The following is a 109,374-nucleotide window of genomic DNA, read 5'->3' as shown; positions in this document are numbered from 1 at the left end:
AGTAAGAGAGGCTTAAAAGTCTTCACTTAAAAAAGAAAGCTGTGTACACTGTTTGTAAAATTTAAAAGCAAGCTTTAAAAACAACAAAATGGAAGCGTTATCGAATTTAAGATACCCGAACCTGGGTACCAGGTCTAATGAGCCCACAAATCTGACTTCCTAAAGCTATTTAGAGGTTTGCAATTCTGTACAGGGGTCTTAGAGCGCCCACTAGTGGCAGCAACTAGTACAACCCTGGATTTCTGGTTACATAACACCCCCTCCATCCTCTGTTCCGCCCTGGGGCTACTTCTCTATCAGGACACTTATTTTGTCCTCTCTGTCTTCCTAAACGAGTTTACAATGAAACAGTTCCCCCATTTAATCCCAGATATGAAGGCGGGCTGCACAAGCTCAGGTCCTCTGACTGTAATGGGCTTAGACCAAGGAGTCCTAAGCCTCCCCCCAGGGCCCAGGGGAGTTGAAGATGCACTTAATGGTGTGAGGGACACAGGGCAGAGCTCTTTATCACAATTACTTCAGTCTCCGCATCTGGGGCATCTGTTTCTCCGCTTCTTGCTGGAGCTGCAAAGGCTATTAGGGAAAAGTGCTGGCCACAGGACACCGATTTAAAGGAGAATGATATCCCCCCCCTGCTGAAAAGTTTAATTCGGCCTAGAGCGACAATATTCCCTCGACAAGAACACTTTCAAGCCTCAGCGCAAGGGAGAATTGCGGAATGGTGGTCGTCGGTCTTTTGCAATGTTATTTCTTTAATATCAACAGGGAACACGAGACTAATCATCCCCCTTTTAACGCCCTCACAGCAAAAGAAAGCGTAATTGAGACCGGAGAAATCTGCTTGGTATAAAACAGGCCGCAGCTTTGTTTATTGGTGATAACTGTAGAACCCAACCTGACCGCCCGCAAGTTCACGGCGAGAAGTCTTAGCCATGTAGGACTAGATTCTGTATATAAGTACATAAGTAATGCCACACTGGGAAAAGACCAAGGGTCCATCGAGCCCAGCATCCTGTCCACGACAGCGGCCAATCCAGGCCAAGGGCACCTGGCAAGCTTCCCAAACGTACAAACATTCTATACATGTTATTCCTGGGATTTTGGATTTTTCCAAGTCCGTTTAGTAGCGGTTTATGGACTTGTCCTTTAGGAAACCGTCCAACCCCTTTTTAAACTCTGCTATGCTAACCGCCTTCACCACATTTTCCGGCAATGAATTCCAGAGTTTAATTACACGTTGGGTGAAGAAAACTTTTCTCCGATTTGTTTTAAATTTACTACACTGTAGTTTCATCGCATGCCCCCTAGTCCTAGGAGGAGTATGGTAGCCGTGTTAGTCCACTCTTAAGGTTATCAATAGAAATCAAACAAAATAAAACATGGAAAAGAAAATAAGATGATACCTTTTTTATTGGACATAACTTAATACATTTCTTGATTAGCTTTCGAAGGTTGCCCTTCTTCGTCAGATTGGAAATAAGCAACCTTCGAAAGCTAATCAAGAAATGTATTAAGTTATGTCCAATAAAAAAGGTATCATCTTATTTTCTTTTCCATGTTTTATTTTGTTTGATTTCTATTGAGAAACTGGGTGTGAAAGCCACAGCGAATAAAGCACCAAAGGTCCCTGAAAGCTGCCAACCCGTTCCGACAGTGGCCAATCCAGGACAGTGATACCTGGCAGGATCCCCCAAAATCAGATGGATTCCATGTTGTCTATTCCAGGGATAAGTCGTGGATTTCCCTAACTCCCCATGCTCTCAAGCTGCATACAATATCCTCCAGGATAAGGGTCAGGAAGTTCCTTTAAGTAGGTTATAAATCACTGGGATGCGATTCCCCTCCTCAACTATCTGTGCTTGTGCTCAGCATTTTCATAGGACCCTGGAGGTCCATTACCATCTTATAATGCTCTAGCACGAAGTCAGCTCACAAATCCTGCTAATCGCTGCTCTATGAACTTGCTCAGGATGTCTGTCCTTTCCTTTTTGAGAGCATCTTGCAATGTGTGGAGCCCCTCACCCCTCCCCTTTCCTGCTCCTCTCCTCCCTGTGCTTGACTCCATTGATTAATTACCAACTGAATTGATCTACGTCAATCCACATCAGAGTTCCTGCCAATCTTACACAGAGGTCTCAACAGATGGGAACTGAACCATATATCTTAGGCTTGGTGGTGGGGGCCGGGGGGGGTGTTATAGAGCCCTAAGGATTCATAAAAACTCCTAATGAGGCATCCTTTATCCTAGTGATTCACTAGAAATTGGAGTCAAACACAATACTGTCCCTTGACTGTCTGTTGAGTTTATTTATTTATGGCATTTATAGCCCACATTTTCCCACGCAAATTTGAGTTCAATGTAGCTAACAAGCTACAAAAACACTACAAAATATGAAATAAAAACCATAATCCCACATATAATCAACAAAGGAAAGAATCATAAATGCTTATGTACAGTGTGTTTTCACTAGCAAAAAAGGTGCCGGTACTCAAATGCCAGATCACCCTTCAGGGGTGGGGTGATCACTGAGGGACCCACCCCACAATAACCAGGACCCCTGCAACCAGTCACAGAATCTATGACAAGGCAGAATTGGTGTGTAGAGCCTGAGCTCTTTTATTAAAACTTGGGTCCATGGGTCAATTTTAGCAGACAGTGGAAAAGGTGCTGGTACTCAAATGCCAGGCCATCCTTCAGGGGTGGGGTGATCACTGAGGGACCCACCCCACAATAGCCAGGCCCCCTGCAACCAGTCACAGTACCTATGACAAGGCAGAATTGGGTTGTAGAGCCTGAGCTCTTTCATTAAAACTTGGGGACCATGAGTCAATTTTAGCAGACAATGGAAAAGGTGCCGGTACTCAGTACCCCCAAGTACCCCCTCAAAAAAAGCCCTGCATATGTAATGGGGTCAGGGGGAGAAAAAACTAGGTATCCGCAGCAATTAACATACATTTTTTTTTAAAAAGGAAAGATTTCAAAAAGTTGCAAACATAAGAACGTAAGAATAGCCATACTGAGTCAGACCAGTGGTCCATCTAACCCAGCATCCTGTTTCCAACAGTGGCCAATCCAGGTCACAAGTACCTGTCAGCAGGGGTGTAGCCACAGGGGCCCCTGTAGATTTGGCCCTGGCTCCCCCCTTGCCGACGACCCTCTCGACCCCCTCCCATCGCCAACCCGCCGCCGTCGGGTACCTTTGCTGGCGGGGGACCCACAATGAGTAGCTATGTGAAAATCTATATCAAACCGAAACATGGCAAAGATGGGATCTGAACTTAACTGCTTGGTATGCCCCCCCCCCCCCCCCCCCAGTTAACAACAATATTTGCACTTCCTAAGGTTAAAAAGCAGCCCATGCAAAGTGTTACTACACTTTAATCAACAGTTCACACTGAGGTAGCCCTCGGATTGGAAACCGAATATTACCCACGATCATTCCCTGTAAACGGGTTTTGATTCATATCAATGGTAAAACAAGTCTGACCTGTTAACAGCTGTGCATCTGTACATTCATGGCTGGGATATCAGATCTGATCCTGGTTTGCCTCAAGCATGCAGGGAGTTGTAGTTTAGATAGCTTAGAGGAACTCAAGGGGAAACTCAGAACAACTCCCTGCATGCAACGGGGCAAGCCCAGACCTGGATCAGCCTGTTTAGCAGTGGCAGGTGGACCTGGGTAGGCTATTTAGACTCAGACCCACCCAAAATTGTGGCACTCTTGCTGTGGCTGGCAGAGATCCCTAAACCTCACCAGCTGAAGAAGATTTCCTCCTCCTCCTCCTCCTCCTCCTCCTCAGGCAGCCAGCAACACTTGCAGCTGATGCCGACTCTGTCACCTTTGCACGTGCTCAGTTTTCACACATGCACAAGGCACATTGAGCATGTGCAGGCCTGCCGGCAGCTGCATCCACTCAAGGCAAGTGCTGCTGGCTGCCATTTGTAGGAGCTCTGGCTGCCCGAGGAGGAAGAAATCTTCAGCTGGCAGGGTTTGGAGATTTTTATTTTTGTTACATTTGTACCCCACACTTTCCCACTCATGGCAGGCTCAATGCGGCTTACATGGGGCAATGGAGGGTTAAGTGACTTGCCCAGAGTCACAAGGAGCTGCCTGTGCCTGAAGTGGGAATCAAACTCAGTTCCTCAGTTCCCCAGGACCAAAGTCCACCACCCTAACCACTAGGCCACTCCTCCACTGTTGCTACTATTTGAGATTCTACATGGAATGTTGCTAGTGGAATAGCAACATTCCATGTAGAATCTCAAATAGTAGCAACAGTGGAGGAGTGGCCTAGTGGTTAGGGTGGTGGACTTTGGTCCTGGGGAACTGAGTTCGAGTCCCACTTCAGGCACAGGCAGCTCCTTGTGACTCTGGGCAAGTCACTTAACCCTCCATTGCCCCATGTAAGCCGCATTGAGCCTGCCATGAGTGGGAAAGCACGGGGTACAAATGTAACAAAAAATAAATAAAATAAATGCACTGTATGCAAATTTATCTCCTGCATATTCATTGTGGAAAACCTGACTGGCTTTGGTGTCCCTACTTTATGACGGGAGAGACATTTGGCAGCATTTTCCCTAACCAGGGTCTTTATTCCAGAGAAAGAAGGGTAGCTGAGCCTATGACCTCATCACGCAGTGGGAGACTAGTTCATGCCCCCACTATATGGCTGTAACACCTCTCCTGCACTTAGGGGCCGTCTCCTCCACCTTTCCAAGTTGCCCCTGGGCAGCATGACACAAGTCTGACTCATGTAATAACTTCAGAAGCAGCTTTGCAATGTCATCCATCAAATCTGGGCACAGGTCCAGCCAGCACATCAGAAGAGTTACCAGCTCCCTTCTTCTCTCCCCTCCTTTGTGTAGGATCTGTTCAGGTGGAAGGGGAGGGGGGTGACAGAACCAGCATTAGGTTTGGGGGCTAGGGAGGATGATAGAGCCAGCGGCATACCTGAGTTCAGTTTATATGCGTGGACGGTGATGCCAGGCAACCTTTTACTCTTTATCGAGTGCACCCAGGCTTGTGGGATAAACATAAAGGAACCCCGTGCAGAAGGAAGGGATCCTCAGGAGCTTAGCCTAGAATGGGTGGCAGAGCTGGTGGTTAGGAGGTGGGGCTAGTGCTGGGCAGACTTATATGGTCTGTGCTAGGGCTGGTGGTTGGGAGGCGGGACTAGTGCTGGGCAGACTTATACGGTCTGTGCCGGGGCTGGTGGTTGGACAGCAGGGATAGTGCTGGGCAGACTTATACGGTCTGTGCCAGAGCTGGTGGTTGGGAGGCGGGGTTGGTGGTTGGGAGGCGGGGATAGGGCTGGCCAGACTTATACGGTCTGTGCACTGAAGAGGACAGTACAAATAAAAAAGTAGCACATATGAATTTATCTTCTTGGGCAGACTGGATGGACCGTGCAGGTCATTTTCTGCCGTCATCTACTATGTTTACTATGTTTCACCCAGGCTTACCTTCAGGCTGGAGGGTCTTTTTCACTGGCAGTATGTGGCCACTGTTGTACAGAGGTGGCTACCAAGAATCTCTGCAAAAGGTCATGATATTGTCTACGTTTGTTTACATAGTTTTTGAGTTCCTAATAGATTTGTACATGTACATAATTATTCATATTAAGCGTTGTTATTAAGTTGTTTCAATGCCTTATATTGTACTTGTATGCCTTTTTATTTATTATGATTTATGTTGATTTAATTATTTAAATGTGTTTCAGTATCCACTGATGCAGCTCTGTTAAGGGTGAAGCATGGCCACATCAAGCTTTTTTAAGAAAAAAGATGACGCAGAATTAGAAAAGGTTGAAAGAAGAGCAACCAAAATGATAAAGGGGATGGAACGCCTCTGAGGAAAGGCTAAAGAGGTTAGGGCTCTTCAGCTTGGAAAAGAGATGGAGATATGATTGAGGTCTACAAAATCCTGAGTGGTGTAGAACGAGCAGAAGTAAATCCATTTTTTACTCATTCCAAAAGTACAAAGACTAGGAGACACTCGAGGAAGTTACATGGAAATACCTTTAAAACAAATAGGAGGAAATATTTTTTCACTCAACGAACAGTTAAGCTCTGGAACTCTTTGCTGATGGAGGTGGTAACAGCGGTTAGCATAGCTGGGTTTTAAAAAAGGTTTGGACAAATTCCTGGAAGACAAGTCCATAGTCTGCTATTGAGACAGTCATGGGAAGCAACTGCTTGCCCTGGGATATGTAGTATGTAATGTTCTTACTCTTTGAGATTCTGCATGGAATCTTGTCACTCTTTAGGATTCCAGAGTCTTGCTATTCTTTGGGGTTCTACATGGAATGTTGCTACTCTTTGAGATTCTGCATTGAATCTTGTCACTCTTTAGGATTCCAGAGTCTTGCTATTCTTTGGGGTTCTACATGGAATGTTGCTACTCTTTGAGATTCTGCATGGAATCTTGTCACTCTATAGGATTCCAGAGTCTTGCTATTCTTTGGGGTTCTACAAGGAATGTTGCTACTCTTTGAGATTCTGCATGGAATCTTGTCACTCTATAGGATTCCAGACTCTTGCTATTCTTTGGGGTTCTACATGGAATGTTGCTACTCTTTGAGATTCTGCATGGAATCTTGTCACTCTTTAGGATTCCAGAGTCTTGCTATTCTTTGGGGTTCTACATGGAATGTTGCTACTCTTTGAGATTCTGCATGGAATCTTGTCACTCTTTAGGATTCCAGAATCTTGCTATTCTTTGGGGTTCTACATGGAATGTTGCCACGATTTGGGTTTCTGCCAGATACTTGTGACCTGGCTTGGCCACTGTTTGGAAAACAGGATACTGGGCTAGATGGACCACTGGTCTGACCCAGTATGGCTACTCTTATGTTCAAATTAACCAGCAAAGCAATAATCAGTACTGGCTGGTTAAGTTGAAACCAGCCATAGGCCTGTTATTTTGGTGGCCAAATTTGGCCGGCGATGCACTGAATATTAGTGGATAGCCGGCTATATAACGCAATAAGCTGGTAATCTGCTAAGCGCTGACCAGGAATATTCAGCGGGAAATAATCAGCTATTCCCAGCTGAATATTCACAGATAGCTGGCTAAGTGTTATTTAACTGGCCCGGACCTTTTCCTGACCAGTTCAATAGCGCTAAATATCAAGCAGATAGGAAGCAAATCTATAAATTGACACCGAGATGTAGATGCGACACTGGGGCGCTCTTAGTACCAATTTCCTAGCGACTTCTGAGTGTGCCTAAGCCCATCACAGAATACTAGTTCAAAATCAGTTTGGCGTGCTGAAAGTTAGGTAGCTTGGCACCAGTGCCATACCGAGGGCAGGGCGATGGGGGCGGTCTGCCCGTGCGCACGCTGCAGGGGGATGCAAGGCGCAGCTGCGTGGCTGTCAGCGCCGCCAATTCCCTGCTCCCTCTGATGTTACTTCCTGTTCCGGGGCAGGGAATCGGCAGAGCCGACAGCTAAGCGGCTGCTCCCAGCACCCCCAGGAGGTAAGAGCAATGTACCCGGGGGGGGGGGGGGGGGGGGGGGGGTGGCAGAGCAGCAATCCATCCCGGGTGGCAGCTGACCAAGGAACACCACTGCATGGCACCAAAGTGCCCCATGCAAAATGCACAAAGGATAGCATTCTATATTGTTGTTTGTGTGGATTGATTTTATTATGGAAGTATGCCATGCTGTTAGCTGCTTAGCTTCAAGCGGGGTATATGTTTTACAAATAAAGAAAAGGTCCTTAAAAAGAGCCCTGTGCTAGTAGCAGGGGCCATTTTTGCCGCTCGCTGTAACTCTTTTTACTGCAGCAGGGGAAAAAGGCTGAAAACAGCCATGGCCATGCGGTAAGATTGCTCTTTCCACGTGGGCATCAGAGGCATAGTCACAGGTGGGCCAGGGCCCACCCACTTAGGGCTCAGGCCCACCCAACAGTAGCACACGTTTAGCGGTAGCTGGTGGGGATCCCAAGCTCTGCCCCTGATTGCAATGAAAACGCTGCTCTCCACAATACTGGCACCTGCGCATGCTCAGTTTTCAGTGCATGCCTGCTGTAGACTGCCAAGGTGGAAAGAAGAGTTTTCCCTCCAGCTGAGATATAGTGGTGGGAAGGGGAAGGGGGAGGGGGAGGGGGAGGGGGGAGAACACTTGGTGCCCACCCACTTCTTGCCCTTGCCCACCCAAAATCTGTTGTCTGGCTACGCCCCTGGTGGCCATGCAAGGGGGAACACTTACCATCACCCTAGTGGCGTAGCTATGTGGGGCCTGGGAGGGCCTGGACCCCCCTGCCAACCCGCCGTCGCCGACCTTTGCTGGCGGGGGACCCCAACCCCCGCCAGCCGAGGCCCTCTTCTTCTCTCAAAAGGCTTCCTTCTGTTTCTGACGTTCTGCACGACGTCAGACTCACAGAACGAAGCCTCGCAAGGCTTTGTTCTGTGAGTCTGATGTCCTGCATGTACAACGTGCAGGACGTCAGAAACAGAAGGAAGCCTTTTGAGAGAAGAAGAGGGCCTCGGCTGGCGGGGGTTGGGGTCCCCCGCCAGCAAAGGTAGGCAACAGCGAGAGGGGGGCAAAGTCGGCAATGGCGAGTGGGGGGTCAGCGGTGCCGGGGGGGCTAAAATGTGCCCCCTCACCTCGGGCTCTGGACTCCCCTCCTGCCGAAGTCTGGCTACGCCCCTGCATCACCCACTGAGGTGGCAGGTAACGCACAGCGCCACCTGATTACCACGGGGTTAGCGCCGCACTGAAAAATTATTTCCCCCCCCCCCCCCAGCATGGAAAATGGCGCACGCTGGGGCTGGAACGACCACCAGCGCCCGCGTGTGGTGAGTCCACATTGGGATTACCGCTACTTTGTAAAAGGGCCCTTCAATAAATATGTTGCAGATACTGCTAGGCGACATGGCCATGACAGACCCATGCTCCATGCATGCACCTGTGCTCCCCTCGATAGTATTCAGTAAATAATGCCCAAATTTGGGTGCGGAAAAAATGCGCGCTGGGCACCATTCTATAAAAAGCGCTGGGTGCCGGGATCCATGCCCAACATTTAGGCATGAGAATTTCTTCCAATCCATGCGCCTAAACAAGGCCTCCACATTCTAGAAGACTGCACGCATCTTCAGTGATCGCCCCTGCCCCAGCCATGCTCCTCCCACTTCCATAAGTATTGCCACAAATATCTGGCAAGATCCCAAAAAAGTACAAAACATTTTATACTGCTTATCCCAGAAATAGTGGATTTTCCCCAAGTCCATTCAATAATGGTCTATGGACTTTTCCTTTAGGAAGCTGTCCAAACCTTTTTTTTTAACTCCGCTAAGCTAACCGTCTTTACCACATTCTCTGGCAATGAATTCCAGAGTGAGTGAAGAAAAAGTTTCTCTGATTCGTTTTAAATTTACTACATTGTAGCATCATCGCATGCCCCCTAGTCCTAGTATTTTTGGAAAATGTAAACAAACACTTCACATCTACCCATTCCGCTCCACTCATTATTTTATAGACCTCTATCATATTTCCCCTCAGCCGCCTTTTCTCCAAGCTGAAGAGCCCTAGCTGCTTTAGCCTCTCCTCATAGGGAAGTCATCCCATCCCCTTTATCATTATACACGCATCTTTAGAGAATGGCGCCTAGCGAGATGCGTGCAAATCCAAATTGTTGGCAGTGAATGCCACGAATGGACTCATTACGCAATCAAATCAAACACAATTGGCTATGCGCCCAAATTCACGAGCGTAATTTTGAGCGCCATGTATAGAATTTAGGGATAAATGCCTTAAGCACTCCAGTTACAGAATAGCACCTTGTGTGCATGTGCGTAACCTGCAATTACTGGCACCAATCACACACATACGTTCCAGTTCTGCAACATTGCTTTTATAGTGATGTCAATAATATACCTTCAGACAGACACAAACCTCAGTCACAACAGCTGACTGAGAGGTAGCACCGAGATTTTAAAAGGCACCGAGGGAGAATGACCCAAGACCACCAGCACCTTACTGAAACCCTCTACCATGTGATTCCTAGCTGTCTTCCGCTCTGCTGACTCATTAATGGGGGGGGGGGGTATCACTGGAGTGGCTGCATTGTGGATTGATTCGGATATTAATAAAGGTGACGCCATCCAATTTAGTGGAGGTGAGTCATGCAGAGAAGAAAGTAAACACCTAAAAATAGGGGGGGGGGAGGCAAAGCCTTGTGGTCAGAAGGACACTCAGAGGCGGGAGAAGCACCATCTCTTTCCATCATATTCGTAACTAACCCATAAGAAGCCAGCAGACCTCAAACAATGCAAAAGGCTGCCTGCAGTGACCTCTAGTGGCCCTTTTTCATTAGTGCAATAAAATAACAAGCTCTTTCAGCTGTCCTGCCCAGAACCCTCCACTCAGCTTTCCAAACCTGAGCTCAGGGAAAGTTTCATGTTTGGTATGGTAGGGATCTCCCTGTACCTGTGAGCTTACACCTTGTACCTGAGACAATGGAGGGTACAGTGACTTGCTCATCAGTAGGATAAAACGGATTTGGACTCTGGCTTTCCCCAGTTCTCGGTCTGCAGCTGTGACCACTATGTTGAGCCCCCTCCACGCCACACCATGCCATCTTAAGGCCAATGCGGTGCATGTGTTAAGTTCAAGCCTGAGCCTCAGTCCTGATTCCTGATACACGTGTCTACATATAAAACGAGGCACCCTACAACCAGGCCCAGATCCCTGGAATAAAAAGGTGGTAGCTCCCACCACACAAGGCTTGTATGCTCTTTGGGACAGGTACCTTTGTCAGTCACTGGCAATGATCTTACGCAGTCCTGTGTGTAAACCAACAGCAACACTGCGTTTACACAATAAACATAATCCAAGGAGAACATGGGGGGGGGGGGGGGACATGGTTGTGCGACCAGGAAAATCCTTCAGGGGGAGCTCCTGCCTTCCTCCAGAAAACACAGGTGGGGGGGGGGGGGGAGGAGGGTGCATGTGTCTGTCACCTCCTGTCTCAAACTGGAAATACAAGGGGCTATACAGCATCTCTACTCCGCTGTGTGTACGGAAGAGAAAATTTGTTACATGGGGAGGGGGGGGGGAGCTCATTTGTTTTTACTGAGCAGCTGCAAACAGGTCTGGCCACTCAGTGGAATTTAGGATTAAGGAAGTCGCACTTGCGTTCAAGGCGGGGTGGGGGGGGATCTGTTTTTGGAAAAGAGATTGGGTGTACTGGTAGTGCTGGTTTCAAATGCAGACAACAGGAGCAGAGATCGCTACAGCAGCCGGTGACAATAATGGTAAGGCTGCCAACCGGATCCAGTCCTGAGTTTACCTCAGTGCATGCTGGGACTTGTAGTCTTGCTTTTCTTAAGAGAGTGGAGGAGTGGCCTAGTGGTTAGGGTGGGGGACTTTGGTCCTGGGGAACTGAGGAACTGAATTAGATTCCCACTTCAGGCACAGGCAGCTCCTTGTGACTCTGGGCAAGTCACTTAACCCTCCATTGCCCCATGTAAGCCGCATTGAGCCTGCCATGAGTGGGAAAACGCAGGGTACAAATGTAACAAAAATAAAATAGATACTATTGGAGATTCTACATGGAATGTTGCTACTATCGGAGTTTCTACATGGAATGCTGCTATTCCACTAGCAACATTCCATGTAGAAGGCTGCGCAGGCTTCTGTTTCTGTGAGTCTGACGTCAGACTCACAGAAGCAGAAGCCTGCGTGGCCACATTGGTGATCTGCAAGGGCCGACTTCTACATGGAATCTCAAAAAGTAGCAACAGTGGAGGAGTGGCCTAGTGGTTAGGGTGGTGGACTTTGGTCCTGGGGAACTGAGGAACTGAGTTTGATTCCCACTTCAGGCACAGGCAGCTCCTTGTGACTCTGGGCAAGTCACTTAACCCTCCATTGCCCCATGTAAGCGGCATTGAGCCTGCCATGAGTGGGAAAGCGCGGGGTACAAATGTAACAAAAATAAAATAGATACTATTGGAGATTCTACATGGAATGTTGCTACTATTGGAGATTCTACAAGGAATGTTGCTACTACTGGAGATTGTACATGGAATGTTGCTATTCCACTAGCAACATTCCATGTAGAAGGCTGCGCAGGCTTCTGTTTCTGTGAGTCTGATGTCCTGCACGTTCAAACTGCAGTGATATAAAGTTACCCAGTTCCAGACTGGAGCTTTTGGGACAGTCCTGGATTTCTCACCATCCCATAATGGTGCATTATGGGACTTGCAGCACTAATTTCAATGGGCAGGATCAGTCACTACAATTTCCATGCTGCTTTGGGATAAAAGTTCTAAACTGGGACTGGCCAAAAAGTCTCCAACCTGGGACTGAGTAACTTGGCATCTCTGGTAAATTCTATAGGAGACCTAGTGCCAGATCCTAAAATCATTTAACTGACGGTGCTTTAGCCCAGGGTCAAACAGGGCTACTGATAGTGCAATGTGATTTTATTTCTAACTAGTAAAAAAGGCCCGTTTCTGTCAGAAATGAAACGGGCGCTAGCAAGGTTTTCCTCGGAGTGTATGTTTGAGAGAGAGTGTGTGTGAGAGATGTAGATTGTGATAGACTGAGAGTGAGTGAGAATGAGTGCGCACCGCCTCCCCCCTCCCTTTATGGTCTGAGGTCCCCCTTCCATCCCCACCTTTCTGGTCTTAGGACCCCCCCTCACCCCCCTTCCCTGCCACCACCCACGTCCACCGACCTCCTCCCTGCAGCCACCCATGCCCAGCGACCCTGCTCTCCCTCTGCCCCCCCTCCAGCCACCCATGGCCAGCGACCCTGCTCTCTCACCTGCCCCTCCTTCATCCACCCAGGTTGTGTTTAATGAAATCTTTGTGGCAGGCAGGAAGGATCCACGTTCCTGCCTGCCCACTGCTGGCGCTGACGCTCCCCCGCTGCTGGATCGTTGTTGAAAATGGCAGTCTCGCGAGACTTCTGTTGAAGTCTTGGAAGCCGCCCTTGTATTGGCAGCCATTTTGAACAGCGATCCGGCAGCGGGGGAGCGTCAGCGCCAGCAGTGGGCAGGCAGGAACGTGGATCCTTCCTGCCTGCCACAAAGATTTCGTTAAACACAACCTGGGTGGATGAAGGAGGGGCAGGTGAGAGAGCAGGGTGGCTGGACATGGGTGGCTGGAGGGGGGGGCAGGGGGAGAGCAGGGTCGCTGGACATGGGTGGCTGCAGGGGGTGAGAAGGGTTGCCGCTGGACATGGGTGGCTGCAGGGAGGCAGGGGGAGAGGAGGGTCGCAGGACATGGGTGGCTGCAGGGGGGGCAAGGGGAGATGTGCCACTTGCTCCGAAGTGGCAGGGAGCGGCGCACTGACAGCTGATTCCCAGGCAGGGGAAGGAGTAGAGAAACACGCTCCGCGTGTTTCCCTACTCCTCCCCTTGCCTGGGAATCAGCTGTGAGTGACGTCATCCTGGCTACAGAGTCTGCTCAGCAACTCCAGGAGCCACGGACACAGGCAGTCCCACATTAGAACGTTGGTGGTGAGAATTATTATATAGGATGATGAGCTTCAGTAGTCTTACCGATCCTAGAGCCCTGCGGGCTGCAACGGCCTGTATCGGGCTGAAAGAAGAAATGATCCATGGCTGTACATGAATGAAGATGTTTTTCCCACTGACAAGCGGGATAGCAAGACCTCACGTACAGGCGACACCACCGTTCCAGTGAAGGAAACTGCCCTGAACCCTGCTTCTCACAATCCTACTGGACCACCACTCTCTCTTCACAACTAGGCCGATCTGAATGAAAGCAACTGCCACAGATCTCTCTCCTCAGGCAAGTGGTAGTCCCCAGCTTTGAAGATGCAGGGTCGTAGGCAGCAAGGATTTTAATGAGCAACTACTAAAGTCATGTTTGAAAAGATGTGTTTATTCCCACCATGTACTGAAACATGAATAAGTTGGGGTTTGGTTGGCAAGTGCTTAAAGGTTGTCGATTTTCTTTTGCTAGAACGTCAATTAGTAACACTCGGAGTGGACAGCAGTGGTTTGACCAACTCCAGTTTATTTATTTTAAAATTTTATAGCCTGCTCTATCTCAAAACTTCAGACAGAGGCCCTGGTGTTGCAGTCCAGTCTCTTTTTTAAATCGTTATAAAAGAAAAAAAAAAGATGCCCCTCCCCCCACCCACCCCCCAAAATTTAAACACATTTTAGCTTCTGATGCTCTCAAGAGATGATGGACGTGTGGAGCCCCCTACTAATCAAAGTTCGGTGGCAGCGTGGGACCACTGCTGAGGGGTCTTCCATCACCATGTCAGGAGGAGAAGGTTGTTCAAATTTAATGATCCAAGTAGATCTAGTGATTCTCCAGCGCTTAGTTGGGTCTCAAAATCCCCATCCCCCTCCCTTGGGAAATCCTTTCCCTCGCCTGCTTTTTCCTGAGGAGGGTTCGGAGGGTTCCGGCCTCCTCACGGGCAGGGGTGAATGACAGCTCAGGGACTCTCTCAGTTCCTTGCAAGAGGAGACACACGTTCCTCAGGGGCTGAGGATGTTAGGTTTCCCTCCTGAAAGTCTCCCACTTAAAGAGAGGTCAAATAAATTGATTAAAAAAAATAAAATAAAAAACGGCAGCATCTCTGTTACAGACAGTCCTCAGAGAAGGCCCATCATCACCCTCTATACATATAACATCTTCCAACGTTGAAGTTGGGACAGTAGGAGCTGGAAGGATCTTAGCAACATTGTGAGAAGAAAACAGACCTCATCCTTCCATTTGTGCCGCTTCGGCGGCTTCTCTCTTCCCAGTACCCTGACAGCCTGTGTCCCAACACTTGTAAAACCTTGCTGTGAATAGATCAGAGCAACTGGAGGATCAGGGTCTGGCTGTGGCCCTGGCCTGGCCCTCTGCATCTGGCTCAACAGCAGTTCAAAATCTGTCCCAAGCACAGACGGTCGACTCCAGCAGCCGCTGTGAAGGCCCAGGCCCAGCTCAGTGTTCAAACTATCATTAAAAAAAACAAACAAGCAATGTATTCTCATTTGAAAAAAATAAAACCAAACAGAGAATAAAACCTAATACAGAAAAACACTACATATCACAGTTCACAGCCAAGATAGAGGTAAAGGAGTCGCCCCAGGCCCCTCTCACCATCACCTGCTTTCCTCAGGCTTGGGGCGTAGATAGAACCACAGGTCGGATGGAGAGCAACTGCTTTAATCAGTTTGCTTTCATATTATGTAAAGTCCACCACGGAGAACGTGGATTTTCTTTCACAGTTAGTGCTGCAGAGCTTACATGAACCATATGAAAGTACATGAGGGATGGGTCCGGCCTACCGTGCCCCACAATACACCTGAAGAGGTTCTGAGGGCTAAGGGGTCTTCACTCAACTCTCTCCTTTCTTCAATGGCCAGGTTGAGCCCTCAGAGGCTGACTTTCCCATTCAAGTGAGTGTAGTCCTTGGTTTTATTCCGCTCCTGGTGAGCTGTGGGGTCGTCATTCAGCAGCGAGAGGTGGCTGTAGGAAGGGGATGGGTGGTGGTCCTCATCGAGGGGCTCTGCCTCCGTGTCAGAGGCCTCGTGGGAGCCCCGAAGCTTCCGGGCCTTGCTGTAGAAGAAGGACACCTGCCGGAAGCTGTGATGCATTTCGTCTCTGGTCTCCTCTAGGATCTCCAGGAAGGCCGGACGCTGCCGAGGGTTTTGTTGCCAGCACCAGCGCATCAGCTCATGCCTGAGAGGGAGAGAGAGACAAGTCAAGGCTATTTCACAGTGTAATGGGAGCTGGAGGGGTGGGAGGGGGTCAACAGTCTGGGTACAATATGGACATGCTTCCATAGATCCAGTGTTGCCAACTTCTACAGATTTGCTGATGAAGGAACTTGTTGCATGGGAAGATGCATTTCCGTTCTGGGATTTTGGAAAGGATCTGAAATGGGCAGGAAAGTTTAATGCTGGACATTCACAATACATCCTCATAAAATTACCCCTGGCACACAGCAGGGTGATGGGATACAAGCTTAGTGGCAAGAGCACACCTCTTCAACGTCGCATTTGGCACCTAACCAGGAAATCTAGACTGCCCCAACTTGACATTTCGTCCTCCTTTGTAAGCTCCTTTGAGCAGGGACTGTCCTTCTTCGTTAAACTGTACAGCGCTGCGTAACCCTAGTAGCGCTTTAGAAATGTTAAGTAGTAGTAGTAGATTGTCCCAGGCACATATAAGAGACAATCTCTTAATGAAATACAGCGGATACACCTTGTGCATGGCAGGTACTCACAGCCTCTCTGCACAGTTCTCCGGCCTCTCCAGGACCCCATTGTCCATGACGAAGTGCAGGACCTGCTCGTTGGACATGCCTTGGTAGGGCTGTTCTGCCAGCGTGGCGATCTCCCACAGAACCACGCCAAAGGACCTACATAGGGGAGAGACAGACAGATATATTCTTAAAATACTGCACAGAGTGAGATTTAAGAACAGGAAATGGGTCAGAAAAAGGCACCTTTTACAGAAACAGAGGCCAAAGAACTCTCATCCTGCCCGGGTGCTAGGGGGTTACGCAAAGAGGTGAGGGCAGCACTCTGAGTTCTTCACAGGAAGCTGTGACAGTGCTGGAAGGCAGCCAGGCCCTGGATTTAAGCTTCTGAAAGTGTTCTAAGCAGGGCAGGTGTTATAGGAGGTGCAAACAAGGCAATTGCCCTGGTACCAGAGGGGGCCCCAAAGCCTCCACCTAGGGAAGACTGCCCCCCACCACTCCGCCCTTGGTACGCTACTGCCAAGCTGTGGTAAGTATACCCGGCGGATCAGTAAAACCGCTGACAAAATGTGTTTTACTGATCCGCCGGGTATACTTACCACAGCTTGGCGTTGCAGGGTGCTCTTCTCCTGATGAAGCCCCAGTGGCGAAACGGGACCGTTGGGGAGCCCCTGGTTGGAGCAGCAACAAGCTAAGTAGCTGTGATGATTGATATTTTTTGAATATGGCTGTGTTATTTAGCACTAACGGCTATTGGAAGCACACAAATGAACACTGAGGTAGGAAGTTGGCAGTGATTACATCTTTGTGGCCACACTGATAAAATCTTATTGATTAAAAAAGTGTCACTGGTCTGAGGTCCGCTCCTCCTCAGTCATTTATTCACAACGGATACAAATGCAACAAATAAATAAAATAAATAAAAAATCATTGTCTTTTTAGTTTACGAATAGACTGGGCGATTTCAGGGTGTGCACCTTGTGCTGTGCTGTCTTGTCTACACATCAGCATCTGTACATGATATACAAATATGATAAAGCATTTAATTGATTAGTGAATGGATATTTTAAAAAGTGTTTTCAACTAGCTACTGGCTACCCAAATCCCGACATGAACTGTCCTTTACATGAGAGACCAATATTTGCACAAGACCCCTTTTCATGCCTCATGCACTCCGCCTAGGTAGGGTGAAGAGGACATGAATCTCCAACCCTGGAAGGGTTTTAAGAGCAGGCTGGACATGCATCAGTCTGGGATGGTTTAGGCAAGATGAATCCTGCCTGGAGGTGGAGGGGGGGGGGGGGGACCTAGCTCAGGGCTTCCCAAAACACATAGTTCAAGGTCTAGAGTTAAGGCCGTTTGCAATGAATATTCATGAAATACACAGGCATAGATTTTGGTCTGGTGATATATTACTAACACCAATTTCCTATCAGAATGCTCTTGCGTACTTTACTCCATGAGCCAAGACCCTTTCACCAAATAACATTTCACAAGTGGTGACCTCCTCCTCTGTCCCCCAGTACAGATAAATTTTGTTCCAAAAAACCAAAATAACTTCTATAGATGGGCTACCCCGACACCACACCCATGCTGAGGTCTTGAAAACTAACTCTAAGCAACCCTGGGGAATGTTGAGGTGGGAGGGGGGGGGAGGGTGACGTTATTTCTGTTCATTAATCACTTACCAGACATCTGACTGAGGGGTGAAAATCCCATCCTTAAGGGATTCAGGGGACATCCAGCGTACAGGAAGCAGCCCCTTGCCACCTTTCCGATAATAGTCAGTCTCATAGATGTCTCGAGTCATGCCGAAGTCTTTGAAAGGAAGGAGAAAGATGAATCACACTGCAGAGAGGAGCATGGAAAACAGCACCGATGGATGTTTGCCTCCTTGGCACAGCCAAACGAACATTCAAATCTCCCCCTCCCCTCTTAAAGGAACTAAAAGAGACCAACAGAAGTGTTCAATGCTCATTGCATGAGAAATATCCAGTGTACCTGAATGTAACTCACCTCGAGCTACTACTGAAAAAGGTGTGAGCAAAATCTAAATAAATAATAAAATAAACTATGAAAACATGATCCCTTTGCTTCTATGACAGCACTCCTAGCTGAAGGACATGTTCAAACTTCCCGCGGTACAGGAGAAAAAGAAAAAAAAAGAATGGGGGAAGACCAATCGGATTCCAACTCAAGGGCAATTGTTTATTAAGATATACAGTGGGGGAAATAAGTATTTGATCCCTTGCTGATTTTGTAAGTTTGCCCACTGACAAAGACATGAGCAGCCCATAATTGAAGGGTAGGTTATTGGTAACAGTGAGAGATAGCACATCACAAATTAAATCCGGAAAATCACATTGTGGAAAGTATATGAATTTATTTGCATTCTGCAGAGGGAAATAAGTATTTAATCCCTCTGGCAAACAAGACCTAATACTTGGTGGCAAAACCCTTGTTGGCAAGCACAGCGGTCAGACGTCTTCTGTAGTTGATGATGAGGTTTGCACACATGTGAGGAGGAATTTTGGTCCACTCCTCTTTGCAGATCATCTCTAAATCATTAAGAGTTCTGGGCTGTCGCTTGGCAACTCGCAGCTTCAGCTCCCTCCATAAGTTTTCAATGGGATTAAGGTCTGGTGACTGGCTAGGCCACTCCATGACCCTAATGTGCTTCTTCCTGAGCCACTCCTTTGTTGCCTTGGCTGTATGTTTTGGGTCATTGTCGTGCTGGAAGACCCAGCCACGACCCATTTTAAGGCCCTGGCGGAGGGAAGGAGGTTGTCACTCAGAATTGTACAGTACATGGCCCCATCCATTCTCCCATTGATGCGGTGAAGTAGTCCTGTGCCCTTAGCAGAGAAACACCCCCAAAACATAACATTTCCACCTCCATGCTTGACAGTGGGGACGGTGTTCTTTGGGTCATAGGCAGCATTTCTCTTCCTCCAAACACGGCGAGTTGAGTTCATGCCAAAAAGCTCAATTTTTGTCTCATCTGACCACAGCACCTTCTCCCAATCACTCTCGGCATCATCCAGGTGTTCACTGGCAAACTTCAGACGGGCCGTCACATGTGCCTTCCGGAGCAGGGGGACCTTGCGGGCACTGCAGGATTGCAATCCGTTATGTCGTAATGTGTTACCAATGGTTTTCGTGGTGACAGTGGTCCCAGCTGCCTTGAGATCATTGACAAGTTCCCCCCTTGTAGTTGTAGGCTGATTTCTAACCTTCCTCATGATCAAGGATACCCCACGAGGTGAGATTTTGCGTGGAGCCCCAGATCTTTGTCGATTGACAGCCATTTTGTACTTCTTCCATTTTCTTACTATGGCACCAACAGTTGTCTCCTTCTCGCCCAGCGTCTTACTGATGGTTTTGTAGCCCATTCCAGCCTTGTGCAGGTGTATGATCTTGTCCCTGACATCCTTAGACAGCTCCTTGCTCTTGGCCATTTTGTAGAGGTTAGAGTCTGACTGATTCACTGAGTCTGTGGACAGGTGTCTTTCATACAGGTGACCATTGCCGACAGCTGTCTGTCATGCAGGTAACGAGTTGATTTGGAGCATCTACCTGGTCTGTAGGGGCCAGATCTCTTACTGGTTGGTGGGGGATCAAATACTTATTTCCCTCTGCAGAATGCAAATAAATTCATATACTTTCCACAATGTGATTTTCCGGATTTAATTTGTGATGTGCTATCTCTCACTGTTACCAATAACCTACCCTTCAATTATGGGCTGCTCATGTCTTTGTCAGTGGGCAAACTTACAAAATCAGCAAGGGATCAAATACTTATTTCCCCCACTGTATCATATACTTGACACAGTCCTGCGTTTTGGCATTACGAGCGCTTGCTTCAGGAGTTGAACAATTCAGTTCAGTGGACAACTCAGGGTATGTATCAATGTGATCTTTGCTGCATCGGCCTGGGCAGAGAGTAAGTGCGACTGTGCTGAATTACTGAAAGGAGAAGGACGCGGTACTTGGAGAATCCTAGGTAGATGGTGTTACATTGGCCATCATTCCTTGGTCTATTGAATATTTACCACGTTGTCCACGGAAATGAATTGTTTGGCTCCTGAAGCAGGCCCCCTTAGCGCCGAAACGCAACACTGTGTCAAATTTATTATATATCTCTTAACCAACGATTGCCCCTTGTGTTGGAATTCGATTGGTCTTCTCCCGTTCTTTTGCTTATTTCTGTTTGGCTGGCGCTTCTAGGGGTGGTTCTTCTCCTTTCCCACAAACTTCCTGCTACGTACCATTACACAAATCCATCAAGAAAATTAATCCGCTCTCTCTCTACAGTACGTGTAGTGCCAAGTCACTGAGAAAATGGGAGAGCCTTTGCAGGAAGCAATTGTGGGCCGACTTGGGTAGATCCTTGGTCTTGAGTGTTCGTGTGTGGATGAGGTGCGGTTGACTGTTCGGAAACAAATGAAGCTGTTGGGTTAATACTTGACTATAGACTGTCAATGCAGAATCAGGTTACGAAGGCCATTCAACTTTCTTTTGTGCAGCTCTGTATGTTGTTTAGAGTATGGTTCTTTCTAGATTAGATTACTGCAATGCTCTGTACCTTAGGCTGTGTAGTGCGAGTTGCAGGGCACTGCAGTTGGTTTAAATTGTGGCAGCTAGACTTGTAGCTGGGATTCCTAGGTGTGAACACATAACATCTGCGTTGAAGCGGGCTGCATTGGCTGCCAGTGCTCTTTCAAATTTGCTTTAAGGCACTAGTTTTGATTCATCAAGCCTTGTATACAGTGGTTCCACTTTATTTTACTCAAACTGTTCATGCATATTGCCTGCCATGATCGCTGTGCTCATTATATTATATCATTATATTGATACGAGCTTATCCACCTTCTCTATTGCAGGGGTTCATTTATGGAAAAGCCCTCCATGGACAACTTCGTTTATGCAGTAATGTGGTTCAGTTTCAGAAACAATACGGTTGTTTTGTCGAAGCAACTGGTGTTTATATGAGTGATGAAGTACTTGCAGTTTATGGTTGGTTCTGTGATTTGTGGTATGTTGTGATTGTTTTTAAGTTTTGTTTTTTTTTATTATGTTTGTTTGATTTGTAAACCGCCTAGGTTAAAGGCAATAAATACATTTTTAAAATAAATTGATTCCAATGAAAGTTATCAATCACACATATAACAGATCATAAAATACACATGGAGAAGAATCTTGTGTGCTCCTGAAAACTCATTCTCCTCACTGTGTAATAATCCTAAATGTTGTGGCCACCTGCGAGACCCCTGGTTTTCAAGACTCACTTATTTACTAAAGCTTTCTGTTGATCCCCGAGTTGTGGTGGACTGGCTAGCCAGCAGGCAGTGGTACGCTCCTTACCTATTCTTTTTCTATTTTCTAGCTCTGTTAATTTCTCTTTAACTTTTTTAGTTGGAGTTCCTTTGCATTATTTTATGCTTTTATAATTTTTTATTGCTTTGATTCAATGTGAAGAAATGCAAAGTGATGCACTTAGGGAGTAGAAATCCACGAGAGACGTATGTGTTAGGTGGTGAGAGTCTGATATGTACGGACGGGAAGAGGGATCTTGGGGTGATAGTATCTGAGGATCTGAAGGCGAGGAAACAGTGTGACAAGGCGGTGGCTGTAGCTAGAAGGTTGTTAGGCTGTATAGAGAGAGGTGTGACCAGCAGAAGAAAGGGGGTGTCGATGCCCCTGTATAAGTCGTTGGTGAGGCCCCACCTGGAGTATTGTGTTCAGTTTTGGAGGCCGTATCTTGCTAAGGATGTAAAAAGAATTGAAGTGGTGCAAAGAAAAGCTACGAGAATGGTATGGGATTTGCGTTACAAGACGTATGAGGACAGACTTGCTGACCTGAACATGTATACCCTGGAGGAAAGGAGAAACAGGGGTGATATGATACAGACGTTCAAATATTTGAAAGGTATTAATCTGCAAACGAACCTTTTCCGGAGATGGGAAGGCAGTAGAACTAGAGGACATGAAATGAGATTGAAGGGGGGCAGACAAGAAAAATGTCAGGAAGTATTTTTTCACGGAGAGAGTGGTGGATGCTTGGAATGCCCTCCCGTGGGAGGTGGTGGAGATGAAAACAGTAACGGAATTCAAAAATGCATGGGATAAACATAAAGGAATCCTGTTCAGAAGGAATGGATCCTCAGAAGCTTAGCCGAGATTGGGTGGCGGAGCCGGTGATGGGAGGTGGGGCTAGAGCTGGGCAGACTTCTACGGTCTGTGCCCTGAAAATGGCAGAAACAAATCAAGGTAAGGTATACACAAAAAGTAGCACATATGAGTTTATCTTGTTGGGCAGACTGGATGCACCGTGCAGGTCTTTTTCTGCCGTCATCTACTATGTTACTATGTTTGATTGTATGAAAGGAAGTATATTAAGTCAAATTAAACTAAATTAACACCACGGGGTGCAACACATTGCGATTATAAGCAAGATTTCAGTTCCACATACAACACAGGGCCTTGCAGATGGCTAAGGAAGCCCTCACCCCTGCACTCATCCATCAATCCTCCCAGGAGCAGCTACTTACCTCCGATCTTCACCGTGAAGTCCTCTGACACCATGCAATTCCGGGCAGCCAGATCGCGATGCACAAACTTCTTGGCACTGAGGTAGGCCATACCATCAGCGATTTCTCCTGCCATCTGAATCATGTCCTTCAGACTGGGAGGAGGCAGGCCTGGATTGTTCTGGGTGGAAATTGGTGGGAGGGGGGGTACAGAAAATAAAGACACCCATGGGATATAACAAGGATTGCTTTTTCACTTTAATGCGTTTAGGATGTGATGGAATATCCGCCCACAGCTCTATCAGCATACATGGGACAGAGAACCCTGAGCAAAAATCATCAGTTTATCAAAAGCACCAACGCCACTCTGATAACACACAGAGCTGCCAAGTTACCCGGTTCCAGGCTGGAGACATTTTGGCGAGTCCTGGGTTTGACCTCACATCCCAAAACAGTGTAGGATTTGTAGTGCCTGATTCTACCTTTTTGAAATCAGTCCTGCAGAAGCCTATGCGGCCACATTGCTGATCTGGCAAGGGCCGACTTCTACGTGGAATGTTGCTAGTGGAATAGCAACATTCCATGTAGAATCTCAAATAGTGGCAACAGTGGAGGAGTGGCCTAGTGGTTAGGGTGGTGGACTTTGGTCCTGGGGAACTGAGGAACTGAGTTCGATTCCCACGTCAGGCACAGGCAGCTCCTTGTGACTCTGGGCAAGTCACTTAACCCTCCATTGCCCCATGTAAGCCGCATTGAGCCTGCCATGAGTGGGAAAGTGCGGGGTACAAATGTAACAAAATAAATAATTAAAATTCAGCCCTGCAGGTCTCATAATGCATCAGGATGGGTTGACAGAAATCCAGGACTGGCTTAAAATCTCCCTCCTGGAACAACATGGAAGCTCTGCAGTCAAAATATCTAATGTTTCACAAACCGATCCTTCTACTCATGAATAACTCGATCTGGCTTCGCTCCGTGTCCCATTTGCACCTTGGAGAAAGTGCTCCAGGATTACTATTAAAATTGTGGGGTGAAGGGAAAGGGGAAATTGTGACAAAAACGTCACTTATATCTTCTGAATTCAGCGTTTCCTAACATGTTGAGTGGGTTTAGTTACCTGGAATTAAATGAGAGAATGCACTTGCTGGTCCTTTTAAGACACTGAAGCAAATGGGCATTCCCTACCAGATTGGGAGGTGTGGGGTGAAACAGTTTAAGAGGTAGATGGTCACCACAAAACAAGGAAGAAAAAAGCTGCCAGTCACCATTTTGAACCTTTCAAGAAGTGCAAAGACCAGGGGACATGGAAATACTTTTAAAACAAATAGGAAGACATATATTTTCACTCAAAGAATAGTTAAAATCTGGAACTCTTTGCCGAAAGATGTAGCAACAGCGGTTAGCATATCTGGGTTTAAAAAAGGCTTGGACAAGTTCCTGGAGGAAAAGTCCACAGTCCGTTATTGAGATGGACATGAGGGAAGCCACTGTTTGCCGTAGGATTGGTAGCATGGAATGCAGCTACTTTTTGAGTTTCTGGCAGGAACTTGTGACCTGGATTGGCCACTGTTGGAAGCAGGATACTGGGCTAGATGGACCATTGGTCTGACCCAGTAGGGCTATTCTTATGCTCTTTAACCCAGACAGGGTATTAACTACTAGTAAACACCCTATCCAGAGGGGTTTATTTTGTAAAATCACATTTTCCAGGTTCTCTGTGCTATTTTTAAATTCGGCCGACACAAACATTGCATAATTCATTAGCTAATAATTCCCCCAAGTAATAGATTTATTACTCCATTGTTTTATGTACAATTATTCTTGTTGTAGAATTATCATAGGAAACATTGTGCCTTTGAGACCAACATCCGACCCCTGATGCAGGTATCAAGCCGAAACACGGGCCATGTCGGCTCACTTTTTTTTGATGTTCTCGTTGGTGACCAACCCCCTCATTCTCTAACTTGGTGGTGAGATGTAAGCACCATTTGCACTCTTACATGTATCGAGTACTCGCCCTTACACAGGTAAGTGAACACTTGTGCGCACAAGTACTAGGTGAGTGCTCAGTACTATTCTAGAAATGATGCGCACAACTGTGCATAAATACAAGAGGGTTTTCACAGGGGAGGAGCTCGGGTGGGACCGATCTTTATTTATGCAACTTGCAGAATATACTGCAGAGGTTCTCAACCCAGTCCTTGGGACGCACTCAGCCAGTCAGGTTTTCATGACATCCACAATGAATATGCATGAGATAGATTTGCATGCACTACTGCCATTCTATCTCATGGGTAACCTGAAAATCTGACTGGCTAACGTGTGTCCCAAGGACTGGGTTGAGAAACCCTAGAATCAGGGGTGGACTGAGAGTGGTCTGAGCCCCCGAGCAATGAGGACCACTGCCCCCCTCCCACGTCCTGCTGTCTCCCTATCCCACTGCCACTGACCTTTTCCTTTGGACCTGCAGCTAAAAGGGCCATCTGCCACTGATACTGGAACTTCCCCCTGCCGTGGCCCGCGCTTGTGGAAGAAGGAAGTTATGTCAGAAAGGGGCAGGCTGTGGCAGAGGCAGTGGCGTACCAAGGGGGGAGGGCGGTGGGTGCAGTCCGCCCCGGGTGCACGTCGCTGGGGGGGTGCCGTGCGCCTGTCCGCTACGTTCATTCTGTGCTCCCTCTGCTCCGGAATAGGTTACTTCCTGTTCCGGGGCAGAGGGAGCATGGAAACGAACAAAGTGGACAGGCACGCAGCACCCCCCCCCAGCGGCGTGCACCCGGGGGGGGGTTCTTTCACCAGGGTGTCCTTTCGCCGGGGGGGGTGTCACGCTGCACCCAGGGGGGGGGCGCTGCACCCGGGGGACGGGGCGCATCGGCGATCCGCCTCAGGTGTCAGCCCCCCTAGGAATGCCACTGGGCAGAGGGAAGTTCCAGCGTCAGCAGCAGATGGTCGATTTAGCTTCCAGTACCCCTACCTGTGAAGTGGGGGGGGGGGGTTCGGGGACAGGAGCACAGGAGGGGGGTTTGGGGATAGGAGCGTCCCGGTCCCAGAGGAGAGAGAAGGACTCGCACATCAGGCACGCAGGAGGAAAGCACTTGGGCTCCCCCCCCCCCCCCTCCATAGCCCTGGGCCGGTCACAGCCTGGTTGCCTGTTTGGTCAGTCCGCCCCTGCCTGGAATACTGTAAGCGCTGAAGTGCGACATGTAGGCACTGATGCAGATTTACATTTAGTAATTCTATAATAGAATCTTGGCGTCATTTTGGAATTAGTGCTCAGCATGGTGCATCTATGCGTTAAGATTGTGGCACACGGAGAATTCTGAACATGGAATACCACAGTGGCCACCTCAGTCCAGCCCGGCTAAAGGGCAGAAATCGGTTTGATAATGTTACCAGTAAAAGCTTGTGCTCTACCTCTGCATCTGGTCTTAGGGAGCGTAAGTAACTCTTCAAATCTCCTCTGGTCATCAGCTCCATGATGACCAAGGCGGGCTGGCCTTGTGACACTACCCCTAGCAGACGGACCTAGCAGAGAAAGAACAGCAAAGAGTGAACCACGGCCGTCTCTCATCAAGGAAGTCATCATGCACACCAATAGATGCTAGTCGAAGGCTTTCATTAAAGAGACTGGGGCAGAGGGGGAAAGGATAGCCTTCAGTATTCAAAAAACAGCAAGGGGCATGAAAGCGTGAGCTCCCTCCTGCTTAGCATGCGTCTACTTGAGGATGAGGATACTTACCACGTGGTGACACTTGAAGGCCTTCATCACAGAAGCCTCGTTGAGGAATTCGATCCGTTCCCTCATGCTGGCCAGCTCATTGACTGTCTTCAGAGCCACCTTAGTCTCTGTCTCATCCTTCACAATGCCCTTGGCAGTTCCTTCATAGACCATCCCAAAGGAGCCTTGTCCTAACTCATGGATAATGGTTATCTTCTCTCTTGGGAACTCCCATTCATCTGGGATGTACACTTTAAAAAAAAAAAATGAAAATGTGACCCAACAAGGGACCAACTGATTCTCATTGGGATGGGCAGCCAAGAGTTGTTGAATCTCCATCTTTTGAAGAGAACTTCCCTACTTTTTGGCCAATTATCTACTGCCTTCTCCCTATAAATTCTTCAGTCTTTCTGGACAGACTGATCCAGCCCAGGTGTGACCTATACAGTTAGAGGTCCAAACTTCATCTGGACGGCAGTGATATTCCACCATTTTCTGGATAAACTTGTCCGTTTAGAAAGAATTAAGCAGGAGCCCCAACTTGGGTGCAGTCGGGCATAAATAAACAGATCAATCATTTGCTTATCTTTATGTGGTTACTAAAATATACTGGTAGGAGAAGATCAATCAGAGTATTCGCAATCAGCAACCAGGTGGAGTCTCATCTCTTTTGCACGAATATTCACATCACTCCCTTGGTGACTCTTTTACCGTGCATAGGTTTTAATCATCGACTTAAACCACCTCCACCCTGATATTGTGAAATCTTAAACTTAACGTACCCACAATTACAAACTTATGTGAATATATATCAAATGTATCAAATATACTAAAGACACTTAGCTTCTGGAGCGATTAAAACTCCCTAATTCAGACTCAGTGTGTAGAGGCCCCGACAGTGCCTGTTTCGCTGTGCTTCTTCTGGGGGAACCCACACAATATTAGCTGAATCGTGTCTTGACACAGTCCTTAAGTGTCAAGACACGATTCAGCTAATATTGTGTGGGTTCCCCCAGAAGAAGCACAGCGAAACAGGCACTGTCGGGGCCTCTACACACTGAGTCTGAATTAGGGAGTTTTAATCGCTCCAGAAGCTAAGTGTCTTTAGTATATTTGATACATTTGATATATATTCACATAAGTTTGTAATTGTGGGTACGTTAAGTTTAAGATTTCACAATATCAGGGTGGAGGTGGTTTAAGTCGATGATTAAAACCTATGCACGGTAAAAGAGTCACCAAGGGAGTGATGTGAATATTCGTGCAAAAGAGATGAGACTCCACCTGGTTGCTGATTGCGAATACTCTGATTGATCTTCTCCTACCAGTATATTTTAGTAACCTAACTTCATTAGGAGTTATCTAAGCCATTTAGGTTTTTTGTTTTTATCTTTATGTGGTGGCAAGGGGCCTGAATAATGTCCCCCACCTCCCTCAGTTCCAAGAAATTGACACTTCAAAGGAAATCCCAACTTACTCTCTGAGGCGCTGAAATATTCAGGATTAACAGAGGCGTACAAGGTGCCACCTGGATAACCGTTGTTGTTCCTGGAAGCAAATAATTAAATAACATTATAAAGAAATTCTGCATCAATCGTTACACAGGAGCCCTCTAATCATCATTCCGCAGCGTCAACCCAAGGGTTTTAAAGATCAACAGGGAAACCTCAACCTTGAGAAGCAGAGGGACATGTCAAGTGATAGTGAAGCCTTGGACAAGCTTTCTAGATTATTCTGGCTTTTTGAGACATGCAGTCAGAACACAGGAGCAGAAAAGCTCAAGGGAAAATTGGGCAGGTCCTTTTTTTTTGTTGTTTTGTTACAGAGGGTACGTTATTCTGCTTACGTTTAAGTGGGGTATAAGTTTTATAAATAAAAAGGGAGTTTTCTTCCAAACCCACAGCAATAATGACAACACATCAACTCTTTAAATTACATAAGCAAACCCTGCCCAAGGGTACGTGCCTTTTGGAGACAAATCCAGAGTTATCTAACTAAAATAACACAGGTCTCAGTAGGTGGAACCTGGGATCATTATGTCTTAGATACACAGGCAGCCTTGCGACCCAGGCGAAAGGAAATAGTTTGGTGTCGCAAGGTATGTTTAGTGGCACGCAAGACTATTCTACAGAAGTGGACAGACCCGGATCCACCGGTGTATCGGCACTGGAGGAACCAGATACATGAGTTAGCCACTTAGGAAGCCAGAGAGGTGAAGGGAACCCCGAAAAGGAAAAACCAGTTCATGTCAATATAGGGCCGATATATGCAAGGACTTAGTCCACGGGGGCGAAGTTTGCTCCTCAATCTATTGTGAGTTACCTCGGCAGTACACATGGTCTGAATGTTTAAATCCATTATCCCCAATATTGTTTGGCACACACAGAAGTAAGGGGGGAGGGAGGGGGGAAGTATACAAGTACATAAGTAATGCCATACTGGGAAAAGACCAAGGGTCCATCGAGCCCAGCATCTTGTCCACGACAGCGGCCAATCCAGGCCAAGGGCACCTGGCAAGCTTCCCAAACGTACAAACATTCTATACATGTTATTCCTGGGATTTTGGATTTTTCCAAGTCCGTTTAGTAGCGGTTTATGGACTTGTCCTTTAGGAAACCGTCCAACCCCTTTTTAAACTCTGCTAAGCTAACCGCCTTCACCACATTTCCCGGCAATGAATTCCAGACTTTAATTACGCGTTGGGTGAAGAAAAATTTTCTCCGATTTGTTTTAAATTTACTACACTGTAGTTTCATCGCATGCCCCTAGTCCTAGTATTTTTGGAAAGCGTGAACAGACGCTTCACATCCACCTGTTCCACTCCACTCATTATTTTATATACCTCTATCATGTCTCCCCTCAGCCGTCTCTTCTCCAAGCTGAATAGCCCTAGCCTCCTTAGTCTTTCTTCATAGGGAAGTCGTCCCATCCCCGCTATCATTTTAGTCGCCCTTCACTGCACAAAAAACTTGATGATGGTCTGTTCAATACTTATATGTGAAGTTCCACTGTATTGTTGACGTTTTGTATTTTATGGTATCTGTTATACCATATTTATTTCATCATCAATAAAAACGTTGAAATATAAATCATTAATCGTGATTTAAAGAAGCTTAAAACAAATAAAATAAGCAAACCTGGCAGTTCTAGGGAAATTGTAAAGTGGCTGTTTCAGTTTTCTATGAGTATGTAGTGGGGGGGGGGGGCTTGGCAATGCAACCCCCCCCCCCCCCCCCCCCACCCAGTCAGCAAGATGCTATACAAACAAGTGGCTTCTTCACAGGTTGGTCCTGCCATGCACATCTGGAGGAGGGAGGGAACAGATTCACAGCAGACAGAAGGTATTCCCCACCACCACCACCATCTCACCAGCTGTAGCCAGAGAATGCCGGTCTGCTCTGGAGGAGTGATGTCTGTCCTCCATGCAGCAGCCCAGGTCGGGTTTTTTTCAGAGAAAGGAATGTGGAAACAACAAGAGGCTGAAACAGGGCCAGGAAGAGGGTAAAGTTCCCTCCGAGGGATCTTGAAGCAGCCCTGTCTGTCACCAGGCACTTGCTTTCAAGTCAAACCCAGTCCACCGAGACACAGAGCCTGTTTCTGCTTTTCACCGCCCCCCCCAGCCGTAGGCATTCTGGGATTCGTAGTTCCTCCGGCTTTGCACGCTGCCAAACCCCAGGCTCCCAGGGAATTTTCATTTCAAAAACAGGACTGGAAATGTCCTTGATGAACTGAGGTTAATAAAGACATACAGACGCTCTTAATGCACGCATATACAATCAGATGACTGCAATATCTCCCATTGAGTTCTTTCGGTGGTTAGAAAAAAACAGGCCCAAATCAGATCCTAGTGTCATAACCGAACATTAAGAATGCACATCTCAGAAACATCCCTGAAACATGAATTTTGCTAGGATACGTTTTTATTTTATTTATTTATCTATCTTTCTTACATTTGTACCCCGTGCTTTCCCACTCATAGCAGGCTCAATGCGGCTTACATATTATATACGGGTACTTATTTGTACCTGGGGCAATGGAGGGTTAAGTGACTTGCCCAGAGTCACAAGGAGCTGCCTGTGCCTGCAGTGGGAATTGAACCCAGTTCCCCAGGACCAAAAGCCACCACTCTAACCACTAGGCCACTCAATGTGGCCGCGCAGGCTTCTGTTTCTGTGAGTCTGACGTCCTGCACGTACGTGCAGGACGTCAGACTCACAGAAACAGAAGCCTGCGCAGCCGCGTTGCTGATCTGCAAGGGCAGGCTTCTACACGGAATGTTGCTAGTGGAATACCAACATTAACATTCCATGTAGAGTCTCAAATAGTAGCAACAGAATCTCAATAGTAGCCACATTCCATGTAGAATCTGAAATAGGCTGGGATTCTGGAATCTTGTTATTCTTTGGGGTTCTACATGGAATGTTGCTACTTTTTAAGATTCTGCATGGAATCTTGTTAATGGGACTTGATATACTGCCTTTCTGAGGTTTTTGCAACTACATTCAAAGCGGTTTACATATATTCAGGTACTTATTTTGTACCTGGGGCAATGCAGGGTTAAGTGACTTGCCAAGAGTCACAAGGAGCTGCCTGTGCCTGCAGTGGGAATTGAACCCAGTTCCCCAGGACCAAAGGCCACCACTCTAACCACTAGGCCACTCAATGTGGCCGCGCAGGCTTCTGTTTCTGCGAGTCTGACGTCCTGCACGTACGTGCAGGACGTCAGACTCACAGAAACAGAAGCCTGCGCAGCCGCGTTGCTGATCTGCAAGGGCAGGCTTCTACACGGAATGTTGCTAGTGGAATACCAACATTAACATTCCATGTAGAGTCTCAAATAGTAGCAACAGAATCTCAATAGTAGCCACATTCCATGTAGAATCTGAAATAGGCTGGGATTCTGGAATCTTGTTATTCTTTGGGGTTCTACATGGAATGTTGCTACTTTTTAAGATTCTGCATGGAATCTTGATAATGGGACTTGATATACCGCCTTTCTGTGTTTTTTTTCCAACTACATTCAAAGCGGTTTACATATATTCAGGTACTTATTTTGTACCTGGGGCAATGGAGGGTTAAGTGACTTGCCCAGAGTCACAAGGAGCTGCCTGTGCCTGCAGTGGGAATCCAACCCAGTTCCCCAGGACCAAAGTCCACCACTCTAACCACTAGGCCACTCCTCCACTCACACTGAAATTAAACTATTCCATTTGTGTAGGACTTGATGCTGCAGACTTGAAGTCTTGCATGGACTGTGCTATGGAGGGAGAAGGAAAGAAGGGAGGAGTGCAGATGAGATTACCTTTTCTTATTGTAGAAGAAGACAAAGATGGCCAAGAAAGCAATGACAACCAGCAGCACGAATGGCATCACCTTGAGAAGTATGTAGAACCCTTCCGATGGCTCTTCCACTGCAGAAATAAGTAAATACGTACGTAAGTATTGCCGTACTGGGACAGACCGAAGGTTCCATCAAGCTCAGCATCCTAACAGTAGACAATCCAGGTCACATGTACCTGGAAAAATCCCCAAAAAGTACAGTACATTTTATGCTGCTTATCCTAGAAATAAGCAGTGGATTTTCCCCAAGTCCATTTTAATAATATTCTATGGACTTTTCCTTTAGGAAGCCAAGCAAACCTTTTTTTAAACCCCGCTAAGCTAACTGCTTTTACTAAATTCTTTGGCAATGAATTCAAGAGTTTAATTACATGTTGAGTGAAGAAATTTTTTGTCCGATTCATTTTACATTTAAATTTACTACGTTGTAGTAAATAAACAGTCCGGATTATTAACAGGTAGGAAGGATTATTCCTGGGGACATACGAAATTTGGGCTGAAGCCCTGTGGGAAACCAGGACAACCTACTCACTCAAAAGAACATCCCTGGCTACTCTGGGACAAGTCTAGCAAACGGATGAAACTGAAATTACCAGATTTTATTTTAAGGACAGGGACTGGGCTGATTAAGCTGTAACGTGTCGATTGGACACAGCCTTGTTCATCACCAGGGTTCCAGTGATATCATTCCTTTCTGGGAGTTGTAGACCTGGTGAGTAGTGGCTTGAGGGATCACTCATGCTGATCTCTACTGCAACTTCTGTGGAGAATGAATGAGAAGCTGCCTCGCAAGGCCGCTTCAACTCTCGGCGGCCATTTTGAATTGGCGCCGGGACCGTCAGCAAGGAACAGTATGCAGGGCAGCGCCCCGAAGTGGTCACTAGACCACCAGGGTAAGGGGAGGGGAGGATAGGACACCCTTAGGGAGGTGTGACGGGGGCGGGGTGTGTATGAAAGGGGTGGGGCAGTATGTTACAGGGGGGCGGGGTGGGGTGTGGCAGGGCGGGGCATGTGTCCTCTTTTTTAGGCGAGCAAATATGGTAAACCCTAGTACAGGTAAACCAAAAAGAGTTATCTACAGCCAGTATCGGTATGGATAGGATGTGGCTAAGCCACAGCTCTATACCTGGTCCATAGAGCTTTGAGAACCTGGGACTGGGGTTACTGGGAGCTTCCAGCACCCCTAAACCATTCTTGACAGTGTCTCCATTGAGAAGAGGCCATGACTGGAGTGGATGTGAGTAACTCCTGCATTCAATACCCATATACTACCCACTCCCTACAGCGATTGCCAAGGCACAACAAGCCATACGTACCGGGGCCCGGGATGTAAATCGGCCCAGTCCAGGACCCATTCCCTGCCAAGGAAGTAGCCCTGATCTTAGCCGAGTAATTCCCAGGCTGCAAGAGGGTCAGGTAGACCCCTTGGTATCTTTTGTACCGTTGGCGAGAGACACACACGACAGTGGCAGGAACCTCCTAGAGGGAAAAAAAAACACACACACACAAACAATTCCCATGATCGAGCTTAAGACATTTATGTTTCCAAGCGATTCTCTGGTCAGAATGTAAAGGAGAAAAGGTTTGCCTTCTAATTCTAGGTACCAAAGATCGTGGGTTACTGCCTAAACAGACTTCAGGCTCTATCTTGTATCCTAAGTGGGGATTCGTTCAGAACTTCTGCTGGTAACAAAAACATAGAGACACATTTTTCAGACGGGCTGGGAAAGCTTAAGCACATTTTCAGGCATAACAGTTTGCTGCTGAATCAAGCCTTGCAAACTTTGACTAGTCTGATCTAAGCCAGACAGCTGTGCTCCCAGGGTTAGCTACCTCACTTTAACCAGACACTGATCCTCTGGAGCCACCCGTTTTTGGAATAGTGAATTTAGGGGAGCAGACTTCAGCCAGTCACTAAAGGAAAAGCTAACCTATGGAATCTAGACACATATGTTAGTAGTTCGGTTACTCCTGCCAGAATTCTACGTGAGTGCGCAGCGCAGAATTTGCCAGTTGCGCAAAATTTATTTTCTTTTTTTCATGCAGTGCAGTACCGTGGGAATGGAGACTGTGGTAAAGGCCAGCTGGCTGCCCCATCCTCTGAGCCTCGGTGAGCCCTCCCTGGACCTACCTTAACACACCCTGGTAGTGTGGCCTCTTCAGGGGCAGAAAAGAACCTCTTTCCCACTGCCCACTGCCATCGCTCTTTGTTGATACCACCGCTTCTTCAAAATAGCCAGTGAGACTTCAAACATCAATCTCCTGAGGCTGGCACAGGAAGTCTCGGCGGCCATTTTGAACAAGTGGTGTTACTGGCAACAGTGGTGGCAGCGGGCAGGAAAAAGGGTGTGTGTGTGGGGGGTACACCCCAATTCATGCCTCTACAGCTCCTTCCATGCTGGACCGGTGAGTGCCAGGGTGCGGTGCTGCAAAAAGAGGGACAGGGACTGGAAAAAATAAATATGGATGGTATCTGTACAGGTAGGAGAGGCTGATGGACTGGGGTTACTGGGAGCTTCCAGCACCCCTAAACCATTCTTGACACTGTGGAGACAGTGTCGGAGTGGAGGAGTGGCCTAGTGGTTAGAGTGGTGGACTTGGTCCTGGGGAACTGGGTTCGATTCCCACTGCAGGCACAGGCAGCTCCTTGTGACTCTGGGCAAGTCACTTAACCCTCCATTGCCCCAGGTACAAATAAGTACCTAAGCCGCATTGAGCCTGCCATGAGTGGGAAAGCGCGGGGTACAAATTAAAAAAAAAATGTGGGTACAGGAGGGATGGAGGGCTGGAAAAAAAATAAATATGGTTGGTATCTGTATAGGGAGGGGGGCTGTAAGATGGGTGAAGTGTGGGTGCGGGGGGAGGGGGCTGGGAACAAAGGTGGATGGCTATGGGTGCAAAAATATTGTTTAAAGAAACTTGCAGAATTTTGCATAATTTCAAAAGTTTTGGGCACAGAATTCCGGCAGGAGTATTCTGTAGATAGATCCCTTGGAAAAATCCCCTCCATAGAATGACAGGAGACAGAGGAGGGAGACATTGAGCCCATCAGTCTACCCAATTTAAACCTTCCCAGAATTTAACACAAGCTTAACCTGTAAAGGTACAAAGTCATTAGCTATAGAACCTTGTAACCCAGTAGAGGTTAATATTTATTTATTCATTCTTGTGTCCCACTATTATCCAAAAACAAGTTTCGGTTCAAAGTGGCTTACAATTTACATGTTGGTGGAGCTACAATAGTGTTGTGCAAGGTGGAGAGGGCATCTATCGTTCGTGTGGTTATTCCTAAAATTTTTTATAGTGGGAATGGTAGTGGTAGCTTTTGTGTTGAATTGTACTTATGGTGATATTTATTCATATAGTTTTTGAACAGGTAGATTAGACTACTGCAACTTGCTTTTCACAGGTCTCCCACTTAGCCATCTCTCTCCTCTTCAATCTGTTCAAAATTCTGCTGCACGACTAATATTCCGCCAGTGTCGTTATGCTCATATTAGCCCTCTCCTCAAGTCACTTCACTGGCTCCCTATCCGTTTCCGCATACAGTTCAAACTCCTCTTATTGACCTATAAGTGCATTCACTCTACAGCTCCTCAGTACCTCTCCACTCTCATCTCTTCCTGAACTCCGTTCACTGGGTAAATCTCTCTTATCTGCACCCTTCTCCTCCACCGCTAACTCCAGACTCCGTTCCTTTTATCTTGCCGCACCATATGCCTGGAATAGACTTCCTGAGCCGGTACGTCAAGCTCCATCTCTAACCGTCTTCAAATCTAAGCTAAAAGCCCACCTTTTTGATCCAGTGCTGCGTACGTCTAGTAGCGCTATAGAAATGGTAAGTAGTAGTCTTTGGGATTCCAGAATCTTGCTACTCTTTGGGATTCTGCACGGAATCTTGCTACTCTTTGTCCTTATCCCTTATTTGTCCTGTTTGTCTGGCCTAATTAGATTGTAAGCTCTGTCAAGCAGGGACTGTCTCTTCATGTTCAAGTGTACAGCACTGCGTACATCTAGTAGCGCTATAGAAATGATAAGTAGTAGTAGTAGTAGTAAAAGAAGGCAACAATATCTTTGTGATTAGCTGTAGAATTTTTTGAAGAGGTAGGTTTGACCCAAGAATGTGATATGAGAGTTTTAGAAATATCTCATAGTCCTTGTAATTGATTAACCTTCTGAACAATTCCTGGTGGTCTAAGGGACCTTTAAGAAGTGGTCTTTCAGGTGGTAGAGGGTGCATGAAAGTACTTAAAAGCAAGCATAGCCAAATCCTCCCTGCAACATCTGATCCTACAATAAACACAGTTTCAAACAAGTCTTGACTTTTACTTGTACAAAGAAATACTCACAAGATTCTCCACAGGATCAAACTGAGTGTCCATGCTTCTAGGCAGATTTCTGCTCAAGTTGGACAAATGTCACTGTTCCATTTCAGAGATCACATATTTCCATGGGAGAATGAAGGATACCAAAGCATGCTACTTCTCTGAGATTCATTCACTAGCACGCTTACCTATCATAACCCAAGATTTAGTGCGTCTTCTGGGTGTATGTATGCAGGGGAGGGAGGGGGAATCCTCTTTTCTCACTGTTCTGGGTCCTCACTGTCTCAGATATTGATTCAGATAGGACTTCATACTCTTCCCTGTAGCTCTAGGCTTTGCTAGGAGATGGGCTTCTGCTGTCTCTTATGGAGGTCTCTAGCTGTCTGCACGGAGCTGAACCAGACTCTCTTAAGAAGCTGCACACACCAACTTCAACTCAGGGCCGCCAAGAGGGGGAACATGGGGGATAAGATTCCCTGGGCCCGGCCTTTAAAGGGGGGGGCCCAGCGCTGCAGTATTGCTGCATTGCGTTGGCATCAGTCTGTGCAATTTGAGGACTTATTTATTTATTTATTTATTTATTATATTTGTATCCCGCACTTTCCCACTAAAAGCAGGCTCAATGCAGCTTACATAGTAATAGGTAACACAGAATTTTGTTATGTAAAATAGGAAATTAAGTATAGCATAATAGAAGAATGGATGGGTAGGTAGGTAGAGACAGGTGATAGAGAGAGGAGGGTAAGGTGGGAGATAGTAGCAACATTCCATGTAGAATCTCCAATAGTAGCAACATTCCATGTAGAATGTCTAATAGTAGCAACATTCCATGTAGAATCTCCAATAGTATCTATTTTATTTCCCACTCATGGCAGGCTCAATGCGGCTTACATAGTAATAGGTAACATAGAATTTTGTTATATAAAGTAGGAAATTAAGTATAGCATAATAGAAGAATGGATGGGTAGGTAGGTAGAGACAGGTGATAGAGAGAGGAGGGTAAGGTGGAAGATAGATTCTGGGTCAATGTCCTTTTCTCTTCAGTAGATGGGTTCATGAAGATTAATCTGGGTCTTTTGAGTAGGCTTGTTTGAATAGATGGGTTTTTAGTGCTTTTCTGAATGGTAGGTGGTCATGGATTGCTCGGATAGGTCTAGGGAGAGCGTTCCATAGACGGCTGCCCAGGAAGGAGAAATTGGATCCATAATATTATTCCACCCCTGGGTCCTTTGCATGTAGGTACCAATACGCTACCTCTGGGCTTCACTCATACCAGCGCCAATGAGCCTAGTCACAGGCTTTGCACACACCTCTGTGAACCACACAATGAGGGGGCCCAATTGAGAGGCCTCCAACACCAGCATCTATTTAGAGTTCTCTCCGCCTTCAAGCGCCACCCACCATGCCGAGCTAATTTGTGCTGGGAACAGCCTTGCCTACACTCCAGAGGCCTGCCCTTCAAATGTACAGGGAAGTTCCCATAATATCACCGCATTACGGTAAGTAATGTCACTTTTCTGGGGAGAGCAGTTTTACCCTTGGCTCCTCCTCTGGTCACGGGCTCCGTCAACTGTGATGGGGTGGGGCCTGCCTATGGCACCTACCCTGCCCCTCAGCTACTGCACCCAAACAGCAGCGGCCAAAAGTGACGCCCCTTGCCACAGGGATTGATCCTGAGGCGGGGTCTTTTTAGCATTTTTGAGAGTGGTATTGTGGAAGAGCCCTCTGGTAAGGTTTGCCTCTTTGCAGATGACACAAACTCTGTAACAGGGTAGACACCCCTGTTGGTGGGGATAGCATGATAAAGAAGCCAATGAAGTTTGAAAAATGGTCCCAGAATTTGGCAACTAAGATTCAGTGCTAAAAAGTTGCAGGGTCATGCGGATCACTCCAACTTCAGCAGATCGCCCCTGCCCGTGCCAGCTTCAATCTCAAGATTGCCACTGGAGGTCACAGCAGCTATCTCGCTAGACTGCTCCTGGAAGTCATGGCAGCCATTTTGTCTGTGGACACAGGATGGGCAGAGTGATTGGGGGATCTCTCCTGCCCTGACTAGCCACTAGACCACCAGTGTAATAAAGTAGGCCTGGGGGGGGTGGCACAGGAGTGGTGGTCTACAGGTGGTGTTGGGAAGCGGGTGGCAGGAGGAGGGTGGAGGGAGGGAGGGAGTATGGACTGGGATGGTTTTGGATTCATAAGTACATAAGTATTACCATACTGGGAAAGACCAAAGGTCCATCAAGCCCAGCTTCCTGTTTCCAACAGTGGCCAATCCAGGTCACAAATACCTGGCAAGATCCCAAAAAAGTACAAAACATTTTATACTGCTTATCCCAGAAATAGTGGATTTTCCCAATGATCTATGGACTTTTCCTTTAGGAAGCCATCCAAACCTTTTTTTTAAACTCCACTAAGCTAACCGCCTTTACCACATTCTCTGGCAACGAATTCCAGAGTTTAATTACACATTGAGTGAAGAAAACTTTTCTCTGATTTGTTTTAAATTTACTACATTGTAACTTCATCGCATGCCCCCTAGTCCTAGTATTTTTGGAAAGCGTAAACACACGGTCCACATCTACCCGTTCTACTCCACTCATTATTTTATAGACCTCTATCATATCTCCCCTCAGCCGCCTTTTCTTCAAGCTGAAGAGCCCTTGCCGCTTTAGCCTTTCCTCATAGGGAAGTCGTCCCATCCCCTTTATCATTTTCGTCGCCCTTCTCTGCACCTTTTCTAATTCCACTATATCTTTTTTGAGATCTGGCGACCAGAATTGAACACAATATTTGAGGTGCGGTCGCACCATGGAGCGATACAAAAGCATTATAACGTCCTCATTTTTGTTTTCCATTCCTTTCCTAATAATACCTAACATTCTATTTGCTTTCTTAGCTGCAGCAGCACATTGAGCAGAAGGTTTCAAAGTATCATCAACGACGACACCTAGATCCCTTTCTTGGTCTGTGACTCCTAACGTGGAACCTTGCATGACGTAGCTATAATTCAGGTTTCTCTTTCCCACATGCATCACTTTGCACTTGCTCACATTAAACGTCATCTGCCATTTAGACGCTCAGTCTCCCAGTCTCGTAAGGTCCTCTTGTAATTTTTCACAATCCTCCCGCGATTTAACGACTTTGAATAACTTTGTGTCATCAGCAAATTTAATTACCTCACTAGTTACTCCCATCTCTAGGTCATTCATAAATATGTTAAAAAGCAGCGGTCCCATCACAGAGCCCTGGGGAACCCCACTAACTGTAACGGAGTTCAAACATGCGTGGGATATGCATAGAGGAATCCTGTGCAGAAGGAATGGATCCTCAGAAGCTTAGCTGAAATTGGGTGGCGGAGCAGGTGGGGGGAAGAGGGGTTGGTGGTTGGGAGGCGAGGATAGGGGAGGGCAGACTTATACGGTCTGTACCAGAGCCGGTGATGGGAGGCGGGACTGGTGGTTGGGAGGCGGGAAATACTGCTGGGCAGACTTATATGGTCTGTGCCATGAAAAGGACAGGTACAAATTCAAGGTAAGGTATACACATATGAGTTTGTCTTGGGCAGACTGGATGGACCATGCAGGTCTTTTTCTGCCGTCATCTACTATGTTACTATGTTCTCCATTGAGAATACTGACCATTTAACCCTACTCTCTGTTTTCTATCTTTTAACCAGTTTTAATCCACAAAAGAACACTACCTCCTATCCCATGACTCTCCAATTTCCTCTGGAGTCTTTCATGAGGTACTTTTCAGCTTCAGTTTCAGCCAATACCAATTTTGGTCACCATCTAAATGGAATATAGGGATTGAACCCTCTAGAAATATCCCCATTGAAACTGGCTTTTTTATAAAACCTGTCAGGGTTTGTCTACAATTCTATCTCCAGCAGGGGCGTATCTGCGTGGGGCCACAGGGGCCTAGGCCCCCGCAGATTTCGCCCTGGACCCCCCTACCTTTGCTGGCGGGGGACCCCAACCCCCCGCCAGCTGACGTCCACTTCCTCCTGCCTTTAAAAATATTCCTTCAGCTGGCGGGGGACCCCAACCCCCGCCAGCCGAGCCGAGGTCTTCAAGTTCTTCTTCGTCCTCGTGCTGTTCAACTGCTGAGTCCAGTTTCGGAGTCTGACGTCGCTGCACGTAACAGAGTCTGTGAGTCTGACATCCTGCACGTACAACGTGCAGCGACGTCAGACTCCGAAACTGGATTCAGCAGTTGAACAGCACGAGGACGAAGAAGAACTCGGCTCGGCTGGCGGGGGTTGGGGTCCCCCACCAGCTGAAGGAATATTTTTAAAGGCAGGAGGAAGCGGACGTCGACTGGCGGGGGGTTGGGGTCCCCCGCCAGCAAAGGTAGGTAATGGCAGCAGGGGAGTTGGCAATGGCGGCAGCAGGGGGGGTCGGCAATGGCGGTGGTGGCAGGGGGGAGCTATAATGTGCCCCCTCACTCTGGCCCTGGCCCCCCCTACCACCGAACCTCAGATTCTCCAGTGGATAGGATCTTTACTATCGTTTAATGCGCTATCCAACAGCCAAATGGACAAAATACAGCTGCACCTAGGCAGAGTATTAAAACACCCTAACCATGGGGAATCACTGCCTAGTTAATGTTTGAAAGGGCAATATGATTCTATCAAAGTGATCAGAAGAGCATCTGCCCCCCCCCCCCCCCCAGGTCAGGGGGAGATGCATTAAAAGCTGTAGGGTCTTTAATGGGTCTGTACCTCATTCTCCCGACTGTATTTGATCTCGTATTTCAGGATAAGCCCGTTCGGGTTCTGCGGTTCCTTCCACTTCAGTAAAACACTGTTCTTCCCGATGGGTTCCCAGGTGACGTTGCCAGGAATGTTATCTGCTTGCCCTGAAGATGGTGGATAAAGTCAGCAGTGTAGATTATGAATTACAAGCATAGGCATACACTGTGACGGACAGGAGAGTGAGGCTGCGGGGCCCCTAAGAATAGAGCAAAGGACAGAGCAAGGAGCAGCAAGGACAAACATCCTCATTGGCACCACATGACCGAGATCCAGTTGTCTCCACTGTCACAGGAATACAGAAAACGGCAACAGATAAAGACCATATTCTCTATACATACTATCTACAATTCCTCCTCTCCCTTAGAGATCCTCTGTACTTGTCCCAACCAGGGGTGTAGGTACGTGGGGCCACTGGGGCTTGGGCCCCTGCAGATTTGGCCCTGGACCCCCCGCTGCCAACCCCTTTGACCCCCCCTCCTCCCGCCACCACCGCCAGGTACCTTTGCTGGCGGGGGTCCCCAACCCCCGCCAGCCAGAGTCCTCTTTTCAGGCGCGGCCGCGTTGCTGATCTGCCTGCCCTTGCAGATCAGCAACGCGGCCGCGCCTGAGAAGAGGACTTCGGCTGACGGGGGTTGGGGACCCCCTGCCAACAAAGGTACCCGACAACGGTGGTGGGGGAGGGTTGGTGGCGGCGGAAAGAGGGGGTTGAAAGGGTTGGGGCTGGGGGAGGGTCAAAGTTGGTGGTGGCGGTGGGGGGGGGTCAAAAATGGCGGGTGGGGGGTCAGCGGCGCCGGGGGAGGGCTAAAATGTGCCCCCTCACCTCAGGCTCTGGACCCCCCTCCCGCCGAAGTCTGGCTACGCCCCTGATGCCAACCTTGCTTGAATTCAGATACACTCTTCGTATCCACCAGGAGGCCGTTCCACAGATCCACCACCCTTTCCATAAAGACGTATTTCCTTAGGTTACATCTCATTCTGGCCCCTTTCACCTTCACCCCATGCCCTCTCATTCCAGAGCTTCCTTTCAATGGAATGAGGCCCAGTTCCTGTGCATTTGTGCCATGGAGGTATTTAAACATCTCTAGAACGTCTCCCTTCTCCCACCTTTCTCCCAAAGAATACACATTGAGGTCTTAAAGTCTGTCCCAAATGCTTTGTGATAAAGACCACTGACCATTTTATTAGCCACCCTCTGGACTGACTCCATCCTGTCTGTGTCACTGCAAACCCTACTCACTCCCTGTCCTCTGTATGTGTCCCGAGTTTATTAATTTGATTTCTCTACAACCCCTGGTAGCACTGAGCCTGCAGATGCCAGAGAAAACACTCTCCTCCACCAGTTCTAGCAGCTAGTAGAAATTCTCTTTCAACCGCCATAGCAAGGCAACATCTTTTCTTTTTAGTTGTAATATCTATAATTCCTGGGTTTCAGTCTTGGTAAAGGTGGGAAAACATGCATTGAAAAGTAATGAAGGAGAGAGGTGTGAGACAGGAGCCTGAGGGAAGAGGAGGAAGAAAAGAAATAAGGAGCAGGGAGAGATCAAGGAAAGGGACAACAGACTGATGGAGGAAGGGAATAGAAGGTAGACGGTAGAGACAAGATAGTGCATGCGGCTAGACATATCCGGTGTTGGACAGGTAAGGAGCAGGGCTGCGGCATGCATACATACTCTCAGGCATGGTCCTGGCAAAGACGAAAGTAGCGGCGCTGCAGCCCACGGTGTGTGCGGCATGGTTGCAGGCGTGGATGTCAATGCGGTATTCCGTGAAGTGCCGCAGGTTGGAGATCACCGTGCGGTCCCGGAATACCTTGTCTTCAAAGATGGGGAAATCGATGTAGGTCTTGGAGTCGGCCCCGGTCCGGTTGACCGGAAGCTCCAGAGAAGAGCCATTGGTTGGCATCTGGCCTTCACTGGTCATGGTGGACACATCTCTACGCCTCTTGGGTGGTCTAGGCAGGATTGGGATCAGAGAAAGCATCAACAGATCGGCAACAGTTACGTACCTTCACATCTTTTGTGGATGAACAATAGTCAGTGGGCTTCTATCTAGATACTTTGTCTATAAAGTACTGAGTAATATTACTAGGTTCAGATATCTTTGCTATCATATAATATTGTGCTCTGGTCCTCCTAAATGCGCGTTCCCTCGTCCCCCTCCCTCCCTCCACACACACAGACTTTCATGGACTTTCCAAATTCAGCTCACAAGGGTAGGGCCATTCCCTTTCACTACTCCTCTGCCTTCACTGTCTCCCCCTGTTTGTTCAAGTCTTTATCTTGACCTTTGGAATTCTTCATTTCTAGAGGGTGAGCAATGATTAAAGTTTTTAATCAAAATTAATCATGGGATTAAAAATTACATGATTAATCGCTTAGGCCCATGCAGCAGTGATACAGCTCTGATGTGGCTGGCGGGGCTCCCCAAGCCCCACCAGCTGAAGACTCCCATTATCCCCTGTCCAGCATCTCTCCCACCATTCTCCTCCACCCTCCCCAGGTGATCGGGACCTCAACTCTCCTGGCCCACTGCCCCTCCATACCTTCCTAAACCTTATAGTTTTTCGCTGGCAGTGATCAAGGGCTCACACCAGCCCCGACCCTTTCCTCTGATGGAAGTTCGTATGCGGAAACAGGAAGTTGTGTCAGATGGAAGGCTCGGGGCCAAGGAGGGGGAGAGCGGAACGAGAGATGCTGGATGGGGGAATGTTGGGAGTCTTCAGCTGGCGGGGCTTGGGGAGCCCGGCCAGCCACATCAGAGCTGCATCACTGCTGGGTAGGCCTGGGAGATTAACTGTGCAATTAATCGTTAAAAAATTTTATGTATGTTAATACGTTAAATGCCCATCTCTAGTCAGTTCACAACTGCCACTTCCTCCATCTACATTGTGTTGATTTTGCCATCCTCCGCCCCTTTCTGCTCTCTTGGTTTAAGAGCTCTCAGTTTTCCTTGTGGAAATAGTGGTCTCGTTTGCTCTATTCCTACTTGGTGACTTCAGACTGGGTCACGGCCTTCTTTACCCTGGCCGAAAGTGTAGGACTCACTCAGCATGTCACCTTCAATACTCATATCACCAGCAACACCCTCAACCTAGTGTTTCTCCTTGACTTCCTCTCTGCTTACACCTTCCTCTTTCAAATATTTTCCCTCCCTTGGTCCAACCACTACCTCTCAACATTTCTTCTACCCACCTGTCCCCCACTGCCTACCTTGCCTCCATTGTCCTCTTATCATAGAGTTGTTTGAGGCACACACCTTCCACAGGGAGAACATTTATATTTGAGTGGTGCAATTAACAGAGTCTAATATGAACCCTAAAGAAGAACTGAACGTTGATCCTTGGACCGAGAGACCGTCAGCCTCATTGAGAGGTGCAAATGCTATCAGAGAGTCGGCTACCATACACCCACTTCAGGCTCTTAGCCCCCCATGGCCATTCCTTTGTATCCCCCTACTCTCGCCTTGCTTTGTATTGCAAACTGCTTAGTGGTAAGCTCAGTTTGCGATCGGCAATAAATAAATATAAATCTGAGTCCTGGATATGATCGTTTATTTCACGCATGATTTTGCTTCCATTACCTTTGAGAATTTTTGTACACTAATGTCACTTTCCAAGGAGGCCTGAAAGAGAAAGACAGAGGAAATGTGTGCCATTAGTTCAGAGCAAGTAACTACAACGAGAACCAGGAATAGAGTCACCACTCAACCAGGTCAACCCAGAGAAGATGTTCCAGTCTTAATTTTACTCCCATGGAGTGCATGAAAATGTTATTCCTACTATACGTGGGGGAGGGGGAAGCGGGGATCAGAATTCTAACTCTTTGTATGCCATGGGGACAAAACCAGGACTGGATAAGCCTCATCCGGGTTGGCAACCCTAACTGTGAAGGATGTTGAAGATCCATCGCAGATGAACTGGGTCACTATACAGGTTAGCACAAACGGGAGGGGGAGGGAAGCATGCAGCGGCATTTATATTTATCAGATCGGAGGTTACACCTTTTAGCTCAAGGTGAGTTCTTTCAGGTACAACAGGTATTTCCCTGTTCCTGGAGAGTTTACAGTCTGTTTATTCCTGAGGCAATGGAGGGTGAAGTGTATGCCCAGGAGAAGCGTCAGTGGGATTTGAACCAGGCTCACTGGTTCTCAGGCTTCTGCTCAAAACCACTAGGCTACTCCTCCACTCTAATCGTGTGCTTGTGTTTCAGTGGTGCAGTCAAATAATTGGATGCGGAAAGTGATGGACTTACGAAAAGGACACCCCAATGAAGAGTCTTCCGCTTGGAAAGGTGGGCATTATACAGAGTTTAGTGATGGCAGGTTCCATCCTAGCAACTCTTTGACTAACATCATGAACCACAAGGTCCCCCCCCCCCCCCCTCCTTTCCTCCTCAGATTTTCCTTAGTGCCTTAAGGCTGTGGAAAGAGGCTTCAACAGAGCTGCCCTTGTGAAAAACAAAGTGTTCCCAAGACATGAAGAACAGGAGGAGACCTCAAGACCTGACATACTCAGAGTGATTTCATGTAACTGCATATCTGTGTGTATGTAAGAAGGGAATCTGCTATTAATACCTTGGGATAAAGATGGTATTATGGAGAAAGTTCTCAAATTTCTTCTGGAAAGAGCCTTCTGCCTCCATCAGTGGTCCATCCGGCTGGCATGGACAGCACTTGTCCTCTGCGTCCTGGTCAGCATCAGGGTCTCCACCATCCTCATTATCAAATCTCGTGTCTGCACTGCTGGTAGGCAGCTTCAGTCCTGGAAACGAGGAGTCCAATGATACCAGTGGACGAATTACAAATCAGTAAAGGTGCCTCTATCTAACTTTACCCTGGTGAAAGCACTATTTCCTCCTCACCTCAGATGTTCAAGTGTTATCTCCAACCTCACTACTAAATCAATGTTGCAGCTTACCAGGGATAAATACAGAAGATTTTCTCTGTTTAAGTGTCCTCTTTTCAAAATTTAAGGTCTTCCTCATTTTAACTTTAGAACGTTATTCTCTCTTGCCGTGGTATTCCTAGGGGGGCTGACACCCGGGGCGGATCGCCGATGCGCCCCGCCCCCGGGTGCAGCACGACCACCCTCCCCCCCCCCGGCAAAAGGATACCCCCCACCCCAACGAAAGAACCTCCCCCAGGTGCACGCCGCTGGGGGGGTGCCGCGCGCCGGTCAGCTTCGTTTGTTTCCATGCTCCCTCTGCCCCGGAACATTCCATGTAGAATCTCCAATAGTAGCAACATTCCATGTAGAATCTCCAATAGTATCTATTTTATTTTTGTTACATTTGTACCCTGCGCTTTCCCACTCATGGCAGGCTCAATGCGGCTTACATGGGGCAATGGAGGGTTAAGTGACTTGCCCAGAGTCACAAGGAGCTGCCTGTGCCTGCAGTGGGAATTGAACCCAGTTCCTCAGTTCCCCCGGACCAAAGTCCACCAACCTAACCACTAGACCACTCCCCCACTGTTGCTACTATTGGAGATTCTACATGGAATGTTGCTATTCCACTAGAAGTCGGCCCTTGCAGATCACCAATGTGGCCGCGCAGGCTTCTGCGAGTCTGACGTCCTGCACGTATGTGCAGGACGTCAGACTCACAGAAACAGAAGCCTGCTCAGCCTTCTACATGGAATGTTGCTAGTGGAATAGCAACATTCCATGTAGAATCTCCAATAGTAGCAACATTCCATGTAGAATCTCCAACAGTAGCAATATTCCATGTAGAATCTCCAACAGTAGCAACATTCCATGTGGAATTTCCAACAGTAGCAACATTCCACGTAGAATCTCCAATAGTATCTATTTTATTTTTGTTACATTTGTACCCTGCGCTTTCCCACTCATGGCAGGCTCAATGCGGCTTACATGGGGCAATGGAGGGTTAAGTGACTTGCCCAGAGTCACAAGGAGCTGCCTGTGCCTTAAGTGGGAATCGAACTCAGTTCCTCAGTTCCCCAGGACCAAAGTCCACCACCCTAACCACTAGGCCACTCCTCCACTGTATTATCCAGTTAGTTAGTTTAATTTACCTTCAGAGACAGTCAAGCCAAGATATGAACTGCTACTAATTTCTATAGCGCTACTAGACATACGCAGCGCTGTACACATTATATGCAGGTACTTTCTCTGTCCCTAGAGGGCTCACTCACAATCTACGTTTTGGTGCCTGGGGCAATGGAGGGTTAAGTGACTTGCCCAAGATCTCAAGGAGCTGTAGTGGGAATCGAACCCAGGTTGCCAGGATCAAAGCCCGCTGCACTAACCCTTAGGCCACTCCTCCTGCGCTTATGGTTCAGGAGTTTACCCTGCACAACGCACAGGACATGACAGCCTCCAAACTTACCTTTAGTGCAGTAATCATTCATGTAGAGCTCCGCGTCCTCTACCAGCTGCTGCCAGAGGACCAGGTAGTAGGTAATGTTGCCATTACGCTGCGTTGGGGGCTTCCAGCGCACGATGACATGGGAGGACGAATTAGACATAAATATCACGTCCCGGGGAACAGTAGGGGCTAAGGAAAAGAGGGGGAAAAAATGAGCAGAGCTGTCAATGAGGCAAAATGTACTTAACCAATATAAAACCTAAGGATTGCTCTTGTTCTCCTTTCTCCGATTGCATTTCATGATGAGAAAGAACTGTTGACGACAGGCTACTTGGAGCAAAGTGTGTTAAGCACCAGTGACCAGTTAGCACAAGAGAAAAACCTTGCCACAGAACACGTTAAAGCATTTTGTGGTAATTTCCCTGTTGTGCACCAAGTACACAGTAATGATTTTTTTTAACTATATTTGGAGGGGGGGTGTTTCATGGGCAGAGAGTGGGCATTCCCACATTATCCAGCTAGCATGTTACAATTAGTGTGTGCTAACCAGATAACGTAGCGTTAATGTGGGAGCACCTAGGAGGTGATAAGTTTCATCGAATTAACCCCAGCAGGTAGCATGAGCGCTAATGGCTACATTAGCACCTGACTTGCCTATAAATATATTTTCAAAAGTTTAAGACCTGCTGTGTAAGATCTGGTCTTAGCACGCAGGAAAATCCCATGTTAAAATGCGCTATGCCAGGGGTGGACTGACAGTGGTCAAGGCCCCCCTGGGCAGTAAGGGTCATTGGCCTTCGTCCCACCGCCCCCACCACCACCGCAGTTGCTGCCCCCCTCCCACACACTACAGACCCCTGCAAGTGGGTCCCTACCTTGAAGGGCCCTGATGGCCTAGTGGCTTCCTTCAGGGGCAAGAAAGAATCCCCCTCTTTCCTTCCTGCTGTCGCTACTGTGCACGGGACTGGCGCCACCATGTTTTCAAAAAGGCTGCCGAGCTTTTGCAGGTCTCTGTAGCCATTTTTAAAACACAGCGGCACCAGGCACAGGCAGAGCAGCAGCAGCGGGCAGGAAAGAGTGGGATTCTTTCCTTCCCTCGCGGAGACCACTAGACCACCTGCACCTTTCAAAGTAGGACCGCTGGAAAGTCTGTAGTGTATGGCGGCAGGCAACCAGGCAAAGCCTCTGGGCCCTCGGGCACGGTTGCCCAAATGGTCAGTCTGCCCCTGAACTATGCCCAGATTTCAGCATACTTTAGTAAAAGGCAGTTAGACCTCCAAAGCAGCTCCATCAGAACCCCAGACAGAGATTGGAGATGTAGAACTGTCTAGCTTCCCCAGATATGTGTCTACCTTCCTCCAGATGTGTCTGTCTAGTAGCACTCTTGAGACTTCACTTGAAAGAAATGAAGACCAAGTATTAAGAGGATGTGCAAAAAGTACAATCGCAAGCGTTGCATCATATTACACAACTAGATGGTACAAGCGTTGAAAATGGGTCTTGTCAGGTCTGAATTTACAAGACCAGAATACAGCAAACTGCTCCCCAAACCCTATGTATAACCCATAATCGCTGCACCCATCCCAGGCTCTTGAATTCTGTTCCTGGTTTTGCTCTTTGAGAGGTTATTTCCATACATGCGCTATTCTTCATGTAAAGAAATAATTTATTTATATCGCTCCCGACTCTACCCTTATATTCTTGTGGGAAAGGTGAGCCAGCTACATTTCCTTCCATGACTTTAAATATTATTCTCACCTGCTGGTTTCGTACGAACGTACACCACCTCACTCTGGGCCCCAAAGTTGCGTCCTTCCTCCGCTGTGGTCAGTGTGATGGCGCGAACAAAGATGGCATACTGGGTCCAGGGCTTGAGGTTCATCAGCATGACCCCGGGGTCCTGGACGGGGTTTAGCGGGAGGTCCACATCCACTACATTCCAGCTGGAAGCGCCACAAGCATCCTGGCCGAGGTGCTCCGTCATGTTTTGAAAGGGACTGCAGAAAAACGGGGAACGGGATGAAATCCGCTAAGTAAAGCGCCACCTGAGATCTTCAGCTCACCCCGTTTCTGTATCTGCAGTTCCTGAAAAGCTTAGTTTGCTGGGGGCGGGGGATGAGGTTCGATTCATAGGTCTCCTTTCTTTTTCCTAAAATTTTGTTTTTTTAGGATGATTCTATTAGGGATGGGCAACCGGGAAAATGTTCATTTTGTACTGTCTCCAGGAATACCCTTTGTTTGTTTGTTTGTCCTCAAGACTGCCTCCTCTTTTGCAAAGAGGGCATGCTTGTCTTAAACAGGAAACACTATTTGGAAAGAGTGAGCACTCCCCCCCCCCCCCCCCCCGACCATTATGTTGGTGTTTCCCTCTGAGCTGCCTGCATCCATGTATAATAATAGCAAATTGTTTTGTAAGGTAGGGGCCAGGACTGTTGTTGGGTTAAACGGTAGCCCAGGCTGGACCCCCTTCTGCTGTCACAGCTGGCCAGACAGGCTTCTCCTCCGATAATATGGGGGAGGGGGACTGGCCCCTCTGATGGGGCAGCTGCATATAATGTGTACAGCGCTGCGTACGTCTAGTAGCGCCAGGGCTTTTTTGAGGGGGTACTGAGTACCGGCACCTTTTCCATTGTCTGCTAAAACTGACCCATGGTCCAGGGCCGCCGAGAGACTGGGCCAGGCCCGGGACAAGGCCGCCCCCGGGGCCCTCCCACCCGAGGTCACCGGGCCCCCCCCCCTCCACCCGCCACCGGGCCCTCTGCACAGACCTTAAGCGCCTCACCTTCGAAAGCGCAGCAAGCAGTGGCAGATCACTCCTTCCTTCCATGTCCCACCCTCGCGGGTTACATCAGGCGAGGGCGGGACACAGAAGGAAGGAGTGGTCTGCCGCTGCTTGCTGCACTTCCGAAGGTGAGGCGCTTAAATTCAATGCCAGGGAGCGACAGAGGGTGGGCGGGCAGGCTGGACTGCGGCGGTGGCACCGGGCCTGGGGAATTTTGTCCCCCCTGTCCCCCCCTCTCGGCGGCCCTGCCATGGTCCCCAAGTTTTAATGAAAGATCTAAGGCCCTACACACCAATTCTGCCTTGTCAGAGATTCTGTGACTGGTTGCAGGGGTCCTGGCTATTGTGGGATGGGTCCATCAGTGATCACCCCACCCCTGAAGGGTGGCCTGGCATTTGAGTACCGGCACCTTTTTTGCTAGAAAAAACGCACCGAGTAGCGCTATAGAAATTATTATTATTATCATCATCTTCTTAAGATGTGGCCACAGTGGAACAGCCCTGCAGCATCCCCCAGACAGCTGCCCATTCTCACCCACCTGCTTTCAACAACCCTGACTGTTTTCCCCAATGTACCCTTGTTTGTGTTATATTCATGCTTCTGGACTTCTGCATGGGGTCCCGATCAAGGTCAGCAGAACACCCCCATTTCCCCTTGATCCATAATAAGCTAGGTGTTGTTGATGCAGAGCGCACCCTTCTGATAAATAGGTGCTTTTTTTTCTACATTAATCTTGCACCATCTTGGTATCATCGGTCAGCAATTCCCAAAACACGTTAGCTGGCTGTCGCAAGAAAGCACATGCAAGTTGGCAGTAATTTCACAGCGAAACGGTGCTTGCTTTTTAAATCATCGGACCTTTCTCAGGAGTCCAGGATGTGATATTTATGCCTTTCAAACTTACGATTCTTTATAGTGGACAACAAAGCTGAGGAGATCACGGTAATCTGGAGGCTGGTATCGCTCCCACTTCAGGAAAATTCGATCCGATTCAGTGACATTGGAGATGAAACGCAGAGAGTGGGTCTTACCTGGAGGGTGAGATGCAAGGAAAGGGAAGATGTGACCATGAAAGAACCAAAGGAGGCAATGCTTGAAAACCAACAAAGTCAACAGTCAACAAGTTCCCCTGTCCCAATATGTCAAATTCGAATCCCTTCCTCTATCTTTTCTCTCATCCCCATCTCATGGTTCTATGGTTACATATAAACACAATGTCATTGATAAGCAACCCACCAATAACTGTGGTATCTCCAATTTATCTTTCTTCATACTACTGCTACGTAGGTACAAAGTATTCATGTACTCACAGGAGGCACGGTCACCATTAGTTCGGGGGTTGATCTCTGCCTTGTTCTGTCTTCCTTTGGTGCCAGTCATCTCCTCTAAGTGGTAGATCTCGGAAAGGCAGAGCTTGGGGTTGAATGCAAAGTATATTTTGCCGACAGGGATAGAGAGGGTCTCATGGTTTCCGTCCCAGAGCTGCTGGAGGTTCTGGTTGTCTAGGACGTACAAAGTGTAATTCCTGAGAACAAAACCAGGATGAAATAAAGCCAGTGGACATCAAAAGATTCACAAAACCAGTACAAAGTGCGACATCCTTGCCTCGGTTTTAATCCCAATACAAATCTTCTATGATAACTGTTGACTTTGCTTCTAGGTCTGCCACCATCACCACCACTCACTAGCCAACTCCGTAGGTATAGCAAGGTCCAGCCTTTTAAAAACTGAAAGGGACTTTGGAGGGGGGGAGGGACACACACCTACAGACACCTAGACATATTTAAGACTGGTAAGCCTTTATGCCTTGAACCAAGGCTAAAAATGTATCCCCAGTGTAACCCGGGTCTCACCCTGCCCCAGCTCAGTTCACTCGCACTCGGGTCACAGGGACAAACACTATTCCTCACAGTACTTTATCCTTCTCCACTCGTACCAGAACTGCCATCCAATACCAAGCGTGGGAGTGGGTCAATGACCAGGAGAGCCTTCAGTAAGGATCCTTTTCTCAGTTTCTAAGCAAGCGCTCTCATGCAAAAGAACCACTCCGCACTGCAGGGGTTTCTCAGAATGCAAAATAATGTTGCTGGAACTTCTGCAACCAGGTAAACCCTTCAAATTCTTTATTTACATCCAAGACTATTGGTGATCATCTTCACCTTTAAGTATTCCACGACTGTACATATTTACACAAGCTCCTATCCTTTACCCATCCTCTTGTGTAATCGATAGATCCAAGGCTGTTTCTGTTACTTCTAATATCAAAACTCTTTCAGGCACAGACCCTTTAGGCTATCCTTCTTCCAGCAGTGCACCTCGCAGGGCTACACTATGACCTTCAACAGGCTTCCCCTGTTCTTGTCCCGCTTCCAGGCAATGGCGTAGCCAAGGGTGGGCCCAGGTCCACCCACTTTGGGCTCAGGCCCACCCAGTAGCAGCACGCCTATGAAGTGTCTGGCAGGGATCCCCAAGCCCCACCAGCTGAAAATTCCCAACAACTGTCCTTCCTGCATACCAGCCTTCCCTCTAATGTATTCCCGCCTATGCAGAAACAGGAAGTTGCATCGGAGGGAAGGCTGTGGGGCCAACATAAGCAGTGTGTATTAGTTGCTGCTCGCTGCCAGTGAAAATCTGCTATTTAAAAGGTATGGGGGGAGGGGGATGTTTGAGAGACCATATGGCATGCAGACGAGAGAGGGAGAGACCAAATCACTTGTGGGACAGGGTGGAGTTCTTCTGCCCACCCATCTTGGGCCCAGGCAGGCCCACCCAAAATTGGGTGTCTGGCTACGCCCCTGCTTCCAGGCTGGATTCCCCTAAACCACTTGAAGCTCTGATTCCTTTCCAGTTGCCACTTAGAAGGACAGTAACTACTCCTGTACTCAGCCTGCACTTATTTCCTTTACTCCATGATCCCCCAATGCTCTGAAGGGTCCTGGCGGGGTCCAGGCAACCAAAGACCTCGTGTCTCTCACTCCAGACTCTTATGACTTTCCAAATGCCATCCCCGCTGTCATTCTCTACAGGGATACACTTCAGCTGTGCAACTTATTTCAACACCACTCCCTTGGCTTTCTCCCACCCAGGGACATCCCAACTCTCCAGCCCACTGGCAGGAACTTCCCTCCCTGCAGAGCTTCTGGAAATGACTAGCACCACTGATTCAGTAATACCCATATCGCGGGGTATTAAAACAGCAAATATTTCCTCTAAGTCAACCTACTGCCCAGGTCCAGTAATCTAATTTCCAAATACTGACCCCACTGATACCTCAACCCTTGTCCACCTGAGACAACAAATCTTCTCTGCTTTTCAACTACAGCTCACCTCCCAGGAAACTGTACCAGGCAACACAATAAAAATATATTTTCCTGTTCAGCTTCATTAACCCTTTCATCACTGGTAGATAGAAAATTATCCTGTAATGACAACGAGCTAAGGGAAGATCTGTCAATCTACTCAAACATCCACTTTCATTAGTTATACATTCCAGAGCCATTGATGGTCTTTGATCAATTTAGTGCTAAGTCTGAAAATGTTGGAGCTTGTCCTGTTGCTGACCAGAGAAACAGTACCAGGAGAATGAAGAGGTGCCTTTGGCCATGCAGTTCTGTCATGAGTTTTTTTTTCTGTGGAGTGGGAATCAAGACGTCAAGGCATGACTAGAGTGAAGGATTTGGAGAGAAAAGGAAGGGTAACATAAGAATAGCTATACTGGGTCAGACCAATGGTCCATCTAGCCCAGTCTCCTGCTTCCAACAGTGGCCAATCCAGATCACAAGTACCTGGCAGAATCCCAAAGAGCAGCAAGATTCCATGCTACCAATCCCAGGGATAAACTGTGGCTTCCCCATGTCTATCTCAATAGCAGACTGTGGACTTTTCCTCCAGGAACTTGTCCAAACCTTTTTTTAAACCCCTAATTCTATGATCTTAGCACCTAAATGTAAGCACCATTTACACGCCAAGATTATACAATACTAGCACTTATGCTCTTGAAGGTTACATTCACATGTATATGTGCACACTAAGCACTGTTCTCTAAGCTTAGCATGCAACACGTAAATCCCTGGATTCTATATATGGTACCCAAACCTAGGCGTTGAAATTTGCGTGCAGTTCGATGAGGCACACAAAAATTAATTAGCTAACAAGCCATTAGCTAGCAATAAATTGATGTTAGTGATCAATTATTGCAGTTAATTGGCATTAGATTTTGCACGCAATGTTATCACACGCTATTGACATTTACACTAGGTTTCAGCTGGCGTAAATACCAGCGCCCAAATTTGGGTGTAGGAATAATAGCGCTCTGCGTCGAATTTTTTCTGGCGCCCAACTTTTTGTGTCGTTTACTGAATCTGGGTCATGGCATTTATCTGCAAGGCGCCACACAACTTATAGATTATAAGTTAGACACTTAGGACTAGATTAAGTTAGCCACTTAGGCCTAAAAAAAATGGCGCTGAAATGAAATACACCTAGGCATATTCTATAAAGTATGCCTAAATTTAGGCGTACTTTATAGAATAGGCCTAAATTTCCTCGCGGTTTATAGAATATACCGAGCACCCATCCGCGCTACTAAATTTAGTCACGGGCAGTTATGCCAAGTAGGTGTAAATTCTGATGCCTAAATTAGGCGTGGACCGGGTGTATTCTAGAACAACACGCATAGATTTTAGAAACACCCACGACCACAGCCCTTTTTCAACTTTGCGACTTAGAATTTACACGCATCACGTTATAGAAGACGCTTAGTTCTGCAGGTAAATTCAATAACTGCTTGTTAAGTGGCCATTAGCGGTGCCGATTGTCTTGTAAACTAATTAAGTTGCGTGCGCAAATCCTGACTTCAACTGGATTTGCACGTGGAACTTAAGTCATGCTACATAGAATCCGAGGGCCAAGGGCAACATTTATGCCTGCCATAGGCCAGACGGAATGTGACAAAGAGAGGGAACCAAGTACAGAAAAAGACCAAACCAAAAAAACAGCACAAAGGGCCTTTAAAAACAAAAGGGAACACAGTTCTTTCATTAAGAAATCCTTTAATAGTGAACTTTGATTGAAGAAAGACCCGACACGGGCCGTGTTTCGGTGCTATCGTACCTGCGTCAGGGGTCTGCATTAAACACATTACAGTAGACAAAAAAATATATACAATTTTTTAATATATATATTTTATATATATTTTTTTTTTATGTTTCTATATTCATTTAGTTGATTGTGTTATTATCAATTTTTTTTATTGTCTACTGTAATGTGTTTAATGCAGACCCCTGACGCAGGTGCGATAGCACCGAAACACGGCCCGTGTCGGGTCTTTCGTCAATCAAAGTTCACTATTAAAGGATTTCTTAACAAAAGAACTGTGTTCCCTTTTGTTTTTAAAGGCCCTTTGTGCTGTTTTTTTTGATAGGCCAGACGTAAATAATCATTGCCAAAATGCCAATTTACATTCTGTTCTATAACTGAATGTGGGATCCCCAGACCGCTTTAGCATCCAGCATTTCACTTGCATTTTGGCGTCTATAAAGAATTGACCCCTAACTGCTTATGCGTAGAACAGGGGAAGGGGTCAGCAACGGATGGAGAGAGTGGGGGAGTGGATGAGCTTTGCTTCATAGGTGTCCTCTCTTTTCTCCTAAAATGTTATTTCTTAGGATAATTTTGTTAGGGATGGGCAGACAGAACATTTTTTCCAGGAACGTTCACTTTGAGGGGTTTTCCCGGGCCTTTATTATGAGGGCTATTTATTTATTTATTTGTTACATTTGTATCCCACATTTTCCCACCTATTTGCAGGCTCAATATGGCTTACATAGTGCCGGAGATGATGGTGTTGTGGTAACAAAAGTTCATGTGGAGCAGTCAATGGAAGAGTTGTGTTATGTCCATTACGTACTTTACTTTTGTTGTGTTGCAGAGATCAGGCTTTTAGGTTGGATCGGTAGGGTATGCCTTTTCAAACAGGTTGGTTTTTAGTGATTTCCGGAAATTTAGGTGATCGTATGTTGTTTTCAAGGCTTTCGGTAGTGCGTTCCACAGTTGTGTGCTTATGTAGGAAAAGCTGGATGCGTACGTTGATTTGTATTTGAGGCCTTTGCAGCTAGGGTAGTGCAGATTTAGATATGCTGATGGTGATTTAGGTGTGTTTCTGGTTGGTAGGTCGATGAGGTCTGTCATGTATCCTGGGGCTTCTCCGTAGAGAATTTTGTGAACCATGGCACAGATTTTGAAGGCAATACATTCTTTGATTCGGAGCCAGTGTAGTTTTTCACGGAGGGCTATGTCATCAAGGGGTCTTTCTGATTAGCGCAGGCACAACTCCCTTGCTGAAAAATCAAAAAGATTTTCTAGCGCGGGATTAAGCGCATGCTAAGCATTAACACTACTGCGAGACGCCTCGGCGTATCCCAAAATTGTGCTCTCTTAACGCGCAACAGGCCCGCGTTAGGCCTACCAAGCCTTAGTAGAACAGTCTCCAAGAGAACCCACTCTTTTCCCCAACAGTGCATACGTGCACAAACCCAGTGGCGTACCAAGGGGGGGGGGGGGGGGGGTGGTCTGCCCCGGGTGCACGCTGCTGGGGGGGTGTAGCGGCGCGCGCCTGTTGCCCTGTCTCAGTCCAAGTTCGCATTGCAATTCGCATGTGTTCACTGCTCCCTCTGAGTCTGCCCCGGAACAGGTTACTTCCTGTTCCGGGGCAGACTCAGAGGGAGCAGTGAACACATGCGAATTGCGAACTCGGAGACAGGGCAACAGGCGCGCGCCACGGCACCTCCCCCCCCCCCCCAGCGGCATGCACCCGGGGGATGTCATTTCGCCGGGGGGGGGGGAAGAGGTGTCATTTCGCCGGGGGGGGGCGCGCTGCACCCGGGGGGGGGCGCATCGGCGTTCCTCCCCGGGTGTCAGCTAGGGTCGGAACGCCACTGCACAAACCATTACATCTACGATAAGAAAAAGGAAAAACTCCACAAACAAAAGGAAAGAGAAATGAGCATTGTAGCAGTGTGCCCGTCTTTGCAAAGAGTCTGTATTATTATCAGCAAATTCTCTTACACGGGAACTCTCTTCCTCTAATTGTTAAGAAGGAAAATATAATATCATTTTTGTATGTCAGACATTTTTAGAATTACTTATGTCTTAAGTTCATTTGTTAGTATTTTATATCGATTTTGCCATTCAAAATTCTGTTGTGTATTTCTAGCATTTGGCTAGCCTCTTTGTAGTCCGCAGTGAACTATGTCATCAGATAGTACAGCACTATAAGTGGTTTTATTGTGTTATATTGAGAGGGAAGAAGATGGGTCAGAACAGACAGCAGCAGTCCTTCCAAGACTTCAATCACTTCAATCTGAAGTGAAATACAGCTGGTTTTCTCCCTGGCTGGTTCAAGACCTGATATATCTTTTAAGCTCTATCCCGAGTCTGGAAGAAATGGATATCTGGCAGAGAATTGCATATCCTTATCGAAAGCAATTAATAGATCTCTCACTTACCTCCAAAAAGCAACTCAGGACACCCCCCCCCCCCCAACCAATATAAAACCTGCCAATGTTCTCCCAACTTCTCCCTCATTATGTGTAGGAGGTACAGGGTTAATATTCTTTTTCTAGCTGCAGGGTGATGCCAACACAGAAAGCATGAAAGGTCTAGACTGTTTCATGAATACATTAAGTGGAGAAAGTACAATAGTGTGAGACATACAGGGTGGGGACACAGACAAGGAGGTCCTGGTAATCTGGTGGCTGCTACTGCTCCCACTTCACAAAAATCTGGTCCGATTCTGTGATTCTGTCGATGAAATGCAGAGAATGAGTCTTACCTGGAGAAAGGTGTGGAAAGGTGGAAGGAATGATGTGATCAAGAACGAACCAAGGCTGGAAGACTCAACTGCCAGCCAATCAGACTGAAACTCTACATTAAATTTATGTAAGGTTCTTACCCATCCACCATATCGTCTCCCCGAATGAGTTTGAGGTTCTTGAAGAAGGACAGGGACACCAGCGCAAAGGAGTGCTTGATTTTCAGGAAACCGGTGATTGTCTCTATGAGTCCCAGGCTGGCCTGCAGCTCCGAAACAATATTATCTACAAGTAGAAGCCAAAAGAAAAGAGGATTATGATACGAGGCTGAAAGGAAGAAGCTCAGCATGTACACTTCTTTTCTGAGAGGATGGTGAGTGCCTGGAATCAACCAAAGTACAAGAGAACTCCAGCACTATTGGGACACAAAGAGCAGATAGTAAAGCCAAGGTGGACTAAGATGTGTGGTCACACAGTGGCATGCCACTGGTGGAGGGGGGAAGCTAATAGGTTCCTATCCTGAAAATTGTTCTGTTCTTATGACTTCACCTAAAAGGTTGATGTTGGAAGGAACCATCAAGCAGAACCAAAATGGATGATATGGAGCCATGCTGGCCCAGACCAATGGTCAACAGGCCCAGCATCCTATCACTATCAGTGGTCAATCCGGATCACTTGGAAGTAGCCAACAGATACCAAATCAGAAAGCCCATTTCATGTCGCTCACTCCAAGAAGTGGGAGGTGAAAACACCGAAGGCTATGCAGCTAAATAGTGATGAATGGGCCTAACCTCTAGAAACTTCTGCAACCCTTTCCAAAACTCGGCTAAATGTGTTGATCACATTCTCTGACAGCAAATTCCACCATTTAATTATGTGAGGACCAAAAATAATCTCTCAAATGTATTTTGAATCTGCTGTGAGAGATTTTCATGGAAATATGTAACTTTGGAGAACATTTCACGTTAGTGACTCAGAAGGGTAAGGAGGTGCAGAAGAGGAAAGGTCATGTAAATAAAGAAAACTACCAAAACTCACGTAACACATGGAAAACAATGCGCACATATGCTCGTAAAAAAGTTCAAGATTTGCAAGCCCTGATGTTTGAGGAAAACTTGGATATTGTTGCTATTACAGAGACATGGTTCAATGATTCCCATGAATGGGATGTGACCACACTGGGCTATAATCTTTTTAGGAAGGATAGGGAGGGTCGAACAGATGAAGGAGTGGCACTGTATGTGAAAAACAATATCAAAGCAGCTGAAATGCTGGGAACCTGGGGAAAGGAAGAAGCTATATAGATCATCCTGGAAAGAGAAGATAGAACATGTATCCACATGGATGTTATCTACAGACCTCCGGCACAAATGGAGAAGCTGAACAAGGATCTGATAGAAGATATTTGAACGCTTGGTATGAAAGGGGAGGTGCTACTGTTGAGAGATTTCAACTTGCCTGATGTGGATTGGAACATCTCGTCGGCAGAATCAGAAAGAAGTAGGGAGATCGTAGATGCCTGTCAAAGTGTCTTGCTCAGACAAATGGTGACAGAACCCACGAAAGAAGGGAAGATGCTGGATTTAATGCTCACCAATGGAGGGTTTCCAATGTCCATGTGGGTGCCCACCTATGTAATAGTGATCATCACACCATATGGGTTGATATAAGAATCAAGGTGGATTTCAGACTTACTGATTTTGGTAAAATAGGGAAATCTCTGAATAAGGAACTGATGGCATGGGTAGACATAGGTGCAGTGGAAGCGCAGTGGTCCAAGCTGAAAGCTGTTATAAATATGGCAACTGATCTTTACGTAAGGAAAGTAAAGAAAAACAAGAGAAACAGGAAGCCGATATGGTTCTCCAAACAAGTGGCTGAAAATATAAGGGCAAAAGAGGCTTTGTTCAAGAAATACAGAAGAACGCAACGGGAGGATCATGGAAAAGACTATCAGATTAAACTCAAAGAAACGGAGAGAGAAATATGGCTAGTGGAAGAAAAAATGGCTAAAGATGTAAAGAGAGATGATAAGACCTTTTTCAAATATACTGGGGAAAGGAGGAAAGATAGGAATAGAGTTGCAAGACTGAAAGATACTGAGAATAGCTATGTGGAGAGTAATGAGGACAAAGCAAACGTGCTAAACAAATATTTCTCTTCAGTGTTCATGGAAGAAAATCCTAGAGAAGGACCACGGTAGGTTGTTGAGGGAATATCTGTGAATACAGTGAATATTGCGCCGTTCACGGAAGAAAACATTTATAAACAGCTTGAGAATCTGAAGGTGGACAAAGCTATGGGGCTGGGTGGGATACATCCCAGGATACAAGGGAGCGCAGAGAAGTCCTGTCGGGACCTCTTAAGGATTTATTTAATAGATCTTTAGAGATGGGAGAGGTTCTGTGGGGATTGGAGACAAGTGGATGTGGTCCCTCAAAAGAGGAGACAGGGAAGAAGCGGGAAACTAAAGGCCAGTAAGTCTCACATCAGTGGTAGGAAAAAAAATTGAGTTGCTGCTGAAGGAAAGGTTAGTTAACTTTCTGGAAGCCAACGGGTTACAGGATCCGAGGCAACATGGTTTTACCTAAGGAAAATCCTGCCAATTGATTCTTTTTTTTTTTTTAAATTTGAAATTGTTTATTGAACACAACATAATGGAAAAAATACACTGTTTGCCAGACCAGCCAACCGACTGCTCTGACATGTCCAGCAAATAAAATCCAACATCAACTGTAAATCACAATCTTTTTTGATAATTTTCTCCCTACCCACCCACCCTCCCACCCAAATCAACCCCCCCCCCCCCCCCTGCTCCCCCCTTATTCCCTCTTGGCAAAATCTCCTATACAGGTAATTCACTACTCCATAATCGTTCTATTTGAGACCATTCTTTCGCATCTGGCTTATATCTGCCTTGTCTTTTGTCAGTCAATTGTTCTAGGCCCACAATGTTCTTGATTCTCATTGTCCAGTCTGTGATTGTAGGTCCCAGTCTTTGTTTCCAATGGGCTGCTATCTCCAGCTTGGCGGCTGCCAACCCCAGTCTTTTAAGCCTCTTCTGCCACTTCTGGCCCCTTTTATTTCCCCATCCCAACAAACACCACGTAGGTTCTACCGGGAACTTTGTGTCCAATATGCGCGTCAAATGCATAGCAATTTCCACCCAAAAAGTCTGTATAAGAGGACATGACCACCAGACATGTAAGAAATTTCCTATTTCTGCTTCACACCTCCAACATCGATTAGATGCCATAGGATACATTCGCTTTAGCCTATCGGGTGTGTAATACCATCTACTTAAAACTTTATATGCATTTTCTTTAATTAGTACACACACCGATGCTTTTTTCACCTCTAAACACATCCTCTCCCACTCCTTCACACTCATTTCCATATTTAAATCACGTTCCCATGCATTCATATAGGGCAATTTGAGCATCTTCTCTCCCCTAATGTATTTATATAACCTTGAAATTCCTTTCCTCCCACCTTCCAGGGTCTCCCAAATATTTTCCAATTGCTCCTTTTCCCTCGGGTCCGATGTCAACCACCCCTGTCCCGTCATGAAATGCCTAACCTGTATGTATGCAAAATAATCTGATTCTGGTAAATCAAATTTCCTCTTTAATGTCTTAAAGTCTCGCATTACCCCACCCGACATAAGATCCCTAAATCTCCGCAGGCCCTTTCGGTTCCACTCACGAAATACCCCCCCCTCTTGTCCTGCGTGGAACTCATCTTCATGGGTTATATGCGCCAAAGTAGAGGTTTTCACCCCCTTCCGGAATTTATTTTTTAATACATCCCAGGTATGTTGCAGGTGTGACACAAAGGGACTACTATTCCCCTGAGGTAAACTGCACATCCGTCCGGACCCCCATACTCCTTTCTCCAAATTACCCCTTGGAACCAGGCTTTGCTCTAAGGTCGCCACTGGTGATCTATCTCCTTTACTCCACTCCGCCACTTGTTTCAATTGGGCTGCTTGGTAGTACCATATTAAGTTGGGTAGTCCTCTTCCCCCTTCCTCTACTCCCTTCCACATAATTCTTTTCGAAGTTCTTGCTCTCTTACCCCCCCATACAAACCGGGAAATATCTGATTGTAATTTATTCAAAACCACTGGTGGAACTTCCAAAGGCAACGTTTGGAAAAGAAACAACATTCGCGGGACCAAGTTCATCTTAACCACCGCTATCCTGCCCCACCAGGACAGCAGCCCATTCTTCCATCGACTCATGTCTGTGCGCAGTTCCCTAAATAGGGGATCGTAATTTAATCCATATAACTTTGTTAGGTCCCTAGGAATCCAAATGCCCAGATATTTAAAGTTCTCCCGAGCTTGCCTGAAGGGAAATTTTTCCAACATAGCTTCGGTATCTGAAGGGGGCCCCACCACTCCCAACACCTCTGATTTATCATAATTGACTTTAAATCCAGACATTTCCCCAAAAACTTTAATCTCTTTGCAGATGTTTGTTAACGACACCTCTGGATGACTCACGTAAAAAAGAATGTCGTCTGCAAACAGAGCTATTTTATGTTCCCTATCCCCCACACAGAGGCCCTTTATTTGAGCTGTCTCCCTAACCTTCTGTGCAAGAGGCTCGATCGCAATGGCAAAAAGCAAGGGAGAGAGGGGGCAGCCCTGTCTGGTACCCCTTTGTATCTGCACTAGATCTGAATACCCTCCATTCGCCTTTATCCTGGCCACAGGTCTCGCATACAATCCCCTTAGCCATGATATGATCCCTGGCCCAAATCCCATAGCTTTTAATACCTCCCACAGATAAATCCACTCAACCCGATCAAAGGCCTTTTCTGCGTCAGTTGTTAACAGCACCAAAGCCTCCTCCCTATTTTGGCCCTCCCAAACAATATTTAGGGTTCTCCTTATGTTATCAGCTACTTGTCTCTTAGGTATAAAACCTGCTTGATCCGTGTGGATTAACTGAGGGAGAAATTTATTAATCCTCTCTGCCATTACCTTGGCTAATATTTTAATATCTATATTTATGAGAGAAATTGGCCTATATGAACCACATATTGTTGGGTCTCGCCCAGGTTTGGGAAGAACTGAAATCCCCGCCTCATACATGCTCCTCGGTAGGGTCCCTGATTTGAAGCATTCATTCCCTACCCGCACTAATAGTGGCCTTAGCTCCTGTCTCAGTATCTTATAGAATTTAGCCGTGTACCCGTCAAGTCCAGGTGCTTTACCCCCTTTCAAGCCCTTAATAATTTTATCTATCTCATCTGCCGTTATGGGTTTGTCCAGGGACTCCCTCTGTTGCTCAGTTAGGCTACTTAATCCTATCCCACCTAGATATTCTTGAATCTTCTCCACTGTAATTTTCGCTTCTGATGAGTAAAGAGCTGCATAATATCGGGCAAATTGTTCCCTAATTTCTTTGTCCTGATACATCAAACCGTCTCCCGCTCCCTTTATTTTAGTTATAGTGTTTCCCACTACCCTTTGCCGCAAATTGCGTGCCAACATCCTGCCAGCTTTATTGCTGAATTCAAAAAATTTTTGTTTTATTAACTTTCTATGGTATTCCATCTGTCTAATTTGTATTTGTTGTAGCTCTGCCCTGCATTCTCGCAGCTCCCTTATCGCTTCAGGACACCGCCCTCCCTGATGTTGGGCTTCCAAAAAAGCCAATCTTTGTCGTACCCTCAATTCCTGGGCTTGACCCTCTTTTTTCCGTTGACTACCTTTCTTAATCAAATGACCTCTTACCACCACCTTCAAGGCGTCCCATAGGGTCCCATCCGTTACATCCCCTGTATCATTGTCCTCCATATATTCCCATATCACCCTTCGAATCTCCCCACATGCCTCTGCAGAATCTAGTAAGGATTCATTTAATCTCCAAAATGTTTGTCCCCGTTCTCTCCCCAATCCCTTCCATGAGATCCATATAGGGGCATGGTCCGAGGTATGTATGCTCCCAATATCAGAGTCCCGAACCTTACCCCATAAGTTGCGGGATCCCCAGATTGTATCTATCCGTGTGTATGAGCGCTGCGCATGTGAGTAGAAGGAGTAGGTCCGCTGTCCGGGGTGTTGCATTCTCCAGACATCGATTAAATCTAGCTCCTTAACCAGTCTTAGTAATTTAGACGTATTAGCCTGTCTACCACCCTTCCTGCCTTTAGAGTAGTCAAGATCTGTTAATGCCCAATTGAAATCTCCCCCTAAAATTACATTGCCCGTCACAAATTGGAGTAAATCTAACCTTAGGGTCTCAAAGAATGCTCCCTGTCCCTCATTGGGTGCATAGATATTCACCAAAGTAATTAGCTGGTTATTGATCTTACCTTTAACCGCAATGCCTGCCAATTGATTCTTATTGACTTCTTTGAATGGGTGGCAAAGAACTGGATGAAGGACTTGCACTAGATGGAATCTACTTGGATGTTAGCAAAGCCTTTGATATGGTCCCTCACAGAAGACTCTTGAATAACTGAAAGGGCTGAACTTAGGACCGAAAGTGGTGAACTGGATAAAAACTGGTTGACCAACAGGCGACAAAGGGTGGTGGGTAAATGGAATCAGCTCGGAGGAAAGGAAGGTGAGTAGTGGAGTACCACAGGGGTTGGTGCTGGGATCAATTCTGTTTAATATATTTGTGAGAGACACTGCTGAAGGGTTAGAAGGAAAGGTTTGCCTTTTTGCAGATAACCCGAAGATAACCAATAGAGTGGATACCCTGGAGGGAGTAGAAACCATGACAAGGGATCTCCAAACGTTAGAAGAATAGTCAAGGGTCTGGATAGGGGAGGACCCCTCAGTGACATTTTGATTCGAAAACAGCAAAGGTTTATTTTCTCCTGGGATACTGTTCAACCCCATGGGCTGAAGAGACATTAAATGGTTGTGATCTTGATCTTGACGTAGGAAGCACGTTACGAGACTCATCAGTTGCAGGTATAAATGAGCATGTGTGTGAAGTCACAGTACTCACTCTGTCTAGTATTGGCAGAGACTTCGGCTCCCTTTGGGAGTAATTCAGGACATTATTTGGAGGTTCATTTTATCACATTTATTATATACTTATATGCAAGTCCTTTTTTAAAAGTGTAGCAAAACTCGGCCAGAGTCAAGGGGACATGGTATGGATTGTGTGTGACCGTGCTGAAACATTGGAGCTCAGCGCGTGCCTTGATTAAGCCACGGTATTGGGATATTCAATGGGGGAGATTGAATCAGAACGACATGAGCGGAAGAGAGCTACGGTAACAATTCACAAGCGAGGTTTGATGTGTGAACAAACAAGTATTACTTATTTATGACAAACTAGCATATGTGTTTGTCAACTCTCATGCATTATTAGCACAATATTTAGGCGTTGTATTTTGTATATTAACTGCATATAGGATACTTCCCTAGAGGAGGGTGATTATATATATATTGATTTACCAGTTGTATTTAACCATGGAAGGCAGTCGTGTATGTACATGCCATCTATATATTTGAACGCCTACATGTGCGATGATGGTTCCTCTGATTCTACCGCATTTTGCCCTGGGGATGTAATGGTTTGAACAGAATAGAACTGAGCACATTTGTTTCATTTCACTATTTTAGTTAATTTGATATTTTGCTTATAAACTACTGGGGGGGGGGGGGGGGGGGGAGGTTCCCCATTAATAGTCATTAGGAACGCAGTAGAGATTATTCATGTTTTTTTATTTCCCGGGGTTTTTATAGTTAGTTAAAATTTAATGTCAAGTAGTACAGAGTGATGCATTTGGGGCGCAGAAACCCAAAGAGATATACCAGATAGGAAGGGAACACTGGGCAGTGGCGTTCCTAGGGGCGCTGACACCCAGGGCGGATTGCCGATGCACCCCGTCCCCCCGGGTGCAGCGCCCCCTCCCCGGAACAGCGCGACACCCCCCCCCCCCGGCGAAATAACCCCCCGGGTGCAGCGCGACCCCCCGACGAAAGAAACCCCTCCCCCGGGTGCAGAGGGAGCATGGAAATGAAGAGCCGACAGGCACGCGGCACCCACCCCCCAGCGGCATGCACCCGGGGGGTTATTTTGCCAGGGAGGGGTGTCGCGCTGTTCCGGGGGGGCGCTAAGGGGTCTATTGTGATTGGACCCGGACCTTTGAGAACACCAAAAGTGTGGTGATGGTTCTCTACTCAGCCAATCACGTTTATAATGACTGATGTGCGAACTGAGCACTTTTCAATTCATATTCAAAATTGATTTTTAGAATATATTTAAATATAATTTTGTACACATTTTTTTTTCAGTGGTTTCTTTACCTTATAATAATGCATTTGAAATAAGGGTTATAGTCACAAATTTCCTATTTATATATTTTTGTAAAACACTGAGGGCAGACAGTACTGCTGGGATCCTGCGGTAGCCTGGAGATAGTGCCGAAATGACGCGTGGAAAAGCGGCGGCACTTTGTAAAAAGGGGCCCCAATCTTCGATATTTGTAACGAACCATTAAATGATCCAAGTAAAAGCTGACTTAGGGAAGGGAGTTCTATGGGATAGAAGGTATATGGTCAATTCGGGGTAGGGTCAGACTGCTTGAGCACGGGGGGGAGGGGTCAATATGAAGATTGGTCTGATGGACCTCATGGTATAATATGTGTTTTGCTGATGTTGGGAGTATAAGGTATGGGACAAATTGAGCAGCGGGATTGGTAGACACATCAGTTGTCGTTAGGTTAACATGATCTGGGGGATGGGGTAGGGCCATATTGTTAAAAGATTGATGAAGATGTGTTTCGTTTTAGACTTGTTGACTGTATGTTTAAACAATTGAAATTCGTCAATTAAAAAAAACTGTTGAAACTAAAAAGGGGCCCCAAAGTCTCGAAAATTCAAATCTATTTTTCACCAGCAAAATGAGAAAGCAGCAAGGTTTCCTGCAGAAATACAACAGCAAATTACCTATCCACTACCCACGCATCATGGCAGAGGAAGTGAGCATCACGCAGCAGAGAACCATAAAATAATGAAACAGGATACTAACAGCCTCTGCGGATGTTGATAATGAGGCTTCCCTCCACGTAGGTGCAGCCTGTCAGCTCCTGGGCCAACCGTACCGAGTCGATGGTCTTCACGCCCACTTTACATTCCTTAGGGCAGAGTCCTTCACACTTGTGGCAAAAGATGCTTGAAGGAGGAGGAGGAGGAAAAGGAGAAACACGTTATCACAGGACATTCTTTTTGGTTTCATCCTATAGTGAACACAGCTGTTTCATGACCTAGAGAGAAGAACAATCTCGTTTAGACTACTGCAATCTGCTTCTTGCTGGCCTCCCACTTAGTCACCTCTCCCCTCTCCAGTCGGTTCAAAACTCTGCTGCCCGTCTCATCTTCCGCCAGGGTCGCTTTACTCATACTACCCCTCTCCTCAAGACCCTTCACTGGCTCCCTATCCGTTTTCGCATCCTGTTCAAACTTCTTCTACTAACCTATAAATGTATTCACTCTGCTGCTCCCCAGTATCTCTCCACACTCGTCCTTCCCTACACCCCTTCCCGTGCACTCCGCTTCATGGATAAATCCTTCTTATCTGTTCCCTTCTCCACTACTGCCAACTCCAGACTTCGCGCCTTCTGTCTCGCTGCACCCTACGCCTGGAATAAACTTCCTGAGCCCCTACGTCTTGCCCCATCCTTGGCCACCTTTAAATCTAGACTGAAAGCCCACCTCTTTAACATTGCTTTTGACTCGTAACCACTTGTAACCACTCGCCTCCACCTACCCTCCTCTCTTCCTTCCCGTTCACATTAATTGATTTGATTTGCTTACTTTATTTATTTTTTGTCTATTAGATTGTAAGCTCTTTGAGCAGGGACTGTCTTTCTTCTATGTTTGTGCAGCGCTGCGTACGCCTTGCAGCGCTATAGAAATGCTAAATAGTAGTAGTAGTAGTAGAAAAAGAGGTTCCGGGGGTAGGTTCGGGAGCAAAAATATTTCTTCAGGAAATAGTGGAGACCAAAGCAGTAATGGAACTCAAAAGGGTGGGAGAAGGAGGTAGGGGATCCTAGTGCCAAAGAGGATGGTTAGGAAGCATAGGGGTAACAGCATGGTACGATGGCGTCAACCCAAATGGTACAACATCAGGATTCCAAGGGGGCGAGGGAGGTGTGGAGGGTAACCCACACAGAAAAACTATTCAGTCAATTTTCAGCTGATGGCAGTTGGCTTTTTTTAATTGCTAACCCCCGCCAGCTAAAATAGGCTCAGAGTGGAGGTGTGGCCTAGTGGTTAGAGCACCGGACTTGACATCCAGAGATGGTCGGTTCAAATCCCACTGTTGCTCATGATCTTGGGCAAGTCACTTAACCTCAGGTACAAACTTAGATTGTGAGCCCTCTGGGGACAGGGAGATACCCAGTGTACCTGAATGTAACTTACTTTGAGCTGCTACTGAAAGAGGTGTGAGCAAAACCTAAATAAATAATATTCAATGGTAGGCCTTGTTCAACCACCAGCATTGAATATCCGGGCTCGACTGGACTTGTGCTGGCTGCTGCTGGCACATATGCAGGTCCCTGCCGAATATTGGCTAGGAGTGCATAAGGGGATCCTGTATTTACTCCACTCCCCCAATCCCCCACCCACCCAATCTACCCCATGCCCCCCTGTTTCAATCTCCTCAGGCCCCAGGCCACCTCAAGGACTTACCCAGAGGTGATCCCTGAAAGAATAATGGGATGGGGCATCTGGCTATGGATTCAAAATGGCTGCACTGATCCCTAGCAGTAATCTCACAGTATCACCACTAGGGGGTCAGCCTTCTATATAAGAGTAATATATCTACATGGAAGACACTTGAGCGGGGGATAATCACATGAACAACACCATATCACATCACACTACCAACACTGGAGAGGAGTATATATATCACACTGTATGGGTCCTAAAGTGACTGATTGGGTTAAAAACTGATTAAGTGGAAGGAGATAGAGGGTAGTGGTAAATGGAGCTTGAACCAAGGAAAAGGATGTTATCAGTGGTGTATATATCACACTAATTCCACAGAAGAGGAGTACATAACACTGGAGGGAGGCAGATACTCCAAGGTTGCTCCTTACCTGCTGTCATTTCTCATATAGCCAGATGGACACTCAGCCAGGCACTGGTTCTGGTACACGACAAACTTAGATGAGTCACGGGGGTTCTCCGTGACCTTGCGCAGGCTAGCGCAATACTCGGCCGTCACACAGCGCCAGCCCTCATACTCGTAAGTCTTTGGTGGACAGGAGTTGAGGCAATGGCCTTTGAAGTGAAATCGGTGACACGCCACACAGGCTCGGCTATCACCAGGCTGGCTACAACCACCCAGGCACTCGTGATGACAACAGCCACCAGCGCTGTTGCAGGCAATCCCAGGGCCACAGGCACAAACTGAGGAGAGAATTCAGAAAGCAACATCGGGTTACAGGATTGCATTTAATGGTCTTCTAATATCAAAGAATAATACAGAATTATCCTGATAATGGCCCGTGTCCTTAAGGTGTGTCAAACGTCAGGACTAGGGTCAATGAAAAAGAAGCAAAAGGGTGTGAAATGTGCTGGGAAATAGCGTGAAGGAAGACAGACCAAACTCAATGGCGCCCTCTTAGCAACTGGCTAGGAAGGAGGGAGTCCATCTTTGATGGTTTCCTGATAAGGCCTGAATGGTGAGGAAGGAGGAAGGCCATGTCTGGTAGCTCCCCGACAACAGCTGTACAAGAAAGCCAAGATGAGAAGGTCTAAGAAGAGATTCTGTGCCTGGTAGTTCAGGGCGTAGCCACGGGCGGGCCTGAACGGGCCCAGGCCCAGCCACTTTCCCTCCAGGCCCGCCCATCCAACATCCTGCTGCTGTCGCTACCTTTTCTCCTGCGGCTCCGCCGGGTCCGGGAAGCAGCGTTCAGCAGCGGTGCCTGCCTGCCTTTTAAAATAATTTGTCTCCCCAGGCTCCGCTGCATTTACTTCTTCGCCCGCCGCAAAGCTTTGCCGTTCACACAGGCAGCTCCGCTCCCCTTTGCTGCGTCCATCTGGCCCTACGTACCCACTACAGGAAGTGGATCAGAGAGAGCCGGATGGACGCGGCAAAGGTGAGCGGAGCTGCCCGTGCAAACGGCAGCGCTTTGCGACAAGCGAAGAAGTAAATGCAGCGGAGCCTGGGGAGACTAATTATTTTAAAAGGCAGGCCCGCAGGCAACGCTACTGAACGCTGCTTCCCGCCACGCTGGTGACTGGAGCAGGGATGAGACTTCTCAAGCCTTGGGGGCCTCCAGAAGATTCTTCAGCTGGCAGGGCCCGGAGATCTCCGCCAGCCCAGGTATTTATCTTTACAGGAGGGGGATGGACGGAGAGGAAATATGTGGGTCATGCCCACCCAGTCCACCCCCAGGCCCACCCAAAAATTGAGGTCAGCCTACGCTACTGGTTCAGGCTCCCTGATGAAAGCCAGGGCAGTGTTTAATTAGTGGTACAAGGTGAGTCGCATTCTGGTACAGTAAGTATTTCAACCTTCCCTAGAGAGCTCACAAACTAGATCTGTACCCTCAGGTAATAGAGTGTTGACTGACTTGTCAAGGTCACAAGGAAGGTCATCAGAATTTGAACCCCAGCTTCTCTGGTTCTCAGCCCACTGTTCTAACCATTAGGCTACTCCTAAGAGCAGATGTTTTGATCACTGGGGTCATTTTTTCTGTTCCAACTTCTACATCCAGCGTCTTCCTGTCTAGCTGAAGATGGCATCGTTTCCCACACCAACGACATGGGTGGCAGGAAACCAACCTGCCAGCAGCCTGAAACCAAAACAACTTAACAATAATTAACTTAATTTCTTGTTTTCTAGACAGGAAATAGAGCAGTCAAAACGCTAGCCAACTTTTGAGCAGAACAAGTCACTGTAAAAGAATAACTATATAAGAAAGCCCCACACTTGGTCCAGCTACTGGTGCTCCTTTGTTAGTTTCAAAAAGTGCTTGTTTTAAGTTTTCTTCCTCTTACTCCCCAACTTATTGTCCAGTTTGACGGCCAAAGAGCAGATGGGTGCATAGCGGAGGGGAGAGGGGATATAGATGAGCAGGTATGTCATCTCGGAGCAGTCTATCAGGTGGCTCCATCCCCAAAGTCTGTACCAATTCTCATTCTGGATCACTAGCCACATCATGGAGAATCTCAAATATTACCCATGCACTGCACAGAGGTGCCGAAAAAAAGGGGGGGGGGTTGCCCAGTGAGCAGATGGAAAGAGATAGCAGAGATACACACAACTTAATGGCCCAACTCATCATAAATGAACCCAACCCACAACACAAAACATAACAAATTTTCCTTCCACCAGAGGGAGGTCTTGGAAAATAGTTCCCCATTCTCATCTGGGCCTAATTTCCACTTCTCTTTCCTATGTGACTAAAGTTTAAATTCACCTCCTCGCTAGGCCGAGTTCTGGAGGTCTCTCTCAAGACCTGCTGCTAAGGGCCTTCCACCAGATATGTGTTTGGCCTCATGGAAACAAAGGTGAGAGAATGCCTACGGGAGTTTTAGTGAAAAAATGTTAAACAGGTATCTTATTCCCTGGGGATGAAGGGAACAGGGCACCAGAAGGAAGCAGGGGGATTCTGAAGGACTGTGAATCCATCTGTACTGACCAAATGGTTTCCTCCACTCACATATTACAGTGCAAACAATTATTCCTGTCAGGTCTGCAGGCCTTGGCAAGGCCATCGCTCACCACTCCAAAGCAGTCAGCTGCCCTGCCACTGACATCTGACTGGCGCACCACTGCACCTCAGTTCTACAGAGTGGAGGAGTGGCCTAGTGGTTAGAGCACTGGTCTTGTAATCCAGAGGTGGCCGGTTCAAATCCCGCCGCTGCTCCTTGTGATCTTGGGCAAGTCACTTAACCCTCCATTGCCTCAGGTACAAACTTAGATTGTGAGCCCTCCTGGGACAGAGAAATATCCAGAGTCCCTGAATGTAACTCACCTTGAGCTACTACTGAAAAAGGTGTGAGCAAAAATCCAAATAAATAAATATACAAAAATATATGTGGTGATGCCTGGATGTGTGTAGATTTATAATCTGCTAACAATCAAGTTCAAGGCAGATAACAATCTCTGTCTCTAGAGGGCTTACAATCTTGGTTTTTGTACCCAAGGCAATGGAGGGTTAAATGACACAAGGAACTGAAGTGGGGATGGAACCCAGAATGCTGGCATCAAAGCCCACTGCACTAACCATTAGCCCATTTCTCAACTCAGATCATCCCTAGTTTAAAAAGCACATTAGTTGTGGACAAACACATTAGTTGTGTAACGAAGATGTATTTAATCGATTGACTCTCAGCGATACACACGTCTTGTTGAGGCCATGGCTTAGGTGTTTAGCTGTCGGGAGAGAAATATATCAGTACTCATATCAATGCAGTAACTGGAAGGAAATTAAATGACAGCATCTGGATGTGTAAACAGCAAAGTCAAAAAAAAAAATCATGCCTAATCATAGGACATTTGTCCCTTCAGGACTGGCAACGTTGTGTTATCCTGCCTCTCTACAGGTGCCATTTCTTCACAAGTTCTCTTGTTTCTATTAAAACATTGCTAGAGTGCTGTTACACTGCTCAATCATTCCGAAATTGTGATTTAACCTAGATGTACCATCCTTCCAGAGTCATATCAAATTATTTATTGCCAAGCTACTAAAGCCCCTGAGGGGTGTGAGATTTGAGATGCCGTGATGAAGACCGGAGAGAGGGATGCCCTTCAAGTCTCTGGAGTTGAATGGCATGGGAGGAAATATTTGGAGGTACCTCTGAAGTCTATGGAGGTAACTGGCAACCAGATCGTAAGCTGCCAGAGAATGTAGTAAAAGCAGTTAGCTTAACGAGGTTTTAAAAAAAAGTTTGGATAGCTTCTTAAAAGAAAAGGCTATAAGCCATCATTAAAATGGAGTTGGGAAAAATCCACTGCTTATTTCTAGAATAAGTAGCATAAAATTTATTGTACGGTTTGGGGATCTTGCCAGGCAGTGGCGTTCCTAGGGGGGCTGACACCCGGGGCAGATCGCCAATGCGCCACGCCCCCCCGTCGAAAGAACCCCCCCCCCTCCCCGCCACACGCCGCTGGGGGGTGCCGCACGCCAGTCAGCTTCCTTAGTTTCCATGCTCCCTCTGCCCCGGAACAGGTTACTTCCTGTTCCGGGGCAGAGGGAGCATGGAAACGAAGGAAGCTGACCGGCGCGCAGCACCTCCCCCCCCCAGCAGCGTGCACCCGGGGCAGACTGCCCACACCCCCCCCCCCCCTTGGTACGCCACTGTTGCCAGGTATTTGTAACCTGGATTGGCCACAGTTGGAAACAACATACTGGACTTGACGGACCTTCAGTCTGTCCCAATATGGCAATACTTATGTACAAATGACAGTCTTGAAAGGAAACTAAAATCATAAAAAAAGTTACAACAGAGCAGCAGGAGGCGGCCTGCAAGAGAGATAAGAATCTGTGTTTACAGTGCAGACTTCACTGCAGGCTTTGTTTACAGCAAATGAGCGGAGAGAGGTTTGTATTTATGCTGCGCTCTGTAAACACGGGCAAGAACAGTGAGCAGGGTGGCCCGGCTCCCACCTGAAGGATACACCTGGCGTCCAATTTCCCTGACCTGTCATCTCTGGAGGGAGTGTTTGACCCGCTAGAGCTGCAAAGCCAAGGAGGAGCAACTTGCCAAGACAGACCAAGGCAGATATGAGAATAGAGAGAGTGAAATCTTCTCAGGAAGGCTTCTGGGGGGCATGGGGGGGGGAGGGACAGTATTTGTGGAGCATTTTTAAAACACATTTAGGGGATAATCGTATAAAGCATTTTCTGCAAAGTGGAAAACACCTCACATAAAATTGCATTGTGAAAGGAAAACATAAAGGAATCCTGTTCAGAAGGAATGGATCCTAAGGAGCTTAGCCGAGATTGAGTGGCACAGCTGGTGGTTGGGAGGCGGGGATAGTGCTGGGCAGACTTATATGGTCTGTGCCAGAGCCGGTGGTTGGGAGGCGGGGCTGGTGGTTGGGAGGCGGGGATAGTGCTGGGCAGACTTATACGGTCTGTGCCAGAGCCGGTGGTTGGGAGGCGGGGCTGGTGGTTGGGAGGCGGGGATAGTGCTGGGCAGACTTATACGGTCTGTGCCAGAGCTGGGGGTGGGAGGCGGGGCTGGTGGTTGGGAGGCGGGGATAGTGCTGGGCAGACTTATACGGTCTGTGCCAGAGCCGGTGGTTGGGAGGCGGGGCTGGTGGTTGGGAGGCGGGGATAGTGCTGGGCAGACTTATACGGTCTGTGCCAGAGCTGGTGGTGGGAGGCGGGGCTGGTGGTTGGGAGGCGGGGATAGTGCTGGGCAGACTTATACAGTCTGTGCCAGAGCTGGTGGTGGGAGGCGGGGCTGGTGGTTGGGAGGCGGGGATAGTGCTGGGCAGACTTATACGGTCTGTGCCAGAGCTGGTGGTGGGAGGCGGGGCTGGTGGTTGGGAGGCGGGGATAGTGCTGGGCAGACTTATACGGTCTGTGCCAGAGCCGGTGGTTGGGAGGCGGGGCTGGTGGTTGGGAGGCGGGGATAGTGCTGGGCAGACTTATACGGTCTGTGCCCTGAAGAGCACAGGTACAAATCAAAGTAGGGTATACACAAAAAGTAGCACATACGAGTTGTCTTGTTGGGCAGACTGGATGGACCGTGCAGGTCTTTTTCTGCAGTCATCTACTATGTTACTATGTTACTATGATATGTACGAGCATGAGGTAAGTGCACAGAAAGTTATCACCCACATTTGAAATGACCTAAGAGAGACCTCCAGTTGCAGCAGCTCTATAACTGGCGGTAAGGGGAGAGCTCAGTGAAGGCCCTACCATTAGGCCACCTGAGGCAGGGGCCTCAGACTACACTCTTCCTGGAGCGCCATTTCCCCTTTCCTTCCTCCACCCCTTTCCCTGAGTTTACATTCTTTTTCAAAAGGCGGCAGCAGTGATTCCCACACTCTGCCTCGACGCGGACACCAGCCTCTTCTCTTTACTGCAGTCCATCTCTCTGACGTACCTTCTTGTTTCCTCAGAGGCGGGCCGCAGTAAAGAGAAGAGGCCGCTGCCGGCGTCAAGGCAGCTTATGGAAATCACTGCCACTGCCAGCTTTTGGAGAATGGAAAAAGACGGTAAATTTGGGGAAGAGGGTTCTGAGCACACTGCCAGAACCCTTATCCACAGGGCCGTGCCAACACAGTAAGCGGGGTAAGCGCCGCAGGGGGGCGCCTGCCTTCAAGGGCGTTGCGCCGTCCAGTTGTATTTAAAAAAAAAAAAAAAAACTTACTTCTCCGTTCCATCCCCGATTCCCCGACACTTTAAATTTACCTCGCTCCGCCTCCGACCTCTGCGCAGCGTCAGTGAAAGCGCTGCCTGTCTGACGTCTCTCCACCAGCCTTCCCTTTGCTCGTTCGTTCCCTCTGTGTCCCGCCTTCTTCTGACGTCATTTCCTTGAGGGCGGGACACAGAGGGAACGAACGAGCGAAGGGAAGGCTGGTGGAGAGACGTCAGACAGGCAGCGTTTCACTGACGCTGCACAGACGTCGGAGGCAGAGCGAGGTAAATTTAAAGCACCGGGGAATCGGGGAAGGAGGGGAGGAGGCTCAGGCTGACTGAGAAGTATGCTGAGAGCCTCCTTTGCAGGCTAAACCCAGCCATTTCATCCATCGTGCCCCAGACGGCAGCTTGGGGAGCAGCGCTCGGCTCTTCCACGCGCCTTGGAGCCAGGCAGGTCCGGGGGGCGCGCGCCAATGGATAGTCTGCAGGGGGCGCCAGAGACCCTTGGCACGGCCCTGCTTATCCACACTCTTACCACCTCTCGCTTAGACTATTGCAACTTGCTTCTCACAGGTCTCCCACTTAACCATCTCTCTCCTCTTCAATCTGTTCAAAATTCTGCCACACAACTTATATTCCACCAGTGTCGCTATGCTCATATTATAGCTCTTTCCTCAAGTCACTTCACTGGCTCCCTATCCGTTTCCGCATACAGTTCAAATTCCTCTTATTGACCTATAAGTGCATTCACTCTGCAGCTCCTCAGTACCTCTCCACTCTCATCTCTCCCTACATTCCTCCCCGGGAACTCCGTTCACTGGGTAAATCTCTCTTATCTGCACCCTTCTCCTCCACTGCTAACTCCAGACTCCGTACCTTTTATCTTGCTGCTCCATATGCCTGGAATAGACTTCCCAGTGGCGTACCAAGGGGGGGGGCGGTGGGGGCGGTCCGCCCTGGGTGCACGCCGCTGGGGAGGTGTCGGCTCCGCTGGTTCCCTGCTCCCTCTGCTCCGGAACACGTTACTTCCTGTTCCGGGGCAGAGGGAGCAGGGAACCAGTGGAACCGACCCCCCCCCCCCCCCAGCGGCGTGCACACGGCAGGCAAGAATGCACTCGGGGGGAGCTTGGGTGATACGCCGAGGGGGGGGTGTCATGGCGAACCGCGCCGGGTGGCAGCCACCCTCGCTATGCCACTGACCCTAGGTTGCCCTTATAAAATAGATTACCTCCTTTAAGTCCATTTACGTGAGCAGGAAAGAGATGCAGATTCAAACAGGGCTCCACCTTTGAAGAAAGGCGGGGGAGAGGAAATATGATGGAGACATTTAAATACCTACGAGGCAAATCTCTTTCAATTGAAAGGAAGCTCTGGAACGAGGGGGCACAGGATGAAGGTAAAAGAGAGAGACTCAGGAGTAATCTGAGCAAATACTTCTTCATGGAAAGGGTGGTGAATTAATGGAAAGGTCTCTCGGTGGAAGCGGTGGAGATGAAAACAGTATCTGAATTCAAGAAGGCTTGGGACACGTACCTAGAATCTCTAAGGGAGTGATAGGGAGGATGGAGGATGGAAAGACTGGGTAGGTCTTAATCTGTCGTCATTGTCTACGTTTTTGTGCAGGGACACGGGAAAGGCTTTGGCTTTGCACCGACACATACTGTACAGCGATACTTCTGGATCATAACTGCAGAGAAGAATCAAGCAAGCCGGTCTGTGTGTGACTTAAAAAAAACAATCTGCACATTGACACACTGACGCTCCAATCCCCAAGCAGGACCTTCATCAGGGATTCCAGGAACTTGCAATGAGCCGAGACTGGCTTTTAAATTTTATATTTTATAAATAAAAGTATGGCAGGATGCCACCGTGTGCATTCCTGTGCGGTGGCAGGAGGAACATTCTGGAGCCTTGCTCCAGAGCACAGCCAATCAAGCTAATGAAGGGGAGGGGCCTATTCTGGGGCAGTAGAACCAAGACTTTAGGGAGGAGTTTGGCTTCCTCCCCCCCAGGAGTCAAGTAACTGTATAATTATGGTGCCCCAAGGAACTAACAATGCATTCTTTGATTTTTTCTTTCTAATGATCCTGTACTAAGATTTAAATACTAGGCATTACTCGTATGTCATCTCTATTTATTAAGTCCTGTAGGTTGAGTGAAGACTGCAAATCCAATTCCTGATCTACCGCCTCTATTCCAGTTTAGTACTTCTACTGCAACTGACCTCTGGCCAGAAAAAGGAGCACCAACTTCTCCAATGAGGATTTTCTTTTGTCCAAATGATGTCATTAATTTAGACCTGCTTGGTTATGCTCTTAAATATTCTGCTGTATTAAATATTTTTGCAGGCTCATCTTTTCCAGAACTTACATGGCACTTTACGTATGAGCTCTCTATTACAACAGACAGCGACCGTGATTTCAGAAGATACTTCCATCACCTGGACTAGTTATGAGTTTTAAATCTCTGCACATTAGTCTTCTGCTTTGACCATGACTGTTTCCTAAGCTACCCTTCTTTCTGAATCATCTAGCTCGTAAGTCCTGCTGGCCTCCTGCAGCTGAGGGCTCAACCCTTGGTGAATGTTAGTCATCGCAGGTGAAGATTCCATATCTATTGGCGATAGATTGCAACACATTGCCCTCCATACATCAATAACTTGAACATTTACCATCATCTCTAAATTTTTATTGTTAGTTTTTGTACTTTTTTTGTTCCATATACTTAACCATTGTTATTTGATCATGTCTTCGTAAAAATTACCAATCTGTCTCGCACATTATGCAAGCCAGAAGTGGGGATATATTATGCAAATCCCAATTCCAAATCCCAATTCCAATTTCCCAATTCCAAATCCCAATTCCAATTTTTTAAATTTAATTTTAAGTTGAATTAACTTGAAGCTCTGATCCTTACCTATTTATGTAAATTGGTTTCCCTTTTGTTTTTGCACTTAATTAGCACTGATTTCTCCATGTTTACATTGTCTTTCATTTCTCTTGACATTTATATATTATTTTTGCTTATTCAATTCACACTGATTATGCCCACCAAGATATAGCGATGTATCATTCAGGCATACAGTTATTTTGCTTATTCCTTTGCCAGCCTCTGATTCTTGATGGACTGATTATGATGGTGTATGCCTAGAATAAAGACATGGAAAGATCCAAGTTTGTACACCACAAGTACGTCTTCAAGATTTATCCAGGCCCAAATGATGTTAGATCCCCCAAGGTTGTGGCAATAATCTTTACACCTTGCAAACTACTGGATCACAAGTTTTGGGTCCATGTGAAAGATATACGTGTTTACTCAGCCGCAGAACCAGATGTTACCAGCCTAACCATCTCAAGACCAGCCACTCCCTTCAGCAGGCCAGTCTGAAAATCCAGCCCTGTTAGATCTTCCAGATCTCCGTCCAGATTCTTCAGCGCTTCCACCGCCTCAACCATGATCGATGAAAGAGGATTAAGAACTGATACTTCATTTGAGATTTACAGTTGCTGTTTATGGACATTATAGACTCATATTTTGTTTTATTTTCAGTTTAGCAGTAATCCTGTCTATATAATGAAAAGGTTTTATTTTTATTTTCCTAATATTTCCTGTATTGTTCTGATTGTTTTTCTAAGAGTTTAATTTAAATTGAAGTTGATATTCTCCGATACAAGGGTAACATCAAACCCTAATACTGGCTATGATATCATAATGTAGGTGTAAACCCTGTTAGTATCAACCAGTTATGCATTTGTTTAACTTTGGTGTAGGCTTACTTAAGCTGCATGTCTTTCTGTAGGTTTGGCTAAGCTCCAAGTGGGGTAACGGATATATAAAATGCTTCCCATACTTCCAGGTCATTATGCATATGTCAAGATACATGCATGACCTTTGTTAATATAAATTTTCCTAGGATTGACCATTTTTTGCTGTATGAGGCAACCTCATACTTCCTATCCACTTTTTAGTGCTCATGATTGGATGCTAATGATGAGTACTAGTAAGGTCCAGGAATTCCGATCTGTTTAAGGATTCTGAATACCTACAACCTTAAACAGCTTGCAATCTGAATACTAACCATATATTTGTTGAGCCACCATAACAATGCTTAATCAAAACCACTATTCCTTCCGAGGACCACTGAGATACATACATTAGATTATCTCCCCATGCACTATGCAACAGATATAATAGAAGCCATAGAAAGACCTGAAAATGTTTATTAGTATGATCCACCTGAAATTGCTATTACCCACATACCTTCTAGCAATTTCTAAGACCAAAACTCGCCCTCTCGTTTGATAGCTTGCTACCTTCTGGAATGGATGATGACAAGCTTGACGAGCTTTGTGTCACCCCTCCTCAGAGGGGGTGACAAGTGGGGAATGTATAATTATGGTACAGCCAGGGACCCCCCCCCCCCCCACTGGAATCGTGGTGGGCCCAGTCATAGAGCTCAGGCCATTACAGACCTTGGCTCAGTCAGAAATCTGATGGCTGACATAACTGGGAGCTTACTGGAAAAGTATGGCCTAGTTTGTAGCCCAGATTGAGGCCTAAAAGTTAAGTCAATAGATATGGAAACAAAATGGAGGATTTCAACACAAAATGGAAGCCCATATCTGTTACAAAGTGGAATTTTCTCTAATGTAAGTTAGAAAAACAAGTTGAGAAATAAGTGAGTCATAGCAGGTGCAAAGAAAATAGGAAACTAGCTGTTCCAGAGAGGAGGGAGACTTTCCTGTGAGCAGGGAAGGCGTAGCAAGATAGAAGCTACTCATTAGCATGAGCCAATCAGTGACAACCATGACATTAGCATAGATCCAATCAGGTATATCTACTGTCATATTACCCATATCCTGAGGGCACCTATAAAAATCAGGGTATTTCCTGGTTTAAGTTAGAGAGACAAGGGTTGGCACTCTCTCTCCAAGGGAAACCAATGTGTCCAGCAGAATTAACAAATTACCTAATTGCTTTCCCTTGTAAAACCTCTAATTGGTAGAAGAAATTATAAAACATTAGCAAATAATTAACACCTGTTTGCAACTTATTATATTCCTATAATTAATTGATTGTACATGCCTGTTGTCAATCACTGATTTGACTTATACCTTGGCAAATAAACTCCTCATTCCGAATGATGATTTGTGGGCTTCACTTAATGATGAAAGGATGTAAGTATAAATGCATTGTATAACTTGTAATCTAAATCTCCCTTAGAGGCAATAACTCCTTGATGACCCCAGTACTAGTGTTATTTAGAGATGGAGTCAGATTAAGGTCACTCAAGCCTTCTTGGGGGGGCTCGGGACCCCTAAATTCTCAACATAACATAGTAGATGACGGCAGAAAAAGACCTTCACGGTCCACCCAGTCTGCCCAAGATAAACTCACATGTACTTTTTTTTTATTTTTTATTTGTACCCCGCACTTTTTCCCACTCATGGCAGGCTCAATGTGGCAGGCAATGGAGGGTTGAGTGACTTGCCCAAAGTCACAAGGAGCTGCCTGGGCCGGGAATCGAACTCAGTTCCCCAGGACCAAAGTCCACCACCCTAACCACTAGGCCACTCCTCCACTGTGCCATTTTTTGTGTATACCTTACCTTGATTAGCACCTGTCTTTTTCAGGGCACAGACCATATAAGTCTGCCCAGCACTATCCCCACCTCCCAACCACCAGCCCTGCCTCCCACCATCGGCTAAGCTTCTGGGGATCCCTTCCTTCTGAGCAGGATTCCTTTATGTTTATCCCATGCATGTTTGAATTCCGTTACTGTTTTCCTCTCCACCACCTCCCGCGGGAGGGCATTCCAAGCATCCACCACTCTCTCCGTGAAAAAATACTTCCTGACATTTTTCTTGAGTCTGCCCCCCTTCAGTCTCATTTCGTATCCTCTAGTAGTGTCGTGTACAGAATAATGGGTCTCCCACCCTAGGGCCACTCAGGACCTCAGTCTTTTTAGGCTGAGGAGGAGCAGAACAAAGGAGTAGTGTGACCAGCAGGGCAACTTCAAGAACAGCAAGATGACGAAGTGATGGAAGAAAAAAACCTTAATTCATAAGGCCCGACACGGCACTGTGTTTCGGCCAAGTGCCTGGCTCAGGGGCCTTTGTGTGGAGAACTTACCGAACATGAATTGTAGAATTATGCTGTCACTTCCTCTCAGTGAAATACAGGCCAATGGCTCAGGCTAAGAACTAGGCCTGTAAAAATCAAAGGTCATCTCTGACACAAAATACATTTCACTGCAGCAAATGCTGAAGTGAGTTCCCAGAGAGCTGACAAGGGAGGGGCAATTTGCTCTTGTCAACAATGCTGGGACTGGCACCTGCAAGAAGTCATGAGCGAAGATGTTTTGGGTAATGGAAGATAGCAGTGGGTCAAGATGCAATTTGGATGAGAACATCCAGGGGGGGGAGGGGGCTAGAGGAAGGTTTGGGAACATGTGAAGTCATTCTTATCAACTGATAAGGGCCAAAGAGTTCTGGTGAGAAAGCTAGGGTCCATTGGAATGAATAGAGTCAGAAGGGTATAAAAAGGGCAGTCTGAAGGGTATCAGCCCAGAAGGCTGCAGAAGAGGGGAGAAGGCTGAAGAAGGCTGGAGAGAGAGAGAGAGGACGTGTCGTGAAGTGCTGTTCCACTATGTGAATGCCTGGTTGCCTGTACTGCCTTTGGGTAAGATACTGATGCTAATAAACTATATTATTATATCTACTGAATACTGAGTTTCTTTCTAATTATGGAGCTTGCTACTGCCCAGACTGTGTAAAGCAGTCATGCGTAAATACAAGGTCAGAGTAATTAAGTATTTAGAGGGAACAAGCAATCCTCTTCAGGATAGTAGAAAGCCCATGGCTTCCGCTGCCCGAACCGTTCTGGCAGACTCAATGGATTTGGTTGTATAGAACGCTGGTGTCTTGAAAAAGATGTTCAGTACTTCGCATAGATGAAACGCTGGGATTCTGCGATCACTGCTGAACAGGATATACTGTGTGAGGAGAAGGAAAGACTGGGGGGGGGGGGGAGCTGTTCCTATAAGAGAAGAGTGGAGGGGGCTGTAAGCCTGAAAACCAACTGAACTCTGGGGCATAAGATACCTTAAGGAGGAGAAAGGAGGGATGATTACTTGAGAGAGCAAGCGACAAAGGAGATCAAGGACGTCATTTTGTTTTTATGGAGTTTATGTCCCCGTTTTCATAGTTCTACATTTCTACATTTTTGTGCACCTGGGGAGGGCCCAGTAAATGGTGGGTTTATTCTAACCCTTACCTACCTCCCCCAGTTATTTTTTGGTGTCTGTCCAGAGACTGTTCAAAGATTATACAGCCAGCCGACAGGGACCATTTATACCTGTCCTGTGTGCCCGGGAAGAGGATGATGGAGCCTCCGACACCAGAAAGTAATACATCTCTTCCCCTAGGGTCACTTTCAGCTCAATCGAATCAGGGAAGCAGCTACAAAAGCAAGCTTAGTTTACATAAAAGATTTTTGTCGAGCCAAAAAGATGATGCTCCTTTGTTCCAATCACAAACTCCCTCCCTAAAGCAAACCCAAAATACGACAAAACCACAAATGTGACAGATTTCACCAATCACCTGAAAATTCTTCCCCAGTGTCCATTAAGTTCCAACATGAACAAGATGCCGGTTACGGGAATTTATTCCAAGCAGAGGAGTAGATGATGAAAATCGCATGGGCTATTAAAAATGACCTCACCATTATGAGGCTGAGGTCATTTTTATTAGGGTATATACCAAGTCCACGGTTGGCCTTCTCTTCAAATGTGACCCTGATTGGTCCACTCTGAAGACATTTACCATGCTACTGGACAGAGGGGCACAATTCATTGCAAGGACACTGTTATTAAGGCAAGAGATCTCAACTAGAGAGAGCTGCACAGGGACAGAAATTTCACCCATCCCCACCAGTCCCCTGTACTAAAATAACCCAACTTGTGGTAATATAACCCAACTTAACAGTAGCCCATGTTGATAGCTTCCCCTATCAGTGTTTATAGGGATTTCAATGCTATCAACCATATCCATTAATTTTTTCAAAGCTATTATAATTGCAGAAACACAAGGAAAGGGTAGGCTGGTCTAGCACTATATTTCCACAAGAACCCCGCAGGATCTGTGTCCATCCCCGTGGGAACCCCGCAGAGCATGCATCCATCCCTGCAGGAGGCCCACGGACACGAAGGAGATCCTCGTCGGATTCCCACTAACCCCATTCCCATGCAGCTCTCTATTCTCAACCCCATCCTCGGGACACACCCAGCCAATCAGGTTTTCAGGATACCCACAATGAATATGCATGAGAAGTTTGCCTGGACTACCTCTGCTGTATGCAAATCTTGATCTATCTAGGACTGGGTTGAGAACCCCTGTGTTAAGGGAATGACTCAGAACAAGACAGTGTGCGTCTCTGACCTTTCTGGCAGTAGTTTGAGGTCCAGCAGCGGTACTCCAAGCGGCCATTCAAGCTGGTCTGTACGCAAGTATCCTCCACATCTAGAATGCCTGGGCAGACGTCCGCACACTCCTCCACTGGTTTATTCCCTACGATATAATTGTTCTCCACCGACTCCATAAGCAGCGTCCAGTCTACGGTGTTCATGTGGCACAGCTCCTGGTTCCGCTCGATGCGTATCCCTCCTCGCAGGATGTTGGTGAGGCCGTGCAGCCCAATGTCTCGCATGTGGGGCATCTCGTAGATCACCAGGGCATAGTTGAAGAAAAGGTCGGTGCCCCGGATGACAGACAAGTTGGGGAACAGGTCCTCCAGAGTCCCCAAGCCATAGACTCTGAAGAGAAGCAGGTACTCCGTTATCATGGTGAGCCGAGGAAAGCGAAGGCCTCGGAAGTCCTCCGACTTGGTCCCGAACATCAGAAGAATTTGAAGGTTCCCCTCTATGATGGTGCAGTTCTCCAGCCGTTTCAACTGGGACACATCATTCCGAATGTCCATACTCCCACAGACTGGGGGGGAAGAACAGAAAAGTGGTCAATTAAACAGACAAAACACAACTTCCCAGAGGCCTCTATTTATATCAGACTTATTAAGAAAGGGTCTCTAAATGAAATCCTGGAGGGCCGTATGCCAGTCAGGTTTTCAGTATATCCCTAATGAATATGCATGATATACATTTGCTCACAATGAAGGCAGTACATGCAAATATATCTCTCATGCATATTCATGCCTTGAGGCTCATTTTCAAAGCACTTAGCCTCCCAAAGTTCCATAGAAACCTATGGAACTTAGCCTCCCAAAGTGCTTTGAAAATATGCCTCCATGTGTCCTGAAAATCTAACTAGCTTGCAACCCTCCAAGGTTTGCAATTTGACAGCCCTGCTATTACGGTCATCCACTGGCTCAGAACGGACAGGCTAATTCAGACCTGGCTTTTGCTCAAGCATGCATTGATTAGAAGTTCTGATTTTTTTAGAAAAATTAACAAAAACATTCAGACGTGCAGGTTCGTCTTGCAGTGGGGTGAAACCTAGACTGATTACCTTGGTCCTTAAGAGATTGAATTTGGCAGCACCCCTCAATCCCACCACCAACCAAAAAGGAGGAAGTGTGTTTGGCTGCCATCAAAGCCGAACCTTCCACTAGGAGGCTTATGAGGGGCTTTTTCGATATGGCGTCTAAATCCAACATTGGACATTTTCCTGAAAACATCCAAAAATGAGGTGGTGAACTTGGCCATTCTCAAACCTGAAAAACGTCTTATCTTTTTGTTTCAAAAAAGGCCATTTTCTAGACTTTTTTTTTTTTTTTTTTTAAGAATGGGTTTTGTGACCATTTTCTTAAAAAAAAAAAAAAAAAAAAAGGGAAAAATACACAAAATCAAGCCATTGGGATGTAGGAGGAGCCAGTATTCTTAGTAGATTGGTCACACAGACATCTCAGCAGAGCACTGGAGCACCCTAGGGGGCAATGCAGTGGACATCACATAAAAACTCCTGTTACCCCTTAAACTGTATGGTAAGCCCTCCAAAACCCACCAAAAACCTACTGTACCCAACTACAATAGCCCTTACGGCTACAGGGGTCACCTACATGTGGGTACAGTAGGGTTTGGGTGGGTTTTGGAGGGCTCACACTTTCCACCACAAGTGTAACAGAGTGGGATATGGGCCTGGTCCCCCTTCTCTACAGTGCACTGCACCGACTACTAGGCTACTCCAGTAGGACTGACCATAATATCTGAGGCTGACATAGAGGCTGGTATGTACTGTTTCTTTCACATCTTTGGAGGGTCATGCCTTAATCCCTCCAGTGGTCATATGGTCATTTATGGCACCTTTTTGTGACTTAGTTATGATTAAAACAGGTCCAGACCAGGGGCGTAGCCAGACTTCGGCGGGAGAGGGATCCAGAGCCCGAGGTGAAGGGGCATATTTTAGCCCCCCCGGCGCCGCTGAGCCCCCCCCCCCCCCATTTAGAAGCCTGCCCTTGCAAATCAGCAACGCGGTCGTGCAGGCTTCTGTTTCTGTGAGCCTGATGTCCTGCACATACAACGTACAATGTGCAGGACGTCACTTACAGAAACAGAAGCCTGTCCTTGCAGATCAGCAACGTGGCCGCGCCTGAGAAGAGGACTTTGGCTGGCGGGGGTTGGGGACCCCCACCAGCAAAGGTACCCGATAGCAGTGGTGGCGGGAGGGGGGGTCAAAGGGGTTGGCGGCGGGGGGGGGGGGGCACGGGCCAAATCTACGGGGGCCCAAGACCCCGTGGCCCCACTTAGCTACACCCCTGGTCCAGACCAAAACGTTGAACTTTTGGCCCTGGACATTTTTGCTTTGTTCCATTATGGCAGAAAAACGTCCCAATTTTTGAGAACACCCAAATCCAGACCCCAACACGCCCCCTTGTGATCTGGATGCACTTGCAGATGAACGGCATAGAAAAAGCATCTTTAAAATGCATTTCCAAAATAGCGATTTGGACATTTTTGCACGAAAAATGTCCATCTGCCGCTGGGTGCCACTTGTTGGACGTTTTTCTGTTTGGAAAATCAGCCCCTATGTCTCTGCTTAGTGCAGCACCAGCATGGCCAGAAAGACAGCGGCAGAGCAGTGGTTGGGGATTTAGCACCCCCCCCCCCCCCCACACACACACACACACACACATGCTCAAGTTTGGGAAGGGCCAGGATACCACTGGAACCCTTCAGCATAAAACTTAAAGAGCTCCATGCCACTCTCTGGTTAGTTGTGACGCAGGGTCGACTTACGCAGAGGTGACAGAGGAAAGCAAAGGGGAAGATGGTGAGTAACTATTGGGGGGGGCGGGTTTAGGAAAGAGAAAGAAATGTTGGATTACAGGCATCACGTATCCTCGGGCAGGCCCTGGCTGAAATCAGGATTTTAAGTAGACCGTGAGCCTCGGTGTCCTCGTAGGAAACAAGATGGTAACGCAAACGTTTCGTCCCCCCTCCCTCACCCCACCAATTATTCACAATCCATTACCACAGTTTGCATTTTGCCCTTGCCTGTTCAAGCAGGTAAAATGGTTGCACAGATATTCGACAAAGACAGGTCTAAAGTGTATTTCCGAATGCGTATGTTCTGCTAGGCCCTGTTTATTGTACAGCTGAATGAATGCTCGGGCGGCTGGCCTTATCGCTCAAAGTTGTTTCATCAGTTTCTTTCCCAAGCTTGCAAAATATTGTCTCATTCTCCGATTTTCATGGAGAAGTAGCAACTGCAGCTGCTGGAAGGCATCCCGCCTGCCAGACAATAGTCCTTTATCTGGCCACAAGATCTGCTATTTACACTTCCTGCCGGGCATGGGTGGCAGAGTTTGCTTTCTGTGCCCTCGGTCACACTCGCATTCCTAAATGACCAGAACTGGGTCACATGCATAGGCGCTAATCTGTGAGGCTAGCAACGCAGAGAAGACATGGAACCAGCAGCCAGGGGAACCAGAAATGTGACCAGCATGTCTCGCAGTGCCACAAACAGCTGAAGAAGTAACAGTGGCAAACAGGCGATGGCATGGAACCACAGCAGGGATAAAAACTGGAGAACGTGGAAGAGGAAGTCATCAATCACTCTTAATTCAGGGACCTGAATTAAACATTCAGCACATCTGGACTATCTCTGCACCTGTCCCCTGACCCTTCAAGTCCTTGAGGCGCAGGCAGTACCATCCCTGTGCCCAACTCCTGAGCCCTCCAGTCCTCGAGGTGACAGGATCTGTGTCCCAGTGTCCATCCCTCTGACCCTCCAGTTCTAGAAGTGAAACTTCTGTGGGAGTCTCGCGAGGCCCCCACTTGAAATCTTGGCAGCCATTTTGAAGCAGCGAGCGGGGTCAGCGGCAGTGTCGGGCAGGAAAGAGTGGGGTTCTTTCCAGCCCCGAAGAGACCACTAGACCACCAAGGTGCATTAAGGGAGGGTACCCTAAGGCCCGTCAGCCAGCCAGCCCGCCCAGAAACCTGGACAAACGGGCAGGCTGGTAAAAACTGCCTGGACTCCCCCAACAGTCCCCTGAAAAACAGGACATATCCAGGGGAATCTGGACGTATGGTGACCCTACCCGCACAGCAGCGCAAGCTGCAAACACAGCCCTACACTAAGTCCTGCTCTGTAGGCATCAACCTTTGGTGCAAAAAGGTGATTCAGGCTCCAGGCCGGGCCAGTACAGTCTATGGTTTCTCTGCCAGTACTGATGCTAATTAATGCCAGACTGTGTCTATGCTTTTTTTTCTGAAGACATGTGGACACCTGTAAACTCAGGAGGGTTGCTGTGTGAACAACGGGTTTCCCTTTAGACTGACTCTCAGTCTTTACCATCCAGAGCCAGATTCGAACCGGTAACCTAGAGGTGAAGGCTGGGCTTCATTGCTGAGTTACAGAAGTACTGAGGTGATACACCTCAGTGCATCCCAAAAATTAGGCTGCCTCCTCTTCCTCATTATCTGTGCCAATTTCAGTACACCCCCTCCCCCCACGTACACACCCTTCAGTTCAAAATAGACATTGAAAACCCGCAACCCCCAGAAGAACTGCCACAGCCCCGTCCCTGCCAGGGAAACCAGATTCCAACATATCCATCCCGGAAACAGATCCGCTACCCAAAGTATCCCAAAATCTGCTTCCCAACAGAAGGTTTACTGTAAACAGCGAACCTGGGGTGAACCCAAAATGTGATATTCACCAGCCTGGCATGTAACATAGTAACATAGTAGATGACGGCAGAAAAAGACCTGCACGGTCCATCTAGTCTGCCCAACAAGATAAATTCATATGTGCTACTTTTTATTTGTACCTGTCCTCTTCAGGGCACAGACCGTATAAGTCTGGCCAGCACTATCCCCGCCTCCCAACCACCAGCTCTGGCACAGACCGTAAAAGTCTGCCCATTACAATCCCCGCCTCCCAACCACCAGCCCCGCCTCCTACCACCAGCTCTGGCACAGATCATATAAGTCTGCCCAGCACTATCCCCGCCTCCCAACTACCAGTCCCGCCTCCAACCACCAGCTCTGGCACAGACCGTATAAGTAAAAATTACCCGTGCTGTTGTGACTGGACCAGATGAGGCAGAACTAAGTGTGTGTGTTGGAGAGGGGGTGGAGGCTTTCCCAATTCTCATGCATTTATATTGCATAATTTTGAATTAATTCCCTTTTGTGGAGTAGAGGAGCAGCCTAGTGGTTAGTGCAGTGGGCTTTGATCCTGGGGGACTGGGTTCGATTCCCACTATAGCTCCTTGTGACTCTGGGCAAGTCACTTAATCCTCCATTGCCCCAGGTACAAAATAAGTACCTGTATTTACTATGTGAACCACTTTGAATGTAGTTGCAAAAACCACAGAAAGGCAGTATATCAAGTCCCATTAACAAGATTTCATGCACAATCTCAAAGAGTAGCAACATTCCATGTGGAACCCCAAAGAATAGCAAGATTCCAGAATCCCAGCCTATTTGAGATTCTACATGGAATGTTGCTACTATTTGAGGTTCTGGTGCTACTATCTGAGATTCTGCATGGAATGTTGCTAGTGGAGGAGTAGCCTGGTGGCTAGTGCAGCAGAGTTTGATCCTGGGGATCTGGGTTCAATTCCCACTGCAGCTCCTTGTGACCCTGGGTAAGTCACTTAACCCTCCATTGCCCCAGGTACAAAATAAGTATCTGTATATAATATGTAAACCACTTTGATTGTAACCACAGAAAGGCAGTATATCAAGTCCCATCCCCTTTCACCAACCAAGAGCTAATAAATTCTCCCCCCCCCCCCCCAACCAATACAAGAGCACAGTTTGCAAAATAAAGTTAAAGGCATGCCAAGAAATCAGAACATTGTGAAATAAAACCACCTCTTTCCTCCAAAACACCCTCCTGAATTCAAAGGCTGCAAGATTATTCAGTGCCTCTGGGCTCTCATTTTTAGCTTCAGCACTAGCCAGGCATAAGAAAATGCCCTACATGCCCCCTTCACTGGAAATGAACCTTACTGAGGAGAATGATTTGAAGTTGCCCTGAATTAAACAACCCTCCCTAGTTGTGGCCAGCATGTTTGCTTGTTTTTCCAAAAAATCTAAATATCGTTGTCTGCATCGCTCAAACATAAATAACAGTCCAGTTCATTAACAGGCTTCAAAGTAGAGAATGACACAGGGACAAAGTTTGTCCCCATCCCTGCGGTTACCACGGTTTCCCGTCCCCACGTCATTCTCTAGACAATTACCCAGGGATTCACCCTCCCCAGTTCTCTACCCTTTGTCCCTCCCTCAGCTAGGGACCAAGTACTGAAATACCAGTTGTACCCTGAAGTACAGACCATGACTATCCCCCTCAACTACAGGCTGTGAACACCACAGGCGCCAACATGGTTGGGAGGCGGGGATAGTGCTGGGCAGACTTATACGGTCTGTGCCAGAGCCGGTGGTTGGGAGGCGGGGCTGGTGGTTGGGAGGCGGGGATAGTGCTGGGCAGACTTATAGGGTCTGTACCAGAGCTGGTGGTTGGGAGGCTTGGCTGGTGGTTGGGAGGCGGGGCTAGTGCTGGGCAGACTTATACGGTCTGTGCCCTGAAGAGGACAGGTACAAATCAAAGTAGGGTATACACAAAAAGTAGCACATATGAGTTGTCTTGTTGGGCAGACTGGATGGACCATGCAGGTCTTTTTCTGCCGTCATCTACTATGTTACTATGAGTAGGAGTGTCTAGCACAGTTCAAATGACCTCTCCCTGAACATACTGAAGTGCCTGGCTCAATATTGAGCTCAGAACCCACAAAGCTGGCTCGTTTGGTGAACATCTACCTAAGCAGCATTTCCTTCCCTGGTCAAGCTGAGGCATGAAAGACCCAACTGGGGGGTCAAGTCAAGGACCTTCAGCACGACAGTGCACAGACGTTACCTCTGTGTTCCCATTGTACGTACAGTACTAACGATGCCTGGATCATCATTTGGAAAGGTGAACTTAAAAATCCTCAAAATTATAAACACCGAAGAAAAGTAGGGAGAAGTAGGGAATTCTTTCATTTATTTATTTATTTGTAGCATTTATACCCCGCTCTTTCCCGCTCGATAGCAGGTTCAGTGCGGCTCACAAAGTATGTTACAATGTATCACAGAGAAACATAGTTATATAGAGTGGGACAATACCAAAAGATGTGGGGAAAGGATTGGAGTGTGGGGAAAGGATTGGGGGTGTGGTCTTTTCCCTGTCTCTGGATTAGAATGGTGCCCATGTCCACCCTGGGGGGAGGGGGGAGTACATTTCCTACAATAGATTTCATCAAATCACCTTGAGAATTCATCCAGAGATAATTCCATTGCCCAGACCCCAAAAAGGACCGATATGCTCTTATGCTGTAAGTCATTCCTCAGAGAATTCTTATCTTGATTCAATGAACAATATCACAGTCTATAAAGAATACCACACTTAGGGATCCTTACCGCAGGTTATAAACCACTGCCATGGGGCGTGCTCAGACGCTAGAGGCGTGTTTAGGGCATAGTGGGAGCAGCTATGCCAGTCGGTTAGCAGGTGGGCATTATTTCGGTCTCATTTCCTCCGATGATCAGCTTTTTCCTTGGCCATGTCTAACATTTTTTTTCAACTTCCCCAATGTGTTTTGCCGGATATAAAGCCAAGAAGAAAGGAGATTTACTTCTGTTGCCACCTAAAGGACATTGAATGGGCATGTGCCCGTGATGAGGCTAAAAGCAGCCTGGCAGGGAGCAATTAACCCTCCCACCCAGAGCTGCCAGCTCTGCGGGTGCAGTGGGTCCTTGAGCCCTCCCCACCAAGTCTACCACTGTGTCCAGGGAAGGGTAATTTGTATGGTTTTTTGCAATCCCCAATCTTTTCGGAAAGTTGGCTTCTACGCCTCACCTTCCCCCCTCCCTCCCACCACCCAATCACATCATTTGGAGGTAGGGTAGGATAAGTAAGTTGTCCAATGACAATAGAAATCAAACAAAATAAAATATGGAAAAGAAAATAAGATGATACCTTTTTTATTGGACATAACTTAATACATTTCTTGATTAGCTTTCGAAGGTTGCCCTTCTTCGTCAGATCGGAAATAAGCAAATGTGCTAGCTGACAGTGTATATAAGTGAAAACATTCAAGCATTACTATGACAGCCTGACAGGGTGGGAGGATGGGGGTGGGTAGGAGGTATGCATGGGGACATCAAAGCATATCATTGATATTCTAACAGGATGGATGTGGATAGGTGAGGGGTGGGGTGATCTACAGAGACATACAGCTTTATGGTTTATAATGGGCTAGGAACCCCAGATCCTTATTAAGTCCTTTCTCCTACCCACCCCCATCCTCCCACCCTGTCAGACTGTCATAGTAATGCTTGAATGTTTTCACTTATATACACTGTCAGCTAGCACATTTGCTTATTTCCGATCTGACGAAGAAGGGCAACCTTCGAAAGCTAATCAAGAAATGTATTAAGTTATGTCCAATAAAATAGGTATCATCTTATTTTCTTTTCCACGTTTTATTTTGTTTGATTTCTATTGATAACCTTAAGAGTGGACTAACAGGGCTACCACACTCCTCTACTACCAATGACAACAAAATTTGCCAGGGTCTTGGTGCTTCCCGCTTCCCCCCACCCCCCTTAACATCAGATAGTTCCCAGGCAGCCTGGAGGCAAAAAGTGCCCCATTCACCATGTTTCTAATTCATTACCAGAACAGCTGTATTGTGACAACAAAGGAGAGCTGAGAGCAGCAAGACAGGGCCAGGCTATCTAAGCACATTTTAGGCAATATTATGCATGAATACAGCTAAAGAAGGGCAGTTACAAGAGACACAGCTCCTGGGCATGGCAGCTCTCGATGTGCATTACTGTTTTCTGAAATACTGATTACAATATTTTGAAGTTCGAGAAAGGTGCTCCTGCTACAGCCCTGGGCTGACCTGCCAGAGAAGAGTGGGAAATGATTTCTTGGCACCGACTAGGCCTTCATTGCTTCTTTGGTTTTTGGAAAAAAAAATAAAACATTTTGCATTAATGAAATTAAGGAAATGCCTTACCAAAATGCTCCCAATCCAAGAACGTATTGCTCTCAAAATCTGCACCCTGGTTCATAAAATTATCTTCGGCGAAGCCCTGGGTTACATGGAGGAGTGGCCTAGTGGTTAGGGTGGTGGACTCTGGTCCTGAGGAACTGAGTTCGATTCCCACTTCAGGCACAGGCAGCTCCTTGTGACTCTGGGCAAGTCACTTAACCCTCCATTGCCCCATGTAAGCCGCATTGAGCCTGCCATGAGTGGGAAAGCGCAGGGTACAAATGTAACAAAAATAAAATAGATACTATTGGAGATTCTACACGGAATGTTGCTACTATTGGAGATTCTACATGGAATGTTGCTATTCCACTAGCAACATTCCATGTAGAAGGCTGCGCAGGCTTCTGTTTCTGTGAGTCTGACGTCCTGCAGGACGTCAGACTCACAGAAGCAGAAGCCTGCGCGGCCACATTGGTGATCTGCAAGGGCCGACTTCTACATGGAATGTTGGAATAGCAACATTCCATGTAGACTCTCAAATAGTAGCAACAGTGGAGGAGTGGCCTAGTGGTTAGAGTGGTGGACTTTGGTCCTGAGGAACTGAGTTCGATTCCCGGCACAGGCAGCTCCTTGTGACTCTGGGCAAGTCACTTAACCCTCCATTGCCCCCATGTAAGCCGCATTGAGCCTGCCATGAGTGGGAAAGCGCAGGGGACAAATGTAACAAAAATAAAAATAGACCTACCAACCAGAAACACATCCGGATCAATACGAACATATCTAAATCTCCCCTACCCAAGCTGCAAAGGACTTAAATATACATCAATATATGCATCCAGTTTTTCCTACGTAAGCACACAACTGTGGAATGCACTACCAAAAGCCGTGAAAAACAACGTATGACCACCTAAGCTTCTGGAAATCACTAAAAACTAACCTGTTTAAAAAGGCGTACCCTACCAACCCAACTTAAATGTCTGAACTCTGCAACACAACGAAACCAAAGCACGTAATGGACATAACTCTTCCGCTCTATGATTCCCAATTGTGTCTGTTTCACATGAACTTTATTTTACCACAGCATCACCTTGTATTTGTTCATACCGGAGTCGGCGAACGCCTCTCCGGCACTATGGAAGCCACATTGAGCCTGCAAATAGGTGGGAAAATGTGGGATACAGGGCTGGTGGTTGGGAGGCGGGGATAGTGCTGGGCAGACTTATACGGTCTGTGCCAAAGCCAGTGGTAGGAGGCGGGGCTGGTGGTTGGGAGGCGGGGATAGTGCTGGGCAGACTTATACGGTCTGTGCCAAAGCCAGTGGTAGGAGGCGGGGCTGGTGGTTGGGAGGCGGGGATAGTGCTGGGCAGACTTATACGGTCTGTGCCAAAGCCAGTGGTGGGAGGCGGGGCTGGTGGTTGGGAGTCGGGGAAAATGCTGGGCAGACTTATACGGTCTGTGCCAGAGCTGGTGGTGGCAGGCGGGGCTGGTGGTTGGGAGGCGGGGATAGTGCTGGGCAGACTTATACGGTCTGTGCCAAAGCCAGTGGTGGGAGGCGGGGCTGGTGGTTGGGAGGCGGGGATAGTGCTGGGCAGACTTATACGGTCTGTGCCCTGAAAAAGACAGGTACAAATCAAGGTAAGGTATACACAAAAAATGGCACATGTGAGTTTATCTTGTTGGGCAGACTGAGTGGACCATGCAGGTCTTTTTCTGCTGTCATCTACTATGTTACTATTTAACAAGTAAAATAAAAATAAATAAATAAAAAAAAGCTCTCCCAGCTGCCTGTGCTCCTCACCGCAGCTTCAGGCTAATGGAAATTTCCCCTAGGACACTCAAGTTTAGCTACAGGCATTGGGAAATCAAATGATTTATTTGTGGCTGAAAGGAACACACAATGAAGACAATAGGAGGGGCAAGTTCACAGCTATTTTGTACACCTGACAAATTCAGTGTTTAGACTAATATAGTAATATCTATTGTTTACTGTTCTGTACCCCTTGCAACAACAAAAATTTCCATCTGGAAAGCTTCCTCTAGCTGGTGTGCGTCCAGCAGCTGCCTTGGAGTGAGCCAGAATCCTAATCAATCTCCACTTCACTTCCTTCTCCAGCTCCCTCGTACCCCACCCTCCACATTGATGACAATAGGGTGGAACTGGGCACCCACTTGCATTGGGGACGAGGGAAGAAATTCTAAAAAAAACAAATTTCTATCTCTAAGTTTTTGCTTGAACTGTCCATCATTATCCCCTTTTTCGAAGCCCCAGTTGCTCTCTGCCATCTCACCAGCATAGATACAATTACACTAAAGCCCTCGGCATTTTCATACAGGCTTATAATTACTAGATTTAATGGATGTGTATTCATTAGTGTGCCTTAAAAAGCATACTGCATGTAAAACGGATCCATGTCTCCAGTCTTCTGTAATTCCACAGCTGCGGTAGGGTTGAAAAATCCAGCCCTGAATGCAAAATTCCCTAATTCCCAGTGAAATCACAACAGAAGGCCAAGGGACTGTACGAACGAAGCTGGAAGAGTGAGTGAAGCCACCTCTTTGGCTCTCCCTCTCCTGCACGCTTCTGAGGCTTGGTAGCCGGAGGAGGATAGCAGTGGCGTTTCGCCTTTTTTTTTTTTTGTTACATTTGTACCCTGCGCTTTCCCACTCATGGCAGGCTCAATGCGGCTTACATGGGGCAATGGAGGGTTAAGTGACTTGCCCAGAGTCACAAGGAGCTGCCTGTGCCTGAAGTGGGAATCGAACTCAGTTCCTCAGTTCCCCAGGACCAGAGTCCACCACCCTAACCACTAGGCCACTCCTCCACTGTTGCTACTATTTGAGATTCTACATGGAATGTTGCTATTCCAACATTCCATGTAGAAGTCGGCCCTTGCAGATCACCAATGTGGCCGCGCAGGCTTCTGCTTCTGTGAGTCTGACGTCCGATGTCAAACTCACAGAAACAGAAGCCTGCGCAGCCTCCTACATGGAATGTTGCTAGTGGAATAGCAACATTCCATGTAGAATCTCCAATAGTAGCAACATTCCATGTAGAATCTCCAATAGTATCTATTTTATTTTTGTTACATTTGTACCCCGCGCTTTCCCACTCATGGTAGGCTCAGTGCGGCTTACATATTGTATACAGGTACTTATTTGTACCTGGGGCAATGGAGGGTTAAGTGACTTGCCCAGAGTCACAAGGAGCTGCCTGTGCCTGAAGTGGGAATTGAACTCAGTTCCTCAGTTCCCCAGGACCAAAGTCCACCACCCTAACCACTAGGCCACTCCTCCACTCATCCTTCTTTTTCTACTGCCCTGGGCCACATTGATGAGGTTCGAAGCATATGGTGCATCCTGGTTCCCCATCCGAGGCACCACCACTCTCCCTTTCCAACTGCGAAGCCCACTCTGTTGGGAGAATCCTTCTGGGGTGGCAGCTAGTGAGATTAAAACTTTCCCCTCCTATCCGCCTGTCTTCCCTTTCCTCTGCATCTCAGTTCTCCTGTTCCCCATCCCGGATGCTCCCTCCATTCCATATCCCTGTGCCCCTCCCCCTGCAATCTCTTCATCCTCCTCCTCCCCACCCCCTCAACCAATTTTTCTATCGCCCTCCTCCCCAGCACCAATCACTAAATTGCTGTTTTACTAAACCAAGTGCTAGCGTGTGCTTCACAGGGGGGAAAAGCATTTTGCGGTAATTTATTTATTTGTAGCATTTATACCCCGCTCGATAGCAGGTTCAGTGCGGCTTACAATGTATGGGTACAAAGTATCACAGAGATAACACAATGTATAGGTACAAAGTATCAAAGAGGTAATACAATGTATGGGTACAAAGTATCAAGAGGTAATACAATGTATGGGTACAAAGTATCAAGAGGTAATACAATGTATGGGTACAAAGTATCACAGAGATAACACAATGTATGGGTACACCAATGTATAGGTACAAAGTATCAAGAGGTTATACAATGTATGGGTACAAAGTATCAAAGAGGTAATACAATGTATGGGTACAAAGTATCAAAGAGCTAATACAATTGTATAGAGAAGGACAAGAGGTAGAGATGTGGGGGGAAGGATTTAGGCATGGTTAGTGTTAGTGGTGTGGATTGGGGTCGTAAATTAAGTTGGGTCGTTTGGGTAGGCTTGTTTGAAGAGGTAAGTTTTCAACAGCTTTCGGAAGGGTAGGTGTTCGCTGGTTGTTAGGATGGATCTTGGTATGCCGTTCCAGAGTTGGCTGCCTATAACGGAGAAGTTGGATGCGTAGTAGGTTTTGTATTTAAGACCTTTGCAGGTGGGAAGGTGAAGGTTGAGATATGTTCGAGAAGATTTGGATACGTTCCTGGTTGGAAGGTCGATCAGATTGGTCATGTAACTTGGAGATTCTCCGTGGAGGATCTTGTGGATCAGTGTGTGGACTTTGAAGTTTATTCGTTCTTTGATAGGGAGCCAATGGAGTCTTTCACAGAGTGGTGTTGCGCTTTCGAATCGTGATTTACCAAAAATGAGTCTGGCTGCCGTGTTTTGGGCGGTTTGCCTGTCAGTGCGTTAATCACAGGCTTTTTTTTCGGGAAGATTCTGTTGTGGGCAATGAACGGGCATGGAAGGCTTATCCAGCTAGTGCATTCAAATTAGACAATGCTAACTGTATAATACAGATTTAACACGAGAGATTTAGCACCTTCTGAAGTGAGTGTTCCCTTTTTGGAAGCAGTAACTGCCGGATTCTATGTATCGCGCCTAAATCTAAGCATGTTCCATAACAATGCGCGCAAGATAATTGGCTTAAGCCAATCACTGTTCACTGCACTAACGAGCAATAATGAGCACTAATTGGCAATTAGAATTTACACGCATAACTCGCTAAGCGCATGCTGTAACTCACTGCGCCTAAATTCTAATGCGCGCATCCAAAAAGGGGAGCGGTTGCAGGTGGGGAAAAGGGCGTTCCCAAATTTACGCACGTTGTTGTAGAATATGGGCCAACCTGCGTAAATCTATGCGCAGGGATTTACGCCATATTTTCGTTGGTGTACATGAATGCACGTAGTTTTAGACACTGGGGTATCAACTAAGTGTATTCCATACCGCGCCTAAATCTTATAGAATACACTTAGGCGAAAATGATTTCCGCGCAGATTTTCCAGGTGCCATATACAGAACCACACCCTAAATTCAGCCGCGTTATTATTTTTACAAGCCTCACCCGCTAATGGAAATATTAGCTCAGGACCTTCAAAAATTTTAAAAAAAGAAGACATTCTAGGGCCACGTTAAAATTTCTGTGAGAAAATCCGGTGTTAAAATATGTCACACGTTGCAGTCAAAGGGCTTCTAAGGATCCTTTCTTCCACCTCCAAAAATATATAGATCTGAATACAAATATTGTAGGAAAATTACTATTTGTATAAATGAAATAGAAATGCAAAAATTATGCAAATATGCTCCACAAGCACAGGGGCAGCAGAACAGCTTTACGCTTGGAAGGACCAAAGAAAATCAAGCTCTGTGCCTGCCGCACCCCCACTTCCCTGGCTGCTAATGCCGGGTGGAGCAAAAAAAAAAAAATTGGTAAGACCACAGCCCCTTCTGCTGCCTGTGACAAACACCACAGATTTTCAGGCGCATTTCTTCACTCAACACATAATTAAACGCTGGAATTTGTTGCCAGAGAATGTGGTAAAAGCAGTTAGCTTAGCGGGGTTTAAACAAGGTTTAGATAGCTTCCTAAAAGAAGAGTCCATAAGGCCGTTATTAAAATAGATTTGGGGAAAATCCACTGCTTATTTCTGGGATAAGCAGCATAAAATGTATAGTACTGTTTTGGGATCTTGCCAGGTACTTGTGACCTGGATTGGCCACTATTGGAAACAGGACACTAGGCTTGATGGACCTTCAGTCTGTCCCAGTATGGCAAGGCTTATGTACTTAATGCTGAATTTTTTGTTGCAACAGGAAACCGAGGGTTGATAAAGTTTTGCTGGCATCCTTCAACATCTGTGCTCACATCCTGAAATGATAATTAAATTATGGTACACTTAGGGTTCCCTTTTACCGACTAGTGATAGCGTGCGGCGAATCGGTCCTACCGCCATGCTCTCCTAGGATTCTGGTGGTAGTTCCAGTACAAGAAAATAGATTTTCTTTTCTAGCGCCAATGGGCGGGGATTAAGCATGCCTGGTGGTAACCGGGTAGCGCCCCACACGGCGCGATTACTGTAGGGCTCTGGCAGTAAATGGCCACGTGCCAAATTTTTAAGTAGTGCATGGCCGTTCACTGGCTCTATTGGGAAAAATGCCCTTTTACCTGCTGCGATAAAAGATGGTATCGGCACACAACAACCCCATGCACTGATGCCACTGTGGGCCACCCTTACCACCGCTTGATAGAATCCCATGGAAATGATGTGCATTTAGGTATTTTTCTGTCCCTGGAGGGCTCACAATCTAAGTTTGTACCCGAGACAACAGAGTGTTAAGGGACATGCCCCAGATTATAAGGAGAAGCAGTGGACTGCCCTCCTGCGGGAGGTGGTGGAGATGAAAACGGTAATGGAATTCAAACATGCGTGGGATAAACACAAAGGAATCCTGTTTAGAAGGAATGGATCCACGGAATCTTAGCGGAGATTGGGTGGCAACATCGGCATTTGGGAAGCAAAACCAGTGCTGGGCAGACTTTCTACGGTCTATGCCCTGATCATGACTGAATAGATAGGGATGGGCTTGAGTGTAAATTTTAAGGGGCTTCGACATTAGCGTCAGAACTTAGTACAAGAACAGTGCTGGGCAGACCCTGAGAATGGCAAGGACAAATCAAACTCGGGTATAAAGCATCACATACCATGTAAAATGAGTTTATCTTGTTGGGCAGACTGGATGGACCGTACAGGTCTTTATTTGCCGTCATTTACTCTGTTACTCTTTGGGGTTCTACATGGAATGTTGCTACTAATTGGGATTCCGGAATCTTGCAACTCTTTAGGATTCCAGAATCTTCAGAACTTTTAGTACAAAAACAATGCTGGGCAGACTTCTACGGTCTACGCCCTGATCGTGACTGAATAGATAGGGATGGGCTTGAGTGTAAATTTTAAGGGGTTTCGACATTAGCGTCAGAACTTAGTACAAGAACAGTGCTGGGCAGACCTTGAGAATGGCAAGGACAAATCAAACTCAGGTATAAAGTACCATATACCATGTAAAAGGAATGTATCTTGTTGGGCAGATTGGATGGACCGTACGCATCTTTATCTGCCGTCATTTACTGTTACTATGATTTGAACCCTGGCTTTCCTAGTTCTCAGCTGCTGTTCTAACCATTAGGTGACTCCTCAATGCCATGTACTGTCTCGGATCTGGGCTGGGTCATAGGTCAAGCCCAGCACAATCCTGATTTTAACAAGCCACCGAATGGCCAAGGTTGATGGTGGACAAAAGGTGGAAGGGAGCAGACGCAGCAGAAGAAACCAGTTCCAGCTCTCCGTAGCTAAATCAAAATCTCATGTTTTGTCCACAGAACTTGTTGTAACATAATTCCAGTTCTCTATGAGGGAGAACCTCTAAGTCACCATGACTGACAACATCCCCCAGGGTCTACGTGCATTTCCAGGAATGAAAACATGCCATAGAACTTGTCAAACACAAAAGTGAGTCTTCATTTAGAAAAAAAAATTGTTTGCAGGTGATTTGCTGAGGTTTTCAGAGCTGTACGATTTCTTCCTTTGGGCCTGAACCTTCTCGTATGTTTATATATCAAGAAGGGGCTACGTGATCTCGGAAGCTCCTGCATGTTAATCATCTTTGAGTAGCTCTTGCCTTGGTCTAATGCAGGGATTCTCAACCGAGTCCTCAGGACACACGCGGCCAGTTCGGTTTTCAGGATACCCACAGTGGAGGTGGTATATGCAAATTAATCTCATGCATATTCACGTGGAGGGGCATTTTCGATATGATGTCCAAAATCTGAATAGGAAAGAAGGTCATTTTCCAAAAAGAAAAACGTCTATCTTTTGTTTTCCAAAATACTGTTTTCAACAAGGTTTTGCGATTTGGACGTTTTGTTTTTTGGTCCATTTTCAAACAAAAAACGTCCAAGTGCAAAACGCACAAAATCAAGTCATTCGGATGTAGGAGGAGCCAGCATTTTCAGTAGACTGGTCCCCCAGACATCCCAGGAAAGCAATAGGGCACCCTAGGGGGCAATGCAGTGGACTTTATAAAATGCACCCAGGTACACACCTCACCATTGCTCCCTTATCATGTCTGCTGAGCCCCCCCAAAACCCACTACCCCCAACTGTACACCACTACCTTACGAGTGAAGTTGATTCGGATGTGTTTCTAGTTGGTAGGTCGATCAAGTCTGTCATGTATCCCGGGGCTTCACCGTAGGTGATTTTGTGAACCAGAGTGCAGATTTTGAAAGCAATGCGTTCTTTGATTGGGAGCCAGTGTAGTTTTTCGCGGAGGGGTTTTGCACTCTCAAATTGCGTTTTTCCGAAGATAAGCCTAGCTGCCACGTTTTGAGTGGTCTGAAGTTTCTATAAGGTTTGTTCTTTACATCCCGCATAGTTCCCATTGCAGTAGTCTCTATACTGCGCCTAAATCTCAAGAGATGGACCACCTTCCACATGCTCTCTACCTTAGAGAAATGTGGAAGAATAATTTCATAACAAGCTGCCTATACAAAAAAAATTTGAAAAATCCAGCTACTTTATGTGAGCGACGTTTGCCTGTATGTTGCCTTTGTAAAATGTGCTCCCAGAATAATCCCCAATAGTGCACACAACAGACCTACGTCAAGTTACACCCTCTCTAAGGCCGATGTATCTTTCTGCCTATACTCTGGAGCCCATGCTGACAAGGGCAGTAGGCTTCGCGTACCCGTTAGCTCGGCTTTTTCGGGCTTTGTGCACAAGCTCACACACCAGCAACGCAACATGTTAAAATCCATGGTAATGAGGCTGTTCGCTATACAGCGCACATGCAGAGAAACGCACAAATGACCAAGGGGTCCTTTTAACTAAGCGGCAGTAAGCCCACCGCGGGCTTAGAGCACGCCAGTCTGGAGCTACCACCGGCTCACCCCCAGCACTTTCAGCGCCAGCAGAAATATTCCAAAAACGTATTTCCGCAGGGGGGGTTACCTGGCAGTAATCAGGCAGCGCCGTGCGCTACCCGGTTACCGCTAAACCTAGCATGGGAGCCCTTACCGCCACCTCACTGGGTGGCGGTAAGTGCTCCCCTCCCCCCCACCCCCGGGCATGGCCATGCGGTAACAGCAATCTTACCACGCGGCCATGTCTTTTTTCATCCTTTTTTACCTGCTGCGGTAAAAAGGGCCTCAGCATGCGACAAAAACGGCTCCTGCCGGTAGCACAGGGCCCTTTTTACCGTAGCTTAGTAAAAGGGCCCCTAAAAAGGCTGAGCTCGAGACGCTGGGCCTTTAACGCCAGGTCTGAGGAGGCGTAAAGTTTAGCAGGAGCCTGAGTAAGGATTTCATGTCCGTTTCTTCACTTTACTGTGAGCGTAATGATCCGCCATTTTTTTTGTAGACCACATGGCAGGCGTGCCGATTTAAAGAGCACATGTACCGGACTCTGGGATCTGCGCACACTTTTACAAATAAAAAAAACTGAATCGGCACCTGCAGTTACAGGCAGACCCATCTGCGCATGCGCTGGAATACTATCCCATCCATAAATGTTGGTATTGCAAACGTTACGCAGTTCCAGCACTTGTGCACGTAAAACTCCAGATGCAATTTGAGTGCACGACAGAGCTGACGCTACTGCAGACCCGTGCGCACATGTGCCTGGTCTGCGTGCCCATGTTTTTACGTAAGGACGATTGGCATATCATTCGGTTACTGCGTTGCTCTTGCGTTAGGAAGCCTCGGGCTAAGTGTTAGCGCCTGGCTGTAACACATGGTTTCTGCACCAGCCCCTCTAGGGGGTATGCACGGACCTTGCAACGCCACTCCTGCTGCGCTCGAACTACACACGGCACACGTAAAGCTGCGCATGCTGCTGTAACAGAAATCTACACCTTAGATTAGACAAGTCATATACGTGGCCCGGGATACATGACAGATCTCACAGACCTACCAACCAGAAACACAATCAGATCGACAAGAACGTACTTAAATCTCCACTACCCGAGCTGCAAAGGACTCAAATGCAAATCAACTTATGCAACCAGCTTTTCCTACATAAGCACAGAACTGTGGAGCGCACTACCAAAAGCCGTGAAAACCACATATGACCACCCAGTGGCGTAGGAAAGGGGGGGCGGTGGGGCGGTCCGCCCCGGGTGCACGCCGCTGGGGGGGTGTCGGCTCCGCTGGTTCCCTGCCCTCTGCCCCGGAACAGGTTACTTCCTGTTCTGGGGCAGAGAGAGCAGGGAATCAGCGGAGCCGACACAGCTCCCAGTGACGACGTGCACTCGGGGGCGGATCGGCCCTCTCGCCCGCCCCTCGCTTCCTAATTCAATGTAAGAATGCGCTCCGGGGGGAGGGTGCGTGCCAAGGGGGGGCGCAGTGCTGCACTCGGGGGGGGGGGTGCACAGCGGCGGCCCGCCCCGGGTGTCAGCCGCCCTCGCTACAGCACTGTGACCACCTAAACTTCCGGAAATCACTAAAAAGCAACCTGTTCAAAAAGGCATATCCTACGGACCCAACTTAAATGCCTGAATCCTGCTACACAAACAAACCATAGCTCACAATGGGCCTGCAAATAGGTGGGAAAATTTGGGATACAAATGCAACAAATAAATTAATAGACATCCTTCCGAATGGCCCTGAAAAATTAAGTGCTTCACGAGGCCTTTAGTAACCGTTGATCCTGCAGCTGGAACGCAGGAGGTGGGGCAGTGAGTGGTTGTCTGTGTGTGAATAACCTCCTGATGTTACCTAATGTACACAGGGCCATCGAAAGACAAAGCTGGGCCCGGGGCAGACAATCTTCAGGGCCCCACCACCGCCCTCCCGCAGCAACGAACGAGAGCGCTCTGCTGACTATAGGTCCTTTTTCTTGCCATGTCCCGCCTCCTGTGAAGTAACTTCCTGTTTCCACATAGTCAGGACACGGCAGGAAGAAGGACTTGTGGCCGGCAGAGCAGTCTCTTTCAATCATGGGCGCCAGGCCCTCCTTTCTCCCCCCCCCCCCCCCCCCCCCTGTGGCAGCCCTGAATGTATATGCTTATCTTGAAATGAACGATCACTGGATGATGTCCGACGTGTGTATTGTTCTGCCCTATCAAAATTGGTGTTCTTTTTATAAGTATTTTACTAAGTTTTTATGTTAAATTTTAGAATTTTTATGTAAACCGCCTCGACTCGTGTACGAAAGAGTCAGTATATCAAATTAATAAACGATAAACAATGCCATTTCATAGCAGCTGTTTTCTGGATGTAAAAAGCACTTTACAAACCATCACTGCTTTGTGTAATTATCCGCTTTCTACTGAACCCTTCCACAAACACAATACTGGGCTGTACCAGCTTCTGAAAGTTACTCAAGTGTGGCAAATCTTATCTTTTTATTCTCTACAATATGAAAAATGAAAATTACGAGGCTACTGAAACTGTCTGAGCGCTTTTGGCTGAATCCAAAACTGCAGCCAACGCCAAAAATTCAAGTTTGGTTCTGTGAATGTGAACCGGTGAGGGCCGCTGGCGATTATCAGAGCTTGCAGTCTGCATCTCTCTGCTAAACCCACAGCATCCAGGCCAGAATATAATAATTTAAATAATGAAAGCCAGTATTTTACCTCCACGCCCATGGGCCGCAACTAATGAAAATTAACTAACTATCACGGTGCTTTTATAGTGGCTGACTAAGGGCCCTGTTTACTAAGCCGTGCTATAGGAACGCTATCAATTTTTAGCGTACACTCAAAATGAGTGTGGGTTAACGTTAGAGACACTCATAGGAATACATGGGTGTCTCTAGTGTTAGCATGTGCTAAAAACACTAACAGACCTTAATAAAAAAGGCCCTAAGTATTTAATTACATCTGCTCCGAACTCAAATTTTGCTGGGTCTGACATGATATGATGTTTTTTACGTTCTGTTACTATATTTTGAACATTTCTACGCTTTTCTAATTGTTATGTAAGCCACATTGAACCCAAGTTCTACTCAGGCTAATGCACGCTATAAATGTCATAAATAATTATATGAAGCAGTCTAGTTGCACAAGATTAGAACTGCATTATTTGAATCACAGTACAAAAAAAGTACAAAGAATAGCCTTACAATCCTTGGTGGTCTAGTGGTATAGTCAGCGCAGAAGTGATGCCCCAGTCGCGGCAGCCATTTTGAGAGCAGAGCTGGAATGGGAAGGAGTAACTGGTTACAGCTCTGGCCCCAAGCTCTAGACCATCAGGGATTGTAAGACAGACCCAGGGGGGGCTTACAGATGAGGCATTTGTGGGGGACGGGGGGATCTGGAAGGAAGGGCAATTCCTGTTCAGCCAGAGAGGAGGAGACAAACGGGACAAAGCACAAATTTTCCACTTCCACTGAAAAACACTGGCCGAAAATTAAAAGAACCTTTCGGCCAAAGCCGAAACCAGGCAGAAAATGAATTTGGGGCTGGTTCCGTGTCCTTTTCTGTCGGCCTCTATTTCCTGAGAATAACCGGTTGAAGTCGCAAATTCAGTAACAACAATTGTAAACAGTCAAATTGTATTTAACTAGCATAAAAAGGGAGGGTGGGGGTAGGAAGTGATCTCTAGCACAGAAAGAGGGGAGACAGACACACAGTTGTTGTTTTTTAAACAACCTCAAAGAGAATCATATAGAAACTGGATTAATAAAGAAGTTTGAGGATTTAGAAAGACTTGAAAAATATTAATTATCTCAAGAAACCACCTCAATTGCCATAGAGGAATTTGAATAAATTGTAGAGGCCAGCTTGATTCCATCTGATCAGAAATGCAGTACTTTGACAACTAGATCTTAAAAATGAATAACTGACTTTTGGGATAGCCAGATTTTGAATCCAAGGGTTGGGAAATGTTTAGGACACAGGTGAAGCAATGCCTGACTCTATGGGAGGCAAAAGAGGATCAGGCAGTCTCTAAACTTGGAAAATTCACTAAGCGGGTTCTGGAGTTGGGTGCAATTTGCAAGAGAAATTTCAGAACACGTGGAGGGGAAAAGAGATGACGTCACGCCTCAATCTAGCTGTAATAAGTAGGTGGCAGAAGGCATCATGGCTCTTTCTGCATCTTTAAACCGCCCACTGAAAGGAAGCCGAAGATTTTTGTTGTTGTTGCTGATTATGAGCTATGGGAGATGTTAAAATAACAGTGATAATATGCATTTGGGGGATTGCAAAACTTACTGTCCGCAGTAGCTCGTCCAATGGCAATGATGACGAACAGCACGATGCATCTCTTGTAAACCAGCAAGAGGGTCAACAGCAGCTTCTCTTTCACCCCCATGGTCCATGCACAGGAAAGCTGCCCCCTTTCCAAAGCAAACCGGCAGTCTTCTCGCACAGGCCCAAATCAAAATTGCCACGCACAGTTGTATTTCTAAATTTTAGTTGGGTCCCACAGGGAATCCAGGGTCTGGCAAGTGATCACCCCAGCTGCCACCTCTCAACTCTTTCATCCACTTTCTTTACAACTTTTTTAAGAGATGCTTTTATGACTTTTCTCCGTCTCCCCCCCAAGCCAGATCCTACTAATCATCCATTAAAAAAATGTCTTGCTCTAACATTTTCCCTTAGCCCCCAGCCTCTGCCAAACGGCGGACAGAAATGAGACAGCTGAGCTGCTGGAAAGCTGCACACCTGAGCAGGGGAAGGCGGAGCTACGGATGCTAATGAGGCGGCCTTAGTTCAGGTAAAGGGATCCACCGCCCATGGCTTCAGGCCCCGCCCTTCCCTGTGGTAGACTGGTGCTGTAGCTGAGTCTGGCTCCTCCCCCTCTCTCTCTCTGTGTCTTGTTTTGTCTTTGTAATTCAAAAATATTTACACTGCAAACTAACCTGAGACATCAGTATTTGGCTCGAGTCATCTCTGTTTTGGGAGAAATACGTGGAAAAGCCCAAATGAATCAGACGGGTGCTGCTGTCAAACGTGAGCGTTAGTCTCCTGCAGAAAACTCGTCTTGAAACTGTTCCAGAGACACCCATCCCGACTTCTTCCAATCTACATTCGTTTAGTAGGACAGGGAGATCACAGCTGTATGTTTGTCTGGAGTAGATGTAAGCGCTAGGAAGCAGGGACTGTCTCTTAGGCAGGGCCGGTAACATAGATATTAAGTACATAAGTATTGCCATACTGGGAAAGACCAAAGGTCAAGCCCAGCATCCTGTTTCCAACAGTGGCCAACCCAGATGACAAATACCTGGCAAGATCCCCAAAAAAGTACAAAACATTTTATACTGCTTATCCCAGAAAGAGTGGATTTTCCCCAAGTCCATTTAATAACGGTCTATGGACTTTTCCTTTAGGAAGCCATCCAAACCTTTTTTTAAACTCCGCTAAGCTAACCACCTTTACTGCATTCTCTAGCAACGAATTCCAGAGTTTAATTACATGTTGAGTGAAGAAAAAATTTCTCCGATTCGTTTTAAATTGACTACATTGTAGCTTCATCGCATGCCCCCTAGTCCTAGTATTTTTGGAAAGCGTGAACAGACGCTTCACATCTGCCCGTTCAACTCCACTCGTAGACCTCCATCATATCTTCCCTCAGCCGCCTTTTCTCCAAGCTGAAGAGCCCTAGCCGCTTTAGCCTTTCCTCATAGGTAGATAAAGACCTGTATGGTCCATCCAGTCTACCCAACAAGATAAACTCATTATATGTGATACCTTATATGTATACCTGACCTTGATTCGTCCTTGCCATTTTCAGGGCACAGACTGTGCAATTATGGGGCCGTGTGTAGACCAGTGTACGTCTTGCGGCAGTTTGGACAGAAGTGGTATTGAAAGGGCTGTGAATTCGATCAGGGCAAGTAGGAATAAGTCCTCTGACCTTTGGGTTTCAAAAATGTGCTTTTCACATAAATCCCCGCACTGTGAATAGTCCCAGGGCCAGATGCACTAAACGAGCCATTAACGAGCAAGTAGTAAACCGTTGCATGCACTAAATGCTTCTCCGAGCCATTTTCCGATCACGGTAGCAGCTAACGAAAGCGGAATGCAGATGAGCAAAATAGTATTATAACGTTTAGAAATCGTATTGTAATGAGATGCACTACCGTTTTCCGATTGCCTAACCATGGAAAATCTAATGGGAGGTCTGTACCTCTTGTTGGGACTGCGCGGGATTTCAAAACTTCTATAAATGTAACCCACAAACAAAAATCGGGGAAAAAACGTCCGAATGCTCGTCAGGGACGTCATTTATGGACGTCCTGCATTGCCCATCCACGTGCTCATCAGGGCCGTCCTTCTAAAGTAGCTAACATGGACGTCCTTCACTGAAACATTAAAAAAAAAAAGGACGGCCCTGACGAGCACTTCAACGTTTTTCCCCAGATGGATGTTCTTCTGCGAGGACATCCAAATCAAAAAACTATTTGGACGTCTCTTTCGATTATGCCCCTCCTCCAGGTCTCTCTCTCAGCCAGTCACAGCGCGTTTAGCTGTCACCGGTGTCAGCTAAAGGCGCTGTGATTGGCTGAGAGAGACCTGGAGAGGCATAATCGAAAGGGACGTCCAAATAGGTTTTTTTGGATGTCCTCCCACGTCCCGATGCTAGCGGTGGTCATTTGGAACAACTTTCACCCCCCATCGCCCCCTGAGCCACGCGTTCCCGGGGAGGAGGGTCTGCACGGTCAGCCGCAATCCACCCCTTTCTTCCGAGAGTGGGGTGGCAGGGATCACTGGCTGTACCGGCGGCTGCAGCTTGCACTCCTGCCCACGGCTCCGACAAGTGCTCGTCAGGGACATCCTTTTTGGACATCTTTGGCATGCGCAAAGCAGCCAGCATAACGCTTGCCTGCTCTGTGCATGCTCGACCAGCCGACTGGTTTCCGAGGGAATAGAAAATAAAACATGGAAAAGAAAATAAGATGATACCTTTTTTATTGGACATAACTTAATACATTTCTTGATTAGCTTTCGAAGGTTGCCCTTCTTCGTCAGATCGGAAAATGCAAGTGAGCCATTTTCTTGATGCATGGCCGTTCCCTACCGATTCGCTATGGAATCGGTAAGGGAACGGCTCTTCCGAGGACCTTAGTGCATCTACCCCCCAGAGAGGTGGCACAACTTAACTCTGCTAAGCAAGGCCCCAGAACATCCTGTATTAAGGAAAAATAGGGGAAATCAGACATTATCGAGACCCCCACCACCACCACCATGGGAATGTAATGCTTCTGAAGTTCAGGGGCTCCTAATAAACTATAAAGCTTGGTTTACTTTCTTAGCTAAAGAAGAGGGGCACCGTAGGCAGCAGGAGGGATGTCCTGGAGGAGCCGCAGCTTAAGAAAAGCACAGCAGGACCCACAAGAGTCCCATAGCAAAAGTAGTGGGTGTTTCTCCCTCCCACCCTCCCCCACCATCTGTCCCCACTGTCTTTACACACATGTCCCCTCATTCAATAAGCTTGTGTGCCCATTGTGTATGCAGGTTACAGGAAAGTGCCTGGTTTCCAATTGTTAAATGAGTGCTAATTGGCATTAATTGGTCTTAATTTGTAGTTACATAGGTAAAGAACTTAGGGTCTGATGCACAAAGCTTAGGGGCTGGCAACATTTGCACAAAGTAATGTGTTACAATGAGCTCATCGGTGCTATAATGATCATTCCTTG

General features: G+C 47.1%; 1 protein-coding gene across 1 annotated transcript; it reads right to left on the bottom strand.

Moving 5' to 3' along the window:
- Nucleotides 1-14,142: 14,142 nt before the first annotated feature.
- On the bottom strand, nt 14,143-106,350 carry INSRR (insulin receptor related receptor). The gene is made up of 22 exons (XM_030187985.1): nt 105,947-106,350; nt 83,522-84,070; nt 68,853-69,165; nt 66,779-66,921; nt 57,910-58,054; nt 51,269-51,483; nt 50,863-50,989; nt 48,935-49,173; nt 47,198-47,365; nt 45,423-45,609; nt 44,430-44,471; nt 42,521-42,801; nt 40,818-40,954; nt 33,086-33,248; nt 31,732-31,840; nt 27,907-27,977; nt 26,451-26,680; nt 26,126-26,236; nt 22,736-22,895; nt 17,873-18,002; nt 16,209-16,343; nt 14,143-15,661 (listed from the first exon to the last, which is right to left on the bottom strand). Exons 1-22 carry the CDS (start codon nt 106,044-106,046, stop codon nt 15,355-15,357), a joined length of 4,062 nt encoding a protein of 1,353 aa, XP_030043845.1. The 5' UTR covers nt 106,047-106,350; the 3' UTR covers nt 14,143-15,354.
- Nucleotides 106,351-109,374: the final 3,024 nt, after the last annotated feature.

The sequence above is a fragment of the Microcaecilia unicolor genome, chromosome 14, assembly GCF_901765095.1.
Source record: "Microcaecilia unicolor chromosome 14, aMicUni1.1, whole genome shotgun sequence".
Classification (NCBI taxonomy): Eukaryota; Metazoa; Chordata; class Amphibia; order Gymnophiona; family Siphonopidae; genus Microcaecilia; species Microcaecilia unicolor.
This window is presented reverse-complemented; position numbering and strand designations above follow the sequence as displayed.

Bases quoted from the DNA above. Each gene is read 5' to 3' on its own strand.
- INSRR (XM_030187985.1), bottom strand. From the start codon at position 106,046: ATGGGGGTGAAAGAGAAGCTGCTGTTGACCCTCTTGCTGGTTTACAAG. The intron at 47,366-48,934 runs GTGAGAATAATA...TCTTTTCCTTAG, and splicing joins CGTTCGTACGAAACCAGCAG to CCCCTACTGTTCCCCGGGAC. The intron at 16,344-17,872 runs GTAAGTGATTAA...TCCCCTATGTAG, and splicing joins ACCCCTCAGTCAGATGTCTG to GTCCTTTGGCGTGGTTCTGT.